The sequence below is a fragment of the Schistocerca piceifrons genome, chromosome 4 (assembly GCF_021461385.2).
Source record: "Schistocerca piceifrons isolate TAMUIC-IGC-003096 chromosome 4, iqSchPice1.1, whole genome shotgun sequence".
Taxonomy (NCBI): domain Eukaryota; kingdom Metazoa; phylum Arthropoda; class Insecta; order Orthoptera; family Acrididae; genus Schistocerca; species Schistocerca piceifrons.
The window spans coordinates 511,766,163-511,910,341 of record NC_060141.1 but is presented as its reverse complement, the minus strand read 5'-3'; the positions used below and the strand labels follow the sequence as shown (position 1 = coordinate 511,910,341).

Genomic DNA, 144,179 nt, shown 5'->3' with positions numbered 1-144,179 from the left:
CGTTCATAAAGATGTTTACATAATAAATAATGTAAAATTGACAGTCCACTTAACTGAGGCAGCAGCATCCACGCCGGATTTAAATCTCGCCACCGCGAGGGAGTCTACTATTAACAGATAAAGCGAATTTAGATATGATTCCTTAATAAAGTCTCCGCCTGTTTTTCTTCCAAGTGCTGAACGAATCAGATTTAACGCTGGTACCTGTAGCTAACCTAGCAGTGCTTAGAGGCGATTCACTTGTCTAATGCTGAGTTAAAGAGCACAAACTTGGAATGATTAAATACGTGGAAGAAAATCAGATAAACACTTTTAGGAACAATCTCTGCATTCGCCTTAGTAGCTGCCATTGATTACAGCAGTGCTTTGCGGTGGCGGATAAGGTCTCTGTTATAGATTGTTGCGTATCATCTATTCATTAGCTAAACAAACTTTTCAAAGTGCGACTAACCAGCATCAACTCAAAGCTGTCGCTTCGGGACGAACTCACTGAGCAGACCTGGACTGCGATGTGCTGGCGGTTCGTAACCCGAACAGTTATACAACTACGGACTGGAGGATCTAAGACGACAGTGAAGTCCCGTCGGCAGTTTCCTAGAGATAATGAAGTGCACCTTGTAGTGAGACAGCGGAATCTCCCGGAATGGCCTCTCTAACCGCCGGCCGGGTGTCTGGGGCTCCACGGTTGACCGTTACCCAGAACAGAAGAGAGCGGTCGGCGGAGGCGGCGAGGAAGAGATGGGAGCAGGGAGCCGGGAACCGGCAGTTCCCGGAAACTGTCGCCTGCGTCTGCGGCGGCGCCGGCTTTCCCCCCCACAGCGCGCGTCACGGGCTGCCGATGACCGCTCCACCCAGCCTGCCCAGACCTGACCGCGGCACACAAGAGGAAGCGGGGAAACGACTGCCAGAGGGCCGCACTTCCTGCTGGACTTTACCAACAAATAATTTTCCACAGCTCTTGCTTCAGACCTCTCTGCACCACAGGCCACTTTCATCAGTAGCTCCACATGGCTAGACATTTTTCACGAGGAAATCTGAACAGTTAGTGGTTTAGCTGTCTATCTCTACAGACCTTGTAGAATTTCCCACTTTTTATGCTTTTGCCAAAACTCATTCCATCTATTTTCAATATTAGCTTTAGAGACTTCTAAGAAATATTTTGCGCACTGTAAAAGTCCTCGAATCATTTTAACAAATTTCTCACTGTTAATTACAGTACTGTAACCAATGTTGTTTTTCTTGTTGTCATTGCAAGACTGGTTTAATGCAGCTCTCCACTAGATTCAATCCTGTGAAGTCTCTTCAGCTCCGCATAAATACTGTGACTAGCATCTGTTCGAAACTGCTTACTGCTTTCGAGACTTGGTACCCCTCTATAATTTTTACCCCCCCCCCCCCCACCTCATCCCCCCACATACATATAAGTGCGTATGCACGCGCACACGCTCTTCTTAACAAACTGACTATTGTATGAGGACGTTTCCTGTCATCTCCCGTTTTATAATCTGGAGATGGCATATATCTTCCCCAGTTAGATTCAGTAGCGTCTCAGTTATTTCATATACTTACACAATCTTCAATATCCATCTGTAGCATCAGATTTCAGAGACTGTTATTCCCTTCTTGTCTATCAACCACCTAAAAGACTGAACTAGACAAATACCTTTAGAAAGACTAAAACTTAAAATACTGTTCCTTTTTCTCACAAATGTCTTCTGTGTTACATCCAGCCAACATTTTCTATCAGGTATTTTGCGGTTCGTCTACTTTGTCTCTCATATCCTGATCTGCACCAGCATCACTTGATTTCCATTACACTACATCCTATTAGCCTTGTTTCACTTTCGTAGCTTCTCCTAACAAATTTTCAAGGCACTGTCCCTGCCGTTCAACTTCACTTCAAAGTCCTTTACCGTCCGACAGAATTCCAGTATTAGCAAATCACAAAGTTTATATTTCTTCCTCATTAATTTTAATTCCCTTTCGAAAAACCTATTTGTTTATCCACTGACTGGTCAGTATACAGACTCAGCCACATAGGTTAGACTACAACCCTGTCCTACTCGTTTCTCAAGTCTTCGACAAGTGCAACTGCAGTCTTTCTGTACGGTTTCTTAATCTTCCGCTCCCTGCCTTTTACCCCTATCACCTTGAAAATTTGAAAGTGTAGTTCAGTTAACAGGAATTTCTCTACATTTACAGATGCAGTAAATGCAGTTTAGTCTTTCTTCACCAATCCTCTGAGATAGTATTGCGTTTCCTACTCCTTTATTTCTCCTGATAGTAGAGATCGATCTCTATCAATTTTTCCTTTAGTCACTAAATAGACCGCGTCAGTATTTTGCAACCATGACTTATTAAACTGATAGATCAGCAGTATTCATACCTGTCAGCATCTACTTTCTTTGAAATTGCTACATTCTTCTTGAACTATGAGCGTGTTTCCTCTAATGTATCTTGCACACCTGTTGAAAAAGTTCTGTCATAGCTTGCTTTCCCAAGGATCTCAATCCATGAAAGAATGTCGTTTACTCCAGGGGCCATCTTCCACCTTAGGTCTCCCACCGCCATGTGGAATCCTTCTCGCAGTATCTTCTTTTATCTCTCAGCAATTACGTCCTCGTCCTTTTCCTTTTGTATAATATTTCCCAAAAGTTTACCTTACACAGCCCTTCCATATTTTTTCATATTTTAGCTTTCCCTTCATTTAGTACTGTCTTACCAACTGAACTCTTGATAGTCATACAGCTTCTGTATTTGCGCTTTTAGACCTGACAAGACATTTCATACTTTGTCACTAATTTTTACACAATTTTCTATTGCCTACTTCATTTACTGCTTTCTTTTCCACGTCTTGTCGGATGTGGGAAACCGCTTAATAACCATATTCAGGCTGGTCGCCATACCGGCCCCGTCGTTAATCGCCCGGAGTCGGCAAGACTCCCCGAACCCCAGAAGCGGCGTGGCGACCTCCTGGTTAGTCCAGAATGGACTGTTTTATCGCCGGATGATTTTACCCAAGATGCTATCATAATTAATCTATACAGTGGTGATGCATGACCTCGTGACAAATAACGGCTACGTTCTCCCCTTGCTTTCAGCCTTTCTGAATATTTGTCCAGCAGGGCCCTTTCGGCTAATTTTACAAGGCTAGTTCAGTCAATCGTCCAGACTGATGCTCCCGCAACTACTGAAAAGGCTGCACCCTTCTCGGGGAATGACAGTCTGACCTCTCAATACGTACCACTCTATTGTAGTTGCATCTGCGGTACGGCTATCAGCATCGTTGAGGTATGCCAGCCACTTCATTTGGGCAAGCTCTACGGTTCGTGAAGGAGAGAGGGGAGGAGAGACGGGATGTTCACCGGGTGTTTTCACTATTGTTGCAATTTGCTGTCTACAGAACACGTCTGTTATGCATTCAATACAAGAAAGGCCAGGGTTCTGTCGTCTGATCGCGTTCTCGTTGTCAGTTCACACAGCCTTTGGGAGACAAATATGATTTTTACAAGTTTGTTGATGTATCCATGTTTCCCAGAAACATGTTTTTTATAAATTCAAGCGTTTTTTTCTTGTTGCAGTATGTTTACGTTCCACAAATATTACACTGTAGTAGAAAAAGATGTTTAAATATGCAATAGGAGTGTTCTGAACAGTTTCAATTAGGAATATTGTCACTTTCCTACAATATACTAGAAAATCTCACGTACTTTAAACCTACATTGTTGCATTTGTTTTTTGTCTGTTAGTATCTGAATTACCTTATGCCGTTCGCACACCTGCCCTTAACTATTTGCTCTCTTACTAAATTATCATCAAACATCGTGAACTTCGTGGTTCATTTTGTGATGTACCTGCCTATTTTCAAATAAATTCTCAGTCTAAAATTCTGGCGTCATGCCAGAAGAGCACGTATCTCATTTTCTATCTTTTTTCACACTCCATCTCACGAGGCAATGAATGGCAATTCGAAGCTAGATTACGACCGTTAAGTGCTAAAAATTTTTTGCTATCCAGTAAGATATTCAGTTTTTAGTTTCTTTTAATCCCTACGACGTCCATTTTCTATTTGCACTCACCTGGAAAATATATGAAAAACATTTTGTTGCCTTGCACCAATCAACGAATGATTTGCCATTTTCGACATAACAGAAATTTCCTATTGAAGGATCTTCCTTTACTACGCCATACTTTGCAGTGAAATCCTTATTTAACATCTTGTACTGGGTTTCGCTGTTCGTCATATTCTGTAATTCATCCAAATGTGGGAAGGTTGCTCGAATAATTTTTAAAGAATATAGGAGGAGGATATTAGTGTTTAACGTCCCGTCGACAACGAGGTCATTAGAGACGGAGCGCAAGCTCGGGTGAGGGAAGGATGGGGAAGGAAATCGGCCGTGCCCTTTCAAAGGAACCATCCCGGCATTTGCCTGAAGCGACTTAGGGAAATCACGGAAAACCTAAATCAGAATGGCCGGAGACGGGATTGAACCGTCGTCCTCCCGAATGCGAGTCAGTGTGCTAACCACTGCGCCACCTCGCTCGGTTTTTTAAAGAATATTTTTATTGGGTATTGCTAGTGTTAGATTCCGTCTACAACTGTAATATTGCTTTTAATTTTCTTGTTCACAAGAACGTCTAGATAACTTTCGTCGCTTTTTAGTTCTCATTAGATCCCTCATTTCAAATCTATTTAAGTACTATATTTCTCATGTCGTTTTTTATAATCTGCATAGTTTTTATGCCGGTCTTAAAAAAACTAGTCGTAAATCTTAAAAGAAATTGACTGATACGAGAAGCCTGAGAAGACATCACTGCTTTGTATTGTGAATGTCGTCTATTAAATTTCTTCCTCGATGGCATCATTAATATATGCTTTAAAAGCTAATAATAAACACCATTGTCTGTCACCAAATTTGATCAGTTTTGTTTGAACATTTTCTATATTTCTGGCTGCTGAAAGTGTTAATGCTTCTTTCATATCATGAACTTACTTGATTCGTACGTACTCTTTCTCGATCACAATTAAACCTAAAAAAATTTACCTTAGAATGCACGGAACATGATCATTGCGCGATGCAATTCATAGTTTCGTATTGATGCAGCTCACTTTCTCTCTCTCTATCGCTGTGTGCTGTAACGTTCTTTCGCGATTCTATAGTACTTCCATTTCCTTTTATCACACGCGCGCTTCAGTTCTTGACCACATTTACTCATTGCCTGTCCCATGTAGACACATTGTGAACTTTTACGTAAGCAACGGATAAGTTGTCTGCTGTGCTTGCTTCAAGGACGTGCCGGTAGTGCTCGTAACGAATCAAGAACAGCCAGTCTCTCAGTTCAGTGGCGAACGTGACTCAGCTGCTGCGAGCCGCCTACGCCGCTGCTCGTCCAGACGGTTGTCCTCTTGCTTTCATCTAGCGAAATTCAATAGACCGCACTCTACTTTGGAGAGAGCGAGCTTAAAAGGGTCTAAAATTCTATCCACAATCAGCGCGCAAATTGTAAGAGATGTTTAAAAGAACCTACACCTTGTTTCCGGACACTATCTTCCTCATTATGACAGATATATTGGGGTAGAGTTTCCCTGTCGTCGAAACTAAAAGTACGCGCTAATTCCAGCTGCTAGTTCATATGGTTGCCGGTAGAGAGCAGCTTGACAGCTTGATTGTTCGATCGTTCACGTATTACCCTACGGCCGTCCAGTGCAGATGACGGGAACACTAGCGTTCAGCATTATCTGTTTCAACAAGTGGATTTAAATTACAACGGTGCGGTAAGTTTCTAGTTCCTACAGCTCCAAGCATTATACAGCGGCACCATCAGTTAACAGAAGTCCAATGAGAAATACACAGGTTGTCCTCGTTTGCACGTTATGAGCGTAGAGCACATTCGACAGTTTTGCACGCCAGGCACACAGTCGGCTTAGGGTGCAAGCAAAGTCAGTCATTCCTCATGTATCTGGCGCGTTCTGCGGCGTCGTTTGAGTTTCAAACAATATAGGATTGTTGACAAAAGCCCTTCGTGATAAACAGCGTGTAAAGTTTTATGAATTCACTCTCGGTGTGGAGAGGTGCAAGATAATTTTTTTAACGTTTAGTGTTCAGTGATGAGGCTATGTTTAATTGAACTGGAAAGGTGAACTGCCACAACCTGTGGATATGAGGAGCACCGCAGCCACAATACATTTGTTGAGCACGCCAGATACTATCCACAGCCGCATGTTTTGTGCGTTTCCCAAGAAAAAATTTCGTTTATTTTCTGCAGAAAAAAATTACAGGCATCAATGGGATATGTTGGGCTGTCATTTTCCACAATACTGAGAAAGTGGTGAACTTTTCAGTTTTAAAGTAGACGAAGCACATGTGTGTCTGACCATTTTGGAGTTTTCAGTGATAGATCGGCCAAAACGGCCTTGCATCAAAGGACGTGTGTTGATGCCACTCTTTTTTCGTGACGGCGGTGGTTTTTAAAAGGCACTGTCCACATCTATTTCCGTCCATCAGCTTTGCGGAAACTGCGACGCCGCATAGGAGCAGCAGATACTAAAAGGTAACTTTCTAGCGTGTATATTACTTTGGTGCATAAGTCGGTAGCGTTCTTGTTTTACACATTATTCCCATTGCCCTGGGTTTATTTATAGATTTTCGTTTTTATTTGCAATTCACTGTTATTTTTCATACTGTCATCTGGAGATAGTCAGTGAAGCAGCGGACATTGGAAAACGGGGTGCCAAGTGAAGTCGGAACGTTTCCGGCAGATTATTCTGTACTGGACAGAGCACGGCAAGGAAAAGGTTTTCTCGTTTTAAGAAGAATCGTTTTAATATTATTGAACTGTGATTTAATCGCGCGACATTTGTATGCAATGGGGAAGGTTAAAATTCGTGTGTATGGGTACCGCATGCTCTAAGCCAAAATAAAAAGAATCGCAAGTGGCCACAAGTGTATCTGTGCTTGTTCGTAAACTGGCTCGTGAACGTCATTGACCGTTCCTATCCTTTATCGTTACTGGTGACGAGAAGTGATGTCTTTCTACTAATTTAAGTTAAATAAAGGAATAACTTAGTCCAAGGAAAGCAGCAACTCACCGTACAAGACCTGTGCGCATCTAAGAACGATAACGTTTGCGTCTGATGGAATAGCGACTGTGTGATGTATTACGAATTGCTTCCCCGTGGTGTAACCATCACTGATGACACCTGTTAACAACTGAGACATGTTGCAGACGCAGTCGGCGAACGACGACCAGCAAGACTGCGTGCAACGATGCTACTCCACGATAACGGCCGCCCACATTCTGCTAGAGTGACAGAAAACGCTACACATAAGTTGGATTGGGAAGTCATTCCGCACCCACCTTATTCACCTGTAATTGTGCCCTCAGATTTTCACCATTTCCGTTCTCTATTGAACAGCCTTAAAGGTACATGCTTTCCGAATGAAAATGAACTCCGAACAAGTTCTTCGCCTCAACGTGATTTCTACACTCACGCAATCGAAAAGTTACCCCAGCGTTGCAGACTTGTGAATTGTGAATATATTATGACTACAGCCTCTGTTATGTATATTGTTGCGTTTACTGAACTTAAGGGGAAAACTCTACAAACTTCTGCACCAACCAAAACACCTTCACGCGAATCTCGTGCACAAGCAGTGTTTTTTTTTCATGAAATGTAGTTATTCTTATAGCTCACAAATGGAATATAATTTAAAAGTACTCGTTGAAATAGGTTTCATTTCGTGTCTCATGCCACAAACGAGGGAGGTAGTGAGAGAGCCGAACTGGGACACACAGTAGTATTGCCATAATGTTAAGATGGACGATTACAGACACCTCTGAAAGTGGGAAAACTTAACCAGTATCAGAGTTTCTAAAGAGTGGCGTAGATGTAACGACAGAAATAATTACTCCTTGATATGGGGATGTATTAATTTCTTATTCTCAAGAATGAGCTCGTTTTCTTGGCTGGAGAAATGAAATGTTCTATGTCCTATGAGGCTGACACCAAAAATGATTGTTGTGAAGTTTGAAGAAAGAAAGAGCGTTGAACTTAAAAGGGATTGTAAAAACAAATGCATGCTGATTAACTATAATGATAAAATAGGATGCAAGTAAACTTTAATTTAATTAATCATATTGCAGATGTGATTCTTCAGTTTCTCCCGGCGTATTTGTTGCTCGAACAGTCCAGGGGTATACTGCCGGTTCATAGTGTCAAACAGGCACAATATTTCGGCATCGAACAATGAACTTCGTTTCACCTACACGTGTTATACGCGACCAGATAACTTCACTGTCATACTTAACTTCGACCTCAATAGAGACAATATTTTTGTCAACTGCAATGTACACTCCTCATCCTATGGCCTCTAATCTGTCTTTCCGATACACGTTCCACGACTCGCTAAATATCTGAGCTTCCCGCTTCAGGTTTCAGCCATTTCTCTGTCCCAAGAATAACTTGAGCGCGAGGACCTTCCTGGAGGGCAGTAAATTCGGAAACTTCATTACGAATACTTGGTTTACTGATAAACTTTTGACAGTCGAATTGTCATTACTTTGAAAGACGTCTGACTTAACCTGCTGCGTATCGGCTGATGAGTGTTCATCTGAGCATCTAAAACTACTGTCTCGCCTAGAAACACTCATATGTCCTCAACAAGTACTGTTATCTGAGTAGCTGCTTCCTTTATGTAGTGCACATCTGACCTATCGCGGGGAGTCCTACAAATCCGCAAACGATAACGCAGCCAAGTCTCACAATGGACGAAACATTTGGTTGAGACCCTCCACTCTTCTCCAAACCAAAGGACCCGTATCAATTCTGGGAACGATGCTGGAAATTGCGAACTCCCGCCTGTACTGACTGAGGAGCGCATCAGAACCCATGCGACAGGCGTCGTTGGTGCGGATGGGAGCCACAACATGCAGGCGACTGCACCCTGCCCGCTTGATAGCCAAAAGCAAGGCCGCCTCCATATCTCTGATCAGGATCCCCGGCAGACGTACGGAGTACAAATTGGCTTCCTTTCCAACCCTGAACGCTCTCTACCTAGGAGGCTCCATAACGCGCCTAACATTGGAGCTCCCGATAACTAGAACCCCCCACCCCCCCTCCCCACAAAGTTCCTGCTCGGACCCAGCTGAAGGACCGGCTACCTGTCCACTTGGAGGGTGAATGGGAGAGACCAGACGGTCAGTCTCCGTATTCGCCATCAGCCTCGAGCGATGCGAACGCGTTACCACACGCCACTCATCCTGCTGTGAAGGCGGATCCAACGCCCGTGGGCAAAAAGCGACACCTGAGGCAACTCAAGCAGCGCGCCAGATTCTCCGCCAGCACTACACCCGAGGCAGTAGCCTGAACGTGATTGATTGTAGCCAATGGCGCATTCAGCTGCTCGCGAGCTGCGGCCAACTCCTACTGCGCCCGCACCCAGCATTCACACATCCTAACGATCCTATAAGACTGACTAAAGAAGTAAACTATAAAAGCAGACAGAATCCTAGATGTGCAGCTTGCTACCCTCCTGATGCAGGAATGGACGCCGATGCCTTAATAAGCTATGGAGCTGGCTGTCCAATTATTGCGCTACAGACCGAATGAACTTATTTACAAAAACGTCTTAAACAGAAAAACACGCACGAAATTTATTAAATGTACAACGATGAAAACAAACATTTAACTTATCGCTCTGTAGATGTATATCAGCCGAAAGCTGATTACGCGTGAAGTGCAACGACTTTTTTTTCAAAGAAATGGGAAATATGTATTTATCTGCAACCTACGAATTGTAGTTTACCACACTACAAAGCCGCCATTGCAATTGTGAAAACGAAATACCATATACCCATCGAAATTAGTCTTCACTTCCTCTAATATTACGTTAGACCAACAAACCCTCTTTATTTATTAGATCTACAGCTTTGCTTCCGTCGTTTTGCAATAGACGGTAGTAACGGCAAGTGGGGTTCGGGTGGTTGACCATAGGTGTAATACAATAAGCTTAGGCATCTGTAAACATAATGCCATGAAAATATTAGTCGATTTCTGATTTCATCATAGGGTTATTCTCGATTAACTACGTCGACTTATGTACCTAATCCTCGCCATTTGCGGGAAGTTTTAATTTTCTGCTTTAACACGAAGAAAGCTGCGGTTGTGGCTCTTAAAATGCTGGGTAAAACCAATGGTGAGGGAACTATTAGTGGAAGGACGTGCACAGAAGGTTTTCAACGCGTTAAGAACTGTGATTTTGATGTCTAAGACCGGCATGGTGGAGGAAGACAGAACGTTTTCGTAGCTACTGAAACAGACGAGGACAGTCACAGGACATCATTATCGAAAGAAATTGATGCGTTCGATCCCAGCACTGAAACACAAATGGCCACAATACGGCGATGGACACGTGAAGGTAATTTTGCACCAGGTCAGTGCTCGACCCCATGTCGCAAAACCCGTCAAAATATACATGTAAATGTTGAAATGATAAGTCCTATCCCTCCCGCCATATTCTCCATACGTTGAGATATCTATGCTGACCAGCACTTTCGTTCATATGAACAAGTGGCAAAATTGAATCGATTCATGAATCCCCACAAAAGACGCCCAGTTCTTCCGCCACGGGATTCGTATGCCATCAAAAATATGGGAGAATGTAGTGGCCAGCGATTGTCACTACTATGAATTGTAATTTTTTGTAAGTTTTTCACAATAAAGCCTCGAACTTCGAGAAAAAATGGCGGAAGCAAAGTTATACATCTAGTACTTCAGATACAGATCTTGGCTCAATATCCTGGATATCGAATGTAAATACACAGCACACAAAGTACTTCCCGTTCTGTTCGTAATTGGCAGGGTAGAATGACTCGGTACTGATCGTACTCCGTCGCTAGCGATGTTTCTAAACTCCTCTTTTAAAAGGGTTCTTAGAATTCGTGTAGGGTTTAGCGATATTAAATTCTTTTCATGAAGTGCCTTGCATGTAGAAGAGTAACAGAAATGCAGCAGAATAGAAACTGGTTAAATAAACCAGTGTGCAGTGGTTTTCTCCTCCTTTGCACATAGTTATTTCCCATATTAGTCCAATTCAAACTGATCATACTTCCTTCTTTGGAAATTCAGTATAGAATTTAGATTTTTTGCAAATAATCTTCCGTAAACAAGCTACTGCAAAATATAAGATGCAAATAGTTGACATACGCTTATTTTCTTCCATCAATTGGATGGGGAACACAAGCCAAGCTGCCCAAAACAAGGGGAGGCGGGGATTGTTCTGACTACAAAGTCTTTTATATAATTCAGAGAGAAAATTTGGATTTCTAACAAAGGATGCAGACACGTATTTTGGTAAAAATGGGAGTATACTACTTTTTCATAGTTGTTACTAAAGTATTGGCCCTCTCATCAGTCTGCTCTTCTAATGGCGTTTGCTGTGTCTCAGCTGAAACATTTTAATTAAATGTTAATTTTTGTAGGTTATAGCCATGATATTTATACACAGTTATTCAAAAGAAAGCTGACGTTACGAAAAAGATCTTATTTAAGTCTTCCGTTCTTGCTCGGTAAAACTACATAGTTCTAAATGAAAAGCACACAGAGGTGAAATTAAATTTATAGAGAAATGTTATAACGTTGTTCAACTTGCAGGTTTTTGTTAGATTTATTAAGTTCTACCAAGAAGCGGAAGAACCAGTTGACATGATAAAATGTTCCACCAACGGACTATTGTCAGTCTTGCCGAACCAAAACGCAATATTGTGAAACTTCCACTTTCCGTGATTTTCATTTGTAAATGTTTCCTCGTCATAGCAGGAATAAATTGAGAACGGAAATGTCTCGTTTCATCATCTCAGTATGCCAGTCGCTTCACTCTAGATCCCGCATGTCATCTGTGTTAATTGCCACTGTTACCTCGAATCTGGCTTTGAGGGTACATATGATACCATGCCAATGAAGCGTTTCCTCACTGACAGGCAAACGAAAAGGAAATAATGCGTTTTACATCACATATTTGACCCCTTTGCGAAGTTGGCTGTTAAATGCCCATTGCTTTGCTTCTAAGGCCTTGCACCATTTCCGACCTGCACGGTAACACGTAAGGTCGTTAGCTCAGTAGCTTCGAAACTGCGACCTACCTTAGACTTGACTAGTTTCTAGCTTTTTGAAAATTGAAGTGTTTATTGAAGTCGTTCAGTGATGTTATTCCTTCTAGTAAAGTGGATTTGCAGCTGTACCACGTACATCCTGACACTTAAATCTATACTCGTTGTTAACAAATTTCTCTTCTTCAGAAACGCTTTCCTTGCCATTGCCAGTCTACATTTTATATCTTCTCTACTTAGACCATCATCAGTTATTTTGCTCCCCAAATAGCAAAACAGCTTTACTACTTTAAGTGTCTCATTTCCTAATCAAATTCCCTATATAAATTATATATAGGGAATATTCCCTATATATAGGGAATATTTATATATATTTATATATATATAATATAAATATTCCCTATATAAATTCCCTCAGCATCACCCAACTTAATTCGACTACATTCCATTATCCTCGTTTTGCTTTTGATCATCTTACATCCTCCTTTCAAGACACTGTCCATTCCGTTCAACTGCTCTTCCAAGTCCTTTGCTGTCTGACAGAATTACAATGTCATCGGCGAACCTCAAAGTTTTTATTTGTTCTCCATGGATTTGAATACCTACTCCGAATTTTTCTTTTGTTTCCTTTACTGCTTGCTCAATATACAGATTGAATAGCATCGGGGAGTGGCTACAACCCTGTCTCACTCCCTTCCCAACCACTGCTTCCCTTTCATGCCCCTCGGCTCTTATAACTGCCATCTGGTTTCTGTACAAATTGTAAATAGCCTTTCGTTCCCTGTATTTTACCCCTACAGCCTTCAGAATTTCAGAATTTTGACAGCTATATTCTATAAATATCTTGTCCTGAAAGGCAACTTAATATTGCCACTTGGTTGCACGGATGTTGTCAGCAACTCATTTAGTATCCCAAACCAGTAGGAACTTTGAATTCTGGTATACGTCTAAAATGTTACTCAAATTCATTGTTTAGATGCGGTAAGAGCTCATTATATAGATATTTAGAGCAAGAGTTTTCCAGAAACCCTGCCTCTGAGTCTAACTCCTTCATTACAGCTACATATATCATACTGCGATTCTTGCCGTACCACTTCTCAGGCTGGGCTTCAGTGTTAGTCTAATGCGCTTCTAGTGTGAATTCAAACCTTCTTGAGTAAAATATCTTCCGAAAAGAGGTAAGATCATATAACAGCAGTAAAGAGTAAATTTTTTTCCAATGTATTTTCGGTACACATACTTCAGTTACCATATCTTAACTGAGTTGGTCCATCTGAGGCTGTGTAAGCAACTTGGACCTAATCCATTTTTATGTCGCATCAAGTTCCCTTTTTTCTTCATGCATTTGATTTCGAGAACTGTAGCGTGAACTGCTAGAAGTCTGTTTTTTCACGATCGTCAAAACCACGTTTCTACCTCCGTGCCATAAAACAGAAAAATCTACTTCTGTTAGATGAAAAAGTAGTCCTCATTCACGATTCACTGGCGAAAGTTACTCATTTTACCCAATAATTTACCGATTGTGTTAATACAATGATTTAATATCAAATGTTGAACTATTGTCATTGTGTAACTTTAAGCTACAAAATACAGTTTTTGTTTTTGCCAAAATCTAACTTTAACTTTTCAGTGCCTCTTTATGGTAATGACGTAGGATCCACTTACGCTCCATTCGCCAACAATGTATCCATTTTTGCAGCATGTATAAATTGTAAATACTGTAGTTTTAAGCCTGCTAATTCCTGTGGTACTAATATTTGAGCAACTGTCGCAAAAGTGAATAGACATATAGATTTCATATCAATAAACTGTTTATACGAATGGATAGTTTCGTGGTGGTATGTACTGATAAAATTCTCTCGAGCTCGTGCACTTTAAACTACTTGATGCTGCTTAAAGCTCGCGAGAATTTTATCAATAAACTATTTCATAAATTGAGACGGAAATACTTAATAAATACACGTAACAACATTCAGCAATAAAAATGTGTCCTAAGGGTCTGAGAGCAGGGGAGACGAGATGAGAGAGGCACATAATGTCTCCCACAAGCTAGTGTCCTATTCCACCAGATGGATGCGACCATCACAGTGCAATGAAGACCTGACCGTATTACCCCATGCGCGTTAACTATTAAATTTATATAAAAACTGTAATTTGTTACTAATTTCAGGCGTACCAATAGTGTAACGAAAAAATTACTAAGACATTTCGTAGTCTCTGATCTCAGTACCAACAAATTAATTTTTCCAACTTTTATTTTCATAGCGTCTAGTGTTAACGACCACATTGAGAATAGCTGCAATAATAGTGTCCATAAAGAACAACACTTCAGTTAGTAACGAAGCACTGATTTTAATTACAGGTTTTAAATAACTCTAGAGTATCTTAATATTAAGTGAAAATACGGGAACACGAGAATACGTGGACATTAGCGTAATTATTCATGGACGGTTGTTAGCATTTGCGCCGTTCTAGAATTGCAAATTTCATCACGACTGGTGTCCATATCAGGAGAAAAGCGAGCGGGGATTCCCATGCTCGTCGTTTCTCTGAATCTGCACTTTTATGTTCAGCATGTTCGCCATTGACCATAGGGAAGGATGTAGCTCTGTGACTTAATGACTAATCTCGCTTTCCGCCATTACGTTATGTAAGACCTATTATTATATAAGAAAAGCATTTTGTCGAAATACTGTCCATATCTGCGATCTCGAATTTCGTCGTTAAGTACAAAAGACATAACGCTTATAGTGAATTTGTGGCATCTTACGAAAACTGCGGTCACCATCCCCAGACCGCACTTCCTTTCGTCAATCCCAACGAGTGAAAAGTCAGAATAATTTGACATGAAAATTTTTTAATTATCCCTTATATTGTGCATGATTAAGTACAGAACCACTCATTGTGTATTGGAAAGGGTCTAACAAACCGTCGTCGATGCTAATCAAAAGCCACGTGCAGTAATACACACGTCTGTCAGTCATACTTCCGTGATTGCTGCACGCCCGTCACGCGATACGGCTTCAAATTAAGACTTGTCAATATTTGCTGACAGATCCTACTTACATGCGCCTGTTGGCCCAATTTATATGTAGATTGCTCTGAATAATTCTTCGGCGAATGTCTGCAATAAGTACTGGTGTGCGAACTGAGACTTCTTTTTCGTCTTAAATTTTTCACAGATCCATAGGCGCGCCAATTTTATACCGACTCTTATTGTTCTCTTTGCTGGTAGTCCTCTGTCCGGATACGTAACCCTGAAAAATTCACTAGTTTCCTTGATGTTTCCACATAAGATTCCACAATTTCAATTGTTTCTTCTGTCGAAATTGTCATTTTGCAGACCGCAGAGAGAAACGTCTAACTTCACTGATGAAATAAACTGGAATTCTGACAGTGCTAACAATCGATAATTGCTTAAAACTGTTCATTATAGTTGTTCACTCTTTTTCAGAAGCCTAAATTTTGCATGCATTCAAAGGGAAGGCGGGCTACTTTTAACTGCGGCACCTTGTACTTCTGGGCCTCAACGCATTTCTGGTACTCATATCTGCGAAACTTAGATAGCAAAGAAACCCCTTCATGCTAGTCCTGACAACTGTGCCCTGCGTGTGCCGTGTTGAACTATTTGTATTTTGTGTTTCAAATGCGTAAATAATGAGCTAGACCAACATTTCCTTCCTAGGCTGTAGCTACAAGTTAAGAAAACAGCGATAGACTATCCCACGTACTTGCCCACGGGACGCTGCTATGGGGTGGGTGGGGATTATATCAGATTCTGACTACCGTCATCCACATGTCTGCTAAAGTATACAACCACGTTTCGTTATGGGCATTTATTCGTTAATATGATGCAAATATTAACGGGGTATTTTCATTGTGTATTGATCGTTCCAGTCATGTGAATTCACAGAAAACGAGGTACAGCGCAACAGTGTCACCAAACACTCAGTGATGGAAAAACTCTGTGTTTGGCATGGTGTAACTACCCTTATAACGGTTGTATACAAGGAAATTTTTGATACAGTTCGTGCTCAACTCACAGAATATGAAAGACAATACTGCTTCTTGCACTAAGATTTAGCAAGAAGCCACACGTGTAAGGTAACCCTGATGTTTTCACTACGGAACGAACTGTCAACAAACATTTATGGCCACCACGTTCGCCGGTTCTAACATGTGATTTTTTTCGCTGTGAGGGCACTTGAAGAGCAAGATCTATGAAACAAATTCACACACAATACAGGAACCGAAAGACATCAGCCGTGGAGTTGCCGCCATCAATGCCGAACTTTACGCTGGGTAAGTCTGAATATGCTTAGACATGCACAGCTGTGTATTGAGGTAACATGAGGGGTCACTTTAAACATCTTCTACAAATGGATTTTTCATTCTATTTTTCCTTGTAAATAAACGGCAAGTCAATTTCAGCTCTTAGTGTATGTAGTTTCACTGGATTTTCTTTACACTGCGCTACACTGTATAACAGTGTAAACTTTTGATTTGGAAAATTCACATCACATGTAAATTTTAAAAAAAATTAGAGTAATTCGAAAGGTAAAGGGGAATGTCTGTAATAACAGCAATCGCTTCTGTGTTTCTACCCTGATTTCGAAAGTAGGAAACGTTAAATTGCCCACAATAGATGTTTCTTCAAATATCTCACTAGTGTACTGTACATCTACCGTGGCTTATAAATGGCTTGTTTCGTTTACCACTAAAACTTATTCCACGATATGACTATTACTAATGATAAAGAGCAGCCTGAAGAGCACTACACACATACCATGGTGTTTAATCTAGACCGTATTTGGTAGGAGTGGATTGAATTCCCCCTCGTAGTATCGAAACATAGTCCTAAGGGGAGTTGGAATGCCGGAAAATGGAAAAAATTCACATTTTCAGTTTTTAACCTTATAACTTAATTTGAAATTTTCTGCTTAAAATGGTGCAAAATTTGTTAAGAAATTCCAATTGGAAGTATTTTTATTTAATTTTTCAAAATTACATGTGCGCCCAGCAAAGTTACCCATCTTGTGATTTGTACACATTTAAATCTTCGCATTTCCGAAAACATTACATATAGAAGGCTGTGGATTTCACTCTTCAGTTGTAGAATCTTTGATCCTTCCATAGGTACCATTGTTTTTACGACTAGCTGTGTTTATTGTTCAGTTTTTGATCTGTGAGTGTTTGTTTTGAGCCTCGAGTTTAGTTTGTCGCTCATTTGGAGTTTGTTATCTGTCTTGTTTTGACTTTCAGTGGTGAGTGCGTAGTTTCTACGATGCCTAGGAGTGCATCATTATTTAAAAAGCGAAAGTTTCGCGGTAATAGATTTACAAATAACGTTTGTTCAAGTGATTCTGCTTCAGCACCTGTTGATGCTGGTGAAAGTTCTGACGTTTGTACAGCTGAGATGTGTGAAGGAGACACGCCCACCAGTGCATCAAAAAAGAAGTTATCAAACTGTGCAAGTGAAATTACAGATGAAGCTTCTAATGAACAATATGTTTTAGTCGACTTTCCTGTTTTTACTGAGTTTATGAAGAAATGTTTGTGTTGTAATCTTTGTGGAGGTTCTTTTGATATGAACATAACAAAATCTATAGGACTTTCCTGCAAAATTGCTATAGTTTGTGCCAGTTGTGAAAATGAGACCTGTTTTTGGAGCTCTAAAACATGCAGTAGCAATTTGTTTGAGAGTAATATCAGGCTAATGTATGCAATGAGAGCAATTGGTAAAGGACATACTGCTGCTCAAACATTTTGTGCCATAATGAATCTTCCACCTCCACCTGCTAAAATTGACAATTACACTGAAGTGATAGGAGATGCTGTTCAGTCTGTAGCAGATTTATCAATGAAAGCTGCTGCCAGTGAAGCAAAATATATAAATGAAGGAAACCCAGATATCCCTGTTGCTTTTGATGGAACCTGGCAGAAAAGGGGTCACACATCCAAAAATGCTGTTGCTACTGTTACTAGTGTGGACAGCGGTAAAGTTTTGGACTATGAAGTGCTCACTAAACATTGTTACCATTGTGCATCTGGTAAGATAGAAGCAGCTCACATATGTAGCAAGAATTATGAAGGTACGAGTGGAGGCATGGAGGCTGCCGCTGCTGTGAAAATGTTTAGCAGATCAGAAAAAGAACGGGGAGTATTTTACACAAAATTCCTTGGAGATGGGGACTCCAAGGCATACAAAAGTGTTACAGAATCCATGCCATATGTCAATAAGACAATAACTAAACTAGAATGTGTCGGTCATGTTCAGAAACGAATGGGCACTCGTCTAAGGAAACTGAAACAGAATCTGAAGGACAAAATTTTGTCAGATGGTAAAACCATTAGAGGTCGCCTGTCAGATAAAATTATAAATGAATTACAACAATACTATGGTATGGCAATAAGAAATAATGCAAATAATTTGCAGGAAATGAGACAAGCTGTATGGGCCACATATTTACATCGATCATCAACTGATGATAATCCTCAACATTTTGCTTGTCCAGATGGTCCTCAGTCATGGTGCAATTATAGAAAATCTCAAGCTACTGGGGATCCTTATCACCATAAAAATTATATTCCATTGGCTGTTATGGAAGTAATTAAACCAATATATAGAGACTTGGGGCATCCTGATCTTCTGCGAAAATGTCTTCATGGTTGTACCCAGAATCAAAACGAGTCGTTCAACAACCTCATTTGGACTCGTGTACCTAAGAATGTATTTGTTGGGATAAAAACATTGAAATGGGGAGTCAGTGATGCTGTTATTTCATTCAATGATGGTCATATGGGTAGGCTAAAGGTCATGGCAAGGCTCGGCATTGCTCCTGGTATCAACACCATCAGAGGTCTTCAGCTTCTGGACAGCGTGCGAGTAAGGAAGGCTCAGTATGCAGCTGAATTTAATACAAAAAAAGCAAGGGCAGCAAGGAGAAGAAAGCTTCTAGGTGAAGAAGAAGAACTAGAAGATGACCCTGATTACTCTGCTGGACACTTTTGATAATAGAATAAAAGGTATTTGTGAATTTTCATAATAAATTACTTTAATCGCATTTTCTGGCATTTGACATTTTTAGTGTTACATGTACCTTTATCTCATAAACCACTCAACCAACAACATTCAAATTTTCAGAAATGCTGCAAAACAGTTCAAAGAGGCCACTGAACTAGAATCATGACAAGAACTGGCTTATTCTCTGAACTAGGGAAGTTTATGTTATACTTTTTCCAATAAAAAATGGCTTAATGGTAAAAAATTCATAAATACTATACCAACAAAAAGAAAACATTGGTTCTAGTTCAGTGGGCTCACAATATATGCTGAAAACCTCTGCCAGAATTTCAAAGTTCTGAAGATAATAGTTCCAAAGAAAAAGGTACACAAAGTTAGCAAATTTAACATTGGCGAGATAGGGCATTCCAACTCCCCTTAATCTAGACCGTATTTGGTAGGAGTGGATTGAATTCCCCCTCGTAGTATCGAAACATAGTCCTGTATTCCCACAAGTCACCGTACTGAGCTGATAAGTCTTCTTTCCCATGCGAGCCACTACTTTATTTCCAGTGACCTCAAAGTCGAAGGGACGTTAAGCTCCCGAGGATAAAACTGACATTAATTAGCAACAAATATTCACACCTCACAACTCAGCTATTACGATCAGGTATGTTAGTTTGTTATATTTTTGGCGCAATGTTCTCCTTTCTGCAACATATTACGAAACCTGAAAGCTAAAGGCTGCATAACAGTTGACCTCGCACCTTCGCTACTCCTCTCCCCAGCTGAGTTAGATAACGTTAGGGATTCTGCCCTATAATGCTTTCTACTGGTATTTAGGAGCAATGAAAATGTCCTGGTACAGGAAACGACAGGTTCTCACATTAGTCATGCAGGGACAACTCATCGTCCTAAAATTGCACAGTCCTCTCTAAATTTCTCTCTAACATGTTGAAAGGATTATCATTTCGGTCACAATCGTTTCTTCTCATCCCAGCTCCACTTAAGAGAAGGCATTGTGCAAGGTAATTGTCGGCCTTTTTCATCTCATGTTAGTTTAGCTTTCTTTCGACGGTTCTCTCCTAACTTCAGAGTGGAGATTGGAATAAAATACTGTATAAGAATACCAAAGTCAGTCTTTGGTTATTACAGAGTAGGTAATACTGCGATGTGAAGGGTCTTAGTGTGTGCCATTTGAGGATTTCAGCATTTTTGCAACACTCCTTGGAGGCAAAGCAACCTGTAGGCATCTGGCTGCTCTTCTTAGGTCTTACGCAGCCTCCCCAATTGATAGTCATAAATACAGATTCCGCACACCAAAATATTCATCCAGAACAAGCCGCGCTGATGGATAGGAAATCTTTAGACTAACCAGTTCATCACAATCGTGCTAGTGAATAAACACAGGCCATTTCGTTTGTAATGAATTACACCATACGAACGTTTTGCTTTCCGCTTCACATCCCACGCATTACGTACTAGTGACTTTTACCAAACGTTTTCTTCCAGTTGTTAAACAATAGCGGTTAAATACACTAGCTTTTTATCACAACTCTATTCTTCTAGAGCTAGTACTCAGCTGTTCCATTTTTAGTTTGTAGTGCTGCATAATCTTGCTGCTGCTGCTGCTGCTGCTGAGTTTCCATAAATATCACTTTCTCAGATACTACCTTCATCCCTTAAGGCATTAAAGTAAAACGCAAACTGTACAATTAAGATTTGCTAGAGTTGGCTCTGTTAACATCGTAGACGACATTCCGTATACAATAACTTCCTGTTTTCTTCCTTTCATGAAGATCCGCCGTTCATATGGCTACAAATTCAATCTTATGTACCGCATGTCGGCGTGAATATGAATGTGAGGCCATTAGGAGCCAACAAAAACGAAATCCATTCCAGGTTCATGGCACAGGATAATACGTGAGCAAGCGTGAATTAAGTTTCCCATAGTGCATATTTTGAAATGCATTACTGTTGCATGAAATGTAGTTTCCATTGTAGATTACCTCTAGCTGAAAACATGGTGCTCTTACGGTTGGAACTGATTGCCTTAAATTGCTGCAGACAAGTATCTCCAAGGAAACGGTTGTGCAACGGTGAAAAAGAATGCCCTAATTCTATCTCAGCTTTAGTGTAGAAGAAAGAGGTTGCGTAGACCTGCGTAACCTTCTAGATTACGTGACTCCAGTTGTTTTTGAACAGTAGTAGCAATAACGTCTACGTGTATCACTTACTTCTCTACTGGAACGGGAAGTTGATCGGTGTAACACGCTAGGTACAATAAGCTGCAAACGGACTGTCAAAGGTTGTTGCCGGTGGTGTGTGACTAGTGAGAAGTGCGAAAGTGGGTAAACAGGAGAAGGCGGTTTCAGAGTTTTACGAGCCGGTCGCCGGCGACTGTCGGTGTCGTTACGTAAACGCCAGTCGCACCAGGGTCCCACCGCTTCGACCTCCTAGTTCTTGACGGTTCACTTCTCTCACGGCTGCCGTGCCAGTCTGTCGCAGCACAGACCGTAGTCTTCGCAAACCTGACTGCTAGCACCAGCTCCGAGGATTATTAGATGTTGTTTTATCACCATACAGACCTGTCTTCCCCTCCAAATCACTACGGAAGTCCCGTGCCGTGGGTAGGCTGTCTTGCGTTTGAATGGAGCCGTCCACAGGAAGCATGGACTGCTGATGAATAGCGTCGCAGTGTGCTCAATGATGAGGGTGTTCTGCAGTACCCCAGAAGTCCATATTTGACGGGTATGGCGGAGACTTAGGGACGGGTCCTACTCTTCCAATGTTTAGGAGACACAATGGTGTTACTAATGGCATCGTAGTTCAGGGAGCCATCGGGTTTGACTTGGTTTTGGCCGGTAGCGACTGAGGAACTCTGACTGCAGAACAGTACATCAAGGTCAGGGTGCCTCCTTATGTTGCCTCATGCAGCAGAATCATGGCGCCACTTTTCAACAGGGCAATGCTCGTCCACATGCGGCACGTCTCTAGGAACCGTCTGTGTAATCTTGTTGTTTTCCGGTGGCCAGTTCGATTCCCAGATCTGTCTCAAATTGAACGTGAGCAGCATTAGTCCAAATTTCGACTCAGTGCCAGCGTCCTTCATATCAGGGACTAGTTAAAATAGTTACGGGTCAGATTGGCTCAGGAGCGAAAACGTTTTTGACAACCTTTCCGATCGAATTAGTGCATGTATCTAGGCCAAATCATACTGCTACGTGAGCTCATATTACCAGGTTCTTTGTAACTTTGACTCACTCTATAATCTCAGAAATAATATCGCATACTCTCTCAACCCATGAAGTTCAGAAGTTGTTTCCTCCTCCTCCTCCTCTGGGTGCTCTGCTTTTTGTCAGGCAGTGCAGTTATGTGAAGGATCACTTATGTGGAGGAGGAGAGTGTGAGGGTGTACCGAGTTGCTGACTATGGAGTGAAAGGTAAATGCTGAAATCCTACTGGTGGGACATAGCTCAGTAGTAGAATCAAAGGTGGCTACCAAGCTTAACTTCCCTATACGCTGTCACTCTGTGGGGAAATTGAATAAAGATCTGTAATTAATTTCAGGATTTTGCACCAACGCCTGGTGACAAGTAACTTAATATTACGTTCCTTATTCATGCAGAAACAGTTTGGTGACCAGAATGAACCCCACCGCCAGGAATCGGGCGGGCTACCTTAGCATGTTTTAGGGACATAATCGACGGAGAGCCTACATCTGTTCTGTCATGACCGATCTTGTGGGTAGAACACTTTTCCTCAATATACCAGTAATCGAGGGTCTGTTCCCGTTGTCAGAATTTTATAACAACCACCTTACGAACGAGATCATAAACCGGATGTTAATGACATTCTAGAATTTCTAATTTATGTACTTAAATTTCTTTGGTGGCTATCATCATTTGGTAAACTGCAACTTCAGAATAGGTTTGACGCTGCACCAAACCCAGGTTTTCCTTTAATCTGATTATGCTAGAGTGTTATATGGGATTAACATTGAATAAAACAAACGAGAGAACTGAATAGGTTGTTGCTGAAAGAATAGGCTAGCTAGACCGGGGGGGGGGGGATGTCGGCCAGAGAGAGAGAGAGAGAGAGAGAGAGAGAGAGAGAGAGAGAGAGAGAGAGAGAGAGAGAGAGAGAGATACAAGGTCATAATTTTTTTTTCTACAGCATACATTAAGTTAAATCTATCGCAGCTTTTCAGATGTATCCTGCTTAGTTTCGAATAGAAAAATGCATTTAGACTGTCTAAAGTAAATTAAGCTTCCCCGTAAACATAGGAATTCCTGTGAAATCTGCTTCGGTGTTGACAGCAGCAGTAAAATAAATTTTACGATTTCTTACCAGTATCATGGATGGTGATACCTGCTCCCCCTTAACATTAGATTCAAAAGCCAACTACAGAGGCCTAACAGATTCCCTGCTACCTGCATTGCATCGATTCTGAAACTCGAAGGAAGATCGCTACTGGATTTATTTGTGCTCATCAATCAGGAAATTTGAACAGCACGGCAGGCTGTTTTGGGTTAAATCATAATCTCTCTATAATTCAAATATTCCTTCGCTTTCCCGTGTTATAAAACTGCTTAAAACATGAACGATTATAGTTTTTGAAACATTGTTCCGGATAAGGTGAAAGTGGCTTTTCAACGCAACAGTGATAAAGTGGTAGGAAGGACTGATTTTGATTGCTTAAGTTATTGCTGTTATAAATGGAGTTTCATACCTGGTAAAGATTAGTAATAGTGAAATTATTGTGGTGTTCTAGAAAACAAAGATTGCAATACCTATTGTCCAAAATCTCTGCAACCAATAAGTTAGTAAACTGGGGTTCTTCAGGGATCGGTTCTGATTGTAGCCGTCTTCGTCTGCGCAATCAGTGGTACCGTGACTGCAGTGGCACACAGTCATCGTCGGTGAACTTGGATGACCTTCGACTGCTTTACATGTCGACGCCATTGGACACAGCAGAGTGCAAACTTTAGGGAGTCCACAAAGAAAATAACTTGGTCCTGAATCATGCATGTGTTTTCTAATACGAAAAACCACGTGAAGCACCTTCGTCGACGAACTATTGTCTACACCTAGATTTTATCTCAGTAGCTTTCAAAGTTTTAGACCTTTTATTTGATAGTACGTTGATATTTGGACTTCATGGAAGCCAGCTCAAAGCAAATTTCACGACGGAAATTTCACGCTCTGATTTCTCAGCAGCACCACCTGGTGGCACACTGTCCAATTCTTCTGCTTTTTAAAAAATAAAACTTTGAATTTTTACCCCTACTGGATGAGTTGCCTAGATGTTTGCAGCACCGAAAGTAGATCGTGACCACCACAGTGGTGTGCAGTTGGCAACTGGAGCCTTACGTACCATGACCGTAAATGGTTTCTTGGTGGAAGCTGCTAACCCACCAATGGCGGTCAATCACTAGAGCTCCTGGTCAACCATGAGGTCACAATCTGTCAAGAACCTATCCATCAGTGTTGCTAGACTCTGTTCCACAACCAGCTATTCAGACTGTGTAACTAAAATGGGTAGACCAGGTGGGATACAACTGCTCTAGGCAAGGACCTCCAAATTACCTCTTATCGGTGTACTTAGTTCCCTCTCTGCATTCCCTGTGCTGTGTACCCTGTTCTGCGATTCGGATAGATACCTTTGGTGGTCCTAAGAAAAATGCTGGACCCATCTTTCTCAGACGCGTGTTTCGTTCAGTTCTGTAACTACCTAGCTGACATGCATCTACAAAGATGTATCGAAAGCAAACGTCGGAGTTGAATATGCTTTTGCGTATACAAGGGGTACGAGAAGTATTCTACATAACGTGTGTACGAAGCATAGTTGGTCGCCATATCACGGGCTGTGCAATGCATTAAAGTTCTCGTAATTAGGACTTCGCCGTTTGCAGTGGCTCCATGAGCTGCTCACAAGGCATATCGTAGTGGTGTCACCAGAAACTTGCAGATCACTTAAATGAAAGACTTATTAGGTGACCTGCACCGTTCCAGAATCCATGCAACATTCATCTGAACACTGAGCCACGTAGGTGTACCGGAAAATGAACTCGCTGACCAATTAGCTAAAGCAACTACAGGTTACGTAAATGAAAAGAAGCGAAGGTATTACAGAGCCAGCACTCCACTTTCTCTAACGTCATCAATAGACGCCGAGCTGCGTCTCAATCATTTAACGCGTCGCAACAGTGGTGATAGGTGGTTCACATATTTTACTGCTTTTAGAAGTGCGATTAAAAGGCCGTCTGGCCACCCAGATTATGGTTATGTTCATAAATAACTTCAGGCGATTCATAGCATGATCTCGTTTCTGAACGTTGTTCAGCCGTTTCGTGTTTTGACATTGACGACTACTGAGGCGATTTTTCCCTTATAGGAGTATGTGTCAATACAATTAACCCTATCAATCCATTAGACATAACGAACTACTTTTCTATTTAGGCAATGACTTAAGCTTGCAATGTTCTGTTGATCAGGAACTTCATCCCCCTCCTCCCTTACACTTAAAACGCCTTTTTCTACCATTAGAGTACGTACCAGCTACCCTCTGGCAAAGCTTCGACTCTATAAAATACACTAATGAACACTACACGATATTCTCTCGCATTAACATAGACCGGTAGACTGTCATTTCGTAGATCATGTACTGATTCACTTCGTCCGTCTGCGACAGATATTAGTCAACCGATTCCTTATAAAATGTGGTCACTCAGTACTTGAGAACTTCTTAACGGTATGAAGAATAAGATTCTGATGGCAGAGGTATGGAATACAATGTTCTCAGAACATATGTAACTGATCGGAATCGACTCCACCTGCAATTCAAGGTGCTTTCAAACATATTGGTTTGAACTGGTTTAACTGAAGTTAATGTTCATCGGTCAAATGAACCACCGATTAACGCTTTTAAGATTTGTTCATTGTGAACCATTTAGTCTTTTATTCAGTACATGCCTCACAGTCTACTAACTCAGAGATCATTTCCCGAGGAGAAATGAACGCCACGTGTGTTGTTCCAGCGTGACACAAGAGACGCGTGAGTTCTGTGGGCCTAGGTAACCGCTGTGGCGATAACAGGCGGACGGCTGCCTCCGAGGAAGCAGCTCTGCCGTTTGCTTCCGGCTACGCATTGCTTGGGATTTGCCTTATCAGAAGAATACCGCGCTGAGGCAGGTCGGTGGTGGGTGATGCGCGGCTGTTGGCGGCGGCGGCGGAACAAACAGTCGGCGCGTGTCTGTGGTTCGTCAGCTTCCGCAGTAGACCGGAACCTCGCGACTGCTGCTCTCCCTTTCGCCACGCGCGTAGTCTTTCTACTTCAGGACTCTCACTCTGGTCTTGAAGGCAGATTTCCTTAGATCTGCGGCGCTATTTCTCCTCTAGGAGGTCTTAGGAATTACTTCCTTGTGTCTTGCAACCAATGTATACGGTACCATCCTCAGAAGCAGAGGTTGCTGACCCATGGCAGTTAGTCAGTTCTATTTTCTTGTGTTTGGCCATCTAGGGAGTGTCCAGTAGTGTCCAGTTCGTGATGAAAAGTCTGTGCGTCTACGTCCAGCGTTGAAAACCCAACCGCCTCGCTGTGGCTCGTAAACAGACATGGCACACTGTTGACAGTGGCTTAACGCTTTGACTGAACTAATGATCAAAATTTGACTATCAAATATCTCCACTCGATTTTACATGGCAAAAAATCGATGTTTTCTGACATGGTTATACACTCTGACAAAATACTGACGACGCCCTGTCTAGTCATACAGACTATGAATCACTCTATTATGGCATTCCAGATAGTTTCTTTCGGCCATTTGAGACGGGATGTATATCGGTGTTGGCCGGGCACGAAGAGCTTAGTGATCGGCGAAATCTCAGAAGTGATTGTGATACCACCATTGGCGGGATGGAAGTAATGCCTTGTCAAAGATCATAAAATAGTTTCAAAAAACTAATAGAAACAAGACTGATTTATGTTACAGCTTGGACACAAAAGTGTAGAAAATGTGCCCTTTCTGTACTAGTAAAAACAAAATTTTGATGCGGAAGTTACTGACAGGGCTATATTTTGTCATTACAGGAAAATAAAAAATCCAAAAATCTTTAGTTGTTATTGACGCGTCATTTCTTCATGCGGATCGCACTTGGGAAAGAGAGGGCATCAACACTGCTGAAGATTCCACGCGTTGGCGATAATTTCGCGGGAAAACACGCATAACGGATCACTTTTCCGAGAACTGATGCTTGCGTTGGTTCGTGAATCAAGACGCACCACAGGGGCTACACCGAAAACAGTTCTAAATAATCTTATGTATTGTTTTTATAGTCGTACAGGAGACATACAATTAGAAGCATAAGGACAACGTTATTTAAGTCTACAGTGGAAAAAAATTGCTGTAGTAATCTTCTACAGACATGGCTAGATTAACGGAAAACAAAAATGAAAGGAACAATCGGGTTTCGAACCCGGGACACGAAAGTTTGAAGCCCCAATGCTAACCATCGTCGCCGATTCGGTTGAAATACTTCTTCGTTAAAAGGCACATACAGTACCCTTAAAACTGTCTTTTTCCGAAACGGTCGAGTATCTATGTATAAACACTCACGTGTTCGCTTGTTTTGACCCCTCTTCTCCCGAGCGAAGTTTTTGGGAAATCAGGTTATAGCAATGGCAGTGTTCTGCTCCTGAGAGGGGCCGAGCTTGTCCGGAGCCCAGTGCGACTCGTTCAGGCGTTATTCTGATTCTAGAAATTGATCTCGATGTCCAGCGTCCGACGCGTATTCGACAGTTGGATCGGCATACAACACAAAGAACTTGCTAGGTGATCAGTTTTGTCTCCTCCAAGAAGAAGAAAAACAAAAGCAGCCATTAAACTTGGTTATTGTTTTAGCTCTTATCTACATACCCACCCTTCAATTCAACACATTTTCCCCAACGATGGAACACCTGACTGAGACATTCGAGGTAAGTGACTGCATTTTGGTTGTTCACTAATGGTTCAACTTCGAAAATTCTGTCATCACCATTCTCGAAATGCATACCTGACACTAGAGAAAGAAGTCACTGTGTTCCATGTTGGAGAATGCGAGGGCAAAGCGAAATTTGAAAGGAGGAAGAAGAAGAAGAAGAAGAAGCAGATTTCATGTGCAGAAAGAGCTGGAACGTTGTCGTGGAGCAAACTCTAACCTCTGGGGCAGCTTTCTGATCTGCGACGTTTTGTGTTGACAGTGTCACACCATCGATTCAGGAAATTTCGGTAATACGCTTTTGTGACGGTTTACCCCTTATGGGCAGTGTGTTGGCATATCGTGCCAGGCCTAGAGAACAGTTCTGAACTCGTTCGATAATGATAGTCGTTGCCTTTCTCTGCAGTGACGAACGTTTCCACTGTTCGCTTTGCTCCTTTGTCTTGGCGTCACAGTGACACATTCGGCTATAGTCCACGCTGATTAAGCTCCTAAGAAGTCGTCTGGATTGGTTAAAATGGATGCATCATTTCCGTTGCTTCCTCTGTAGGCGTTCTGAATGGGTGCGAAACAATGGAGAGCGGCCTTTCTCGTATTCATAATGTCCTGCAAGGTGTTGAAAATTGATACCTAATAGATTTTCACGTTTTTCGTAACCGCCTCCATTCTGATACGCTGGTCTTCGAGCACCAGGACCTCAACTTCTTGAGATTCCGCGGTCCTTCACACTTTCAACCATCTCTGAGTGGATTGCTGCTGCGTTGTTCATCTTCAGATGCAAAAATAGCCAACTTTACATATGGGCTGCGTTATTTTGTTTCCCCTAGCAGCTCGCTACCATACTGTGACACGGGGACTTCAGTGTGTTTGAGGACTGTAGACGTCTACCTGCAAACGAACAGAAATTAATTAGGTAGTTTTACATTTTCGGGGCGATGATTAAAACGTCAGGATCATCATTCGTATTAGTTGCAGTTCTGTCGAGACTGTTGTAGCGCGTGTTGCCTTTAAACTCAGCGTCAAGGGCGTGTATTGCGAGGTTTAATCTGGACGCAGTTCAGAAGCAGCCAGAACGCAGTGTTTCAACTCACTCCCAGCATGCCATCTGAAACTTCACAACTCGTAATCTTCAGGCGAATAGGGTGACTGTCACCCCACTCTTGACGCTGACGTCAGATTTTTACTGCCAGGTTTACGACTCACGTCTTACACGTAAGAGTGAACCGTACTGCCGTTCACCCAGCTGAGTTATAATGACAGTTCCACAAAACATTCATACATATTATGAAGTGTCGGACCACATACACATCAGTTTAGTGTGAAAATTATGCGGATACTAGTAATTGTCTTTGGAGATGCATCATCATACTAACATGCTTGGAATATTTGGTAGGCCCTGCTTGAAACACACAAAATGTAAGTTGTTTCTCATACTTTAAATGCATTTGGCAGTTTCCTTTCAGTGTTAGGGTTTGTCAAGGTGAAGATCATTCGACCACTGTGAAGAAAGCTATTAACGTGCACATAAAGTATTGGCTCATGTATCCTATGGAGTTTTAGAGACGTGATATTCTATTAAGAGTATAAAGAAATTAGATGTCACCACACTGAGGGGGCTACATAAGGGAAACGAAATTAGGCAATATTACAGAAAAGGAAGAAATAGCTGAACTTGAGAAGACAAGCAACACCGCAAGAACAATATGCGAGAGCACTGAAACGCAAGTGTATACTAGGTCCGTGGAATATACGGTATTCCCACAGAATTGATATCCTTGGGAGAACCAAGCATGACAATTATTCCACCTTGTGTGCAAGATGAAATAGTCAAAATATCATCAGATTTCAGGAGTGTATAGGCATTACTACTTTCTGGCTGTTGGAAGATAATCGAATGATACAAGAAATGGCGTGATATTCATTGGATTGTCTGCTCCTGATTCCTATAAGCTGGAACATACCTCATTTGCTAATGCACTGTATTTCGACCGTGATGGCACCGGACTCAACATTTTGTAGCGGGGATTTCATATAGCTAAGTTGAACCTTATATGAGGCAACGGGATGCTACAGACAAGGAGTCTCACAGATCTGGTAAAAACTCGAATATATTGTTCCATAAACATTTACACCACGCATAGAATTAACACAAACCTGGTGCAGGAAATGTTTTGCTACAAATCAAGGCAAATTGCTGGAAATAGGATTATTGGCAAGAGGGAAATAACTCCTCTAGGTCCTTTGAGTGAATGCAAAAGGAGAGTTACGATGGAGATAATAGCCAAGATATTTACGTTCAGTGGAGTCCACAGAGGACGGCACAAGCTTATCTCGGACACATGGAAATATCAATTACGCTTAACGATCGAGATGGTAGAGGAAACATCACTAAGGAATCACGACAGGAAATATGAATCATATTACTAAATAAATGGTTCTGAGCACTATGGGACTCTGTGGTCATCAGTCCCCTAGAACTTAGAACTACTTAAACCTAACTAACCTAAGGACATCACACACATCCATTCCCGAGGCAGGATTCGAACCTGCGACCGTAGCAGTCGCGCTGTTCCGGACTGAGCGCCTGAACCGAATCATATTACTGTTTAGTGTCAGAACTAACGTGAGCTGCACGGTTCATGGTGACTGCCAAGTACCGGAAGCTTGTACTAAACATCGAAAATGGCGGCAGCCCTGCGCTATTTGTGATCACTTAGTGCTCCGTCTAAGACCTGCGACCGGCTGGGCTGGTTATCGCGTCTTCCGTCACTTTTGTTAATTCGGACGCCGAACCACAGTACACTTCCGCCAGTAGAAGAAAGACCCCGTAGCCATCCTAACTTGGCTGGCAGTGAAAATTTCTTGCACTTAGTGAAACCAGGCCACATAGTTCAGAGGCTGAGGGCACTGGAGTGGCGGCAGTTCAAAGGACCTTCGACAATTCGTCCCGCGAGCCGTTTGTAGAAATTCTCAATCATGCCAATTATCTGCAGTAATTAAATCGAGGTCCGGAGGTTCTGAGAGTTTAATGTTCTATGTCGGACACTCTTCACTGCGCACCTCCTCAAACACCTTCCTCATGTCTTATCGTTTTGAATGTGATTTCATGCAGTATTCCTTAATATTTCAATAACGATAAATGGATTTAAATCAACAGATCCTGAAAGTCTTTCGTAGCTTTGTGTGAAGGCTAAATCGGAGTTTCCAGGTATGTACATCGTGCATCATACATCTGTTACAGAACAGGTAGAGGGATACTTCCTAATCTAGTTTACCAAAATGTCTGTTAATGCTGAGGTCCTGTGATGTTTCTACGGTGGAAACAGAGCAGCTGAACAAATCTGCGGTCTGCTCTTGCAGTTGAATGTTGCGACTTGCAGGTCTTCTCCCGCTTTACGAAACTTAGCAACGGCGATGACATTGTTCATCCACATCAGAATCCTCACTTTCTTTCCAGCTCCATATTCTCAATCCTTCTGTTGTAAACATACTCCTTTCGGAATCTGCATTACACAGTGATTGTTCTTTTCTCAATAGGTCGGTAGTCCGGAGCATTAATTTTCTTACCTGATGAGCTTCTCAGTATAACGTTTAATATTTCGAATGGTGGTCCCCTTTTTGGGTTTCTCTGCGAATCCTGTTTGTTCAGTTACCACACATGTTACTCAACAATATTTTTGACAATCTCAGGATTCGTTCTCTCAAATGCTTTTATTACGAGAATCAAACAACGCTTATTCCTTTTCGTCCATTGCAACGATCAGAGCAATGACGTATATCTGCTCTTTAAACTGCAACAAAAGCTCGCTCAGGTACAATATAGAAATGATTTGCAAATTCGCTAGACGTTCAGCATTAAAATGTGTTAATAGTTTGCTTCTGGTATACTGCCGAGTTGTATCCCATTTTATGCACAATATTGTGCTTGAAGATAATTTTTCCACAGTGATCTATAGTCTTCTGCTGGACGTACGAAAGGGAGTGAGGTGAGGGCTATAATTGACATCTTTACTTTTGAGTGATAGCCTTCAAATCGAATTACGAGCGTGCCTTGCTCATTGAGTTAGTGCTTTCCTCTATAAGCAGAGCATCTAGTCGATCGACTGCGTTCGTATGCACAGATATTGCTCACGGAATGAAAAATGTGTGTATCTTTGATTTCTAGTATCAGCACTTAAGAACGATAATAAAACTAAAGACTCCTGTAAAAAGAAATACTTCGTTTTACATTTAATATGCAATCTCACCTGAAGATACAACTACCATAACATTGTTCTATCGCCACAAACAAGTAGCGGCTGCTGCTGAAAAAGCACTCCTAGAGATTGGTAGGTACCGCTTATAGCTAACTAGCACCAGACACCAAAGAAAACCTCCAAAAATTTATCATTTGATATGCTTTAGAATATACAGGATACACAGAACTACAAGATACTCACTTGCAACTGTTGCAGATACTGGAGCATTATCTAACGTTGCTGGAGTGCTAGAGGTTTCTCTCAAAGAATTAGCACGTAGTTAGAAACAATTACGCGTTTGAAAAAGGCTCTCCTTCCTCACACACTGTCTTACCAGTGAATAGATAGATTCAGTCTCCCTAAGACTCTGAAGGAGTTAGAAAATGTATCACATTGCCGGCTAATATAGGGTGGCTCAGGAAAAGAACTAAGATTGATGAAAGCAGAAAAGTGGCAGTGAAGGGTAACTGGAATTAATAAAGAATAGATGAGTGTGTAAAAATTTCGAAAGTGGATAAAACAAAGAAGAAAATAAAATCATGCGAAACATACAAAAGCTAAAAAGTTAGGTGGAGGAAATGGCACAGCAAATTCAGATCTGAAACATGTTGACGCACATGCGTGTCAGTTGGCGCTCAGCTGTTATATACTGAAGCGCCAAAGAAACTGGTATAGGCATCCATATTCAAACACAGATACGCAAACAGGCAGAATATGGCGCCGTGATCGGCAACGTCTATATAAGGCAACATTCGTGTGGCGCAGTTCTTAGATCGATTACTATTATAATGGCAGGTTATCAAGGTTTAAATGAACTTGAACGTGGTGTTATAGTAGGCGCACGAGTGATGACACAGAATGTACCGTGAATATCAGGAATCCGGTAAAACATCAAATCTGATATCACTGCGGCCGGAAAAAGATACTGCAAACGTTGACTGAAGAGAATCGTTCAACGTGACGGAAATGCAACCCTTCCGTAAATTGCTGCAGATTTCAAAGCAGGGCCATCACCATACCAGCGTGCGAACCATTTAACGAGACATCGTCGATACGGGCTTTCAGAGCCGAAGACCCACTCGTGTACCCTTGATGACGGCATGACACAAAGCTTCCCGCCTCGCCTGGGCCCGTCAACACCAACCTTGGACTGTTGATGACTGGAAACATATTGCCTGGCCGGATGAGCTTCGTTTCAAATTGTATGGAGTGGATGGAAGTGTACGGGTATGGAGACATAATCACGAATCCATGGACCCTGCATGTCAATAGGGGGCTGTTAAGACAGTGGAGATTTTAATAGTGTGGGGCGTGTGCAGCTGGAGGGATATGGGACCCCTGACACGTTTAGATACAACTCTGACAAGTGACACATACGTGAGCATCCCGTCTGATCACCTGCGTCCATTTATGGCCATTGTGCATTCCGACGGACTCGGGCAATTCCAGCAGGGAAATGCGACACCCCACACGTCCATAATTACTACCGAGTGACTCCAGGAAAACTCTTAAGAGTTTAAACACTTCCGCCGGCCACCAAACGCCCCAGACATGAAAACTGAGTATATCTGGGATACCTTGCAACGTCCTGTTCAGAAGAGATCTCCACCCCGTCGTACTCGTATGAACTGACAGCCCTAGAGGATTCATGCTGACACTTCCCTCCAGCACTACTTCAAACATTAGTAGAGTCCATGCCACGTCGTGTTGCGGCACTTATGCGTCCTCGCGGGCGCCCTATTCGATGTTATGCAGGTGTAAAAGTTTCTTTAGCTCTTCTGTGTACCAGTATTCTATAACGCAGAGCATAAAAACGGGATTCTTCCGGGGCTCATATCGGGTTCTATTGGTGACAGTGTTTTGGATGGCTCTTGAGCTACGGACCATTTGTGTATCCAACAGAAGGATCGCCTTAGTCACTTTCATACATTACAATGTCGAAATATTGTTAGGTACTCCGTCCTGCTTAGCCAAATGGAGCAAATGTGTTGTTTCCGTATTAGACGTGGTCTACAGTGGGCGTTAAGGGTCTTGTGGAGGCACCTTTTAGTTAATGGGCCAAAAAGCTTTACTTCCATTTCTTTGTAACAAACCTAGCCGCGGAATAAAAGCCCGCTATGCACAGTAAATAGCGCAATATCGAACAACCTTCGAAAATTTTCTCGATATCTTTATCTGTTTCCGAAATAGGTTCAAAGTTACCCTACTTGCACATGTACAACTCAAAATCCGGTGTGAGGCGGAAACATAGTTCATAAAGTGATATAGCACAGAGAAATATTCTGAAAAGCGTCTCCGTTAAGTGTTCTGGGAACGCGAAGTCGTAGTAATGAAGCACATACAAAATATGTGCAGATGAAATCCGGTCTGAGATGGAAAATTAGTTTTACTTCATTTAAATTTTACTGACTCATAAAGTTGTTGTTACATGAGTAACGTGCCCTGTTGCAGCAGAGAAAAGGGATCCGGCAGAAAAATCCCATCGGAGGATAGAAAAGGCGATTATACTGAGTGAAAAGTGAGGTAGCAGTTCTCATTCTACCGTCAACACATGTAAAAAAAAAATCTGCATCATACTAAGTGACTCAGGAAGTTCTATACAGAAAATTAACTCTGTTCTCCATGAGCTTATTCCGTAGCGCATAAAATTCTGTCTCAAACTATTTGCTTAAAAGCATGTTTGGGATGATGGAGGCTATTGTATCCACAGTTCTTCTCAAGACATAAGAAAGATCACGTGCAAGCGAGGCATACAAACGTCTTTCACATAATCATACATGAAGATATTCAAAGGGGGTTACGTCCTGAGATTGCGGTGGCACTTAGTTGGTCCATCGTGGCCTCCCCATCGCTGTGAAAATTTTCGATGCAGGAAGTCATGAACCTTCAAATATCAGTGCAGTGGTGCAGCATCTTGCTGGAAGATCACATGTGGCTGCAGGTGAATATGATGGACAGCAAATTGCTCAAGAATGTCTAGATAAACGGTTCATCTGTCTGTTCGATGAATAAAAATGGTCAAACTATGCTCTCTTTCAGTAGCGCGCACCACATATTCCGTTTCGCTGTCTGCCGTAGTACCGAAAACTACGGTTTTTTTTGCGAACCCCATATATGAATGTTGTGCCAATTAACCTTCCGACGTGTGTGGCAGATTACTTCGTCAGCGAATACATTTTCTAGATAGTTGAGGTCTTGCCCGATACAGTCCAACATTTGAGTAGCAAATTCGTGGCGACGCTGCAAGTCGTTCAGATTCAATCCTTTCACAATTTGAATTACGTAAGAGTGCAAGAGAAGTCGTTCAGCAGCACCCCGTGAACTGTTGAGCGACGAATGTTTAGCTCTCGTGACGCTCGGCGAAATGACTTTGACAGGCTTTTTTGGAAGGTCTGATTCCGTCTACCATTTCATCAGAAGTGAGTTCTGTGCAGAACCTGTCTGTCCCCACCGGGCAGCGACTTCTCCTATCAAGCATTAATCTCCTCCAGGCTGTCCAATACATCCGTCGCCATCAGCGGATACAGTATGTTATCCGCTCAGATTCGCTCAGCTCTCTCCTCAGTCTCCAAGCTCTCTACCCTGTCCACCCTCTGGTCCACCGGATTCAGGACTGCCTCCACTTGGTCCACTTGGGGGGCGTCTCTGTGGCGTTCCTCTGGATCCCAGGACATGTTGGCATCTGTGGAAATGAGGCGGCCGATATAGCGGCCAAGGCTGCAGTCTCTCTTCTTCAGCCTGCTCTTCCCATGATTCCCTTCGCCGATCTACGGAGTGTTTTATGTCGTCGTGTTGCTCTTCTATGGCACGTACACTGGTCGACACTTCCCAATAATAAATTGCGGGACGTTAAAAGCTCTTCCCTGTGCTTGGACATCTTCCTCTCGAACTCGTCGTAGGGAGGAGGTAATTTTAACTAAACTCCGGATAAGGCACTCTTTTTTTAGCCATCGACATCTTGTAAGGGGCGATCCTCCCCCACTCTGTCCCCACTGCTCTCAACTGTGGACGGTGAGACACCTTTTACTCGAGTGCCTCTATTTTACTCCGTTACGCGCCCGTCTACAGCTGTCGCCTGATATATCTTCCATTTTAGCAGATGACACGCGCTCAACCGATCGCGTTCTCGAGTTTATTAGTGCCAGTGAGATGACGGTCAGTCATTTGAAGCTCTTTTTGGAGACAAACAGCCCCCCTTCCATAGTGGTTTTTTAAGCATTCCTCCTGTTTTTAGTTTCCGCACTTTTTTGAGTTTCGCTCCCATTGCTGCTGGTTTCCAGTTTCATTTTTTTACCTTTTCCTAAGTCATAGACCGGGCGCTAATGACCGTAGCAGTTTCGCGCCCTAAAACCACAACAAAAAAATGCATTAATCGTCTTAAGGTCTGGTAGCTCCCTTTGAAGTTCCTGCCGGAAATTTCTTTTGGATAGAAGTGGTTTGTTTCGTTCCTGGATACCGCAACAGCTCTGGAAGTGGTGATTTCTGGTAATTATTTCGCACCTTCAACAGAACAAACCATTAGAAGAAAAGCCACACAGAAATGACGCCTCAAATGGGAAGTATGTCTGTTATTTTAAATTACATTTGAAAATCGGGGAGGTTTCATGTCTCAAGTTCTCACTCTGTTCGTGGAGCATAAGGTTTTGAAATTTCATCGGTAAACAATTCTGTGGGACACAACGTTTCTTGTAGCTTCTGCTATTGCACGCTTTTGAGCATCTCCGTTGTTCCAGCGCCGAATATTTGATCCGGCGATGGTATGTGGTGCTCAGTTGAATATCTCTATATCTCTGTATCTCTATCTCTGTATCTATATATATAATCTCTGTATCTATATATATAATCTCTGTATCTATATATATAATCTCTGTATCTATATATATAATCTCTGTATCTATCTATATATATATATATAATCTCTGTATCTATATATATATAATCTCTGTATATATATATATATATATATATCTCCCCCCCTCTCTCTCATATACATACACTTCATAATGGTCCGAGACTGATGAACAATATCCAAGGGCCAGTCGAGCTAGCATTTTGTAAGGATATTGGAGTTACACTGCGTGGCACTTTATTGGAGAGTCAATCCGCGTTACGGAAGTGACAAATGTCGAGCTAGCATTTTGTAAGGATATTGGAGTTACACTGCGTGGCACTTTATTGGAGAGTCAATCCGCGTTACGGAAGTGACAAATTTCGCCACGTGCTGTAGGTAAAATACCGCGCCGCGCCCACTGTAGGACGAAAAGGAGTAGTCGCTAACCCGCGATGGTGCACTCGTTACCCACAGCGGACAGTGCTCTGGGGAGAACGGAATCTGAGGTGCGTGGTGCTCACCTGCACCTGCGATGAATGGCGTGGCCCGCCATTGGGCCGGCGCGGAGCGGCGCGGCGCGGGCGGCACGTATCGATTGCGTCAGCTGCGACGTCACTGGCAGGCTTTATAAGCGCGCCGCCGCGGACGCGGCGAGCCCAGTGTATGACCGGCGAGCAGACACAATGGCGAGCACGGCAGCAGCCCCGGCAGTGGACGCGCAGGCGATGAACGGCGCCGCGACGCCGGCGGAGGCGTCCGCCGTGGCCGGCAAGCGCGGCGCGCCGCCGCCCCACCTGCGCTCCGTGTCCTGGTCGGAGCCCGGCGAGGGCGACGACGACCTCGAGGTGCCGGGCACCCCGCGCACGCCGCGCACCTCCACCACGCCAGGTACCGTCCGTGCACCAGCAGCCGCTGCACAGTGGAATGTGTGCTTTGCAATTCACCGAGTCGAATACGTATCTTTGTCTCCAATTAGAGGTGCTCCACCATCTCAGTCTGCAGAGTATGTCTCGGGGCTAGATGTGGCTGGCTGTGATTTTCACTCAGTGCGCCAGGCTTTCTGGGTATCGGCCAATAGGATGGAGCAGGAGGGGGAGGAGGGATAAAGAATCACAGTTGTGTTTTGTTTGCAACATTGTTTTGTATTGTTAGACGCTTTAGTCTAATAGCATCTCTCGAAAAATGTGGTTCCCAAACTTCCCTCATATTGAATCGAACAGATCACAAACGAGTGGATTTCTTAATTACGGTGTTTAAAGTGCCTCACGGAACCTTAAAACTGTGCTGCTCCGTTTACAGTTACTGCTCAGTATTGTTTTTGTATCATTTTTCTCTGACTGGATGTTTATCCAAGCAGACAAAGATATTCACAGCGTACTAAACGCAAATTGTATCTTGCAGTTCCTCGGATTCCTCTTCCACAGTAAATATGGCTCGGTAGACAACACGACAGAAACAGCTTGTCTTTTTCACTTAAGCGAAATACTAATTCTACGGAATTAGTAATTTAGAAATCGATAACAGCGGTCTCCATCTGAAATTATTCTACACTGTAAAACAGTGAATTTCAAAATTGCAACAGAGAATGAAAAGATCATTGTCCTGGCCACATTCTATTTTCTACGTAACTAGGGGTAGCAGAATAACTAAATATTTCCTAAGAGTTTTTTTAAAGATGAATGCGTCTCCTGGCGCTTTACAGCTCAAGTATGTGTCGAGATTTTGAGGTCTAACACTACTTAAGGCATCTCTGCACTGTACTGTTGACGGGTGTTCAGAATACTTCGTAAACAGACGAGTGAAGATTCCCCTCCTCTATATAGCCATGCTACTACAAATTAACAAAACTTTGTCCCAAACTACCATAATACAGAATTAATCGCGCTGAAAACTCTTAGTGGATAACTTGTACTGCGAAATTTAAAATACGTAGGTAGACGCTAGAGAAAAAACCCTGTGACACTTAACTATTTTCTTCTCTTCTTTGCAAATTTATTTCTTAGCTGGTAAAATTAGTGTCCATAAGACTTGTCATGGCAACCTGTTGAAGGCTTGTTGCATAACAAAAGTGTCGCTCTTGGCAACCTACCCAGAAAGCAGAAGTTTCGTTTAATCTATTATCTGACAGTTTTCATCAGCCGTAAAAGCTAGAACTGATATTTCGAAACTAAGTTTGTTTTTTCTCCGCGTCATTCATCGTCTTCGATACGTACGTAAACATAAATTCAAAATGTGTCTAGAATTCATGCGGTGACAAGCTGTCAGTCTTTTTGCGACCTAACGGTAATTTTATAATAGTAATGTAAAAGTACCGTAATGTGGAGTAAAAATCTTCTGGGTACATCGTGTCTCGTTGCAAAATGCACCAGCGTTACAGAAATGATAGGGGGACATGCTTACAAAGCCGGTTCCAAAATGGGTGAGTAACTGATTTACACTTGCCTTCTGCTTTGGCAAACAACTAAAATTTCGAAGATATGAAACATGTTGTACTTAGAAGTAACATCTAAAGGAAAATTAAAACTTCATTCTCCGTTGTATGGGTTTGTCCACCACAGGAATCATTAGAGAAGACACAAGCGAAGACTCACGACGACATGAACCTCGTATAGATGCTGGAAATCGCGCTGTTAGGCTCTGCCGCGTACTTGGAGTGTCAGCTTACTGACCCTGAGGGCGTTGGCCCGTTGCGTCGCGTGAAGATGCTTCCGAAGTTTAATATCCAGACATGACAACGTCTGGTTTAGCTGGGTGCGTATTGTTTCCTCGTCCGTTAATAAATAATTCCGACGCTCAGAGCGTCGAGAAAGTTGTGAAATGTCTGAAGGACCTGTAATTACAGTATACAAACATTAAACGGGTAGATTTAGATTTTACTAATAATGTAAGAATGGTTGGCACATTGATGCGAGTAGCTCACAAGTCTTACCCGGGACAGACTTACCGAAAGAGGTAGATGGGTGATTAAGACATCGGATTCGTATTCGGTAGATACGGAGTTACTACCGATACGAACACACATTTCAGGTTCGCTAATTCACTGCTGGAGAATGTTGGGATGGTTCTTACACTGTCATGTCATTGTCTCCACCTTTATCGAGCATAACTAGTGCTCCATCTCTAATGACCTTGTCGTAGAGGTGGTGTTTGTTTTCTATATTTTTATCGCAGCTGTTCCTGTAGTAAATCTCTGCAGATGCAAATGATTATAATGACCTAACCTTCGTATAGATACCAGATTTCCTTGTTAATTATTATACACACATCAAAAAAACTTTTCCATCACCTCGGTTCCGAGAGTTCAGGAACCTGTACAGAAAATTGGAATATAGATCAACATAACATTTCCGCCCTTTTTATTGTTCATGAAAACCACACATTGCATGTTGTATCACCATACAGCGAGACCTTCAGTGGTGGTGGTGGTCCAGACTGCTGTAAACACCGGTACCTCTACTATCCAGTAGCACGTCCTCTTGCATTGATACGTGCCTGTATTCGTATACTGTATACTATCCACAAGTTCATCAAGGCAATATTGGTCCAGATTGTCCCACTCATCAATAGCGATTCGACGTAGATCCCTCAGAGGTTGGTGGGTCATGTCGTCCACAAACAGCCCTTTTCAATATATCCCAGGTATGTTCGATAGGGTTCATATCTGGAGAATATGCTGGCTACTCTAGTCGAGCGATATCGTTATCCGGAAGGAAGTCATTCACAAGATGTGCACGATGGCGGGGCGCGAAATGTTGTCCGTGAAGACAAATGCTCCGCCAATATGCTGCCGATATGGTTGCACTATCTGTCGGAGGATGGTATTCACGTATCGTACAGCCGGTACGGCGCCTTCGATGAACGCCAACGGCGTACGTCGGCCCCACAAAATTCCACCCCAAACCAGTAGGGAATCTCCACCTTGCTGCACTCGCTGAACAGTGTGTCTAAGGCGTCCAGCCTCACCCGGTTGCCTCCAAGCACGTCTCCGATGATTGGTTGGTTGAACGCATGTGCGACACTCATCGGTGAAGAGAACGTGATGCCAAACCTAAGCGGTCCATTCGGCATGTTGTTGGGCGCGTCTCTAGCGCGCTGCATGGTGCCGTGGTTGCAGAAATGGACCTCGCCATGGACGTCGGAAGGGAAGTTGCGCATCATGCAGCCTATTGCACACAGTTTGCGTCGTAACACGACGTTCTGTGGTTGCCCGAAAAGCATTATTCAACAAAGTGGCGTTGCTGTCAGGTTTCCTCCGAGCCATAATCCGTAGGTGATGGTCATCTACTGCAATAGTAGCCCTTGGGTGGCCTGAGCGAGTAATGTCAATCGACAGTTCCTGTCTCTCTGTATCTCCTCCATGTCCGAACAACATCGCTTTGAATCGTTCAGAGACGCCTGGACACTTCCCTTCTTGAGGGTGCTTCCTTGCACAAAATAACAATGCGGACGCGATCGAACCGCGTTATTGACCGTCTAGGCATGGTTGAACCAGACAACACGAGCCGTGTACCTCCTTCCTTGTGGAATGACTGGAATTGATCGGCTGTCGGACCCCCTCTAATAGGCGCTGCTCATGCATTGTTGTTTGCATCTTTCGGCGGGTTTAGTGACATCTCTGAACAGTCAAAGGGACTGTCTGTAATACAATATCCAGAGTCAACGTCTACCTTCAGTAGTTCTGGCAACGGGGGTGATGCAAAACTTTTTTGATGTGTGTATCATTTGAATGCGGAGAGACGGTTAGAAACCGCAGTTAAGAATGTCAGCTTGCGCTGTTCTGTTACAGTGTTTAATTTCCGTTATTCGAAACGATCATTGTACTGCTGACACAAATAGGTAAATTAGAGATAAAAACCGGTATGCCTAGTGGTTTACATAAATGAATTAAAATACGATATTGCAGTGCCTGTGTTCTGATTACGATGCAAAGTTCCTTTGTACATGCATGCACGCATGTCCAAAGGAACTTTGCATCGTAATCAGAATCTGCAATATTGTATTTATCTGCCGATACCGGGAAAACAACTTTAAAGTAAAACGTCTGACCTGCACGGAAATAAACATACTGGGTTAAGAGTATAGGTCGTAGACGGATGGTTGACGTCATGGAAGTTTGGGTCTGGCCGTGAGTCGTGCACGGATAACCAAATGGTAAGGCGATAGCTCGCTACAATGACATCCGCGTTCGTGTCCCGGCCCAGCATAAATTTTCATTGTCATTCCATTCTACTGCTGATGGTGCTTATTCGCTATTTCGAATACAATGAATGAACTAAAATTTAAATAGATATTTGTAGTTTGAGTATTGCTTCATAGCACAAATGAATACTGCATTAAAACTACGCCTCAATTTACTTGCCGGCCCCTATGTATGAAGAGTCCTACTGTCCTTCTAAATGCAGACCAATTTTACCGAAAAGCTTTCATTATGTAGCGGGTGTTCTCTACTTGACAGGTTGAGTGCAAATTATGCATTCAATTTGTGGAGGGCTCAAAAGCAACGAGTGAGGTTGAGATTTCGAGCTTTTGATCTTTCGATGTAAGGAAGTGCCAAGTAGATCTTGCTACCACCAGACTCCAGTACCTGAATCCAGCGAGTTGATTTCAGTATGGTGTCGCTACTGCCAAAGCAATAACCGGAAGCACCCAATAATTTAACTCCACAGTAAGCATTATATGCTGGCTTCTGCTTGTAGCTCTCCAGATCAAAGGACCGCACGGCTGTTACGTGTGCTGTCATATCATCGGAAAATGAGTCGCAGATACAAAAAATTTACTACATTTGCATGTTCGACTAATACCCGGTCCCCTAATGACTCTTGCTTTCCCTCGAAACTAAACGACGCCTTTCTGTTGTGCGCCCTGCCGAACAAGCATTCGTTACTACTTGCAGTACAACGTGTCGTGCACCCCGTCACTTATTTGATCTGATAAGGTAACAGGATATGCACTAGGAACGCTACCTATCTCCTAAGCTTATGAAACGTTAATGTAGATGCTTTCAACTACATGTTTACTTGGCAGCTGAGTACAACCTGTGTGACACAGTATACTTCTTTCCTGTGCATGATATTGACCTTATATTTCTAGACTCCAGCAAAGTTTGTGACTGCAGTTGGTACCCATTCGAGATTCCCGCCAGTCTGTTATCAGTATAGGGTGTAAAACGGGACATTTTGTACCTACTTTGTGACGTACCATGGGAGACGTAACGGTAATTAACTAGTGCATAATCTGTAAATTATGACTTTCTTTTTAGTAAAATGTTCCCCTTAGTGTTAGAGGGTTAAGATTAAATTCCACTACTTAGCATCAGAACGCAATAAGAATAACGCATGTATCTGAGATGTTACTGCTGACACTCACAGCGGCGGTAAAGATAATTTTAAAAGAAATTTTTTATTTTGATTCTTGTCTAGAAACAGTTTTATTTTAGAGACGTAAGTTTTTAAACGTAATTTTCTGTGGCATATAATTAGTAAAATGTTTCTCATTTTCATTCTCTGTACTTGTGTATGTTGGAGGGTCCATTAATTCACCCAAATATGGATACCACGAACTCAGTATTCCATTACAATTTTAGATAGTTCAAGCGATATTCGTTCCGTAGAAATTTGCGTTATCCACAGCTGAATGTCTGCAAATATTGCGTTACGTAACCGCGCACTTCGTTCTTGCATGAAAACCTTTCGCATGAGCATGATAAAGATGAAATAGTACTTTCAACATAGAGTATCGTGATAAGTCATTCTCATCAGTAGTCTCGAAACGTCTTAAAATGTGGCATTGGAAGTTGCTCTAGGGTGTTTCGGTGTTTTACGTCCAATAAACTAATCATGTTGCATTAAAAGTGAAGTAGTGCGTGTGCAGGCTTAGTGGCAAAAAAGGTACAGTGCATGCACTACCTTTAGCACCTATATCGGCTCGTAGATAAAATGCAACAACGCAAAGCGTAGGCGGACCTCTAAAAGTACCGCGAAAATGAGATTACGCTTTGTGACTGCGGCGCTATTTATCATCCTCTATCTAGTGTAAAGAGGGAAGGAGAAGCTTTTAGTCCTTCCAACGGAATTCGTGTGATACGGACGTGGCACTATGAAGCGGAGAAAATGATTGTAGAGATAATCGAAAAAATAATCTGCGCGCACTATATTATAACAAAATGTGCCAAGCACGTAAAACGATCGAAAATACTGCTACAGAATATTTGAAACTGTACGCGTGAATCGAAATAAAATCGGCAATGTAGTACGTCGCACGACAATAGTTCCGTGGTTCTTACGTATATTTGAGAGAATGATGCTTATAGTGCTGCGCTTTCGCACGAGGCACAGATAAGGAGTTGGCACACGATAGACGGTAGAGCCGTTAAGTTGGACTAGAGGGCAGCAGACTGTCCAGTAGCTTCAGCGGAATAAACCTGCGCCAGACGCGAGGGCCCTTCCGCCACGGACGCCAAGCTCTGCCCAAATGACCGACCTTGGCTGGCTGACCAGTTGCTCCAGAGCGCTTATGCAACTGTCTCCCTCTCTTCAGCCTCAGCCGTTACAAACTTCATCGTACAGCACAGACTACGGAAGCTCAATTATTTCTATACGAAGTTTGATTTCTGCAGAGAACTCTGTATTACAGAGACTAGACTATGGTCTATACTTCACAAGCAGGAATAAAGTACAACAGGAAAACTAATTATCCTCTAGCAAAAATAATCTCCATAATGGATGCATATACTCATATTTTGCTTCATGGACTCATATTACTAACTCCTCTTCGGAGATTTTACTTTTATCACGGAAGGACGTCCGCAGCTAGTGGTGTACCGGCTAGCGTTGCCTTAGATTCCCGGCCGGGTTCGGATTTTCTGTGCCCAGGGACTGGGTGTTTGTGTTGTCTTTATCATTCGTGATCGGATTATCTAAAAATTGGCCTGTGTAAAAATTGGACCTTTTCACGGGCGCTGATGACCGCGCACTTGAGCGTCCCACAAAACAATCATCGCGAAAGGACAGGTTTTAAAATCTTGTCAACGTCAAGACTTGAAGCCTTAATCCTTCTTTTATATGCTTTCCCAAGTTACAGGTGGTGCCCTACATCTTGTAATTATTTGAAGATCACCATTATTACCGCCAAGAGCAGATGATAAAATTTATGTATTTAACAACCACTTCAGGTCCACAGCCCACCATCAAGTGCATAAGTTTTATGCAGCTGATACTCATCTCTAGACCGGAACTGAATGTTGCTCAAATTTTCTCAGCATCTCTTGGCGGTAATCATGACATTCTTTCCCCCATTTTTCTTTCATTTAAACGATAAAATAACGCCCTGTGTGGTCCATGGAATCAATTGGAAAACTTCTTCGTTCAGTGAAACAGATACGGGGGATGAAGAGGAGGAGGCTAGTTTCTGAGGGGAGGGGAAGGGGGAGGAGGCAGGTAGAGAAGACGAGATAATACCTCCTGATACGAAGTCCTCTCAAAGGCGGAGCCAACGCGGTATATAAGCAGGTTCATACTTCTACAACACAGCTTGCACACATCTTGGTCCGAGAGAATTTTAGAACGGCCGGAATGGTGGACTCATATGTACACTACTGGACATTAAAATTGCTACACCAAGAAGAAATGCAGATGATAAACGGGTATTCATTGGACATATATGTTATACCTAGAACTGACATGTGATTACATTTTCACGCAATTTGGGTGCATAGATTCTGAGAAATCAGTACCCAGAACAACCACCTCTGGCCGTAATAACGGCCTTCATACGCCTAGGCATTGAGTCAGAGCTTCGATGACGTCTACAGGTACAGTTGCCCATGCAGCTTCAACACGATACCACAGTTCATCAAGAGTAGTGATTGGCGTATTGTGACGAGCCAGTTGTTCGGCCACCATTGACCAGACCTTTTGAATTGGTGAAAGATCTGGAGAATGTGCTGGCCAGGGCAGCAGTCGAACATTTTCTGTATCCAGAAAGGCCCGTACAGGACCTGCAAAATGCGGTCGTGCATTATCCTGCTGAAATGTAGGGTATTGCAGAGATCGAATGAAGGGTAGAGCCACGGGTCGTAACACATCTTAAATGTAAAGTCCACTGTTCAAAGTGCCGTCAATGCGAACAAGAGGTGACAGACGTGTAACCAGTGGCACCCCATACCATCACGTCGGGTGATACGCCAGTATGGCGATGACTAATACACGCTTCTAATGTGAGTTAACCGCGATGTCACCAAACACAGATGCGACCATCATGATGCTGTAAACATAACCTGGATTCATCCGAAAAAATGACGTTTTGCCATTTGTGCACCCAGGTTCGTCGTAGAGTACACCATCGCAGGCGCTCCTGTCTGTGATGCAGCGTCAAGAGTAACCGCAGCCATGGTCCCAGAGCTGGTAGTCCATGCTGCTGCAAACATCGTCGAACCGTTCGTGCAGATGGTTGTTGTTTTGCAAACGTCCCCATCTGTTGACTCAGGGATCGAGACCTGGCAGCACGATCCGTTACAGCCATGCGGATAAGATGCCTGTCGTCTCGACTGCTAGTGATACGAGGCTGTTAGGATCCAGCACGGCGTTCCGTATTAGCTTCCTGAACCCACCGATTCCATATTCTACAAACAGTCATTGGATCTCGACCAACGCGAGCAGCAATGTCGCGATACGATAAATCGCAATCGCGACAGGTGACAATCCGACCTTTATCAAAGTCGGAAACGTGGTGGTACGCATTTCTCCTCCTCATACGAGGCATCACAATGTATCGCCAGGCAACGCCGGTCAACTGCTGTTTGTGTATGAGAAATCGGTTGCAAACTTTCCTCATGTCAGCACGTTGTAGGTGTCGCCACCGGCACCAACCTTGTGTGAATGCTTTGAAAAGCTAATCATCTGCATATCACAGCATCTTCTTCCTGTCGGTTAAATTTCGCGTCTGTAGCACGTTATCTTCGTGGTGTAGCAATTTTAATGGCCAGTAGTGTATAATTATTCATCTCCGTAATTTAGGACATTCTGCTAAAGAAGCAAACTCAGTAGATGTACATTATAATAATAGTTCAATTTCAGATCACACATTCATCTGAGCGGTATCATGGTATTTTCGCAAACACTAGCCGCTTTGTTGTGGTCCCCGTAATGACCACCTGTTAACAAGTGCCAATGAAGGTAAGATGTACTTCCAGTTACTTAGTTGTACGCCGTGCGGCCTTGAAGGACCAGCCTGGATACACAGCGTCGCCGGCACGTTGACGTGCATAGGCAATGTGGGCGTGCAGCGCCGCAACTCTGTGTGTCCGGGGAGTCCCGCTGCCATCACAGTGGATAGGGATGTGCATATGGAAATGTATCGATAATTGTTTGAATAATTGGAAGAACTGATTGGAAAATATTTGAGAAAATTGTGAAGGTAATTTATGAATCTGTGCACAATCTTCGGTGAACTTTAATTGGTACCAATATCAACAGACCTTGAATATCACTACATTCGTGCTCAGGAAACATAATTTCTATTAGGTACTGCTGCTTCGAGTAGTGTACGGTACCAAATAATCACCGCAACGATTGAAATGGTCGATCTAAGTTCTTAAGCATACGAAGCACAATATTTTTGGTATAATAAAGTTCAATAGGTGCCTATCAAGTCTAAGTAATTACCTTCCCATTAATTCCATTGCGTTTAGTCTTGTGACAATGTCAATGCAGGAATGCTCCTCCAGATATGGCGTTAATTATTCTTGTCTGCACCGAACCTCTTGATGCAGGATCTCGGCGGCGAGTGAAGTGATGAGCAGTTAAGAGTTGAACTTAAAACAGTGCGAATAAGTATTCCTTTTCTAATAACTTATTATAATACTGCACATGAACTGTTAAAATAAACATTTTTAACAGTGCTAGTACGACGGACCCAAGCATACGTCCGTACGTTAAGACTTCCAGAAACAAAAGGACTAAGACTCATGAATTAATAAATTGAACATATTTCTTTGTTTCAAACAGATTAGCCTTGCCACGAAACAACTCTTTAATTATTTTTGGCAGCGTCTTTTCGTTGCTCTTTCAGTTTATGTATAAGCTTATATATAAGATCACATATAAGAAAAGAAAGAAAAATGATTCATTACAACAGGACGCATCGGGTTTTCTCCGCGTTTTCCTCCCTTGCTGTATCCCATCTCTACGTCTAGTAGTTATTCTCAAAGGCACTGTTAACCGCCGCTTGCAGACGATGCACCCATGTTTAGCAACACGGCCAACTATCTGGCAATGTATCAAAGCCACGGACGTCCAACTACTTACATGTCAACAAAGAGATCCAACCTTACCAGTTAGCTCCCGCTACTGAACAACAGCATTTTCAATCCGTTTGATAACTTCAGACAGAGGCTCATTAGTTTCGTAATCGTTCAATGTGAGGCACCGAAAAACCCTCGTCTCATTCCCTAACTCTGTACACACTGGTACAGAAAAAAAGTTGCATCATTACAGTTCAGTCACGAAGACGTGAACAGCTCCAGACGACAAAATTATTAGCTATGAAGCACTATGAAAGTATAATGGTAAGGAAGAAATCAGACATTCACTAAATAACGCGCGAGGAGAAACTCCCTGAAGTCTGAATTGTTATACATGCAAGATGGTCGTACCTCCCCCTCCAAAAATTCGTTTCTAGACGAATACAGGATCTGAACACACAAACAGCTTCCCAGACAATAGATATATGTTAAGACAGAACGCAGTTTGTCTTCCTCTTTCCTCGTAAGACGTGTGCATTGTACACTTTGTACAGTGAGGTGAAGAGTCGTGGGATACCTCCTCTTATCGCATCGGACCTCCTTTTGCTCGGCATAGTGCAGCAACTCCACTTGGTCTGGACTCAACTAGTCATTGCAAGTCCACTGCACAAATATTGACTCATGCTGTCTCTTTAGCCGTACAAAAGTGCAAAAATATTGCAGGTGCATGATTTTGTGCACGAACTGACTTTTCGATTATGTCCCACAAATTTCCTATGGAATTCATGGCGGATGATCTTGCTCCCCATCTCAATGGTTCTTCAAAGCAATCGCGAACAATTGTGACCCAGTGACATGGCTCATTGTCATCCGTAATTGAAGTCCGTGACTGGTTTAACATGGTCTCCAAGCAACCAATATCACCATTTCTAGTCAGTGATCGGTTGAGATGAACAAGACCCAGTCAATTCTGTGTAAACTCAGCCCACACCGTTACGGATCCGCCATTAGCTTCCACAGTGCCTCGTTGACAACTTCGATTCATGGGTTAGTGGGGTCTGAGCAACACCCGCTCTACCATCAGCTCTTACTTAATAAAATCGGGGTTTACCTCACCACACCACGCCTTTCCAGTCGTGTAGGACCCAACCGATACTGTCAAGAGCCCATGATGGGCGCTGCAGGCGATGTCTTGTTGTTAGCAGTGGTACTCTCGTCGGTAGTCTGCTGGTTGGTTGAGTAGGGGGAGGGGAACAAACAGCGAGGTTATCGGTCCCATTGGATTGGGCAACGGTGAGGAAGGAAGTCGCCCGTACTCTCTCAAATCAACCACCCCGGCATTTGTCGGAAGTGATTTAGGGAACTCACTGAAAACATAAATCAGGATGGCTGGACGCGCGTTTGAACAGTCGTCCTCCAGAATGAGAGTCCAGTGTGCTAACCACTGCGTCACCTCGCTCGGTAGTCTGCTGCCATAGTCAATTAATACCAGACTTCGCCGCACGGATACGTCTGTCGTACGTCCCCCATTGATTTCTACAGTTATTTTCGCACTGACAACTCTTGGCAAACGACGCCGCTCTCGGCCACTGCGTTGAGAGGTGAGAGGTAATCCCTGAAATTTAATATTCTCGCACTCTCTTGACACTTCGTATATCAGATTATTTAATTCAGTACAGATTTCTGGAACGGAAAGTCTTATGCTTCTAGCTCAAACTATCATTCCGCGTTCAGTCTGTTAATCCCCGTTGTGCGGTCATGACGTCAAAAAGCTTTCCACATGAATCATAATTAAAAATGACGGCTGCCCTTGCACCACCATCTGCCTTGGTGCATGGTGCTAACCCATCACTTTCTTCAGCTCAGTGTAAAGCGGCCCAGCTTGTTCCCAGGATAAGAATACGTCCGGAATTCACTGTGTAAGCAATCAAGACTCCCCGTAGGAGCAAACGGCACAATTGATTCATAGTCTTTTGAGATGTGACTCCTCTTCAAGCAGTTTCGGTATAAGTAGTATGCACTGCGGCTTAACACTGATGTTAGCTGCATGTAGTCACCGACGGACAGTTCAATTTGTTGGAAGTATATGGTTGTAACGCTGCTGCGAGCCGTGCTGGCACCTGGTTTTATACCCGCCTCTTACGTCTTATTTAGTGGCGAAAATGCTAGAGTTGAAAGCTGTAATTTGACCGATATTTTATGGTTTTTGTTGGCATTTATGGTAAACTGAAGACTGTCCTCGTCTGGAGGTAATAGTTGGCGGGTGAAAGGCTCAGTCTTCCTCTGTGGCGTCAGGTGCAACAGTTGTCAAACTTCCTACCTAATTAAGAGCTCTGAACGCGGAGAAAGACACACACTTCAATCATATTATAGGCTATGGCTAGCTATTCTCCTCAATATTGTTTCTCCGGGACTAAATAGCTCATTAGGCAAGAAAATTACTGCCGAAAGAGAAGGGTTCTGTTTGGCACTCTAATCAATGAGGAAAAGTCACTTTAAACCATACAGAACACCTGACCGGTCAGTAATAATCAGAATTTTCTGTTGTCTGTATAACCTACTCTCTAATACACGCAAAAAATGCGTTCTTGTGGCAGGCTACAGAAATAGCTGAGATAAACGAAAACAGTAAGTTAAAAAATCACAAATTTTACTAGTATCTTCTCGTCAAAACACAGCTGATAAACTCTGTAGGCTATACTGGCTAGCAGTCTTGACAGTTCAGATTTTTTCCTCAGTGCACTGCTATTAGTTTTCTCAACATATACTGCTTTAAATGCAGTTCTATCATCCGACCTGGTCTGAAAATCTGAGTAATAGATTGATAAGGAAGCAATTGGTATTACTATCGACTGTATCACTGTTCACGGTTGTAAAAATTAGATAGCCACGTCTCACCCTTCTGTTTCGCCCTGTTCAGTTCAAGACCAAATCTCTCTGTAGCTTAGTTTTTGACTGTTGCTTCTAAAAACGCAGTAGGCACTACGCCTATGGTACCACCCAGATACATACTTAAGGATCGAGAGTTGGTTGCACTATTATTCAGACGTATGTCCATTACCGTAATCTGTTTCTTAGCTCACTCTCTTAAAGTAACGATTTTGAATACTACGTATGTTCATACGCCCTCCCTAAAATACTCTGACCAGAATGTATGAAAGGTTTAAGGTCGTCGTCGTCGTCTTCAGTCCAGAGACTGGTTTGGTGCAGCTCTCCATGCTACTCTATTCTGTGCAACCCTTTTCATCTCAGAGTAACTACTGAAACCTGCGTACCCTCTAAGATTTTTATGCTCTACACTTCCGTCCAGTACTATATTGATGATCCCTTGATGCCTCAATATGTTGTACCAACCGACTCCTCCTACTAGTCAGGTTGTGCCACAAATTCCTCCTCTCCCCAGTTCCATTCAGTACGACCTCATTAGTTACGTGACCTACTCATCTATTATTAAACATTGTTCTGTAGCACCACATTTCAGAAGCTTCTATTCTCTTGTCTAAACTATTTATCGTCCATATTTCACTTCCATACATGGCTACACTCCATACAAATACTTTCAGAAATGACTGACACTTAAATCTATACTTGATGTTAACAAACGCATCCTTGCCATAGCCAGTCAATATTTTATATCCACTCTACTTCGACCATCATCAGTTATTTTTCTGCCCAAGTAGCAAAACTCTTCCACTTTTTTGTCTCGTTTCCTAATCCAATGTCCCTAGCATCACCTGATTTAATTCTAATAAATTCTATTATTCTTGTTTTACTTTTGATAGTCGCCTTATATCCTCCTTTTAAGACAGTGTCCATTCTGTCAAACCGCTCTTAAAAGTCCATTTCTGTCTGACAGAATTACGTCATCGGAAAACCTCAATGTTTATATTTCTTTTCCTGGGACTTTAATCCCTTACTCAAAATTTTTCTTTAGTTTCCTGTACAGCTTGCTTGAGATACCCATTGAATAACATCGGGAATGGACTACAACCCTGTCTCACTCCCTTCCCAACCACTGCTGCCCTTGACTCTTATAACCGCCATCTGGTTTCTGTACAAATTGTAAATAGCCTTTCGCTCCCTGTATTTGACCCCTGGCACCTTCAGAATTTGAGAGAGTATTACAGTCAACATTGTCAAAAGCTTTCTCTGTCTACAAACGCTAGAAACATAAGTTTGTCTTTTCTTAATCTATGTTCTATGATAAGTCGTAGGTTCAGTATTGCCTCACGTTTTACCTAATTTCTACAGAATACAAACTGATATTTACTGAAGTCGGCATCTATAGAATTCGTGTCCATATTTTGTTTCGACTTAGGTCGTCAGGTGTTCTGTCATATTCTTCACGCAATATCATATCTCTCATATCATCTTCATATTCGTCCTATGCAGTTTTCATAATATTGCCCTCAAGTAGGTCTGTCTTGTGTAGACCCGACTTTTTGCTTTCCCTTCTTTGCCTAGGACTAGATTTCCATCTGAGCTCTTGATTTTCATACAGGTGGTTCTCTTTCCTCCGATCTCTTTAATTTACCTATAACTGGCATCTGTCTTAGACCTAGTGGTATGTTTCTACGTCCTTAAATTTGTCCTCTTGCCGTCCTGCTTAACCATTTTGCTCTTCCTATCGATCTCATTCTTTATACGTTTGTATTACCTTTCTTCTTGTTCATTTACTGCTTTTCATTAATTAAATTCATTATCTGTTGTGTTACCCAAGGATTTGTGTTAGCCCTCGTCTTTTTACGCACTTGATCCTCTGCTGCCTTCACTATTTGATCTCTCAAATGTACCCAGTCTTCTACTGCATTCCTTTCCCCTATATCTGTCAATCGTTCCATAATGATACCTCTTAAACTTTGCACAACCTCCGGTTATTTCAGTTTATCCAGGTCCCATCTGCTTAAATTTCTGCATTCTTGCAGTTTCTTCAGTTTTAATCTACAGGTCTACAGTTTTAATCTACAGTTGTGGGCAGCGTCCACATCTGCCCCTAGACATTTCTTACAGTTTAAAACCTGGTTCCGAAATAAGGCTTAACATTATATAATCAGAAAACTCTGGGTGTTTCCAGGTCTCTTGCAAGTATACAGCCTTCTTTCATGATTCTTTAAGTGTTAGCTTTGATTAAATTATGCTCCGTGCAAAATTCTACAAGGTGGCTTCATTTTTTCCCCCAATCCATATTCACCTATTTTTCCTTCTCTTTCTACTACCGAATTCCGGTGTCGCATGCCTATTAAATTTGTCTCCCTTAACTAATTTCTTTTATTCTACCATATCTTTCCGCAGCCTCTCCATCTGCGGAGCTAGTTGGCATATGTATTTCTACTACTGTGGTGAGTGTGGGCTTCGTTTCTATCTTGGCTACATTGTTCATAGTAACTTATCTGCGTTCCTATTTTTGTTCATTATTAAACCTACTCCTGCGTTGCCCCTGTTTCATTTTGTATTTATAACCCTGTATTCACATGACCAGAAGTATTGTTCCTCCTGCCACCGAACTTCACTAATTTCCACTATATCTAACTTTAACCTATCTATTTCCCTTGTTAAATTTTCTAACCCACCTCCCAGATTAAGGGGTCTGATATTCCACGCTCCGATCTGTAGAATGTCAGTTTTATTACTCCTGAGTAGTCCCCGCCTGGAGAGCGGAATGGGCGACTATTTTACATCTGGAATACTTTACCCTAGAGGAAGCCATCATTTAACCATACAGTAGGGCTGCAAGCCCTCGGAAAAAATTACGGCTGTAGTTTCCCCCCTTGCTTTCTGTCGTTCGCAGTACCAGCACAAAGTACAATTCGGTTGATGTTACAAGGCCAGATCAATATCCAGACTATTGCCCATGCAACTTGAGGAATCGCCCGTTTGTCCTGCCTCTCAACACATACCCCTCCGTTGTGGTTGCGCCTGCGTTACGGCTATCTGTATCGCTGTGGCACGAGAGCCTCCCACCAACGGCAAGGTCCAGGGTTCATGAGGAGTAGGTATGAAAGCAGTGAGGTGTAAAACTATAAATCGACTGAGTGCGCGCGTAGTACAGGCTGGTACAGCACGTTGCCCCCTTCTGGAAGAGCTGCCGGTAATGACAGAAATGCGTACGCGCACTTGCTCCCCTGATTGATTTTGCTCTTTCTCAGACTTCGAAATTTCTGTTAATGTGATACGTTGTTTGCATCGTAGCAGTCGTAACCTGCTTCACATTTTATCCCCGCCATTAGGTTATGGATATCACACGAGGCAAGCGTTGCGTGTTTCGAATAGCGGATCATCCAAAAGGACCTGATGTACCAAATAAGAAAAGCGTCCGACAGACACGAGGTGTACAGCGCACGCAATATGTCTTCCATAGAAATGTTTTGTAGTCAACGGAATTTTTGAAATACCTGAACTGAAATTGAGATTTCAGCCCTTACAAGTTTCCCTCCTTCGCAACGTACACCTTACAAAGAATATCTAGTACTAAAACCCTTGATTCTACCTTCCACGAATAACAACTTTCCAGTAACTGTAAGAGAAGACCGAAAGCTTTGCTTCATATCTTATTGGTAAATAGTTTTGCGTGCTTATACAGTAAAATTTTAGTGTGTACTCAGAAGTATTTCAAAATTTGCACTTTCTATTACTTGGTAAAAGAGCTCTAACTAGTAACAGTGACAAGTGCGACTGTTGTAAGTAAGACAGCACATTGTGAAACTATCAGCATCTTGGACTCAATCTTGGACAGACATTGGCAACGCAGCGTAGAAGTGCTTTTCAGTCCGGTTTGCCTTCAGGGAAGGAAGATAATACATAAATTCTCATAGATGTATAGGTCATAAGAGGAGGAGAAACATCTTACGTGGTCAGAACTTGGGTTATTTCATGACCTTGAGATGGAAAGAAAATCCAGCATGTTAAGTTTACGTAATCTTAGCATTGAAATAGTGCTCACTTTGGCAGACACGACAGGTGTTTATAGTACATCGTTATCATTTCCTATGTAATTCTCCCATAGTGCCACGCTGCCAACGGTGATACTGCATGTATGAGGTAGCCACCTGGAACGGAAACTAAGATTTGGTCTGGAATTCTTCCTCTTATAGGTGCTTCCTGGAACCCAAAGAAAAATTAGCTGGTTAATGTGGGATCAACATCTGTTATAGCTGTTGGATGGATATACAGCAGCTAAATTCAGAAATAAGGAACAGATAAAGTGGAACAATTATTTTCGTTTACTCAAATGTAAAGTTGCTTGGCGCTTATGTCCTCGAGGGTTTATAATGCGGAACACAATCTTATCCCAATATTAGAAAAGATGTCAATAAGAAACTATTTTATAGTCACTAAGATTAGTGGACATTGGGAACCAGAATATTTAATACAACGCACAAAATATTGGAGCAAAAGAGAAATATTGTCACTGTGACGACACTATGACGTCGCGATATAATCTGCAGAAAGATGACTATTTGTTTTTCTGTTGTCTAAATGTTGCGTTTGTTTCAGAACTAATTCACTTACCTGAATGATCGCATTTCTCGAGCGGCTGTCAGGTTCCACATAGTATTAGCCCTACAACCTTTCTAAATAAAAATTACTTACGAAGAGTCCTCTTTGTAAAAAAGGTTGTCTGAATATGGCTTGATTTTTTTTTTGAGGTATTACCGCACTTGACATCAACGGATAAAACTTTCGTAAAAACACATGCTTATGTTATTGAAATTATTATTCTGTGCTCGAAGACAGTTGAAGCTCGAGGACTTACAAAAATGAGTTTGTGAATCAAAATATTGGTTTGTGGGTTTACAGCGCGACGACACACTTTTTGTGTCCTCATGTGCTTAACCACCCGTTTACGTTGAATGTGTAAGGTACATTTTTACTAAAAAAATAATTAATAATTACTGCAAAATTTACAACGTAGTACGCATTATTTTTCTCGTCCCTTTTTTTATGATGCGGTCATTACTTTTAGCACGTTTCTAATGCTGTCAGTATATTTGGCATATTTCGTGCTTTCCAGTGTTTATTTTCAAATACGTGGTAATCACATGTTTCTACTCCATGATTTATTTTCCGGTATGTGAAAGCACCCAGCACGCAGGATTATTCTTTGTCCTCAGGTACCTTAGTCATTCGTATCAATTAAGCTGTACCTACATTTGCAGGGCGTGTCGTGTCGGTCACTGCCAATTTCTGGTGGAGGTAGATTAAACTATAGGGCGGCCCAAAATACTTTTAATGTGTTTGTCTACTGTTGTTTAATCTCATGCCGCAATTCTGCCTTTGATATTGTTACATTCTAGCTCTGAAAATTTTATAACTCTCTCACTGATGCCTCAATTCAAATTTCAAAATGTTAGCGCTAACATTTGAACAGCAGTACTGTGAACCCCCAAGCTCAAGCTGCTGCACAACTTCGACAAAGTGTCCCTGTTCGGTGAACAATGAGTTCACAATGCATTATTGTGCCCCTTTTTATTGAGGGACGTGTCATAAAAAGCAAACAGAAGTCTTGAAACACACTTTCGTACCGGCTGGACGACGGCACGGAATACTCTGAGACTACTGGTTCATGCAGGATGAAGCACGCCCACACTGGAATACAGGCGCATTTTATTTTCTCGAGGCGACATTGATACAGGATCTTTGTGCTGGACACCTTAGCATTTATTGGACATGGTGTGGAATGGCGCCCTTACTGCCACAATCTCAACCGTTTCGAATGTTGCTTACTGGATTATCTAAAGGACAGTCTCTTAAAAGATGTCTGCAATACTTTCGAAACTTCGTACTACATATTCCAATAAGATTCATACAGCTAAAAATGTTTTTCAGCAAGTCATCAGTTACGGCTCTAAACACTCAATGCTGCGGAAGAAAACAGATTGGAATACATTCCTCATTAAGTTTCAGGTTGTCTGCTACGGCAGAAATATGGTAACGAGAGTATATCACCATTTATCATGTCTTAGACAAAACTAACACCTATTTTGCACCAGCATGTTTCAGTAATGAGGTGGCCGTAAACGCTTCATGACGCGATCGTGGAGGCAGTGCTACTGGCAAATAAAACTAGATCCGTTTGGATGAAGAGCCAAAGCAGTGCTTGAACGAGTGAGACCTCTCCTAATAACCATCTAACTGCATATCGGTTGCCTTAAACGATAGCGCTCCCTCATTATCGACCCAAAAAATCTAAACGCCTATTTAGATGGTAAAGGTTTATATCCATATTGCTCCAAAAGAACTCGCTCCCGTTTACGCATACTTACAACATAGCTACTGAAACACGCGTAGAACTGTGTTCTTAGAAATTTGTCCGAAACGTTGGCAAATTAAATCTGTAACTTTGATGTTTGATCTTTGGGTTTTGCAGACAACTTATCTATGACAACATAGATCACTTTTGAGCCTTAGTGCAACTTATTCGAATAGTGGTAAGAGGATGTCAAAGGAAGTCAAAGGTATGGCTTAAAATACCAATCTGGTGCTCTGTATTTTAATGTTGCACGGTGTTTCATGAAGGTGATTATTCCACTCAAGAAATTTTTCATTTTAGTTTCGAAAAACTGAGACAAGAAAAATCTTATTTACAGCCGGAGGGTCTCAAAGGTAGCAGGCGTAAACAAGTTACTGAACTACGTGTAATGAAGTGAAATGTAGCACTGACAAACTCGTCATGGGGTCGTAAATCCAACATAGATGACTCAGTTGGTAAGAGTAGGCCTATTCACCGCAGGAGGCAAGGGTCGGAATGTTGCGTTCCAGCACAAAGCGTTAACATGTCGGGAAGTTTTACTCTGTGGCTGAGTTCGCTGTAGCGAGTTTAATCGTGTGTGTGTGTGTGTGTGTGTGTGTGTGTGTGTGTGTGTGTGTGTGTGTGTGTGTGTGTAACTATTCTGGGACTCCGAAACTATCATATCTAACTGTGTACCAAGGAATCCTATACTTAGGAGGAGATACAGTAGGAAGCAACTGGGTCATCATCAGAGCGCGTGAGGCTCAGAATAATGTTCAAATAAGATTAACGTACGAAGCATCACCATCAGTGTCTAAACTGATTGCTTCTCTCGGTAGGATGTCATAAGGATCTCATAAAGAATTGTAATATTTGATTTGTTATGTAAGAATTCCATTCTTAAAACTCTCCATAGAGACACAACTGAAACATCGTAGTATCAAAGTCAAAACGAGGAAAAAGATTTCGAAAGAAAAGATTCCCGTGACTGGAAAAACGAAAACACAGAGTAGGAAATACGCATTAGTTTCTTTCCCGAGTAAATCACACATGAAACAGTCACCAAGAAACAAATTTTCAGTAAGTGTCTTTTTAAGCTAAAATCTATTAGAGCGTCACGGCTCGGAAGTGAAATTAACTGAAAAGAAACACGAAATTGATAAATGAAGCAGATTGGACACACTATCAACGAAGATACAGTGGTATGTGTTACTATGTTTACTATGAACTCATTCTTGTTGGGTTTTGGACATTTTAGTGTTGGATATCTCTGGTACAAGAGGCTGTATGTTGTGAGGAAATCGATGGAAAGACAAATCGTAAAGATATCAAGATAGCAGCGCAGATCGATGATGGAGATATTGGAAATGTAAGGAATTCGTGCGAACAAGTATACACACTCTCAATACTTACTCTTTTGTAGTTTCTAAGACCAAATGCCAATATATGGCTTAGTGCTTAAGCTGATTTTTCCTTTTTTTTATATTTACTTGGGTTCTCGATCAGTCACTGGGCCTCGATTGCCTTTTCGCTATGGTAATGAATAAACTTTGAACTCTGAGAAGGTTGGAGCAGCAGGTGCCCCAGGAGCGCATCTCGCACGCTGAAGGGCGGCGAACCGCACAGATAGCGGCCGGTGTCCGGACACGGCGAAGATGGAGGCGACGGCATCTTTAATTCAGCAGCCATTGTTTTTCAAACGGCCCGTCCTCCCCCGCATTCTCGCCCGCAGCTCCGTCACTGGTTTAATGGCGGAGGGCCGCGCCGAAGTGGCTGCGTCGCTCCCGCGAGGAATTTAAATAAGCAGCACTCTCACCCGGCCACTTAGCGAATTATTCACTGACGTTCTGCTGCACTGCTTTAGAAAATAAAATGTGGCGTATCACATGACTTCATCGAAGAACATGGAAAGCTAGCTCGGATTGGACAGAAATGGGGGTAGTAATTTGACGCGAACGTGTTGTGGGAACCATCTTGGCGTAATTTCGGGTCACTGCGGGGAACGTGATACACGGTACAGGGGCAAAGCTTTCGCTACGGTATTACCACAGTGTGTTCTCGGTGAACTTCGTGCATTAATTCTGTATAAAATTCTGAACTCTAATATTCACCACTACCTCGGTCAGCAAAGCAACTGTCAGATGTGATATCTCTTACGTAAATTACATTGGCTCCGTTGTCGTTGATTTCGGTATAGGGTGCAGACAGTTCGACTGCCTCAAGTAGCTTACACCACATTCAGAGTATTATGATACCTGGGACCCTGAAGCCATATTGCCCTTCTAAGGGCCGCAGTATTCCTTGGATGACAAATTTTCATTCCCCGCTTTTTTTGAGGTTCAAGCAAAGTTAATCTAGGATCCACAGAACGAAACAGTGGGCTGTTTGTTGATTGGCCTGATGGGCTTCTGCGTTTTGCAGAGATCCTTATCTAATATTCCCCTTCGCGTTCCTACTTTGCATAAACATAGTTCAGACGTTCATTCCATTTCTATGTGTAAGACTACCATCCTACATCTGGACTCTGCAAAACACGATAGTAAATGGCAGAATGTCTTTGTGTATGGTACCACATGTTAGCGTTTGTTCAGTTCTGTCTACTTACTTAGAGCGGAGAAAGAATGAATGCTTAAATTCCTCCGTTCACGCCGTAATTAATTGATATCCTTCCATAGATTTTCACGACGTTCGTCGGTATACCATTTCTACCAGGGCGCTGATGACATGGCTGTTTAGCGCCCTCAGCCATAAATCATCACCGCAACCGCCCCTTGTTGAACTTAGTCCCACCTGTGTACGTCTCCGTTCTTTAACAAGGTCGGTAAGTTGGTGATACCCCTATCCTCGATTTGGTAAACAAAGTAATAAGTAGAATAAGCAAATCTTCAATGTCATGCCTTTTTGCTTTTCGTAGGATGAGATAATATACAGTATCGTTTATACAGTAGCGTCTGCAGAAAGAAGATATGGTCGCAAAGCTATTTTTCTGTTCCCCAATTTTACCATACTGGTATCTCTGCAGACTAAATTGTCTGGTATTATGTTAAGTTCGTCATATCTTGTTCGTATATTGCATGAAACCTTGAAATTCTGTTCGTGTCACCTTGTGCTCTCAAGATAAATTTGATTTATCGTATTTTTTCAGGTTTTCGTCAGAGTAGCTAATAGAATGACCCTCCTTGAATACTCGAAGGCACATCATAAATCAGTCGCGTCTAGAAGCCCTGAGAAATCATATTTCCAAGCTACTTGCGAGCCTAAAAAGCGTTAAAGCTGTTTCCCCGCACTTACATAATCAGTCGTAAACTTTCATGATTTCAATACACTTCCTACGTACGTGCTGACGAACATCTGCCTCTGTAGCCGAATATCGTAACACACACCAAAACGATGGCGTGTTTTGATGGTATCTGTTCAGAACTTGTTGGTATAAGAAACTATCACGACACATTTAAATTCAAAATTTCGGAGCAGGGTGTTTTATTATTGAAGACAGTAAATAAAGAAGTGATTAGGTAGGATACACGAAGTCTATAGAATCGAAGATTGTATTTTCTGACATGAACATTTTGTATTACGCAGCGTAATGTATAGACCTTCATAAATTCGTACTGTACGAAGCTGGAACTCAAAACTATGTAGACTTAGGTGAGCACAGTCTGCTGAGAGTATGTATGAAACGCAGCAGGAGTGGGCCCGTCCTGCGGCCACCATAGGCAGATAAGGCGACCCTGAACCCCGCGGGCAGCTGACGTCTGTTCCGACCCCGGCGGTCGCGCCGCTGCCGCTCACTGTGCAACTTCACTGCACGGTGTCTCCGGAACAAGGGAGATTTGCTGGAGCCTTCATACCCCAAGTGCAATACGATAATCTCTGTAACGGAAACGTAGTTGTGATTATCTTCAATGTTTTCCTACTTGTCGCCTGTTGACGAAAAAGGAGAAAGAAAATGTTTCAAAGATCTGCACACAAGTGTAGTGTCATGTGCAGATTAATATTAAATCCACAGAAGGCGCAGAAACGAGTTAGTCTTTCGATTTAGTGACCGAGCGTGGTGACACATTGAGAAGACTCTGGGCTCCCATTCGGAAGAGCAGGTAAAGGGATACTCGTGATCCACTGAAACATGTCGACACTGTACAGTGTACATTTTAACACTTGCCGCACGTGCTATACTAGCAGCTTTCGTACAATGTGCCTGCATTGAGATACTTTCTAAGATGACAAAATACGCTCTGAAATCAATGTGTTATTCAGAGGCTGCCGCGGGGTTTGAAGTAAGTGCAGGACTGGATTCATGTAGCCTTCACAAACAGGGGAAGAGAGAGAGCCCATGGCTCTGAGTTATAGCGAGGGCTCGATTTTTTTTTTCCATACCTTTGTCGAATTTCCATGAAATTATTGAAGCCAACATGCAGTCAGAACCACTACACCCAAGATGTGTCGACACAGACGGTAGTAGGCGCATTGTACGAAAGCTGCTAGTATAGCACGTGCGGCAATTGTTAAAATGTACACTGTACAGTGTCGACATGTTTCAGTGGATCACGAGTATCCCTTTACCTACGGACATTGCATACAGCACTGTTTCGGCACTTTTCTATTCGCTTCGGATAAATGCGACAGTTCTGCGTAACACGAATGAAATACACCGTCAGGACAGCAAAGAATATACCTTAAGGTAGTTTTTTGCCTCTGAAATATTAATCTTCTAGCGCTCATCTTACCTTAGTTGTAAACCACTGTGGAGGTCAGAAAAAAATCTTGCTCTTGTAGTCAAAGTGTAAGTAATATAACAAAATGTACACTTTATACAGATGGCGCTTAAATTTATGATCAGTTGCGGCACAACATGAAGAGAGCAGTTCAGTAATATGAATACTCTGCAGAAGAATGTGATAGTTAACACTGCTTGACGGCCAGGAAAATATCAAATCTGGAAAGTATCGGAAATGACTTACCTGGATTTACATATTAATTTGCGAAGCCTTATTTGACACTCATTTCTGGACAATGTTCAAACGAATGGGATATCGCAACCCACTGGAAACGGGATAGGGGCGAAAGTAATGCCCACAATCGGCAAATAAAATACAGCCTCACTTCGCCGGCTCCTAAACACGACGTGACACGGTCCGGGTGAATGAGACGCTGCTTAGAGTGGAGAGGGGCATTTACAGCAGCACACGCTCAGTGGGCGCGAGCAATAAACGGCGGATCCCAGCTGCAACCTCGGCCCCATACCTGCCGCCGGTCGATAGCAATCCCGTCGGCTCCTCGCTCCAATCCCTGCGCCGCTTCCGCACGTCGCTCCTGTCACAACCTCAGCTTCTCTTCCTCGAATACGAAGCCATGTCGAAGCTATGTGCCCTGTGACCCGGTAAGGAAACAGAAGAAACCAGTGTAGATTTCTGGCATTGGCTTTATAAATACCAAATAATCCGTTGGAAAAAGTACTGTTTACTTGTGTGTGTGTGTGTGTGTGTGTGTGTGTGTGTGTGTGTGTGTGTGTGTGTGTCCTGTTCGAAAGGAAATTATGCCTGCTCCAGTCACAGAGACAGCCAAACGTGAAATTACGGTAAGAGTTTAACAAAAGCTTACCTCGACATTGTGGACTATAATTATCCCTAAAAGTACTAGTCTTCCTGTGCCAAATTATGCAAAAGAGACGATTGTCTGGAAATTAATCTAGAATTTATCGACTATGAAAAAGCATTTAACCGCAACCACAGGAAAAAGCTGTGCTCAGTAATCTAGGAAAGTGATACACTGCACTTCCATCGGGTGCATTGAGAAACAATGTTTATATAAACACCAAAAAAAGAACAGATACTGGCAAAGACAGCGTAAATGAAGTAGGAAGTAATAAAAGATCACCAACGATGTTAACATCTACATCGACGATCTGCCGGGGAATGGATGAAACGCACATACCTGAGCCTTTAAGACTGAAGACAAATTTCTAAATACGATGCCTTTTACCAACGACCAGGTAAGAATACAAGACAACGAAGGCAAATTTCAAATAGTGAAACGTAGATTAAACAATACAAGCCTAAATTTTAAATTGAAGATATCGAAAACTAAAAAGGGTCTTTCCGGAAAGTACCCCCATAAGAACCAAGACAATCATCAGTAATACAATAATGGGACAGGTGTCTCACTTCCAGTATCTATGATGTAAAAACTTTTGGAGAAGGAGGGGGAGGAGGAGGAGGAAATTAATACTTAACAACATATGTGGCACGGTAAGAACGAGAATAGAAACAGAAGAGAAATTTATATAAATCGTTGTACTATCCACAGCAGCAGAAAGTTGGATCTTAAGATGAAAAAACCTAAAAAACTTGAAAAGTCAAAACTGAAGTTTCTGCACAAAAGTTAAAATAAGAAATAAGGATGGGACTAAAAAGTAATTCAGCGAAATTAGGATTGGAAAGAGCACGTATTGTGTGTTTACTCCGAGAATCCCTGGACAAGCGATGGAATGCAATCCCGGTGGTGGTGGTGGTGTGCTAAGTTCTTTCCCATGTAACTTACATTTTACAGTAAATAAAACCATGTCATTGAGGATAGCACCTGACCAAAGGGAAAAGGTTACAAGAAATCAGTTTTTTCTTTAAGTGGCATCCCGAAATTGCTTAACTCTCAAATGCAAACGTAGGCAGAATTGTTTCGTGTGGAGCTGCCTTTGCTCTTCCTGGGCGAGAACGGCGTTTATCTTTACCGCACCATCTGTCTTGCCCTGGATGTAAGAGACCATTTCATAGACAGGCAGACATACTATCACAGGACTCTGGACCGCATGTGATACGACACGGCCCACAAATGAGATTGGCCGGAGCCAGAGACAGCAGTATCTCATCGTAGGGTCAATGTCTGTCAGATTTCGTTATTCATAGATAGTTACATTCTATGTTCAACGAATTTGTCTATTGGAACGTTGATCTTTTCCTGTTCTGTCGTCTTTAGCTTAAAGTAAGTGTGTACTTTCGATGCAGAGCGTTATTTCGTGGACCCAAGTTCACTATACGTTCATAAATTTCTTCAGAACAGTTGTTTTACTAGGCAGACAGCAGTGCCGCGACTAATGGGTGTAAGGAGATAGCCAGCCCAGTTGGTAAGACAGGAGTTTGTATCCCCGTCTGCTGTTCAGATCTATATTTGCCGTGGTGTTTTTGAAATGCTCAAGGCAAATGAGTCCTTCCAAATGGACCCAGTCGTTTCCCTACACTTAATCATTCTGAGCTTGTGCTCCGTCTCTAATCAACTCGTCGTCGGTGGACGTTCAATCCCCAGCCTTCTTTCCCACAAGGAAAGCTACATTCCGGCTGTACTATGTGTATAATCCCCGTCCCAGTGTGGTCAGTTTGCCTAATACTGTATTGGAAATAAAAATTATTTTTGGGTTTTTTGCGGTTACTATAGAAATAGGAGAAGCAGATGGAAAATACCTCTTACATGGAAAGTCTTCGGCATCTCGTCTAGAAATTAAAGGTCCTGCTCCGAACGTCTACGAGCAGCTAAGTAGTTTTGAACCACCTAGATAATCTAGTATCTGCGTATCTTGTCTGGAAGTTTGGGAGTAGATAGTACACTTAGCACCATTCGTATCCTGTGGGATATCTCCTCAAATAAAACGTATGCAACGTGGACAATGTTTCACACAAATTGCCAAAATTGTTTTTAGTCAGTCTCATAGCTAATAAATGCCTTTGAAAAATTATGTGGACCGCATGTAAGTGATGCTAGCGAGTGTGGGAGCTTAATTTCCAGTTTAAAAGTACTTAGGGACCATTTGGTTTTGCAGTGGAGTCACTCGTGGGGCTTGCACTTTCTTCTCGACATTAACAGATACTCTCACGGAAAACAATTAGATCTGTCCTACAGGAAAAAACAGCAGCTAAAATTCATAAGTAACTAAATGCAGCTGAAACACAGAGCTGGAAGAATGTTACACACTTCGTCAGCCTAAAAGTACAGTATAGTATGAATTGACAGAAATAAGAAATGCGAATCAAAACGTTGGGGGCACTTAATAGGAAACCTGATGCAATACGACGGGATATTCTTCCCCAGCGCCAGTACTGAACGTGCTGCTCCGACGTCTATTTCTTTTCTGGTACTTTCAAGATTATCTGACTCGATAAAATTTCAGGTGCAAAGACTGTACCAGACTAAAATTATGTAGCATTTAACTAGGGACACCTCTGCAAGGGTAGAGATGAATGCACTTTAAATAATCAAATATGACAAAAGTTACCAACGCACATTAAGTTTTAATCTATTTTTCCGGCTATTAAGTAACTCTGCTATAAATAATACTAAATTCAGAATGAGCACGGCTGCAGTCTTTCCCTACAAATTAGTCTATCGTGAGCAGAAGAAATTTTTAAAGTTGTGCTTGCCTGAAATTGTCAAGAGTCGTAAATAAGTGTAATCGATTTACTTACGAGAAAATATCTGCATACTATCTTTCGTGGAGATTCAAAGGATCATATGGTTAAGCATACTAATAACAGTTCTAGAACAAGTTTTAAGTTCATTGATGTAAGCTCCAAATACGAGCACCCAGTTAATGTATCTAGATGAAAAGTGAAAGTGTCAGACACCGTATGAGCTATATCATCAACCGTCAATTGCTCGCATGTTAGAGTATCGTAAATCTCCATTGAATTCTGTTAGCGTTACAGCAACTGCTAAAAAGTGAGACATTTACGGTTAATAGGGAATAATATTTGATGTCAATGGCTGCCAGGTAATAGTCAACATTACTGAAATTATTAACTTCAGCGCAATTACTGTCAGATGATACGAGACAGGTTAAGAGAGAAGTTGATTGAAATAGGGCCTGGGGGTGGTAGTGCGACTAAATGCCGTTCATGGCTGAGGCAAACTCGGCAATCGGTATGTGTGGCTGTGGGTATGAGGGGGAAGCGGGGCCGCCGCGCCGTGTCGATAATCGATTGTGACAGCCGAGACGGCGCGCCTCCAGAGGATGGCACAAGAGTTATCGCGGGAAGGGGGAGGGGGTGGCGTTTGTGGTGCAGATGCGCTGCTCCATGTTTTGCCGCGCCTTGCTCGTGCTCGGCATTGACGCTGCCAATTGACCCCGGCCACGGCTGCACGTCAAGACCTGTTGCGTGGCGCAGGCACGAGGGAACCACGTGTACTGCGCTACACCAGCTTTGTTTAGTCACATACTTTGAAACACGCTTGCCGCTCTGATACAGATGCAACCGCAGATGGATATTCAGCTTGGCAATAAGATGGATCGTGCGCATGTTAATATAACAGTTTTTCAATAAATTACGTATTTTCATAACTACCTACTCTAATTTTTCTTTATCCTGCAAACCCCTTGCTGCCAGAGATGTAAAGCAAAATACTGGATTCAGGTGCCTCACTTGCTCAGCTACATCCGAGAAGAATGTTCGCCTCATGCATTTCTCCAGCTCTTACAAGCAGAACAAAATAGATCATTTAACAGCAGTTCTAAAATTCTTACGCATGTACTACACATTCAGAAATACCCAGGAAACAAAAATCTCAACGCCAAGGAGTTGTGCGATAAAAACAAAAGTTGGTAGGCGTATTTCTAGATCCAAATGCTATCTATGAAGATTTCGCATCAGTTTCATAAGAATGATACTAGCAGTACAAATTAGATTTGCTTTAAATACACGCTGTAACGGTGAGCGTTAGCTAGCTTCGAGATTGGCCATGGTGAGTCGACGTTAGTCAAAATTGCTTTTAAGGTGACAAAGAGGCCACTATCAGCACTTCGCTGATTTTGGACGAGGTCGTGTAATATGGCTACGAGAAGCTGTATGTTCCTTCTGCGATATTTCAGAGAGACTTGACAGGACTGTAGCCACTGTACATGGCAGGTGTCAGCCGTCGTCGTGACGATGTTACGGTCGCATGAAGACCGGGCTCGGGATGGCCACGTGGCAATACAGGGAGGGAAGACCATCGTCTTCGGCGTATGTCTCTGGCGCTTCATACAGCATCTGCAGGAGCAGTTTGACCAGCAGAGTGCGCAACAGTGACTCAACGAACTGTTACAAATCGCTTACTTCAAGGACAGTTCTGAGCCAGACGCTCCGTACCGTGCATTCCACAGACGCCAAACCACCACCATCTGAGACTTCGGTAGCGTCAAACGAGAGCTCGTTGGAGGGCAGGATGCAGCTATCTTGCGTTTCCTGATTAAAGCTGGTTCTGCCTCGAGGCCAATGATGGGCGAGTGTTGGTTAGGATGAGGCCAGTTTGAGGACCTGGAAACGACCTGTCTGTATGCTTGACTCATTGGACCTATACCTGGAGTTAGGTCTGGAGCGCTATTTAGTATCACGGCAGGAGCATTCCCGCGGTTATTCCACGCACGCTGACAGCAAATTTGCACGTCAGTCCGATGATTCGAACTGTTGTCCTCCCATTCATGAACATGGTTCCAGGGGTTTTTTCAAACAGAATAACGCTCGCCCACCCACCACTATTGTAACCCTACATACTCTGCAGTATCTCGACATGTTGCCTCGGCCCGCTAGATCACCAGATCTGTCTTCACTCGAGCACATACTTAAGACCATCGGACAACTCCAGCGTCATCCACAAGCAGCAGTAATCGTCCCTATATTGACCGAGCAAGCGAATGATAATCTATCCCACAAGCTGACATGCGGTACCTGTACGAAGCATGTACGTTTCCATGTTTGCATTCAACATTCTCGCTGTTACACTAGTTCTTAATGCATCAGCATTTCACATTTGCTATGGCTTATTTCACGATTACATCAACCTGTGATCTTGCAGTATTAATCACTTAACTATGTTATTTAGACAAACGTATTCCCAAAATTTCATTGCTCTATTTTTTAATATTACGATTCTTTTTCTCTCGGTGTATTTACAAAATAAACATGAAAGACAAGCACAGTGTAGATCACCATTTATTGCCACTGTTAATACTAGGTCATCTTCCTACGAACAAATAAAAATGTTACCCTATAGCAGGAGAAATAGTTGAACAAAACCATGTTGGACTTAATTTTCTAATTACTGCTTCAAACGTTTCTACAATCGGGGCAAAGCTTTTTGTGCTTTATTTGGGCCGAATATTGAACTAATTTTCCTTTGGCATCTTCTTCAGTTAATTTTCTGGAAATGGTTTTCTACTGCCGGCTCTGAGTATCTTGGCACCATAGGCGAGGAATCTACCTTTGTCGGCCTCACTAAAGAATGATAATCTGATTATTGCTTCCTATAGTTTGTAGCCGCAAACACAATTTCATACTATATGTTGCGCATTCCTTATTTCGTCTTTGTTTTCAAATCTTGATAACCAACAAAATATTTCTTATGCCATTGTATGTAATTCTTTGACAGTAGCGGACATATTTTCACTCTGTAAGATAGTTTTGTTGGCATCCAATTTCTGCATTTTGTTAAAATGCCTCAATATCCATAGGTAAGAGATGTAGGTAAGTTTGTCACCTAGGAAAAATATACATACATTCTAGGTTCTAATGTCTACAGCATGAAGAGGTAAAATTGCTTCTATTCAAAGAGGAACTACGCTGTGCGTAAACAATACTCTCTCTTTCTCTTACAACGAATATGTCCAAACACTTCCAGTGCATTATTTACGTATATGCACTTACATACGCTTAGAAGAAACAAAAGCTAACTGCGTTTACCTTGTTACCTTTGCCTCACGAGTAATATTTGATTAAAGTTTTTGCAATGTTGTGAAGGTACCTGTGAAAGCTTATGAAAACACTGTAATCTTCTCTGTATCATTTGGAATAGTCCACTGATAGAAACATTCTAACAAATGGTCTTCCTGTGTTTGTGGTTTAACACGTTTCCAGTTTAAGTACTCGACACCATTAATAAAAATCTTACTGTCATACTGATGTTTCTGTAAAACTGCTATCCCAGTACCGTTTTCGTCTCTTTATCATTGCTGACATCCTGAGGACACAGCTTACTCATTGCGTTATTTAAATTGCTGTTCGATTCAGTACAATGATTTTTCGTGTACTATGCTTGTTCTGAAATTATCGCAGCGTTTACACTGCCAGTTTCAAAAGAGACGGGTGTCAAGCTACATTAACAAATCATTTCAGTTGTAAATGACGTTTACTCGTCAGCTTTTATCAGGCGCTGAATGCAATTGACACAAACCGGACTTTCGGCTATAAGAACGTCGTTTTGTTTTCTTCACATGTTTGAGACAGCGAACACGTAACTCAGCCGGAATGCTTCCTGTAGCTGCTGAGTGTACGACTGTGTGTCTGTGCGCCCGCGTGCCTGATTGGTCAGACGGATCGGGCTCTCTTCACAACATAGGGAGACTCGCGTCTCGCGTTAATGACATCACGTCTATCACGGAATGCTGCTCCAATGGCCCTGTCGTCAAAAGGCCATTCAGTGTTCCTACACGCCTAGGCAGTGTAGGAGCAGCTACCAAAGATGATCACCGTTTCGAAGCCGTGTAGGGGCTACACATAGCGACGAATACGAACGAACATCTGCATTTATTCACTGATATTCGCACGTAACTGTCAGAATAATTGTTACGGGGTTGTCAACAAAACTGCGGAGCACAGCAAAGGTTCATTGAAATAGAAGCAAACGCTCGTGTGGAACTTTCACCGCTTTGGAACCGATGCAGTATTTACCGCAAATATTTAAGTGCCAGTAAAATTTCTTCTCGGTGCTTAGGTATTACGCGAATTTAAGCCAAAATTTAAATAATTTGACACTGGTAGGTAAAAAACAAAAGTTGAGCCACACGTTAATGTTGCCTCGAGGCATCGTCGCACCCTAAATAGCAGCATCTGTCGCTTCTGAAGAGTAGAATACTTTGTTTCATCAGTTGAAGTGGTCAGCCAGAACCGCAAAATTCATTCGCCTGAAACATCGATAGCACCTCTAGAGAAAACAAAGAACGACTGATTGTACAGTTCACAAACAGCAAAAGCAGTCTGCAAGAATTCCTGTCTCGTTACTGTCGCAAAACAGAAAAGTCATGACGCGTTAAACTTCCACCTCCAAGGGACGGCTTGTTTCCTGGAAGTAGGACTTGCACTGTTTCAGACGTTTATCCGGTGCGTCACTGAAGAACTGAGACATCTACCGTAATTAAGTCTTCAATGAAACTTCACACCAACGGTTATGACCACAAAGTATCTAAAATTCACTTTCTTGACTAACTGCTTCTCAGACTAGATTCCTTTTTTATACATATTAAGATACTTCCGGTACAAAAAAAATTTGCATGTTGTCGCCATCCATTACAAAAATATTGAAATACCTAATCACTGGAGTACACAGATCTGGCAAGCCCAAGAAATGGTGCAATGGTTAAGACACTGAATTAAATTGTTTGCTTTTGCAGGAATTCGCAACGCGCACTCCGAATAGAAATCTATTTTTAGTTTTCATTTTAGTCGAATGAAGAGATGCTTTCTTAAATGGGTGCGTGCCGCTTCCAGCCCATTCTTCTACAACCGAGCTAATAAGTTTCCTGCGTCATACGCCAAAGAGACGTTAAATGAAAACCCTACTTGCTTCTTTTCTGTTGGCAGTTATCTCAGATTCGTAGAACTGAGTAACAAAATGGTCTAATTCAACGAACCACTTAAATGCCTCTAACGACTAGTAACGTGAAATAAATTCCAGACAGCATAAACATGTTCTCCAGCATTTTCGACGTTTCCTGCTTGACAGCTCTTGGTTTGGACCCATACAGTTGTAACATGTATTCATACATAGGCTCTAATCAAATTGAAGTATTACCGTATAAATAGAACGTTCTGTAGTATGATACTGACAGTGAGAGATCTGTCAAAAAAGAAACTAGGCCATCATGGCGAGGTTTCGTCATGTTCGGCGTTAAGTGAAACAGATAAGACCTTTTAACCCAGAATAAGCGTATGTTCTGAATATCAGCAGCTGATGGCATCTGGTTCGTAAACTACTTTCGCTAGTTATCCCTACCTTCGTTTCCCTTTCTCTCCTATCTTCTTCCTCTGTAATCTCTCAGTAATTCCATTAGTCTTCTTCCAAGGCCTGGCGTCCCTCTTTAATTTACTTCATCTGCATCTGCATCTACATACATACTCCGCAAGTTACTGTACGATGCGTAGTAGTAGTAGTAGTAGTAGTAGTAGTAGTAGTAGTAGTAGTACTAATTTCCTTTTCTGTTCCACTCGCAGCAAATAGGACAAGGGAGAGACGACTGGCTATATGCCTCCATATGAGTGTTAATTATTCAAATCGTATCTTTGTGGTCCTTATGCGAAATACATGGTGGTGGCAGTAGAATCGTTCCGCAGTCAGCTTCAAATCCCTGTTCCCCAAATTTTGTTGATAGTGTTCCTCTGAAAGTTCGTCGCCTTCGTTCCAAGGATTCTCATTTTATTTCCAGAAGCATCTCCGTTATACGTGCATTTTATTCAAACCTACAACAACAAATCTAGCAGTCCAGTAAAGTGTTCAGCAGGAAGTACCTTTTCATGATGCTGAATCTAGCTAATTTTCTTCAGAATTCCTTTTTAGATATGCTGTAGAATTTACTTTTCCATTTTCCCCTATGACCACAGGTCAATATATTTATAATGTACTTGAAAGGATCAAAATTTGAATATATTTAGCATTTTACAAGTGTTTACAACAGTAACACTAATTTCTTTGGTGCTAAGAGTGCGTTTTGCATCGAGTGGACCAGTGAGTCATAATTACCATTTTTTTTAATATTTGAAGACCATGTTTTCAATTCGTTGGTGAACGTCTTATTGTTTGCCACGAAGCACTGCACGAGCTACATAAATGTGTTGGCCCGACAGGTCACGAGCACTGCACATTCCACCACGACCTGGAGCTGGACCACCGGCCGCCGACGCGCGAGGCGCTGCTGCCCGAGATGACGCGGGCCTACCGCTTGCTGCTGTCGTCCCTGGGCGAGAACCCGGACCGCCAGGGCCTGCTCAAGACGCCCGAGCGCGCCGCCAAGGCCATGCTCTTCTTCACCAAGGGCTACGACCAGTCGCTGGAAGGTACCGCCCCCGTCCGCTTTTACTCATTGTCACACTACATGTTCTAGCAGGTACTCTAAGAGGTCTGGCTACAGTTAAACTGGAGGAGCAACAGTTTCCATTATGACAGTGCTGTGCGTAACGTGCACGCAGATTCTGCCCTGTGAAATCTAACAAGGGGACCCTCCATACTGTAAATCACGGATTTTGATGCGCTTCAAATATGTTGTAGAGGCACTTACCCTGAGTACCAGGCTATCCGGTTTTTTAGCGACGGGCCTTGGTTTTTAAGAAAATTGATTTTGAATTTCCTTGCGCGCCTTCTACACCCGTAACATTACATGCAACCCGAGCTAGTCAGCGTAGCGCAGTGGTTAAGATGCACGGCTACCGCGCTGGAGGTACCGTGTTCGAATCCTGCTCCCATGTGTTTTTTATGTATTCAAGGCCGTCAGGAAATTTTGATCCTAACGTTGAAAAACGAGTAGACGAATTAACTGGGAAATACAGAAATGTAGTCGTGTCCTGCACGAAATGCGGGAAGTTCACGAAACTGGTGTACGAAGAATTTTAGCGTTCCGTAATTCTTCCGCACGTGGGTCAGAAATTTTTTTTGTAAATTATCGATTCGTGGGGAGGGCAAACTGATTAAACTTTATACTATATTCACTGATGAAAGGAAGGCGCACACCTGCACCCTAAAAGTGGTCCCACCAAAGTGCACTCTTTGCCAGCCCTCCGATTTTTGTTTTTACCGACGGGCGAAAATTTTCACGAAAATTGTTCAGAATGGTCCCGACTTGATGGAAGACAATAGGGAGATCGCTTCTAGGGAAGATTAGTTAAAATTACATTCACTAATCCTGCATCAATTCAGGGCACCTAATTTTGAAAGCATGATTACATACGTATTGTTCGCATCGAAATTAGCGGTTGAAAGAGAAATCTTTCCGAATGCTAAAGAATTGTTTCCCGGTATCGCTCATGATGAAACCGTACACCTGAAAGACTGTTTATTTCACAAAATGCGCGTGGTGCTGCGAAAATTTGTGCTTCGGTTGTTTCTATGATAAGTATCACCCACAATATTGTTCTGGGACATTAAGCAATGTGGACTATGAAAAATAAGATTTTGTAATATTGTATGACAGAAAAAATTTATTACTGAATATATCATTATAATTTCGCACACCTTACACTGTTTGTTGATATTCTTTGAAATAAAATTGAAAACTGCGGTCGATTTTGAAAAAAAAAGAAAAATACACGAGCAGGATTTGAACACGGTACCTCCAGCGCGGTAGCCGTGAACCTTTACGACTGACTTCCTCCGAATTCGCCTTATGTTACAGGTACACAAAACACTCAATGAAATTAAAAATCGATTTTCTCAAAAACCTAGGCCCGTCGCTAAAATCCAGATAGTCAGATACTCAGGGTAAGTGCCTCTACAGCATATTTGAAGCGCATCAAAATCCGTGATTTACAGTATGGAGAGTCCCCTTGTAAGACAAATTGCCATACAACCAAGTGATTGTAATTACTGCTTCTACTCACGGACGCCCAGTCTGGATGGTCGTTATCGTATGGCAGCGAAACTTGGCAGATACTCAAATGCGTGAACGTGGATCCGATTTAAGCTGCAAAAAAATGAGTTCCAGTTTTGGCCACCAGTTGCAAATCTGGTGCTGAGAATAACAGACGTACAGAATCCATATGTAATAGATTAGGGACAAGACGTGAGCAGAAAAGATCAAACAAGTGAGAAAGGCATAATGTTTTTTTATTACTAGCCGCTGCTTACACGATTTGTTTAGTTTGAGCACCGGAGACGTCGACGAGATGCTGCATGACGTGATCACCAGTTGCTCCCAGCAATTCCGGTCGAATCTGAGACCTGTTCCTGTATACTGACCTTAAGATCAGGTAAAGACGTGACGTGTCCCTAGTAAGCGCGTTCTCTTAGATATCTTCAGAGTCAAAACAGACATGGATTCAGACAAGGTGATCTTACAGCTATGCGTTTGGGAAAACTCCGGCGATAACACGTTCGTGTATGGTTGCATTGAGCTTCAATCGGCGAGCGATATGAGGTGTTGCCCCATCTTGCATGAAAAGTGATTTCCACAAGTTTGACTAACATGCTAAAAAAGGTCGTCTAGATAACTTACAGACGTCACGGTACATCTGACAGGCCCTCTGGATGTATTCTGTTCAAAGAAGAAAGGACCGAGTGTAAAGATGGTTGTAAATCCACACACACATACGGCGAGTGCAGTGGCTGTTAGTGGACAACACGCGGTTTAGCAAGACCCCTAATTCGGCAGTTACGTGTATTCACGTAACCCTGCAGTGTAAAATGTGCCTCCACTCCATAGAATATTGCCCGGCTATATGTCATAAACGTCGATCCGTGCCAGAAACCGAAGAGCAAATTCAGAACGTTTGTTGAGGACCGTGAGCTTTCAGTTGCTGCACCGTCTGCATGTTGCACGGGTGCCAGTGTTATTCAAACCGCAAAACTTTCCGTACAGTTGACGATGGTATGAATTATTGTCGTGACATTGCACGAGCACTAGCACCACACAGGGCACGTGCTGCGAGGTCAGTCGCAGAAACATCGGGACTGCACGTGTTCCTCTTCCACGTATCACACAATCATTTAACGACATCGGGCCCCTCTTCCGATCTGTCAGTCGACGATCCTCTCTGTATAGCACTGTAATCGTTGCAATTCACCTAAGTTGCACAAGCAATCATACTGTCTGTTTACATTATGGCTTGTCAAATTACAAGGCGGGTGCAATACAGTCAACGTAAATCCCCTGATATGCACCTAGCACCTGAAACTAGAATTTTTTTTACGGCGTAAATCGGTTTCGCGTTAACGCATTACCATACCTATATGTCGATGCCATAAGACAATTACAGCCCACTGGACCTTCGTGAGTAGCGCTCTTCAATTATCACGCGGTACGTTCCGCGGTAAACTGTTCAGTGTTACAACCCCATCAAGTTGTGCTGTGGTGAATGCACGCCACTTAAGTCTTTGACACATTAAACAAAAACACAGTTCCATCTAAGGTTACTGGTTTGGTTTTCTTTCTCGTCAGTTACTTTATTTACTGCAGTCACAACGTCCTTAAAATATGAATTTCATCCACAATGAATTTATACTGTAATTGAGCTTTCGTTTCCAAAGTTTTGGCAGCATGTGATAGCTTACGACTACAGGCGGTGCCCAAGTTTCACGTGTTTATTCTGGAACCTTCTGTGTGTGCTGGAGAAATGTTTGGTTCAGACTATAGCGCAGGGCTCTGTGGTCCCATAGGTGCTTTACGACAGGTGCAGGCTATGCTGCCACTGGGTTTCAACGTCTTTCTCACGAATAAAGCAAGGGCTCATCACAGGCACCGTCACAGTACAGTTACTGGTCTGACACATCTGCAGTCCAAATGAAGCTTGTTAAAACATGTCAACTAGAACTGTGCCAAAATAAAACATTCAGTATTCCAGTCATGCTCCATAATGATTAAGTCTAACATTGTCACTAAAACATCCATTTGTACACAGAAAAACCGCAGTGACCAGGTAGCGGTACACATTTCTGAAATCATACTCTTCGTTGATTGTATGTTAAGTCTGTAGACGTTGGGAAGCATGTAACTTAAAGGATCTACCTGTCACCGTTTTCCATACCAGTAGATGAAAACGATCTCTCCTGCTAATCTTCTGTTGCCTGGCCCATGGACACACGAGACTGACTACCTACAGCAGGGAATTATTTGGCTGAGATAAATGACTTGGTTAATAATGGAAACGGGGAGAAGACTACGGGTTAGCAACATACAGGACTGTAATTAAATTTTCATAAAAATCCTTAAATGCGAGGCAGTCTTGATACAAAGGGATTTAGCCAGACCGCAATTCTGGACTATGTGAGCCGCCAGCTTGCTTTAGGTCAAGCCGAAGGCACATGAAACAGATACAGAATCAAACGAGAAACAATAACTCCTCCACTCCTAGAGAAACTGATATCCAGAAAAACAGGCGAATCTTGGGAATGCGCATAATGGCAACTACCGGTAACGCACTAAAATCAGTCATTAAGTGAAGCCAACTAAGAACTGCAACGAAATAGCGCTGAGAGCGCATCTCTCGGTAGTTTTGTAATGTCAGACGCAGAATACCAGAGTGCCTGTAGGCAACTCGACTGGAGATGGCAATGCGAACAGTTACCACAGCTTTCTGCCTAAGGGCAGCTCGTTCTTCCGGTGCCGAGGTTGGTGACCTTGTGTTGGCACCTATCCTCAGAGTGTGGGCAGGATCAGTGTTGCTACGCGCCGACGTTGCTATGTCTTGAAGCTGAAAGTAACGGCCGATTTTCGCCATCTTGTGTATTTCCCGAATTAAATGATAGCGAATCATGGAAGTGGCTCTGCTTCACTATTCGAGGGTCCTCTACTCAGGAAAGTTATCAGTTCCACCTGGCTCGGGAAAATTGATTTTTCATTCATTGATAATTTGACTTGAATGAAACTGAATCATAGGACCGTGCCAACTCGTCATTATTTAAGCAATACAAATCTGTGACTGGAAACGAGATTCTAATTTCATTCGATTCTATTTCTTTATAAGGAAACTGGACTTAAGGAGCTGCTGAGACTTCTCCACGTGCTCTAGACGCCTCCCAAAAGTCTCCCGGTTACCTTACGTTACAAAGTTGTGTAGTACCCTATCTCTATATCCAATAGTTTACCGGTGAAAGTTGTAAAGCTGTTAGGAAAACCTACACACTAACAACATTCGGGCCGAATATAGCCACAGATCACGGAGAGTAATTGACACGTGCAGAGAGCCATTTTACCTGGTAAAAATATATTGAAAGTGAACATCAAAAATTATAAACTGAGTAGCTGAACGACTCGAAGTGAAGGTTCGAGAGTTACTAATACACTGTCCACCTAGCAGCAGACCCGTATTGCTGTGTTCTCATCTTAAAATTGGCAAAAACGGCTCACGGTCAGATGCAATGTTTAACTTCCCTATTTTGAAAATCGATTCGAAAGAGTTAACAACGTATGTGCTTCTGTCCCTCAGCTGATACGGATGGAGCTACTTTTAGCCACTTCCCACTTCAACTTCGCTGGGGCTGCGGAGGGATACCTAGGGAGTGAGACGTGTTCATCACAGCCAGGGAAAACCTTTGGGACGCGACCTACATCACAGATAAAACACCTCGGAGCTTTAGCAGTGTCGGCAACGGAATGAGATGTTTCTAGCAAGTTAGTGACACGGTGTTTGGGATAACGTACTTCCCCTAAACCTACACCAGAACTGGTTTTCTTCCTTGAATCGCGTCTTACAAAAGGGCCTCTGGTGGAACAACGCTGATCTACGGGAGAGCACAGAAGATTCTGCGTACTAATGACAATGATACTATTAGATAGAAAATCGCTATACACTAACGTAACATAATTCCTGAGCCAACCTCGTGAAGTTTCAAAAACAAAGAATTAAATGAATAATGGACAGACAGGATGTGGTACCTCCTCCTTAGTGTTAACATTAAATAAAAGGTTGAGAGAAGATTGCATTAAGACAATTTTTCGGTAGCAAAGTTAATATGTGCAAGAAACTAAGAACACGGCAAAATTGCCTCGTTTTTAATACTTGAAACAAGAATGCTTTGCGTTGCGGGTTATATATAGCCATTTGACCTCTGATTAATTCACATGTTCTGACAGTAAATATCCGTTCTCTAGAGTAATACCGGATTATTCACCTGGCCAAACAGTTTCAAACAAGTTCCATCGAAACCTCGTAACTAGGTCATAAAATTTATTTCGTGAATTTTTTACGGGTAGCTTTATCAAAAATAGATCTAGAGGTCTTGGGATCTCAGCTGGCTGTCCTAGAAATAACGTGTTAGTAATGGGTTAGACTTACCGGCCTTAAGTTACTTCGCTCTTCTCCATAATGGTGTCATAATGACACCAGTAATTAGCGTTCATCCAAAATGTGAAGTCAATCACAGTTTGCGATCGGTGTTACTTAACATCTTGTAAATATCCAAGTTGGTTCGTACATAGGATGTAATAAATAAAAATTCTGAGGCTCCTCGCCTATTGAGACCCTTTTGATTTGACGACTCTTCCGCAATTAGCGAGCTAATTTCAGTACTTACACTGATGTTCCGAAAGTCATGGGATAGCAATTTGCACATAAACAAATGCAAGTAGTATCGCGTACAGAAGGTATAAAACGGCTGTGCATTGGCGGAGCTGTTGTTTGTACACGGATGAGTCACGTGGAAAGGTTTCAGACGTGCGTATAGCCGCACTATGGGGATTAAGACTTCGAACGCGGAATGGTGGTAGGAGCTAGACGCACAGAACATTCCATTTGGGAAATCGTTACGGAATTAAATATTCAGATATCCACAGTGTCGAAAATGCCGAAAATACCAAATTTCAGGCATTAGTTGTCCTAAAGGACAACGCAGTGGACGACAGTCTTCACTTAACGACAGAGATCAGCAGCGTTTGCGTAGAGTTGCCAGTGCTGACAGGCAAGAAACACCGCTTGAAATACCCGCAGAAATCAGTCTGGGGTGTGCGACGAACGTATCCGTTAGGACAGTGCGGCGCAATTTGGTGTTAATGGGCTGTGGCAGCAGACCATCGAGCGAGTGCCTTTGCTAACAGCTCGGCATCACCTGTAGCGCCTCTCATTGGCTCGTGACCGTATCTGTTTGACTCCAGACTACTGGAAAACATTAGCGTGGTCAGATAAGTCAGATTTCAGCTGGTAAGAGCTGATAGTAGCTTTAGAGTGTGACGCAGACCCCAGGAAGCCATGGATCCAAGTTGTCAAAAACATTACCCCACACACCGTGTCTCTAACTTGCTAGAAACATTCCGTTGCAGACATTGCGAAAGCTCCGAGATGATTTATTTGTGATGTAGGTCGCCTCCCAAATGTTTTCTCTGGCTGTCATGTCTCACTGCCTAGGTATCCCTCCGAAACCCCAGCGAAGCTAAAGTGGGAAGTAGTTAAAAGTAGCTCCATCCGTATAAGCTTAGGGACAGAAGCACATACGTTGTTAACTCTTTCGAACCGATTTTCAAAATAGAGAAGTTAAACACTGCATCTGACCGTGAGCTGTTTTTGGCAATCTTAAGAGCAGAACACAGCAATACGGGTCTTCAGCTAGGTGGGCAGTGTAGTAGTAACTCTCAAGACTTCACTTAGAGAGTCGTTTACCTACTGACTGTTTAATTTTTGATGTTCACTTTCAACGTATTTTTACCGCGTAAAATGGCTGGGCCCGAATGTTATTAGTGTCTAGGTTTTCCTAACAGCTTTAAAACTTTCCCCAATAAACCATTCGATATAGAGATGGGGTACTACACAACTTTGTAACATATGGTAGCCAAGAGACTTTTCGAAGGCGTCTAGAGCACGTGGAGAAGTCTCAGCAGCTCCCTAAGTCCAGTTTCCTTATAAAGAAATAGAATCGAATGAAAATAGAATCTCGTTTCCAGTCACAGATTTGTATTGCTTTAATAATGACGAGTTGGCACGGCCCTATGATTAGTTTCATTCAAGTCAAATTATCAATTAATACTCTATCCAGCTGGTGGTGGCTCCATAATGGTGTGGGCTGTATTTACTTGGAATGGACTGGGTCCTCTAGTCCAACTGAACCGTTCACTGACTGAAAATGGTTGTTCAGCTACCTAGAGACGCGCGTCCGGCCATCCTGATTTAGGTTTTCCGTGATTTCCCTAAATCGCTTCAGGCAAATGCCGGGATCGTTCCTTTGAAAGGGCACGGCCGACTTCCTTCCCCATCCTTCCCTAATCGTATGAGATCGATAACCTCACTGTTTGGTCTCTTCCCCCAACCAACCAACCAACCTACCTAGAGACGATTTGGAGCCGTTCAAGGACTTCGTTTCCAAACGACGATAGAATTTTTATGAATGGCAATGCGCCATGTCACCGGGTCACAATTGTTTGTTGTTAATAGATCTTTCTGAACAATTTGAGCGAATGATTTGGCCATCTAGGTGGCCCAACATGAATCCCATCGAACATTTATGGGACATAGTGGTCCGTTAGAGCACAAAATCCTGCACCGGCTATGTTTTTGCAATTATGGATAGCTGCAGAGGCAGCATGGCTCGAATTCCTGCAGAGGACTTCGAACGACTTCTTGTGTCCTTGCCACGTAGAGTTGCTGCACTAAGCATGGCAAGTGGTCAGATATGATATTGAGTGGTATCCCACGACTTTTGTCATCTTAGTATACTTTACCTAGCAGCTTCCCTTTGCCTCAAGTGACAGAGGATCTTTCCACCATAAAAAGGTCCTGTGGTTCCGGGTTCGATTCTCATGGATTAGTAGGTACCAACGTTAACCACTAGATAACGGAAGTAACAGTAACTTCTCAAGACATAAAATTTTAAATAGAGCCGTGGTTTGGTTTGATTCATAACTTAGCGTCTACAGTACAGACCGACAACGGGATGAATGAATGTCTACGAACTGTAACTAGCGCTGCGGTGGCGGACGTGTGGCGGGCAAGAGGCAGGAGACAGGCTGGAGGCTGAGAGGTGAGCGGCGAGCGGCGAGGCCTTGGCGTTCCTGTGTCCGGCCGCGGACAGCCACCGAGCGGTCCCAGTCCCACCTTATCTCGCACTCGACGGCGAATCTTGGCCAAGGCGACGCTGCCGCGGTTTGCACGTCCCTGCCGACGGGCGTTTCGTAAAACAGCGGGCCGCACTTCTCATTCCACTCTCGGCTATTCAGGCTACCTTATAGGAGTTTCAGGATGCTGTTGTTTTTTACACTGATGGCTCTAAATCTGCCGATCATGTGGGGTATGCCTTCACGTCCTTACCTTTATTAAACAGTTCCATCACAACCGCGTTTTGTTATGTACGGACTCAATGAGTGGCCTTCTGGCTATTGACCGGTGTTTTTCGCGCCATCTCTTGGTCTCTGCCATCCATGACCATCTCGCTGGTGTTCACCATGCTGCTTGGGTCCCTGGCCATGTGGCTATCCCGGGTAATGAGCTCGCTGATCGTTTGGCTGGGGGAGCAGTCACTTACCCCCCGTTTTCGGTAGCCCCTCCTGCAGCGGATCGGTTTCACATCAAATCCCACTTCGCACAGTCATGGGCCAATTCTTGGGAGGCTACTCCCCTGTCTAATAAACTTCGTGCAATTAAGGTGACACCAGGCCTGTGGCGTTCTTCCTTTCGCCTCTCCCGAAAGGATTCGACCACACTGTGTCGTCTCCGCATTGGCCATTCCAGGCTGACCCATAGTTTTCTTTTGCGTGATGAGCCACCCCCACTTTGTGGTTGTGGAGCCTTCCAGTCAGTAGCCCACATTTTGGTTGAATGCCCCCTTCTTTTGGCTCTGCGTGCTAAGTACAGACTCCCTCACACTTTACCTTTGATGTTGGCTGACGATTCCCGGATGGTCTCTCTGGTTCTCGGTTTCCTCCGGGAAAGTGGTTTTTATTCTCAGTTTTAAGGTTTTTAATCTCTCTCGGGTGTTGGGGCAGGGCGGTGAGTGTTGCTGTCTCCCACTGTAAGCCGTGTTTGGAGATTCTCGACTCACCTCCCTGACCGAGATCCTCTTTTCTTCCCCTTTTACTCTGTTTTTACCCTTTTTTAAGGATTGGTAAGTCTCCTTTTCCCATACGTACTTCTACATTGTAGCGGTTGCACCTTTTAAGTTGCAGGCGGTCTTGCCCCTGCTGCTTCAGCATAGCGTTGGGTTCGTTCTCTTGCTGACTTCCTTCATTTGGTTTTTACCATTGACAATATGACTGCCCTTTTACGTTTTTAGCCTTTTCCCTTTTATTGTTCTGACTTTCCTGAGACGTTACACTAGCGGAATGGACCACATTTGAAACAAGGGACTTAGGACCTTGCTGTTTGGTCCCTTAAACCCCAAACCACCAACCAACCAATTTAGGCTACCCTCTAGTTTCCTCATAAAGCTTACGTAGTCCTCCTTACTTCTGAAAATCTAACCAAATACCTTAGACTGACGCTGTGAGAAATTCTGAGATTTTTACACTGAATCGCTGCTTCTCTATCTTTGAGTCTACCCGAGAGGCGTGGTCCAACAATAAAGCCTCCGCCTGCAACGGCCTCGACATTCTTTTCCACTCTGAGAACTGCCTGTGGAAAAACCCTAGCTTCCGGGTGAGAATAGAATAGCGCTCCAGTTCATGTTAAGAGGTAGGAAATATTCATAGCAGCTGTCACTCCGCGTTACAAATTAGATCCGGAATGAAGTATTGTTGGGACCTAGCTACGGTCTTAATGCACTGCGAGGGGATTCCCCTTCCTCCAAAACTATCTGCCTTCACGAATAAGTTTCTAAAGCCACAGTCTCCGCAGACAAACGAAAGTACGTTTACAGAGTTGAACTCACATGCTTATTCCGATAAATACGATGTATAACTGCCTGCTGAAACGTTTGTACCGTAAATTGCGTATTTTGAAGTGGAGTTTCGTTTCATTTTAACCTCTGCAGTTGTCAAAAGTTTCCCTGTTTCCCTGTTAGTCAGCAGAAAACTTCAGTAGCATGTAAGGTGGTATCAGGGATGTCAGGTATCCAAATTTACGTAGGAATGTCCAGATAAAAAGTGAAAAGGACAAGCACATTTCATTATGGTTCAAAGCTTACTCATGGATAAACAAAAGCAAAAATGATTATAATCGCGTAGTGTATTTTGCGCTCGGTCATGTTTGTCTGACGAAGTTGGAATTGATCATAAAACGTTAAAAATCCTAGATTTCTATAAAAAGCTCGGCAATCCTGGCAGGTGTACTGCAAGAGGTCTTATCGGGCAAAAACATGCCATATATTAGCGTATTCGCAGTTGAGTAACTGTCTTGGGAGCGTGTCTGTTGCCTAAACTGGAACGTATTTCAGTTTGACCGCAGTGAGTTTGAATTGAAAGTAAGTTTGATTGCGGGTTTACTAAGAACCGTAGGGAGTCGACGCACGGTCAATACTGTGGATCCATATTGCGGTATGTTGTAGGCAAAGTGATACTTAACTTGCACTGAAAAATACAATTTTTAAAGAAAAATGGCTCACTAATTTAGACAAGCAACGTAAGCCTGACGTTGTTTGAAAGCACTAAGTGGCTTTTAACCACATGAACGATTGGACTCGATCCCCAATATCTTGGATTACTTGTTGGGAAGGTCGTTTCGTAGTAAAATTGTTCTGTTGAGGCTAAACGGCACTTTCTCCATGTTACAGATGATACGTTGCTGCAGAGATCTGCACAGCATTTGAAATACTGAGTTTTTGTTTCCAATTTTCTTTAATGGAAATGAGTGTGGTTTCTAGGGCATTACTCGCGTCTATGAACATACCAAGGCTCTAGTAACAAAATTGAAGGTAGCACTCTGCATATTACTATACAAAACTTGTAGCTATACAGATGATTTTTGATACTTTGCAGGTCTGCTCTTACGAATAGATAATTTGAAGTCGTAAAATTTCTGTTCCATCTCGAATGTCATTTCCTGCGCATCACCGAATTTAACGTTGAGGTGATGCACTCGCTATTGATACGGCGAGCTAGGTTAAAATGCATCCCCCAAGTACTCGGTGCCTTCGCACAGCCGCGTCCGCCTGTGTGATTGAAAGTGTCGGTGTGAGCCGGCGGCTGTGTGCAGTAACCGCGGCTGTTGCAGCTGGCTCGCTGCAAAGGTCGGCCCGCGGCAGCAGTAAAAGTCCCCAGGCGGGCCTTGGTGGCCGCCAGCGCACGGCGTGTAGGCAACCCACGGAACACCACCTGCCGACTAAGGTACGCCAAGCAGCGCCAACGAATTAACTCGGACGGGCTACTGCACTGCTCGTCTCAGGGTTTAGTAACTCCTAAGTCAATGTAGCAGAACACAGTAACTTTTCTTCCTATTGAAGTGGAACTGTCAGAGCCACATGTTCACCGGGGAGTTTTAATCAACCACTCAGTACCGAATAACTCCCAAATTAGCAGCATTCTGGAAATGGAGTACGCACTTCCGGAAGCGGAAACAAATACAGGGTGTAACAGAAATGTATGGCCAAACTTCCAGGAAATACCCCTTATGCACTGAGGGGTAAAACGTCTATGGACATCAGCCCAATAACGCTTTATTTTCGTTGGAGATCATTTTCTACTTCCGCTCATAACCCCCACAAGCAGAACTTACCAGTATTACATGAAACACTTTCTTATATGAAATGTTCAAAATACCATGTGTTAAGATTTGTTAGACTCTGTAGTAAGTTGTACTTCTTAGATTTACCGCCAGTGAATATTGTTCCAGTCGAATGAAGATAATGTTGATATGTGACCCCCACTGATAGTGTTATACGCGACTAACTTCAGTGCTCTAATAGCATTAATGGCGTAGCATCAACTCTGTAGTGTCTATCACGGACTTGGTTTCAGCACAGTGCAGTGGAGGTGAACTCAAATGTGGAATTGGAAGATGCCAATTTTCTGTACGGATTTTCAGGAGGGTAATGGCTATGAAGCTCAAAGTTTGTATCGGGAGAAAGATACAGAACGACATTGCCCCAACAGGAGGACTTTTGAAGCAACTGATCGTCATCTTAGGAAGCACAGGACTTTTGAGCATACTACTCGTGACGGGGGCAGGGGAGGTGGGGGGAGGGGGGAGAGCTGGGGGAGGGTAGGGAGAGCAGGGCTAAAAGGATAAAGATACCCCTTGGAGGAGCAACATCTTCGCGCAGTTAAGTGTCAGCGTAAGTAAGCATGTGCAGGCTTTATCAGCATCAGTCAGACGGCGATACATCAGCGCATCAGGGATTCAACACGACGGCGAGTTGATGCATGTATCTTTTTTAACTGAGGGCATTTTGCATATTTAATTTAGGAAAGTTTCTTATTGTGCTGATAGTAATTTCCCTGTTTTTCCCATGATTGTATTGAAGAGTATACGGACTGAGCTCTAACATGAAAATAAAGCGTTTCCGGAGCCATGTACATAAAACACATTGCCTTCCTCTGTATGTACAAAAATGTTTGAAATGGTTATACATTTCTGTTGAAACCTGTAAGACACTGGCTACAACGCTTGAGTACAGTGTTCTGACAGATCTTTATGCTTCAAGAAATTCTTTAAAATTCATATCCATAAAGATCGACGCAGGGCGCAGAAAAACTGATGTCAGAGCAGGATATGGGACGTAGAATCGAGAAAAATCTTCAAGGAATACGCCATAAACTCAAGATTATGGAGCTCTAGTCACAAAACGACATCCAATACGCTACGAGAGCGCGAAAGATTATCTAGTAAGCGAACGTTTTTAGTGTTTGTAGCAATGCGGTTTTCTCAGACCATTACCGTAACAAAGTAATGGTATTACGGTACTTTCAGTGTAGTTGCTTTATTAGTGAAGCTCTGCCCAGTAAACATCACAAATTCGTGTCTGTCCTAATCGGCTGTGGACAGGAATTTATAGCTGCCTAGCTTCGATTAGACGTCTGAAACAAGTATCTTCACTTAGTGACTTAGCTCTTGAGCGTATAGTGCGCGCAAAATGCCGTGCCCGCTAGACGCTGTCTGTTTGGGAAGTGAGGAGAGAGTCACTGGTAGGGAGGGTATCACTCAGTGCTGGAGGGGAAGCGCCATTCTCAACTGAAGCCGACGTCCACATTTTTTTGGTAAGTGTTAAGGAAGGCCACTTGCATGGTGACCATTCAGAAATATGCTGTTACCTCTGCTTTCGTTAGTACCTAAAAAAGAATTCCGCTGAAAATGCGATTTATTTTTGCCTGGCTTGTTAACCATTTGTAACTTCCAGAGAAGCGTCATGAGTGGCGAATTTTGATTAAACCTACACATTTCTCTGGTTGCCATGTCAAAATTTCTTTTGCCAAAACACGAAAGAGTTGACACTGCCACACCTAACTAACATGTGCAGATACAACTGAGAGAGAATTCTGAAACAGTGTTTAATCACGTTTATTAACTGAGGAACTGAGGAAAAGTAGTCGGTAGCTTATGAAAAAGCGCATCCTCGGTACAAAAAAGTCATATATTCATATATGTTGTTTCAGAACCAATAGCATTTTTCGTTTCACCAGCTATCGATGATCCTTAAAAGCTACATTCTTTCACCGAAAAAGTCTGCAGTTATTGGACTAACACGGTAGATAATGTTCTACATATTAACGATATGTTAAAATACTCTCCTCTTTGCGTGCTATCATTTGCTAAAATCTCATTTCGATATCTGAAACCCTTTATTAAATATAAGAAATCTTGTGGATATTTACCGCTGGCTTTATCGCTGGCGGGGCGCGATCGCAAATTATTGTTCTACATCAGATCAACTTTCTCGAGACTAGTGACAGATACCTCTACTCAAGTCTAAAAAAAAAAAAGAAAAAAGTAAATTTCATAGGCAACAAAATATAATGCAATACGCACCGAACGCAAAAGCATAGCGACCTCTATTTTTTACCGAAAACTCTCTAAAATCGTTTGAGAAAAATTGCAAGGTGCGCGCCTCGTTTCTAACATCGCTGACCGGCCGAAAGGTGGAAGACACTTATCGGCCTCCCCTTCCGAACAAACTAATGAACTCGCCCAGCGCTTTGGACGAAAACTGGTCGCTGTATATCTGTCACCGTATCCTGAGTCAGCTATAACAGGTAATGCGTGGGACAAGTTTAAATCAACGCACTTCATCACTGGCTGTAGTTTTATACCCGTAGCTCCACAACGTTGCTTTTCCAGTCCATGGTTAATTGGAATATTTTGCGTGCTTCGGCAACCCTTACTCTGCTCTGATCTTATTACCAGCTTGTTTTCCGCTACACTCCATAAAAGATATAAAATAACTTCGCAGCTGTTCATGGATGGAATAGTTACGTACAGGGACATCACGTCATTAGAAAATTTGTACGAAATGTAAAACACGAAAATCAGTGTTTGATGCAAGTACTGGTACCTGGCCTCTCGACATCAACTAACTTAAGGAGAGTAAATATGAAGTAGTCATAAAATTTGACGCCATGGTTGGCAGTCCGTCACTGTAACTTGGCACAATCGTCACGTACGCAGGATTAACTGTCTGATATGATGTAAGATTAACTGACCACGTAAATCTAACTCACTGATGCAGATATGACAGTGAGCTTCGTCTATGAACGTAATAAAAATTGAATTCAGCCGTGGAACAGATGGATTTCAAGGCTCCCGCCTGGTCAAATCACCAATATGAAGGGCATATTAAAGAAAAAAGTGGAGTTCAAATAGAAGCTGCGCGTATCTTCGCTGTTTTGCTTAGTCTGCGGCACTGTTGCTTCTCGGAGAACTACGGCTTCTCATGTTCCAACAAGATGCAAAAGAGACAATTTTTTCTTCCAGTGATAGCGGTAAAATTGACGTTTGGATCAAGAGAGACGACATAGATAAGACGATAGATTCACATTTGAGGTGACCAGAATTCGATTCCCCGTTCAGACATTCATAATTTTCCCGTAGTTTTCTTGAAACGCTTCTCGCACAAGACGTGGTGGTTCTCCTTAAAAGTACGTAGTCTATTTAATTCGCCGCCATTGCCTTAATGGAACTAGAGACATGTCTCTAAAGAGATCGTCGAAGGAATGTAAAAGCCTAATCTTTCTTCCTTAGAAATTGGGTCTTAGGCAAATTGGAAGAGACGAATCGCCTTCCTATGCTCCGTCCGGAAATGACATTTCTGTCAGAAATTGATTTAGTACATTATGTATGCTGACATACACACCACTGGACTTCTGAATAAAGGGTGATATGAAATTCGGGGTAATTGGCGGCAGCAACAAGCTTGAAGTAACAGCAGCAACGAGGATGAAAATGGGAACGGCTCCCTCTACGACGGTATTAAAGCAAATATTATTAGATTTTCTGTGTTATTGCGTATTCAAAGGCGAGCTGCATCTGGCTGGGTGCTTCAGTTTACTCTCACTGGTAGGGATGACGCAGTGATTTCAATATTAGGCTTGTATCTTCTAAAAGCAAAGCTTAGATTTACTTGCAGCTATTAAGATTCTTGAAACGTCCTGGCGGATTAAAACTTGCCCGCGAAAGCCAAAGGTCCCGAGTTCGAGTCGCGGTCCAGCACACACTTTGGATCTGCCACGAAGCTTCATATCAGCGCTAACTCCGCTGTAGAGTGAAAATTTCATTCTGGGTTCAGATTGTTTTCCGTAAAGAAAATACCACTTCAGGTGAACATTTCCTCTCCTGTCCGCGTCTCGTGAACGAGTGTCTAGTTTCTAACCATCTAGATGATCGCGGCGTCACATTCTTCAATCCTTTTCTACGCCATCAATGTTGGTACCTGCTTCACCGCTTCCAGCTTTCAGTATGGTGCTTCTGGGTAGATCTTAGGTCTTGGCATAGTTACAAAACCTCACTCTACCAGAACTGCGTCACCCAGTGGATACCTCCAGGAAGTGTGATTACGCCTTTAGCCCAGGACTCTTAAATCTAATTTCTTACCCCTCAACGTCGTCGTACCGCTGTATGGAGGAAGAAGCATAGTGTTAAAGTATGAGGCGTCCGTACCCCTTGTCTCACTAACGAACGGCGAATTACTCCTATCCACTAGCACAGCGTGAGATGTCTCGACTGATTTATCAAATATGATAGTAAAAATTTCTTAAAACAGCTCTAGCTTAAAAGTGTAAACAAGCTACTCCATATTTACCCCGTATAGGTTCTAGACAGGAGTCGTACCAATCGTATTTAATCGCTAGATTGTACGTACATTGTTTTGAACTTATTCAGACTTCAACGTAGGTAAGATCTGAAGCCTAAACAATTGTTTTACTGTTGAATATCAGAGCACCGTTATCAATACTGTCACATGCTTCTAGGTTACTTTTTTTGTAAGGAAGTACTAGCGCAAGGAATTAATAGCAATGCTGTCACAAGGTAACGATGAACTCTGAAAGTGAAGTTGCTGTTCCGTATCTAAAAGTTCTGTAGTCTTTGTTTGCCTGAGTTATCCTGTAGCAACATGTTAACACGTATTTTTGTGTGTGGACGACATAGGAGTGAATAGACGTAGCGAGCCAGCTCTGATGTTTGTTCTGGTACGGGGATATGGTAGCTGTAACAATGAAGAACAATATCTAGACAAATTTTCGTTCTACAGAGAAGTGTGCGCTGATACGAAACTTCTTCATGAAGTACTGGCATAATTAAAGCTGTGACGACGGATCGTGAGCCGTGCTTGGGTAGTGCACTTACGCGTGAAAGATGTAGGTGGCAGGTTCGAGTCCCGGTTAGGTACACAGTTTTGTCAGGATATTTCAAGTAACAAGATGATTTCAAATGACGTCGACAGCGAAAAATGAGGCGGACAGAAAGACTGCCGACGTGTTCTCAAGACGAAAGAGCCTGGTAGCCTTCTAAATTTCAAATGACCAGTCGCTGCCCTTGAAATGCGTCTGTTTTACCCGTAGCTTATCCTTTGTTAAATATGGCCTGTCTTGCAATGTGGGCGGCACTGCAGTTTGTCATTATAATTGGTCATTATATGAAGGCACGTTAAAATTTCAGTTGCAGTCGTTAATTTTCTGGCATGTTTATTAAGTACAGCAATCCTTCTTTTCAGAAACTTGGATTAAAAATGATATAAACAGCGCTTTATCTACTAAAGCCAACGTCAAGGAGGACGTAAGGAACAGTGCTGTGAATGGTAAATGTTCATAATTAGTTATGATGCCTATTAATGTTTAAACATTCTTTCCAGGAAAAATTGTTAATCAGCTAAAGGCTACGTACTGTAGAGGACGGTTCTTCAGCGTACCTACCAAAGCCGAGTCGACAGAATGAGCTGCGTCTATGCTCACAAAATACTGTTCCATAGGCGTCAGTCGGATTACAGTGTGTGTCTTCTGGTATTCCCGCTGCAATAAATACATCTCGCGATCTAAAAATTGCAATCGCGAAGGTTGTACGCAACAAACGTGAAACTGGCACAGTGTACTACATGCTTGGATATGAAAAAGGATCAGCACTTCTGCACAACTGAACAAATGAGTGACACCATCGACATTCTGTATATAAAGAAAGATTCCTCAGCGAAATGACGATTGTTTCTTGGTAAGGAGGTCGCGTTACGCTTCGTGTAAGGAGAAACTTCTACCAGCATGTCTGAATCGGACAGCGGAATAACAGAGGCCTCTCAAGACAGCTGTTCGTAGTTCCGCGGTATTGCAGCTGTCTGGGATATCAGACTGTCATGCGAATATGGAATCTTTGTGTCGAGAGGGCCACACTCAACGACATGCAGTTTATTAATGGCCTCCACACGACTAGTGCGCGACAGCACATACATGGTTCGCTCTGCAGCATATGGTCGTACAGGCACGGCACGCACCATGAGTCAGGAAATCAGCGTATTCCCCGTTAGACAAGCGTCTACACTGACAGTGCTAAGATTTCCGGAACACCGTTTATATATAAATCATTACAATGGTCGTACCAGTGTGTGATGGTTTCGAGGAGAACGAGTGTTGTCAGTTTGCAGTCGTCTTTGTCATATGGTTCCAGCAACTGACATGGTGGTCTGCCGTGCCACATTAGCGGTGGACAAAAACATGGGAACACCAAAAACCCAACACATCATGCCTACTAGCATGTAGGAACATGATTGACATTCAAAACAGCTTCACGTCGTCTCGAAGGATGAATAACAGGACCCGTAAGATTTCCAAAGGAATCTTGTACCACCGTTCCTGCAAAATAGTGGCGGTTTCAGGTAACAATGATGGTGGCGGATAGCTATCGCTCACCCCTCTCTCCAAGGTAGGCCACAAAGGCTCAACAGTATTGACATCTGGTGACCGGTAGCCAGGAGAGATGACACTACGTTCTTGTGTTCACAAAACCAGCTCTGAATTATATGAACTGTGTGAACAGGGGCTGTGTTGTTTTCGAACACAGCATCATCATTGGGAAACAAACATTGTACCATGGGATGTAGCTCCAGAGGTAATGTTCACATAACCTCTGGCAGTAAAGCGACCTTGAAGAGTAACCATGGGGTTCATGGAATATGTTAACTCGAGCAGAAGATGAAAACAAAGTGAAACAACAATCGTCTGACCAAATGACAGTGTGCCATTGCCTCCATAGAACATATTCTATGGCTTCAGCACCACGTTTCCTGGTTAAGACATTTGCATCACTGATTAGTCTCTTTGGAATTCCACCTCGCCCTGCAGTTCACTGCTTATGGAGCTCCCGTCGAGTTTAGGTGCTGATAGGTTACGCGAGTGCTTCATTCAGTTCTACAATGACTTTTGTTGCTGTCGTTCTCCTAATTTTCATCTTAGTCCTCTTCAATGAGTCTGTCATGTTCATTCAACACAAGCTTCCTTCTGCATTGTGACTTGGCGGATGATCATTTTTCGTTCTCCCTATTTGCGGTATAAATCTTCCATGCGGTCTCTCTTGAAAAACTAAACACTTCGGCTACCTTGGCTGCAGGAGCACCCACCGTAAGAGTACGAATCTGAACAGTAGGTGTGCCCTACCTTCCATGTATGTGTGACGTCTTTCAACAAGATAACGCAAGACCGAATGGTGACTGTGCTGCCGTGGCTACCTCCATCCGATGATTGTCTACTGTTACCATACACGCACGCTTCCTAACATCTTTTCCACTGAGAAAATCCTGAGCTGCCGAGAGACTTCGTCACACTTAGCCAGTCACTGAATCTGATAGACTATGGAATCGTTGAAGAAACATCGAATTACTTATCCGTATGTCATCAAAGTTCCGTTTGACTTTGTCCACCTGGGTTGGAAAAGCTTATGCATGCTGCAGCACACCAAATCACCTACAAATTGAACCACGAATTGTTACTGTTCTCCATACGAACGAAACGTAAAATTTCGTTATTTGTTATTGTTCCTTCTGTTGCAAAAGTAATGACCAGCCCAGTACTTCGGTTGCCTATTATCCCTCTAGAACGGTTTGGTAAGTGTGTGTATTTTATGCCAAGAACATTCTGCCATAGCAACATTGGCGTCATTTGGTGCTGATTTTTTTCCATATTCACACAGCCCCACCAATTACGTACTGTCGTTGTCATGTTGCTAAACTACAGTTAGTAGCTATTGGTTCTACATTAGTTGTAGTTACCTTGTTGAACATTCGACAGCAGCATGCACTGTCCACACTGGCACTAATGAGATCGTGCCGGGCGTCAGTGACCTATATCTGCTGTTAACAACCGCTCTGGACATATCATAACACAAAAATTGGAGAAATCCCCCCCAAAACATGGTGAACTGATACGAAAGAAGGCGAAATGGAGTCTTAGTTCCATTAACAATAAGTATATCCCAGGGGAAACCTTATGGAACCTACTGGCCATTAGCAGTCCGGAGTAGTTGTTTCCTCTCTGAACTACGCCACTGCTTTGTTCATCAAGAAAATAGATTATGCTACACAGTACCATAATTCGCGAACAGCAGTCTGTGTTTAGAAAGTCCATTAGGCAAATCCTCTTAATATGTGGGTTGACACACACTGTGCTCAATTTCTACTACTAGAAACGCGAACGCTTTACATTTTTTGGAAACAGAAATTTAAGTCTCTTAAAAACAGTTCAGTGAAATATGATGGCCACTTTCATTTAGCTTTCTATATCTTTCGTCAATTTCAAAGACTACCCAGAGGAGCTCAGGATTGATTTCTTTTCCGTCTAAGACTACTGCTACATTTTCCTCCACTGAAAAGTACTGTCAGAAGTCCTGTATACTGAACAAAATCCTCAGTTACTAGTGAATCGGCGCAAGAACAATTAGCTTTGCATCTGCTGTCACCACGTACATACCATTCGATAAAGAGTATTATCTGAATTTTTTAATTTATCCCTAATTCATTTAGTTCTCGTTTCACTGGACATAATTAAATTCTCATTGCTACACTGTTAGTACTGTCGATGTTTTCTTCTCATTTCGTGATACTTCGCAGTCGATGAATCATTTTCTTTAGTCGTCCTGAGGCACTCTTCCTTTTTGACCAACTCGGATACCCACTTTCCTTATATGTCCATCATACCTAAATAAGATGATTTTACGGAAATAGCAATTTGAAATCTTCACACTATAAGGAGTCCACTGAACGGCATGCGCTCTTTTTCTTTCCTTTTTTTTTATTTGCGACACTGAATTCCATTTATGTATGTCCTCTGAAGCACTACGGAAAACGGAGTAATCATTGCACTTCTTAATGTGACAACGTATAAACCTCGTGAACGACAGTGACTACAGATAAGGGTTTCTTAGGGCTGATTTACGCGAATTTTTATAATTGTTGACTCGTACCCGCCCACCTGCCTGCTATGACATTGACGGAACCTGTACGAGGAAAAGTGAACTGCGGAAGAACTGGTTCCCCAGCTGATGGCTTGGCGACGAGCTTTCCTCTCTCTCCTATTGGTAGCGCAGGCAGAGCCTCTCGGTTACTAAGTCAGACTTTCCCTGTAGTCGCGACCATTCCACGCTGCCACGAGTAACGAGCATCCTGATAAATTATGAAACAATAACACAACCTGAGTGAAACTGAAACACACACACACACACACACACACACACACACACACACACACACACACACACACACACACACACACACATTAAGGTATTTCCTCTGTAGCAAGTACGTACTCATGCTGCTGCTATACAGGCTTTTTTTGATACAGTCGCTTCAGTTTCCCATGTAATTACAAAGCATGTTACTTTTGGTTAGGTAAAATAAATTACATAACACTAGAGAGCTTTGACTGTGAAACCTAATTAATACAGAGAACCGTTTACCCCGTTGACCCCAAGTAGCTATCTATGCACGCAAAAAGTCTGTCCTGACAATGCCATCATAATTCTGTGCAGGTAGACTTAGCCTCTGGCTGACAAGGCAGAATGAAAGAACTTCCCTCGCTCAAGGCGCTTCTGTTCGGCTTTGATCTCCTCTCTTTGCTCCTGACGCTACTAGAAGATTCTTTCGGACAGAGGATTCTACTAACCAGTAATTAATCGAAAATTGAGTCAAGAGTAATATACCATACTTGAGCAGAAAGGTCAATATCTCTCTCTCTCTCTCTCTCTCTCTCTCTCTCTCTCTCTCTCTCTCTCCCGATCTCTCCAACGCACGCACGAAACTAGTGGAACGAAATGTAGCTCGCATTCGCGATATTAGCAAAAGCCGTCTCTGCACGAGGTTCCGCTCTCTTCATAATGTATACTTGACGCCGAGTACACATTAACAGAAATGAGTTAATAATCAGACAAAGCGCGCTAATTAAAGCGCTTGGGTCTATGCTGAACCAAGTCTTGATAAAACGTCACTCAATTTCGAAATATTAGCGGATACCATGGAGATTCTCCTTAAGCAAAAAGATCACACGATTTTTCCAGTCAAGACGATACAAAGAAACTGGTTTCACATTCAAAGCAAGATGGATCAATCAGAGATGTCAACATAACCGTCGCAAGTATGTGATAACGAAAGCGGACAGTATCTTCAGTTGTCTGTCTGTAGCATATAATGGTCTTCAGTCTAGCGAAACATACAGAGGGACAGGGCTGGCTAAATAATTTATTTCCAACGTATTCATTCACATCTTACTGTCTCAGTCAACGCAGTTTAGTTCCAAAGCATTGCAAATGCACTTGATCACGCTCATAGCCGCGAGCAAGCAGTAGCGGCGTGGCTGGTAGTCAGGGAAACGAGCTCACACCACCTGGAGAAGGGAAATCATGAAATAGGGGAGGTTTATTTTTGACAGCAGTGCCATCTAATAAGCAATGACACATCGGCACTGTGTGACACTGACAGTCTCCGCGCTTCATTCCGAAGTGCGATAACTCTTACAGTTTAACACAAAAAATGAGCACGCGAAATGTTTAATGTATGGTAATATACGTTCAGGAACTTCAATTTACAAAGGCACCACATCTGTTACCGCGTCAAAGAAAACGGATACGGAGAATGTGAAGGACCTGAACTTCCAGGGAGATTTAAAAGCGTACAAGGAATTTCTCTGAAGATGGAGAGAAAACGGTGTGCCGTTTGAGTGAGCTACAAATTGCACCACTTTTACCAAAGTTCTTGCTCTCTTTAACGGATGGTGATTTAATACAACAATAATTGGTTGTTTCAACTTAACATTTATGTCTACTTCAGGGAGAAGAATTTGCGTTATGGTCTTACCAAGTGTGACGATCATACATCCTACACAGATTATTGCAGACGACTTTGACACAGCTTGCAAACCCTTGTAAAGAGTTTGTTGCATATTGTTTAGCGCTTTATGAAAGTGTAAAGTTCGCAGCTACTAAGCTGGATTCGAAGTGATTAGCAGCGTTGAAGCAAATGTAGGAAATATAGGTTTGTATTGGACTTCATTAGTTTTCGTCGATATACGGAGCGCCAGTCATATTGGGAAAAAAATTAAAATTCGTAGCGCAGCTGAATTGGGAAAATAAAAAAGCTTCCTGTACTCATTTCGCGCTGATCTGCAGCGCGAGAGGGAATATAGACATTCTGTATTCCCCATTCATTTCCCTTACGATCGATTTCCTCGTTCACAGGCGGTTTTCCATGCTGTTACCCGTGACGATGGAGGGGGTACTGTACTCGCTGTTCATAGGCCTGCGCACATCATTTGCGCGAGGAGCACTTCGGCTGTGAAGCCTTGCTCTGCATTAACCTGCGTTTCAACTGCACTATCCTGTTGTGTATTAATCGCTTCTTTCGGCTGTCATTCGTCTAATAAGGAAGAACTATAAGAAATTGAGTACGAAGGAACAATTTAAACCGTACACTTTGGTCTAGCAAACTTAAGAGGTAAATAATTTCTAAATTATAAATATTATAAAGTAGAAATGGAGTACAGGCACCTAAGTGAGATATATATGGAAATAAATCATGGAAAGATTAAGAGGACAGAAGTTTAAATACCTGGGGAATGGATCCAACCAGCGTGTTGGATAAGGGGGCAAACAAAGGAAGAGCTAGAAAACTAGACCTGACCTGTAAGATAACAAAAAGTACAATAAACGGACCTTATCCTACAAGGCCAAAATCAGGTACTATAAACCGGTAGTATAACCTGAAGAATTGTACGTTTCTGTCTCTTAAATTAAAAAAGGGAGCATCATGAACTCGAAAGGCAGATTCTGGAGAAAATACGTGGACCACAGAAGATTGCTGATGGGGTTTGGAAGAAGAGAGAGAACGATGAAATTTAAAAGTACAATGAAAAGATCACGGGCAAAATGAGGAAGAGGAGGTTGAAGTCCTACTGACACCTATTAAGGATGGATTAATGCAGACTGACCAAAAATATCTTGAACTATACCTCGGGGTGAAACGCCATCTTTAAATGAGTAGATGAGGTGAAGTGAGATGCAGCGGAAGTTGGAATTACGTCACAGATGGTCCACAATAGAAGAGAGTACAGAAGCAGTTAACAGTATGAAATAATTTAAAGAGAAACCACCAAACAGGAGACCCAAACGGATCATTACCTAAGAGGAGAGAAAAGAGCGAAAGAATGAAGAGGTTCTGGGAGTAGATGGGAAAGAAAGCCAAGAAGTATAAAGTTTTTGCAGTCCATAGTTGACCAAATTTAGAAATTGAAAAGAAACTAAGAGTCACTCTTATGGGAAAGAAGCTTTGCCTAACGCTACTGTTTCGTCATTATCCATTTCGAGGCCTCCGGCATCATCGTCACATGTGTCTTTTCTATATAAATGACGTGTGGTAGGACCATGTCGTGTCGATGTAGACGGTCGCACGAAAGCGTGCTCTGTCAAAGCAGGGGCCTCTAGCGCCACTACCATCAAATTGCTGGAAATGGTTCCCCTGCTGGCATCTCAGCCGTCTCGCCACCGCCCTGATTCTTGCTGACAGCTCACGCAATCGATAGCGCCAGCTGGAAATTTGTTGCCATGGCTACCTTCTGCAACAGGTTGGTCGTGTCTGAGTGAGGGAACTGAGCGACGCCCGCCGACGACTCTCGATGCTGCCTTCACGTGGGCGGGGTGTGAGCTGCTGCGGCAGTTTCCCCTCTAGTGGGAAAACATTCATCCACATTATGTAACTGTAACGGCTGTTCCGTGCAATAAGGTCTGCGTGCAGTCTCCGTCGCCTAGTTAGTTGTAGAATGGGCTAGTCAGCGAGCGATACTAGTCTGTAGCATTACTACAGTTTCGATTAAAATTTCCAGTCAATGCTTATGACGTCGTTCATTGCCCCCATTTCATGGTCATATCCAGACTGTACACAGTCAATAAACTTAGGTCTTACATCATTGGAGTCCATTAAAAGCAGTACTAAACACAAGTAAATTATTGCGGTTACTAATTATTACAGAATTTAAAATGCACAAACATTTTAAGACAATTTGAAAAGTTTTTGTGCAACTTCATGTTATTTTTTAACGCAGATTGTTCTAAAACATTAGTTAAGCAGCTTCGTGTAATCAGCTGCGTACAGGTGTAGGCCTCTTCTTCAGACCAGGAGAGATTTTACTTTGTGACTTCCATAGAAAAGATCGGATTTGCTTCTACAGATGTAGAACAAGAGTGCGCGCTCTAAAGACTTCCAAAAGACTGATATGCATCCCTGATCTTCAAAGCTACAACAAACAATTTTTGAAATTCTGTAAAACCTGCGATACGGAATGATTGTCAAGAGTACGATGTGACAAAAGTACCTAAATTCGTTCACTCCGTAATCTTTCGTGACAAAAGTTGAGGCTAACGTCACGTAACATCAAAACTAGCACTCTTCTCAGTGTATATTGAGGTTTGTCAATTAGAAACATTGCGTTAAAAAAGTACTTAAACGTTTACCCACAGTGACAGTAGAAAGCTGTTGCAAATAAAACATTTATGATTTTCACTGTGGTTTCAATTTCGCGACCGATCGGACATTGCTTTCCGAATAGCCCTCGTACCTTCATTCGCGTGGAAGATATTTCTTCGAAATCAGATTGTTTTGAAATATCCCTTAAACTGGCTTATTTTACAAAAATCCACAAAATTTGATTCAGAGAATCGTAAAGTCTTGACCGGCCGGGGTGGCCGAGCGCTTCTAGGCGCTAGTCTGGAACCGCGCGACCGCTACGGTCGCAGGTTCGAATCCTGCCTCGCGCATGGATGTGTGTGAGTCCTTAAGTTAGTTAGGTTTAAGTAGTTCTAAGTTCCAGGTGACTGCTGACCGTAGAAGTTAAGTCCCATAGCGCTCAGACCCATTTTTGGATCGTAAAGTGAACATATTGTGATGATGACTGCAGCACCGAAGGAGTACGAAATATTTCTTCGGTCTGATGTTTACGTCGGATGGACTCGTCCTTCGTATTATCTCCTCAGACATTACCTCTCTAATGCTGTCTTCGTGTCTTGCCAAATGAAGGCGTTCCTTTCCTTTCCTAAAGACCTGCTATTTCCACGCGTTGCTACAGCGACGCTGCATAGGAAGAAAATTGTGGGATGTGCTATTTGAGAGACTGTTGAAGAGAATCTAAGTTAAGACTCTAGCAAATGAACGAGTCCCATTTTGAGAGTGTGATACTTGGGGCTGTGAGTGCAGACGAGGGTAGGTACTCAGTGTGAGGACAAGCGGGCCCTCTTTGTGGCTCGGAGCGGACTCCCGGCTGTCAGGCGGAGCTGCCAGATCGATGGTGGACCCTTTTGGGGGGCGGGGGGAAAGAGGAAGGACGGTAAGGCCCTCGCCACAGACTTCGGAGCGACTCTTAACAAAATTGCCGCTTCTCGGAGAGGTCCAGGCCGGCTAATGGTGGAGTAATTTCCCGCGCCACCTCGCAACCTGCTGCTGTCGCACAAAAGCTGGCAGCAGCTAGCGCCGGGCGTTAACTGTGTGAAGTCGGCCTGAGCTACGCCTCGCTTCGTACTGGCGGCAGCCGCCTGTTTAAATCTGGGGGGGGCAGACCCGTCTGATTTCAGGCACAGTTGCGTTGTAGACTGGTTTCCTACGTTGCAAAAATAAAGGGACTGAAAAGTCATGTCAAGCTGTGCGGCAGAGCACACGAAAATTCTCAAATTCCTATTCCGTTCGCCGATGGTGTAAGATGAAGCACAAGGATTTCGGTTTAATAACATCTCAGAAAGTTGAGTTCCTACATTATCTAATCAAAAGTATCAGGACGTCTATTAGTGGACCCTAATATTGGGTGTGTCCATCCTTCGCCTTTGACGGGCTGAACTCTGCCAGAGATACTTTCAACGAGGTGTCTTAATCTCTATAGTGGAATGACAGTCCGTTCTTCCTGAAGAGCCGAAACCAGGAAAAGTCGTTACTTTCGGCACTGGGGTCTGAAGAGCAGTCGACGTTCTAACTTATCCTACAGGTGTTCCATTGGGTTCAGTTTGGGACTCTTCACAGGCCATTCCGTTTCAGGTATGTTGCCATCCACTGCCTCACAGATGACACTTAAGTCTGGACGCAATGGTATACTGACACAATCAGTCGTCTCGTAACTGTTCCTCTATTGTACGCAGTACACAGTTATAAAATGTGTTCATACAGTTCCGCATTTAGCGTTTTCTGAAGTGCGATATCGGGAGCACATACTAGTCACAAGAATCACACCCAGACATCACCGCCAACTTCTCTCTGCTTCACTCTCGGTACTACACGTGAGGGCAGGTAACGATTTCTAGGCATTCACCGGACGCACTCTTCCATCGCATTGCCATAGGGTATAGTGTGACTCATCACTCCAAATCACTGTTACTCACTGTCCAGTGATGTAGCTGCTGACACCACTTCAAGCGTCACGTAGCATTAACTACAGAGATGGGTGGCTTATGAGATAATGCTCGACCATTGGAACCCCTCCCTTCTCATTGTGCAAACTGGACAGCTCGTAGCACTTTATAACTCACAAGTTCATGAGATTTTTACAACTCTCTACAATGTCACTGTCCCTGTTCTCAATTCATGAGGTCTGTTTACTCTTGGTTTAGCTGTGGATATTTCTTCTCGTTGCCACGTCTGTCGCATCGCCAACAGGTGACTAGGACAGCTTTAAGAGGGTTGAAATATCACTGATAGAACTCAGGTGACATCCAATGACTAGGCCACGTTCGAAGTCCACGGACCCTGCTGATGGACCCATTCTGCTGTTATTACTTCTCTACTGAGAACACATGGTTCGCAGTCTCTCTTTATACTGGCGGATCCATCTCTCGTGACGTCTAGTGATATATTCCCCATTACATGGGGATGTCGGGATACTTATGATGAGATAGTGCGTGATCATTAAGCTAGGTGTATGTAGAGTATTTCTTCGTCTGTTCTTTTACCGTGATGTCGAGCGCCCCACTCAACCCAACTTATCACTGTTCTTTTACCTTAACCTTCCTCTCCTCTCCTTTCTCGATTCCATTGTCAGCGACCCACTGGATCAGTAGTTCGTAACTTTTTCGAAGCTCAAATAGAGTTTCTTAGTTCACAAGAAATATTTTATACTAAAACAGTGTGTGACTTGACAAAGCGAACAGTAGACACGGCCACTGCTATAGCTAAACGTTGGTCACGTGCCTAGATACAACCACACCCCAGTTCAATGTAGTGCTCTCCAGTGTCTCGCAGTCCAACCACGGGAAATTCCATTATGGGCAACTCCGACGGATTGTTGTTAAGGTCTTTCAAATTTATTGGCGATGAGGAGAGGGGGGGGGGGGGGGGGAGGAGAGAGACGTGACACTTTCTACGGAAAATGTGGTGAAAGACAGATCGTGTGGGCAGATTACGACAGGAGTGACAGGATGCTGAACAGTGGGGGTTAAAGTATCTGGCCCAACGTAGGCGGGGCGACCTCGTCGCATGTTGATCTGGGGGATCTTGCCCAGTCTCACTCACCTGCTGACTGATAACTGCTTTGACCTTCTTTTATTATTGTTAGTCCAACTAACATCTATTACGTTTTTAGCTTGCCAGTTTTATCCATCTCCCAGCTATAGGATCTTCTTTACTCTATCATCTTCGCCCTCAATCTGGTCTGTGGGTTGGGGGGATGGGGGAGGGGTGTTTGGATGCGGGTGTTGTTTCTCTCGCAAAAAATAAGCCCTAGGAGAAACCCCTCGTTCCCCCCCCCCCCCTCCCCCCCTTCCCCGCCACCGGTCTGCTCTGACCTACGTATTGGCCCGATCCATTTTCTTTCACTTCCCATTAAATTACTTCTGAGCTTTGAGCTTTGGCATCAGTATTGTCTTCATTGCCTCGATTTTGCTACTTGTACATAATTTCAGAATTAGATCAAAATTCTGGCTGAAGTCAATACTCTAAATGAAATCTTTAAAATGATGGCTTTGTTTTAAAAGTAAACAGTTGGCTTGTAGATATTTGAGTGACAGGTCATTAAATAAAATATAAAAGAGTGGACAGTAGATAAGGTATAGAGGGTAAATGACTCTGCCTAGTTGTCACATTGTCCGTTAAAGCTAGTCTATTGGCTCTTCTTAATTCAAAACTGAGGCACGGGTTTTCAAATACTGGGATTTGTAAAGGAAGAAATTTCCTGGTTGAAATTTGTCGAAACCAGTGCAGTGTTCAGATACGAGAGAATGTAGTCATGTAGATGTAAACAAACAACTCCAGTTATCAGAACGAAAATCTTTGGTTCATCTTGATATGCGAAAGCTACTTAAAGCAACGAGAACTGCCGGGATAACGGCATCCAGTCTTAACGGCATCCAGTCTAGAAATTTTCTCGAATTAAGTAAAGCCATACGATTAAAACAATGTAACTATAAGACCTTATTTACAGTAGTTGGGATGAAGGTACAGATATGAGTATAAACAAATTATTTGTTGGCATATGATACAAAACTTAAACCAGCATACTTCAGAATACTCATTTCTCCTTATTGGGGCGTTATTTGCAATGGCACATTATAGCTTCCGCATAGAATAAAAGCTCAATTGCTACGAATCTTATGATAAAAATTACATTTCCTAAAGCGTATTAATGATGAGAATTGTGTGTATACAAAAATAGTGCATAGTATCTGCCAGACATAAAGCCCTCTGACATTGAACTTCCAACGAATTCCTCCATTTTGCTTTGCTCAAGAGGTGACCATGACATCTAATTAATAAACTTACGTTACCGAGAAAATGTTTTATCTTGAAGGTGATTTCCAGTTTTCTATCCAGATTTATGGGACTGGTTTAAAAAATATTAAATGACGTCGGCCTTTGACGCGTTTCGTCATTACTACTGACTGTCACGTATGGTTACTTTGCTTCAGATACGCCGCTACTGTAGTGGAAAAACTATACGTTGCTTTTCTTTTTTTTTTTCGCAGCACCAGGCCAGGTGGCAAGGGATTGAGACTGACTTGTATTACCCAAACGGAGACTTGAAATTTCCATCTGATTTTCCCAGTTTTTTTTTCTAAATTATTTTGTAACATAAGATATCGGCTGCACCTGCATGCACGTCCTGTTCAGCAGGGCCAGTTGATACTCTCCCACAATGGTCTTCCTCACCTCTCGAGCCATGCAAAGCGGAAGAATTAGTTCGAACTTCATTCTCAGGAAGCTTGATGTCTGGCAGATGCGATGTAATATACACGTATACACACAATGCTCTTCATTCATAGGCTTTAGTAAATGTAACTTCTACCTTAAGAATCGTAGCCTGTCTTTTCTGCGGTAGTTATAACTTGCCATGACAAAATCACACCCCAAGAATGTCTCATGAGCATCCTCGCTACCTTTGGCTAGATTTTTATATCATATATCAACATATAATGAGATGAAAAGTAATGGCATACCTCCCAATATCGGGTCGGCCCTCCTTTTGCGCAGAGTAGTGCAGAATTTCGACGTGACATGGACTCCAGTCGTTGGAAGTCGGCTGCAGAAATATTGAGCCATGCTACCACCACAGCCGTCTGTAAACGCGAAAGTGTTGCTGGTGCAGAATTTTGAGCACGAGCTGACCACTCGAGTATGTCCCATAAATGTTCGATGGATTCACGTCGGGCGACCTTGGTGGCCAAATCATTCGCTCAAATTGTCCGTAATGATTTTCAGTTACTCGAGAACAATAGTGGCCCGGTGATATGGCTCATGGTCATGTATAAAAATTCCGTTGTTATCTGGGAACATGAGCCCATGAATAGCTCCAAATGGTCTCAAAGTATCGGAAAATAGTTTCCAATCAATGATCGTTTCTTTTGGACCAGAGGAAATAATCCATTCCATGTAAACACAGCCCACAGTACGAGGTGCATTCAAGTTCTAAGGCCTCCGATTTTTTTTCTCTGGACTGGAAAGAGATAGAAACATGCACATTGTTTTAAAATGAGGCCGCGTTCATTGTCAATACGTTCCAGAGATGGCAGCACCGTACGGCAGATGGAATTTTACCGCCAGTGGCGAGAATGAGAACTGTTTTAAATACTTAAAATGGCGACGTTTTCCTTACTTGGACAGCGTGCAATCATTCGTTTTCTGAATTTGCGTGGTGTGAAACCAATTGAAATTCGACAGTTGAAGGAGACATGTGCTGATGGAGTTATGGATGTGTCGAAAGTGCGTTCGTGGGTGCGACAGTTTAATGAAGGCAGAACATCATGTGACAACAAACCGAAACAACCTCTGGCTCGCACAAGCCGGTCTGACGACATGATCGAGAAAGTGGAGAGAACTGTTATGGGGGATCACCGAATGACTGTTGAACAGATCGCCTCCAGAGTTGGCATTTCTATGGGTTCTATGCACACAATCCTGCATGACGACCTGAAAATGAGAAAAGTGTCATCCAGGTGGGTGCCACGAATGCTGACAGACGACCACACAGCTGCCCATGTGGCATTTTGCCAAGCAATGTTGACGTGCAACGACAGCACAAATGGGACTTTCTTTTCGTCGGTTGTGACACTGGATGAGACGTGGATGCCATTTTTCAATCCAGAAACAAAGCGCCAGTCAGCTCAATGGAAGCACACAGATTCACCGCCACCAAAAAAATTTCGGGTAACCGACAGTGCTGAAAAAATGGTGTCCATGTTCTGGGACAGCGAGGGCACTACGGTAACAGGTGCATCCTACTAAAATGTTTTGAAGAACAAATTCCTTCCTGCACTGCAACAAAAACGTCCGGGAAGGGCTGCGCGTGTGCTGTTTCACCAAGACAACGCACCCGCACATCGAGGTAACGTTACGCAACAGTTTCTTCGTGATAACAACTTTGAAGTGATTTCTCATGCTCCCTACTCACCTGACCTGGCTTTTTCCAACAATGAAAGACACTCTCCGTGGCTGCACATTCACCAGCTGTGCTGCTATTACCTCAGCGATTTTCCAGTGGTCGAAACAAACTCCTAAAGAAGCCTTCGCCGCTGCCATGGAATCATGGCGTCAGCGTTGTGAAAAATGTGTACGTCTGCAGGGCGATTACGTCGAAAAGTAACGCCAGTTTCATCGATTTCGGGTGAGTAGTTAATTAGAAAAAAAATCGGAGGCCTTAGAACTTGAATGCACCTCGTATTATGGAGCCACGACCTACTCGCACAGTGCTTTGTTGACAACTTGAGTCCATGGTTTGGTGGAGTCTATACCACACTGGAGCCTTACAGGCAGCTCTCGCCAACTGAAACCGGACTCATCAGCCCACGGTTTCCCGGTCGTCTAGGGTCCAACCAATATGGTCAACGAACCAGGGGATGTGCTGCAGGCGATGTTGTGCTATTACCAAAGGCAGTCTCGTCGATCGTCTGCTGCCAGAACCCATTAACGCCAAATTTCGAGGCACTGTACTGACTGATACGTTCGTCGTGTGTCCCACACCGATTTTTGTGGTTATATGTTGTTGTGTTGCTTCTCTAGTAGCACTGACAAATACGCAAACGCCGCTGCTGTCGCTCATTAAGTGAAAGCCGTCGGCCACTGCGTTGTCCATGGTGCGAAGTAATGCCTGAAATCTGGTATTCTCGGCACACACTTGTCACAGTGGATCTCGAACTATAGAATTGCCTAACAGTTTCCGAAGGGAAATGCTCATGCGTCTAGTGCCAAATACCATTCCATGTTCGAAGTCTGTTAATTTCCGTCGTGCGGCCATACTCACGTCGGAAACCTCTTCACATGAATCACCTGAGTACAAATGATAGCTCCGCCAATGCCTTACCCTTTTGTACCTTGTGTACTAGATGCTACCGCCTCTGTACATGTGCACGTCACGATCTCATATTGTCTCCTCACTATATAATCTGCTTATACTGACTACATCTGTACCTTCATTCCACATTATGGGTATCTATTCTGGTATCTATTCTAATGGATAGAGGTGAGGGCTTAAGATGTTGAGCCAGGGCGAGTGATTTTCTCGGGGTCTTCCAGCATCTTTTGCAAATAACATTCTGAAAGTCTAGACAATAAGCAGCCGTTTGCTGAAGTGTGCGATTAGTGGGAGCAGGAAATGGAAAAAGAAAATGCCTGTAATTTGTTTCTGAAACAGATTCTTTGAAACGTCTAAACAACGAAAATAGTTCGTGGAACTGCGTACAGGCGGCGAAACTGAAAGGAGTCGATCGACAGCTCTTGAGGTGCGCGCGCACACTGTTTCGAAGTGTACGCTAGATTCTGTAGTCAGTGATACTTAGTGACAAACCAAATTATTTTTGAAATACGAGAAGTTTAAAAGAATTGATAAGTAAGTTTTCTGTGTGAAATTCTGGAGAAGAGTTTTTCGATTTAGTGAGCGTGGACGTAAGCATTGGTCTTATCAGATCGCGAAACTTGGAGGTGGTGGTCAGTGAACGAAGAGGAGTTGACGAGGTGTAATTGAAGTCAAATTATATTTGTTCCCGTGAACAATTGAAACATAAGGTTTGTGCCTTCTTGGGCTTATTGGCAGAATTTGGTGGAAGTTAGCTGGAGGCGGTGCATAAATTGTTCGCAGTTTACATTTTTTCAGTCCCTCGGATCTCGGAGTCTTTCTGAAAGTGGGGCTTCGATTTGGGGTGTAGGGGAAAGATCGGAAATAAGATGTTCATACTCGCTCTGCCCTCTCCAACGGGTCCTGTGACGTCATCTCCGGACTCGCCGTCTGTGTGCTCTAACAGATTCGCCAGTCTGCGCCGCTGGCATTTAACTGAAAGCTCGTCACTGGAGTCTTGTGTGGTACAAGTGGACTGAACGAGCGTAGAAAAGATAATGTGCACGAGATCGTAAGTACCGGGTGGTTATAATTAGAATGCAGCTACGCACGGAGGCTCAGTGTGTGTGCTGTTATTATCGTACGGCACCGACACTCTAGATATTGTAATGCGTTGTGAAACCGATGTAAACTGGAAAAACAATTGTTCCAATTTTGGCCACCACTTGCAAATCTAGAGTGGCGGAGAATCTCGTCGACGTCTCCAGTGCTCACATAAACTGTGTAAACGGCCGTTAAGGATAACATTACACCTCTCTCAAACCGTCGCAGCGCCATCGTCCTGACACAGTTAACTAGTGGAACTGCAGCGAGGCAGGAAGGAAGCCTGTACAACACTGACGTAACAGCTTCCCCTTAGTTTCTAACGCGTACGACACTCAAAATCGGACTCGTAGTAGCTCCATTTCTGATCTCTAGCGTAAGTGTGTTAATATTGTCTCTCGGTTCAAAGGAAGGCTGGATAACTTCATTCACACTGACGTAATAGCGTAACAGTGCAGAAGATCAATCGGGATTTATCATTAAACGTATCAGAGTAGATTTGTTGAGCCCAGCCTCGAGAAATAAGTATCGTCTGCCGCACATCGATAAGACTGCATCGATTACCGACACGGCCGCGTATGGGTCTCGCACGATGGGACGGAATATTAATGATGGATGAAGTTCGCTTGAGTATGGTGATCGATTTAGTGTGTTCCGATTCAGTTCCACTAATTATTTATTCGAACCACGATCGGTTTCGGGATTTTAAAATCCCATCTTCAGGTGTATGAAACTGTAACATACATGTCTGTAATAACCATAAGAGCAGACTTCAGACACAAGGCGGCTCCTTACTGTACCTGGTGACACATTACATGCGGTCAGGCCAATCAGTGCAAGCGTTCCAAATCACTACATCTTGGCGGAACTGTAAAAAGGAGAGGGCCTAATAAACTGACCTAAAAATGTAGTCTGGGCAGGTGGTAGAAAGGAAACAGAAACAGAGCAAACAGTATACTCACACTGTCAGCTACAGGGCAGCTGCAGAGTATGAACACCAGTCACCGCTGGGTGGAACGCAACGCGGGAGGTCTGGAGTTGTGGTGCTGCGCGTGCGGTATATAAGCAACTACACCGACGTTATCAGCGAAGATATCGAAAATATGGACTGATTAATACTTCATTTAAAAACATAATAGAGTAAGAACATGGTGTGGTATGCAATTAGGCTAAATAACTCTAAAACATGTAATAATATGCGATCTTTTTAGTCAACAAGACAATGGTACATAGGCAAAATGAATGAACAAGGAATAAAAGTAATGATAAAAATTCATGGTAACATACACCACTATAAGTCGTCACATGCAGGATACATTATGGGCTAGAGTGACATAAAATAAAATATAGAAAAATTACCAAAAATGCAAGATGTGAGTAGTAGCATGTGCAGCGAAATAAGAAACGAAAATGGTTAGACTGAGCGATCTACATTATAAAAAGCGATAATAATATGGGAAGATGGCTAAGAGGCAAACGACTGAACGAATGTGAGAAAAATAAGCCTGAACCTCGAAGTTGTAAAAATATGTGCCGTAATAGGCAACAAGGCGAAATGAGTGAACAGATTAGACAGTAAAAGCCTTGATAAAATGTCATTGTAAGATGTAATTATGAGCTCAAGTGATCTAAATTGAAGTATATAAAAATATATAAATAGACAAACCACCATAAAATTTAAGATGTTAGGATGGCGATGCTGGAAGCGAAATGGCAATGGCATGATCGGGCTTAGCGCATGATGATGATGATGATGATGATGATGAAGAAGAAGAAGAAGAAGAAGAAGAAGAAGAAGAAGAAGAAGAAGAAGAAGAAGCCCTTGAAAGAATTAGGCCTGAACCTGTGACACATGAAGAAACTTTTAGTTACTTAATAGAAGCGTAAGTTTCAACGTTGTTTGCAATTTGATACCACGAGTAGGATATTTCCGTAAGCGCGGGCACAACCTGTTTCCTTCTGCATCCTTGACCGACCGAATGTCTGGCGAGCTAGCCGTCGCCGGGGTGTTAAACTTGAGAAGCGCGACCCACAGTGCGGCAGATGACGTATGGAGCGCGCGTGCCCTCCGCCAGCCGGGGCGGCTCTGCCGGCCATCGCTCAGCTGAGTGGCGGCGCGTGTCGCCCCGATGGCTCTCCCCACTCCCCCGTCCACAACAGCCGCCCATTTCTCCTCAGGCTCACCAGCTCACGTCAAGGAATGGGGTCAAAGAACTCTGCCGCTAGATAAATGTTCTCGCGCTTCTTACTCAAGAGGAGAGTTGGTGACATGGGAATCACCGATTCTGATAAAAGTTTCGCAAGGACATTCTATAGACACGTGTTTCGATTTTTTGCTACACACTCCCAGGGTTTTGAGAAAATAGACGTCAAATCTGATGCCGGAAAATGTTTTCAGTGCTGTACATCGAAAGATAGTCTAAAAACAAATCTGTTTTGTTATACAATATGGGGTCCAAAGGTAATGTTGTTGGCTATTAACGTAACAGTTTTCAAGCAGGAGCTTGGGTAAATGTCATTTTAAGCGTGTAGCAGAAAAAGGCTGGCTATTGAGTGATAAAGGCTCTACACTGAGGAGACAAGCCATGGAATAGCGATATGCACATATACAGATGGCGGTAGTGTCGTGTACACAAGATATAAAAGGGGTGGGGAATCGCCGAAGCTGTCATTTGTATTCAGGTGATTCATATGATTCATATAAAAAGGCTTTCGACATGGTTATGGTCGCACGATGGAAATTGACAGACTTTGAACATGGAATGGTAGTTGGAGCTAGACGGAAGGGACATTACATCTCTGAATCTGTTAAGGAATTGAGAGATCCGCAGTGTCAATAGTGGACAGAGAATACCAAATTCCCTCTCACCGTAAGTAACTCAGTGATCGACGACCGTCACTTAACGACCGAGAGCAGCGGCGTTTGCATAGTGTTGTCAGTGCTAACAGACAAGCAGCACTGCTTGAAAAACCACAAAAATCCATGTGGGATGTACTGCCAACGTATCCTTTAGTACAATGCGGCGAAATTTGTCGGTAATAGGCTATGGCAGCAGACAACAGATGAGTGCCTTTGCTAACAGCGCGAGATCCCTGCAGCGCCTCTCCCGTAACCATATCCGGCGGACTCGAGACGACTGTAAAACCGTAGCGTGGTCCCGATTTCAGTTGGTAAGAGCTGATGGTAATTTTAGTGTGTTGCAGACCCCACGAAGCCGTGGACTCAAGTTGTCAACAAAGCACTGTGTGAGCAAGTGGTGGCTCAATAATGATGTGAGCCGTGTTTAAATAGAATAGGCTAGGTCCACTGGTCCAACCGAGCCGATCATTGATTGGAAATGGCCCCAAGTTGCCAAAAAGGCACGCTTCAATCTTTCGGTGGCTCCATAACGGTGTGGGCGCTCTACATAAAATGGACTAGGTCCTTGGTTATGTTCAGCTACCTTGAGATGATTTGCAACCTTTCGTGGACTTTACATTCCCAAATGATGGACATTTTTAGGCTGGCCATGCACCATTCACCAGGCCAAAATTGTTAGTGACTGGTTTGAAGAACATTCTGGACAATTAGATCGAATGGTTTGGTTACCTAGATCGCCCGACATAAATTCCATTGAAAATTAATCGGACATAATCGAGAGGTCATTTCGTGCACAAAATTCTGCACTAGTAACACACACTTAGCAGTTATGAAGGGCTGTAAAGCCAGCAGAGCTAAATATTTCCACAGGGGACTTCCAACGACTGGAGTCCATGCCACATCGAGTAGCTGCACTGCGCCGGCAAAAGGAGCTCCGACACGATATTGGGATGTATCCCACGACTTCATTGTAGATGACTAAACTGATGGTTCGTGTTCGAGTCTTGTTCATGCCTTTTTTCATTCGATAGTTCTTCGGTGTATTTGATTACATTCTGCAATGGGAATACATTTCTTTGCCTTTTTTGAAGAAACATTTGGAGGAGAGATTATTAATCAAACGAGTATATATAATTTCTGATACCCATTTTCATGGCGATAATGATTCTCAATCGACCTGTATCGCCAAATAGATACCACTGAAATGTACCTCTCTTCGTCAGCCGTGTGACATTTGCTTTTTCCTCAAGGTAAAGAATTTCGTCGCACGGCTTCAAAGTCATGCGATCCCACAGCAGAGCACAGAATTAAACGATGGGCGAATGCTATCAAAATTCGTGTATTGGTCCATAACCAGTTGTCCACGCCTGTCTTTAAAGATATGCTTATATACGTTTGGTATGTATCCAAGTTGGCATCTACTAACGTGAATCAGAAGGTGCACCAGGAAACATATCAATCCGACGAGACTGCGTTCGTGTATTGCGCATTGTGCGAGAAATATTTGCTTGCCCTGTTTCTACGATAAATTTCACACCACTGAGGGTGAGAACGCTCGCGAATAGACGATCAGTTAAGATTATGTAGTAATGTACTTCAGGTGTATTTTTGTACTATGTATCACGACGAAAATAAAGACGTTATACATACTTCAGCCTCCCGATGTTTTACTGCAAAAAAATGCAGATAAAAGTATTCCGGTTATCAAAATAATATCAAATACAGCGAAAAAATATGGAATGGAAAAACTCCATTATCAAGCCGGACCAGCAGTTTATCCATGCCAACCTCGCTCTTCTACACACACAGAATAAGTTCCCAAGCTACAGCAAGAAAACACAAAAACGTTAATAACTGCAATGTTATCGTTGGACCATAAGTTATAAGATAAAATACTTGTTTTAGACTATCTTTTGATTTATATCATCGAAAATACGGTTTTCCGTCATTAACTTTGACCTTGATTTTTTCAAAAACCATGGAGTGTCTAGCAAAAAGCCGAAACACGCATCTCTTTACTTTCAATATAGAACGTCCTTGCAAAACTTAATCAAAATTGGTGACCCACATGTCAGCTTCTCCCCCCCACCCCCTCTCCCCGACCACCCCTCCCTTATCAGAAATAGGGGGTCTACTGTAAACGGTGCTGTTCTGACATTTCTCAAGGACCACACAATAACTTGATACATTAAATTTTCTGTGCTGACGTTGGAAGCACAGTGTATGAAGCGTGCAGGCGCATAGACACAGTATTAGCGATTAATAGTCCAGCATCAGGAGAGATAACCAATAACGAAATTTTCACTTCTTGTGCATACGCATTATAGTAGATACAATAGAAAATTAAATTTATAGGTAATTTCGAGTGTAACAGATATTAGTGAGAACATATATTGTACACTCTTGTTTTTTCTTTTTTAATTCACTAATTTCTTCGATGGACACAACTTTTATTTCAGTGTGCTAACACCAGAATGCGTGAAGTGAATCTCTACAACAGGAACTCTGGCAAATAGCTAGCCCAAAATTAGGTCATCCAAAATGTATTTTTTTAACAGCAGCATGAAAGTGTTTTTCGTGCGATATTTGAAACCTCTCAAGTTTAGCTATGTGTGTGTGTGTATTTTTTTCCAGAGTAATTATCGTGTACTCTTTGCGAAATAGAAATTAGGGCTTACAATACTACTTTCATAGGCGCGGTCCAGAGCGGCTTTCACTATGATGACGAAAGCTTTGCAGCTTACCGTGTAGCAAGATCGGGAGGGATAACATTTTCCGCTATTGTAGTCGTACCGGCCGCGGCTAATGCAATCTCTAAAAGAAACTTGCAGGGATCCGGTTACAGTAACCCCGATAATGATGACGCACTTAAATGGTGCTCGTTCCGCGCATAGTGCGGACGTCGATATTCCTGCAATGCACCTGTGAGAAACTATCTACAGCTCCATTTGTATTCCACAAACCACTGTAAGGAGTAATATATGAAGGTATTACCTACCTGTACATGCGTTGTGCGCGTGAGGGGAAAATGCCTACACATTTTGGCATGTTACCGAAATTAAATTTACTGTGGGAACTTAATACCAGTCACTTTGGTAGGTAGGCCTACTCGTAAGTCTTTGACCATGGTGACTAGGAATTTGAGATACAGTGATAAAAAATTTAATTTTTCTCTTCTCCCTTGTTATGACATTAGATACAAATATACAGTGTTTCTCGTATACTGGCAATTTTTTATATTGCTTCCCAGCCTTTTCATGCTACGCCAGATATACTTACGCAAATATATGTGTATAGCTTGGGAGCTAACAATGTTATTTTCAATGCCGTCCAATTAATTTTGTCTGGTTTAAGTATAATAATTTCGAAAATTTTCACCAGAGTTTCGGAGAATAAAGTAGCATGCAACTGAAGGTTCTCGGAAATGTAACGAAATCTAGTTAGGGTCAGCCGCTTGCCAGATTTGGCTCTCATTCGGACCGGCAGCATAAAAAATTCCGACCAGGCAATGGTACCTTTCCCAGGCTGTGACCATACGGGTTGCCAACAACAAATTTGAGAGGTCTGATGAAAACCATACTGTCTTTCCTGAATTTAGGGTGGAAACGACTTTAAGAAAAAGCGTTTCCGTAGTTTATATACCCGTGTTCGATCTCGGTGAAATACGAGTAATAGTGAATACATACTCCAATTTATATCATGTAATTTGTGAAGGTGTTAGGAGATGAGAGCTTGTTGGTCCTATCAGTTTGATAGCCCATGCACTTTCCAAGTTTTCGGACGAATTCCTTTAAAACGTTTTTTCTCTGCACTTTACTTACTTTGAAGTTAGCCTACAGTCATGTAAAATTGTTACCGGTACTCATACGTATACCATTACAGAAAATTGCAAGTTTTAAGTTACTATAACTAAAATCCTAGGCGTGTGTAACCATTCAAAGTAAGAGTGAAGGAAAGGTTTTTGAAGTGGGAGGGGTGGGGAGGAGGAGAGGCAGTAACAGTGACTTCCTCTCCGACAATGGAAGTGCACCTGGTTGAGGGTCGCGCTTCCTGTAATTTCAGTATGTTGCGATCATGAATAATTATATGCGGAATATTTGCAAGTGAACCATTTGAACCGAATGGTGATGCATAATTAATATAAAATACGTTGCAAAAAAAGAATACCGGTACTTGACATTCTTGGTGTTTCTTCCCATTCTGTTTGCTCAAGAAGAAAAACTGCATGTGTGTGTCTGTGCGTACACTTAGGAGTCTAATTTTTTTCTCTGCAGTCGGTATGGAGGCGGTATGACAAAAAACCTCTTACACATACATTTTGCCCTAGTATCTGATTCGTGGGGCAGTAGGTTTTTGGGACATACGGTACTGTACATTCTTTGAAGCTTTGCTGTTAATTTTCCATAAAGCTAGCTACCATGTGCATGATCATTGCACTATCTCTCTGTACACTGAGTGTCTTCAGTTTTACCAGATTGGATTTTATGCAGTTGTGCAGTGTTCAGTCTCTCTCATAAACTGTAGTTACGCAGAATCCTTAGAAAACTTAGTGCCACCTTCTCAGTTTTCTGCACCACTTTCATAAGCAAGTCGACCTTCACTCATGGCCATCTGTAAAAAGACTTATTCTTGTGAAATGAAAAAATGTAAAACATTGCTGCCAGAAAGTGTCTTGGGAGACGTTTATTATTAAGCGGTGATGCAGTTAATCAGAATTTGACACAACTATAACATCGAATGTGCCACCTGTTCCCAGCAGACCCACGTGAATATCTTTGGCAGCATAGTACTGTCATTTCATTACTGCCTTGGTGTAATGTGTGATTTACCTGAAGGCAACTCTTCCACTTCCATGCCATTTATTGCACATAACCACAAACTCATAAGTGATAAAACCAATGAATTGACAACAGCACGTGCACCAGTCCTTTACTTTATAGAGTACAGTTAACAATGACAGTGTTCTGAAGAGCACTCCATGGTTCATTATTCCCCACAATAAGATGTACCACAGTATGTCATCTGTTTCAGTTTGCAGTGTTAACCACCGTGCAACTTCTGTATTCTCTGAATGGTCATAGACATTCACCACCATCTCATTTGACACTGATATCAATTACCCAGCCGTTTTCAATAGATGACTACAGCACTGCCTAGACATAAAGTATCCCTGTTTTAATGATAGTTTTTCCCAGTGCTTACAATATGCCCTTTGTCAAAACCACTTAAATTATCAACTTTCTCCATCTCTGCACTTGGAACAGAAAAAGTTTGTTCCTTTTATTCCACAGCATCAGATAGTTTTTTTAGGACAACTGTCCTTGCCATGTGCTTCAGCTTTCATCAGTTCCACAATAAGTATATGATCATAAAGTTAACTAAAAACTGTCTGATTTCTTGCTCCCTAAAACATCTGAAATCAAACCCTAAGTAGGATGTGATAGTGCTGCTCTAAATCCTGCCATGAGCTTGAAATGACGCTACCTCAAATCAATTAGCATGATAATATACATTACTCCTGACATATGCATGTGCACACAAAGGAATGTCTCAGCATGGGCTATTTATTTATTATTTTTTATTCCTTTGGACCAAAGTGAGGAGCAAAATTCCAAGATTGTGGAACACGTCAATACATGAAATTACAACATAGAAGTAATAACACAGAAAAATAAAATGTTCACTAACTTGAAACATGTCTATCTAAAAGTTTAAGCAAACACAATCAACAATACAAGGATCAGCTTAATTTTTCAAGGAACTCCTCAACAGAATAGGAGTGAGCCACTAAGAAACTATTCAGTTTAGATTTGAAAGCGCATGGATTACTGCTAAGATGTTTGAATTCGAGTGATAGCTTTTTGAAAATGGCTGCAGCAGTATACTGCACACCTTTCTGCAAATACATTCAAAACTCTAGCAAAAGAACCATTTATTGATTAATTCTCCTGTCACTACAAATGTCAAGATCTAGTTTCATAAACTACTTAACATACCAATAACCTCAAAGTAAAAGGCAAAGGGAACTGAACACAGCAAACAATGTGGACATGAAGCACAACCAGCTGTAACTGATTAATATTGTTTGATCATTTACTCATCTGAAAGTTCCACTAATCTTCTTAAGACTTGAGACACAATTCTCAGATCTACTGATATTTGACACATTACTTTCATTACGTAGGTAGCATAGAACAATGGTAACAAATACTGATGTTATTTTGCTATATTTATCAAACTCATGAACTGAGCTTTATTTACTGCAATCAAAAACCCTCTCCAATACTAGTACTTTTTTTGTTCCACAGAGGTCCTAAATAATGCAGTGTTTGATGAAGATCATGATGAAATGGTTGTAGTGAAGGATATAGAGATGTTCTCAATGTGTGAACATCATTTGGTGCCATTCTATGGCAAAGTGTCCATTGGTTATCTTCCCACAAAGAAAATTCTTGGACTTAGCAAACTTGCTAGGTAAGTACAGATAATATATTATTGAACAAAAGCTTGAGTTACTAGAAACATCACAGGAATATTCAGAATGATGCACTGTTCACTATTATTATTTATTTTGTTTCAGAATAGTAGAGATCTTCAGCCGTAGACTACAAGGTAAGCTTAATTTCTCATGTGAAATAAGTTAGTGTAAATCACACCTGTACAGTACAACAGTATCTCACTTGTATCAAAAGTAATTGGGGATCTTTACCATGAAAGTCGAGGAAGGAAGACAGAGTCTATTAAAATGTTATTATTTTGTCTGCAACATGTCACTGTAATTTCAGGAGTTAATTCAAAATTACCTTTAATGTAAGGGATATTTGCCAATGGGAATTTTCTTTTTATTTGAATCTAGGAAGTAACCTACAGGTACTAAAAGAATAAGCAGTGCACTTCACTGAACTTCAGCACTATCCTAAAAATATTATCTTAACCGAATAACCTTGCAATGAGTATTAGAATTGTAGACATAATTTAATGCCTGTAATTTATGAAGGTATGCTGGATAAAAAAGTGTCATTTTCACCTCTAATTTTTTCAGATACCATTTGAGTAAAGGCTGTGTATTACGAAACATTAAAAATCATATCATCCAACATCTTAAAGACTTCACCTTCTAATATTTCCTTCTGAATTGTATGAATTACCCCTGTTCAAATAGTCACCAGATTGTGCCTGCATTACAGTTGGCCTTCAGAGTGTAGTGTTACATTTTTAAATTGTAGTTCCAATCATCACATAGCCTCTTTAATTAAAAAGTCTGATATGACATGTGTAATAGTGAATGCCATGTAAAGGCTTTGTTTTCTAGCATTAAGAAAGAATTACTCCTCATGATGGCATCCAGTACTGGAGAAAAATTCTCAAAAACAGAGCAGTACAGTATCACTTGCAGCACTAAGAATTCAGTAACTTCACATTATAAATTCATTATATTTAAGCTATAGCTTTGCTAAGAATTAATTTCATCACACACAATTAAGTAGCATAGTCAATATGATGTACACAGAAAATTGATGTAAATACCATTGAAGGATTAGACCTTAGGCATCTTCTGACAGTATGAAGGCTGATTACAAGGAAATATGAGGTCCAATCTAGGAGTGTGGGATTTGTGATCAGCATGTTGCGAGTCCCTCTCACCATTGTTATCAGTAGGTGTGGTGGTCTGGTAAAATGTGGTCTGTCATTGTTGCAGTCTTCAGTCCAGAGGTTGGTGTGATGCAGCTCTCCATGCTACTCTATCCTGTGCAAGCTTTCTCATCTCCCAGTACCTACTGCAACCTACATCCTTCTGAATCAGCTTAATGTACTCATCTCTTGGTCTCCCTATGATTTTTACCCTCCACACTCCCCTCCAATACAAAGTTGGTGATCCCTTGATGCCACAGAACAAGTCCAACCAACTGATCCTTTCTTCTAGTCAGGTTGTGCCACAAATTTCTCTTCTCATTTGTGTTCAATACCTCCTCATTAGTTATGTGATCTACTCATCTAGTCTTCAGCATTCTTCTGTAGCATCATGTCTTCTCTTGTCTAAACTATTTATCATCCATGTTTCACTTCCATACTTTCAGAAATGACTTCCTCACACTTAAATCTATACTCGTTGTTAACAAATTTCTCTTCTTCAGAAACGCTTTCCTTGCCATTGCCAGTCTAAATTTTATATCCTCTCTACTTTGACCACCATCAGTTATTTTGCTTCCCAAATAACAGAACTCGTCTATTACTTCAAGTGTCTCATTTCCTAATCTAATTGCGTCAGCATCACCAGGTTTAATTTGATTACATTCCATTATCCTCATTTTGCTTGTGTTGTTCATTTTATATCCTCCTTTCAAGACACTGTCCATTCTGTTAAACTGCTCTTCCAGATCCTTTGCTGTGTCTGTCACAATTACAATGTCATCAGCAAACCTCAAAGTTTTTATTTCTTCTCCATGGGTTTTAATTCCTACTCCAAATTTTTCTTTTGTTTCCTTCACTGCTTGCCCAATATACAGATTGAATAACATCGCGGATAGGCTACAGCCCTATCTCACTCCATTCCCAACCACTGCTGCCCTTTCATGCCCCTCGACTCTTATGTCATCTGCTTTCTGTACAAATTGTAAATAGCCTTGCACTCCCTGTATTTGACCCCTGCCACCTTCAGAATTTGAAAGAGAGTATTTCAGTCAACATTGCAATAAGTTTTCTCTAAGTCTACAAATGCTAGGAATGTAGGTTGGCATTTCCTTGATCTATCTTCTAAGATAAGTTGTAGGGTCAGTATTGCCTCACTTGTTCCAACATCTCTACAGAGTCCAAACTGATCTTCCCTGAGGTTGGCTTCTACCAGCTTTTCCATTCATCTGTAAAGAACTCAGGTTTGTATTTTGCAGCTGTAACATGTGGTCTGTCATAACTGTTAAACAGCTCGCCTCTCTGTTCCAACAGTGGAACACTTAATATAGCCATCCACCATGCAATAAAATTGGCGACAATGAAGTAATGGATTATACTACATTAGCAGCCTATTGAATACTTTCTCATAAGGCATAACTTTCCTTTCTTCTTTTGCCAATACTCAAAATTACACATTCTGTGGAAATTATTTTTAGTCTTTACTTGAAGTTTTCTATCCCATTGTTCTTTCTTTTGTAAAATAAAATTTGTTAGTAGTGGAAAATATCACTGAGCTAATAGATATAGTGGCTAATAAATCTAATAATGCTAAGAAACTTTAAAAGACATCAGGATCAGTTAATATTGTGAAATATACACACTATTTATTATAGTTCATTTGATTTTAAAGGTATAGTTTCTTGTAATGTACTAAAGAGATTATGGCAAAAATTCACTGTGCTCCGAGTGATTTGTAATGTAATATTTTACTATAGACAGGGTCACTGCACCTGTTACAGGAGTTGATATCTATTGTGCCTCCAACTCACTTGATTTGTCTAGTATAAATATATAGTTACGTATTCACATGTGCTGAGAAAGAACGTTGCATCTCCATTTACGCACAAGCAGAAGGTAAATGGAGGTAAAACTTCTTTGTTGATGAGTTTAATTCATTGGTAAGAATGCTTCAGGCTACACACCACTCCTCCAGGGTGGTATGTAACACCACATTGTTTAATATCATTTATGTAATTCGCAGTTCCTGATATTGATTCGGAATCTATATACCAGAAAAGATACTGCACTAGCAACCCAGGAAAGTTGAGTAATCATCCTACTGCTTCATAATCGTGGTCCCTCAGCCAGTAATTGCTGGGCACAGACCAGTTGTTGTGGTTCCTAATGTGTGGGCTGTACAGCACAGCTGGTCCTCTGTTAGTATAAACTCTGGGTGTCTACTCTACATTCATACTCTACAAACCACTGTGAAGAGCATGACAGAAGGTACTTCTCATGGTACTAGTTAACACGGCTTCTTCCTGTTATATTTACATACGGATTGCAGGAAGAATCACAGGTTAAATGTGTTTGTGTGGGCTGTGATTAAACTAAACTTGGCTTCCTGATCTCCACAGGAGCGTAATGTGTAGGTATGCATAGGTATGGATTCATCACTTAAAGTTGGCTTTGAAATTTTGTAATTGGGCTTTCATGGGATAGTTTGTGTCTGTTAGTGTCTGCCAGTTCAGTATTTTCAGAATCTGTGGCGCTTTCTCATTCATCAAACAAACCTGTGACCATACATGCTGCTATTATTCATGTATGTTGAAGATTCACAATCAGTCCTATCTGGACTGTGCCCTAAACACTTCGGCAATATTCTAGGATGGATAACACAAGCATTTCATGAGCAATCTTTGTAGATTGATTTGCATTTTCCCCTAATATATGACCAGTGAACCTAAGTCTGCCACCTGCTCCACCTATGACTGAGCCCATGTTATTGTCTAATATCATATCCCTACTTTGTTATACTCAGGTGTTCATACGAGTTACTTGATTCCAAGTGGGACTCCTCGGTATTTTAATTGCAGGGTACTATGTTTTTTGTGTTGTGAAGTGCAGAATTTTACATTGATGAACATCTGAAGGAAATTGTCTGTATTTGCACCATTTCAAACTTTGATAAAGATCCAGCTGAAAATTTGTGCAGATTTTTTCAGACAGTACTTTATTGTAGATAACTATATCATCCGCAAAATATTTATTAATATTGTCTGTAATTTATTTAAGAGCCAAGAACAGAAAGATTTTTACACTTTGCTGGGGCTCATCCTAAGTTACCTCTACACCTGTTGATGACTCTACATCAAGGATAACATGCTGTATCCTCCCTACCAAGATATTTTCTATCCTGTCACAAATACAATATTTTCGATGCTAAGGATAGGTGTGATACTGGGTCAAATGTTTCTCAGAAAGCAAGAAATGCTCATTTACCTGACTGTCTTAATCAGTGGCTTTCTGGACATCATGTGAGAAATGTGCGATTTGGTTTCACATAATATCTTTCTGAAATCCATGATATTGCCTTGGAGAATATCATTATCAGTGACACCTCATCACATTTTAAATCAGAATGTGCTCCAAGATTATATAACAAACGAATGTCTAGGATGGTGGACAATAGTTTTGTGGAGCACTTCTGCTCCCATTCTTGTAGATGGATGTGATCTGTGCTTTCTTCCATCTACTGGGCATGATACTATAGGGAGATCCATGTTAGATTAGGGTTAAGAGGAGTTAACTTCACTGCAAATTCAGTACAGAATCTGGTAAGATTCAAACAGTCCCTGAAACTTTATTCAATTTTAGCAGTTTCTAATGTCCTCAAACTACTGACACTGATAGTTGCCATCTTTGCAGTAGCACAAGAATGAAACTGGGGTGACACCCTTGAATTTTTGTTCGTAAAGAAGAATTTCGAAGTATTTTGTCAGTCCTGATGCTGCTTTGCTACCCTCAATTTTGACTCCTGCCTCATCCATAAGTGTCTGGACACTAACTTCGGTGCCAATAACAGCCTTTACCTATAAACAGAATTTTTTTGAATTTTGAGACATCTTTTGATAATACTCAGATGCAGCAGTTAATTGCTATCTTTACAGTCGCATGCAACTCAGCCTCTCCCTGTATACAGGGTGATCCAGGAGCAATGTCCCATAACTTGTGAGATGCTTCTGCATGTGGAAATAAACTGAAGTAGTTCTATGAACATGTGTTCAGTTTGTGATCATTGATGGAACTGGAGTGGGTTGAAGGCTATACACCCATGAATGAATATTACTTACTGAAATGCTTTGTAGGCACTGTGGTGGACAGAATAAGGGTGGAATGGACTGATCCATCGTACAAGAAGTGCAAGGGTTCTCCAAAAGATGGCAGCACTGTGATCAGAGGCAACAGCTGCAAGCAAGCCCAGGGGACAACTGTAGATTGGATCAGTCACCAGTTGTGAGGCTGTGTGCACGTCATGCTTGAATGTTGTTTAATTAAGCGAGTCCATTGTTTCCACAAATACAGATATTCTGCTTACGTTCACCCAAGCAGAATATGCAGACATGTTCATGCACATGTGTTATAGTGGCAGTGCCCATGCAGCTTAGACAGAATAACACATTAATCAACCCTCTGTGCTAGGATATTTCCCAGGGTTTTAAACATTATGTTAATCTGGATCGCTGTCCAATATACACATAACATCAGAACATGAGGCTGTACAGTCAACTGAGGAAAGGGAAGATTACATTGCAGTGGTACAATAGAGACCCACCACCAGTGCATGGTGCATTAGCTGTCAGCTCAAGATTCCACAAATAAAAGTGTGGTATACATAACATTCTGAGGGCTTGTACTAATTCCATGTGCAGCCCAGGCAACATCTGCAACCAGGTGATTCAGTAAGCGGACAACAATTTCGTGAGTGGTTGGCTGTACAGTGATGTCGTACAATATGCTCTGTTTACGGATGAGGCATTTACATAAAATGGTATCATGAACACTTGCAATTATCATACATAGGTGATGGAGAGCCCACATGACACTAGAGAAACAAGATTACAAGTTCTGAATGAACATCTTACGTGGTATGGTGGATGATGTAGTGATAGGGCCTGTGTTCCTGTCAAATTGCATGAAAACTGCAGCATATGTACATTTCCTCATAGAACACCTACCTGCACTTTTAGAAGACACAACATTAGAGCAACAGTAGCAAATGTACCTGCAACATGATGGATTACCAATTTGCTTTACCAGACAAGCATCCCAGTATCTGAATAACACTTTTCCTCAATGGATTGGCAGGGTTGGACCCATTAATTGTCCTGCCAGATCACTGAACCAAACCCCATTAGACTTCTGTTTATGGGGCTGGTTAAAGGGAGATGTGTGTGCTACAAAGGTGGATTTACATGAAGAAATTGCCACTCACATCACTGACACTGTTGTCAACATTAAAACCCACCAAGATGATGGCCAATGTGCCCCAAAACGTACACCCTCAAACACGTTGATGAATGGACTGAGTAGTGTGGGGGAATTTTTGACCATATCTTTTAGTATCGACCAGTTATCTTTCCCATCATTATTCTGTTCACCGTAGTGACTACACAGCATTTATGTAAGTAATATTCACTCTTGTCTTCACATGGTTCATGGATGTGTGTGGTCACCAACATGCTCCAGTACTGTAACGATCGAAAATCTGAAACTGGTTCACAGAAATGTTTCATTTATTTTCACATTTAGAATTGGCTCAAAAATTGACATTCCTCATGAGTCACTCTGTATATCCATATGTTTTGTTTATATCTATTAAATAATAATTTGTTTCTTTAGAAGCTTTTTTATTGTGGACAATAGAGGGTCCCTCCCATTGTGAACTTTTCTTCTAGGTATGTATCTCACGTGTATTGTCTCTAAACTTGAGCCGCAGTTCTTGTACCTGCTGCCATAGATACGAATGTTTCAGTTCTTTATTGAGATATGACACTACTGCCTCTTTATCTAGTTTGCTGAATGTGTAAAACCTTGTTATTGTCTTAGTTGCACATTGTCTTTTCGTAATTGCTGTTGCTATGCTGTCGCATAGTCACTGATAGTTTATAAGTGGATATCCTCAAATAGTTCAAGTCTACTTGTTGCTATTAGGTCCAATATATGCAACATGAGAGGCATACCAAATGATCTGTTCTAGGTAGTTTTCTGCAGTAAGTAATTCTTGTCATGACCATCATTTACAAAACTGTAATTATCTCATTTAGCTGTTAGATGATTGAAGTCTCCTTTGATGATGACTGTATGATTGGAGAACTTGTGTACTGGTGATCTTAGGTTTCCTCTAAAGTTTTTGTTTGCATCTGGAGGTGAGTTTGATGATAGATAGCATCTGTTACAGATTTCTCAGTAAGTAAATCTTGATCAAATAATTTTGCTTACAATTTAAATTCCTACTTCAGTGAATTTGAGTTTTTTGCATATAGTGACAAATCACCTTCACTTACTATTAACCTATTTTCCCACAAAAATATCACTGCTGTTATTTTGGGTTTTAGCTAGTATTACGTGAACTCCACTGCTGTTTAGAAATGCTTCAAACCTGACATTTCTATTGTAAATGCTCCAGTGCAGTTAATCGTTAAGATTTTAATACTCTTGCCCTATAAGGGATCTTCTTTGGATATTACACTGACACTTGCTAATGCCTTTTCAGTTATGGTTATCTGGATTGGATGGAGAGTTGCCTAGTCTAAAAAAAATCCTTTTGTGAATCTCTCACACAGTCCACTACCGAAATAGCATCCTATGATGTATAATGCACAACTGAAATGTTCATGGGAACTGCACAGTTCCCAACCATGTGGTACAAATCTAGAAAATCAGAGCCTAGCTTATCACAGAATTTTCAAAGCCATTGATTAAACCCTTCCACTTTCCTCAGAACCAGAGGGCAACAATCAGTTCTTGGAATAATGATGCAAATTTTGAGCTTTGTTGAAACTTGGTGAGTAATGCTGCCTTCCTCTACCTTCTTTGCCAGGCAAGGGGATGGTTAAAGTATTAGTTCAGAGGAGAAATGACAGGCATTTGGCTCAACTGTTTGGATTGTGAGTATGGGAAAACATTTATGTAAATCCCTAAATCTCAATTAATGTCATTGGGATGGATGGTGGTTGAGGTAAACCAGTAACAAGTGGGCAACCTCTGGGGTACCTGCCATAGTGCAGTTGGCGGATGACTTTTGAGACAAGCAGATTTTGGCCTATGTGGTTGTTAATTACTCTAGCTCCCATTGGTAACAAATTGATTCTTACTGTTCATACTCACTCCTGATGGGAAAGGTCATCCATAAGGAACAACAATGTTCAGTCCTCTTGATGAAACAAATTGAAATAATTGCTGTAAAGACAGTGACAAGGTAGATATTCACAAAAATCATTTACAGTTTTTTTAATTTTTGCTCATTTGTCCATCCTGAAGGATTACAAAGGAAGAGATACCATCATCATATATACATAAGTGTATAAAGTATATCTGAAGAATATGCTATCTCTGTTAACACTTTAATATAAATGAACTATATGCAACCTATGTAATATCTACGAAATACGAATGAATGGTATAGTACAAACCAGAAAATCAACACACAGAATTAATGACTAGAGTTCCAGTATCTTTAATTCAGTCACACAGTATGATCCTGTATTAGTAGTGTGTTAAATAACTGTGTCAAGATGTACAAACGTACGTGTGTGTGTGTGTGTGTGTGTGTGTGTGTGTGTGTGTGTGTGTGTTTGTTTGACCAGGCAACATGTTTCCATTGATCAACAGTCCTATGGCAGTGTTAACATGCCCAGGCATGGTGTAAATCTTTGTGTCATGCACTCGAGAGTACATGAGTGGGCCTTCAGCTCCGAAAGCCCATATCGAATATGTTTCATTGAATGGTTTGGGTGTTGACACTTGTTGATAGTCCAGCATTGAAATCTGTTGCAATTTGCAGAAGGTTTGCACTTCAATCATGTTGAATGATCCTCTTCAGTTGTCATTGGTCCTGTTCTTGCAAGATCTTTTTCTGGCCACAGTGATGTCAGAGATTTGATGTTTTACCAGATTATTGATATTCACAGTACGCTGGTAAAATGGTTGTGCGGGAAAATCCCCACTTCATCCCTATCTTGGAGATGCTGTCCCATCACTCATATGCTGACTATAACATCTCATTCAAACTCATGTAAATCTTGATAACCTGCCATTGTAGCAGCAATAACCAATCTAACAACTGTGCCAGACACTTGTCTTATGTAGGTGTTGCTGCCCGCAGTGCCATATTCTGCCTCTGTTGCAAAGGAGGTGGCGTCACCTTTAATGCTTTCATAGCCTCAGCATATGAGATTGTTCCCCATCCCCTTTACTTCCTCAACTTTTCTTTCTTAGGCATAAACCTGGCTGTCCTTCTTCCACACAGGGTGGCCACTAGACCAGTTTAGTCGTTTTGGTGGATGCGTGCATGAATCATCTGATTCATGTGCACCTGTTCCACATTTAATACATGTTACCTCACCATTAAAACCAAGGATTTTATGTCCTAACAGGTGGAATTTAGCACATCTTGGAGGGTTCGGTATGCAGTGTAACTTTGTAGCAGGTAAAACCAACTGCTCTATATTTTTGTTGTATGGGGGGCTTTAAATTTTTGTCGTTGGAGTACCATTTCAGACATATTTGTTTTCTGTCAAAAAAAAACTAGCAAGTGACTCTAAAACTTTGTGAATATAGAAAGTTATTTTTGAACAGATTCCTCATCTTTCTTAATTATTAATTAAAATAACCATTATAAGAAAATTCTGTGGGAGCAAAAGAAAAAAAAAGGATTTTTATTTTCCAGAGGACTCAAATGCTGAAGAACTAACAAGTCTTAAACAAAATAATATTGTATGTCAAGAAGCTAAAATGTCAACATCCTCTCTCTTAAAAACATGACCACTCTCAAAGTAATCGATAAATAATGTGTGTTTTGTGTGTAAAGAAAACTGCTGTAGTAGCTGATGATTAACAAACCAGATAACATATGCAGTCCAAAATTAAAACAAAAAAATGTCTAGTTCCTGGCTTGGATTAAAGTATTCTTACACAACACTATATCCATCACATTAACTGGGCAATGCAGCTACATGGTACTGAATAGATACTTGTCTCACATGTGATGATGGTGTTGCCAAACTACAAGTGTTTGACATCAGTTTTCTACTGAAGACATGCATGGGACAAACTTTTGATGGAAATTTTTATCTTGTTAGAATGGAAGGATTTGCTCTGGTGTAAGTGTGTGCAAATTTTTGTCCACTCTGTATACACATCACTGAAAATCACCATATGTACAAAACACTTCCCAATGAAATGAAATGTCGTGTGACTAGGGCCTCCCATCGGGTAGACTGCTCGCCTGGTGCAAGTCTTTAGATTTGATGCCACTTTGGCGACTTGTGCATCGATGGGGATGAAATGATGATTGTTAGGACAACACAACACCCAGTCCCTGAGCAGAGAAAATCTCCAACCCAGCTGTGAATCGAACCTGGGCCCTGAGGATTAAGTCTGTTGCGCTGACCACTCAGCAACCGGGGACACACACTTCCCACTTTGTGCCCCACTTGATAAAGAGGCTCTCACAGACCTAATTAAGCAACACCTTCAACCATCATTTTTGTGTATTTTAGGCTCTTTATTTCATTTTGTTTGTAACTGACACAAAACTGTTGGGCAGTGTTCTCATTCAGAGGGGCTGTGCATTTTCCCTTCAGACCTGTGTCTGAGAAATGGCTCTTCACACATTGATACTATAACACAGTCAAAAAAAGTATTATTTTAGTTCCTTTTCCAACCTCCACAGTAATATTTCTATTGGAAGACTTCATTGCTTAATTCGCAAACTTTGTGCACTCATATTCACAAAGACCACTAATAATCTTCCCTTGAGTGTCCTAAAACCATCATAATGATGTCACACAAAATATAAAATTTTAAAATTTAAACATTGTGCTTTCTAACTTTGATACACACAAAAGAAGAAATCACACTAGAATTTTTGTTGCAGTTCAGGAGAGACTGACCAAACAGATTGCTGTTGCTGTGACAAAGGCTGTGCAGCCTGCAGGTGTGGCAGTAGTTGTTGAAGGAGTGTAAGTAAACTAATTCCTGATTTACAGCATTCATTGCTAAAATTACTGTTATTGCCTTGATTTTGAAGAGTTTGTACTAATATGGCAACTTCACAAGAAATATTGTGAAGAAGTATAATGAAAAGTGTGTGTGTGTGTGTGTGTGTGTGTGTGTGTGTGTGTGTGTGTGTGTTATTTCTTGGGCTAAGTTCATGATACACCAGTTTGTGTGTTCAGTGTGACTTGGTTTTTATTATTATTATTATTTGTTTGTATTGGTCACCTCAATTATGTCAGGTGCACTTTTCCTTGTGCTTGGCCCTAAACTTCATTTGCTGCTACTTCCTTCAGTCCACATTTTGCCAGGTTTTAGTTTTGGTGTTTCTCAAAAACAGTTACTTTTGGAGTTAATTCTTGAGCGGAAAGTGTTTGTGGCTACCTGAAGTCATACCTAATGGAAGTATTTTTCTGCCTCAGTGAATCATACTGTCTTGTTCTTTCTTGTTGAGAAAGATGTAAAAGATAAGTTTGAGTAAACTTGTAGGGCTCATAAAGCCAATGTGGCCATAGAAAAACAACCTTCCTTGTGTGAATTATTGGAATCTTTACTACATGTGTATAGTGTTTGAGATTTTCTCATTTCCTGAATTGTCTTTGATTATGCCTAATATTTTGCTCAAGAAGTGCTATTCTGTTACTTCTAACTGCCTGGTCAGATCTTTTCACTTAATAGCAAAACATTCTTTGTGTATCAGTCCACAAAAATATATTACTGTGAAGTAATGTAGCTTTATATTAACTGATATAGATTGCCTCTTGCAAACACACGCTTCAGGTTAGTTGATATGCTGTCTCCATTTTTCTGATCTGTGATGTAAAGGCTTCTTTCCAGAGGTGCCCTACTCTATTCATTCTCAAAGATTTTTTTAACACGTTTATTTTGATTTCTCTTGCTTCTACCTGTAGTAGTCTGGTGGTTGCTTTATGTCTGTAAACAATTCAGTTTTCTCAAAGGAAATCTGGAATCCTGCCATTGCTGCTGCTGCTGCTGCTGCTGCTGCTTATATTTATATGTACAGTTAATAAATGACTCATATATTTTTCTTTTCTTTTAGACACATGTGCATGGTGATGAGAGGGGTGCAAAAGATTAACAGTAAGACAGTTACTTCAACAATGCTTGGAGTCTTCAGAGATGATCCAAAAACCAGGGAAGAATTTCTCAACTTGGTGCATTCGAAGTAAAAAGAGACATCATGCCATTACAATGGTGAAAGATGACTGTCACAATGAATAAATGAGTTGGTTAAGTGATCAAACACAGCAGAACAAAAATTAAAGTATTTATTGCTTGAAATAGGAAAAATTCGCTATTTACCTGCAGAAACCGCAAAACTTCTATCATTTGTCTAAGGAAGATTGTTTCAAAGATTAGTACACACACTTTTGTGATAGTCACCTATTAAGCATTGTTCCTGTAAATGTTGATACTGTGTTTGTCCCATTGTTACAGTGTTTATAGAATATCAGTATTTTTTAGTATGAAACTTGATAAATTGTTGTGTGCATTGTTTGAAAGTAAATAGTTCTCATGTGGTTTTTAAAGGCTTCTTAGCCTATCAAAAGTATTAGCATGATGAAAGTATGAGAGGACCAATGGAACTACCTGGAAATGTACATGAATGTGGAGTATATTTTAAGAGACTATTTGTTAAATGAAAAATTATTTAAGACAATCCCAAGATTGTTTCATAATTTTTAAGAATCTTGCCAGGTATTTTAGTTAGTACTTCATGTTTTGTGCTTCATAGAAGGTAGCATGGGAAGGCTATGTGGTACTTGTGGAACCTTAATGTTTCTTAAAAATATTAATTTCACTAAGCAAAAACATCATATGAAACAGTTAAAAAAATTAAGTGATTAGGCATTGTACTTTAGTATCTACAGTTGCTTGTAATTGTCACAAAAGAGCAAAGAATTCACAAAAAATGAGTACTTAATTTCTTTTATTGCGAGCAATCTCGTGCTGCTTTTAAGAACAAAACTATGTAAAATTGCATGTGCTCTGAGGCAAGTGACTGACAAAATACAACAGTTCAAACAGTACACATCATAAAATGTACAAAGTGTTATCAGGAACTTGAAGTCTCTGTTTTCTCCTCACTACACAGTGGAGGACTCAAACCTAATCTAATAGTACAAACAAAATAATCCTTTCCATGTTTTTTTCATGAGAATTTCATTTATATGTAACCATGACCCATATCTATTACATGATTGAGAACAAATAAGTTTTAAATGCATAGAATGAGCTCCAAGAAACATGGGGAAGTACCAAGACTCTAAAGTATTGGTGGTGGAATATTTTTTTTGTAGTCTGGTTCTTTTCAGACATCTGAAACACATGCTGGATTGTGAGAAAGTTTATAGAAATTACAGAAACTTAAATAACATTTGGAATTTGTAGTGTTTGAATGTTTCATAAAAAAGGTTGCAGTCCAAATAGGAAGTCAAAATGACTATTTTGGCTTAAACCACAGTATCCAGACTTATAATGGATACTGATCACAGATGCCTACCTCCTAAAAAGTCTTGATTTCTATACAAAGTTAGTGATAAATTGTCTTTCCATGACATGTAAGTTTTTGCCTCAAATATATTTTACAATAAAATTTGAATTCTCATTGTATTTTACTCATATGGTGAGAGAATGATCCAGGGTATTATTACACTCCATCAAATTTCATACCCTTTCTGTAAATATTTGAGAGTAAAATAAAAATGTGTTTAATTTGTTTTAAGTATGGTACCACAAGTGTTGAGATTACATAAGTGGCATTATTTAGAATAATTGCAGTACCATTATTGAGATATCTAAAGTTTTTGTGGCTAATGTTACAGAAATGAGGCAGTTGGCCTAAGTTAATTGTTTTTACTTCTATTTTTGTATTTGAATTCCTTATTTTTATGATGATTAGAATAAATAACAAATGTATTTTAGTAATTTTTATTTGTATTTTGCCATACATTTGCAAGAGTTACACTGCAAACGCCAATGAACTGGACCAATATTGTCTTTAGACTTTTGTATTAATATTTATTGTCAAATAAAATTTTACAAATTTTCACAACTAAGTTACTGAATGTCAATCATTTTGCATTACAGAGGTAATTAAAACTGTAAAACCACCTCAAAAAATTTAAGGTTAAGCATTTATGTGATGACTCCCATCAGAGGAATATGAGAACCAGCCTAAAAGAAAATTCTTTAAATCTGCCTTAAACTCTGCGATTATCCAACAGAAATGTTTTAAATGTGAAAGCATGAAATAGAATGTGGTATATGATACATACATATAATTTTTTTCAGTACTCTAAGAAATCTTGAAAATTTAATTCACTTTTTCAGCAAATATTTTACACACCTTCTCCATAATATTGAATTTTGACAATTTTCACTCTGGTCTTTAGATTACTAGCTCAGTCCTTACACCTTTCTTCCACTGCACATTGATTATTTTCCATTACTCAGAACACTTTCCCGGCCTTCCCTCAAGAGTCTATTCCTTAGCTTTTACCCCTAGCATCTAATAGGCTTGGAAAGCCCCTTTGAATCGTTTTTTTTTTTTTTTTTTTTTTTTTTTTTTTTTTGGGCACTCCCATCACAACTGTGTATTTTAAATGATGTGAAAATAAACAAACAAGTCTTATGTTAGCAGTCAATTACCATAAATAAATTTACAAAAATGTTTGGGAGTTATATACTTATGACAGATAAAAAAATATCTACTACATTATTCACAAAGCAACTATGAAGCAGAATGGAGCTTGTAGTGTTCCTTTTAATTATCCTCAAAGTTCAGATTTGTCTTGCGTAGTGCCTACTAAAAGGTATTATTGTGATACTTGCATATTGGCTGGTAGAGCAGTCTTAGTTTTTGCTGTAGAACACTGACATTTGATCCCAAGTCAGTCAAATAATGTTGTGAAATATAGTCTTTGAGAATTGTGTTAAAAGCTGCTGTCCAGCTGCTCCAACCATGGTAACTGAGGATTGTCTTAAGAGGCACAAAATGTAGTTCAAAGCAAGCATTAAGCTCAGCTGTAGGTTATGTTATGAAAATATTGTGGGCATACAAAGAAGCACTACACTTAATGACAACTGAAACAATTACTTGTGTATGGTTATACTAAAATTAGCAACAGAGATGGGAAAGGAAAGCAAGAATGCAAGTACTACATTTTAAAAGGAAAATATTAACTTTCTAAGGTGGCAATAAATAGATTAATACATGACTGAAGTTATAGTATAGTAACTGAATTTGTCACAAGATTAGTCTTCGAAGTGACCAAATAAGTGGAATTACATATCACTCTAAAAGAGTGACGTGTGACTCTGTGTTTATCTTTTCAATAAATGGTACATGCAGACAGTAAAATGATATAAATTATTACACAGGAGAGTGTAATTATGCTGTGAATTCACTATTTACTTTAATTTCTTGAGCCACCTCTAGGCATGATGTGTCTCAAAGGGAGGGAGGGAGGGGGGGGGGGGGGGGGGGGGGGAAGAAGAAGACACTGTTTGTGGTAACTTTGCAAGATGAAGTATTTGCATGGGCACAACAGTGATGTCCCCCGTATTGTCGGTCTACATTGGAGAAGCAGGTAAACCTATAAACTGTCAAAGTATACTTAAAACCTTGCAATAGGGGTGAGAGGTGCAATCAGGTCGATGTGAATATGAGCAAAGTGTGGTGTAGGGCTCTTGGTTTGTAGACATAGCATACAACTGTAGCAGACTGGCAAACCAAAGAAGCCTTTGGTCACAATCTGCAGTCACACCTCACATACAGCCATGTAAATCTGTTCATCTGTGTAAAGCTGTTGGCTTTAGGATGAGTGAGTCTGTGAATGACACTAAAGACTAGTTTCCTAAAACATGAGAGGATGAAACTGTATGGACAGCTCTGAAAAAATAACATACCTTACAAAGAAATGGGCCATTCAAAGGCAATTTCAAATACAAGGTTGGTTTGTTAATAAATACCTGCAGCTCTGCATCTGTGTCTTGTCCTGTAGCCAATTGCTTGGAGTTAATCCACACAGAAACCACTTTTATTCTGGTGAAGTAATCAGTGACATCATCAGCTACACCTCAGAAGTAACAATATGAGTATTAACTGGCTGGTAAATTCCAGATGGTGGAATTGTCTTGGGGAGTATGGGTCAGAGAGGTGTTGAAAGCCAGTGAAACTGGTTTGTAATTGGTGAAAACTGTGAAGTAGCATGCTTCTATGTTCAGTCAACAATGCTTAATGGCTTTATAGACCACAAAGTGTTCCATCATAGGCAGTCCAATTTTGTTTGTGACTGACAACTCTCTGGAAACGCTATTTGCTCTTCAGAATGCAGCTCAAATGTGGAAGCATTTCATCAACAAACTGCTCATGGCCCAATCTCCTGTTTTGTGTATTTGGCCAATACATTGGTTTTCTCAAATTCTGCCATGGAACATGATAAACACCTACAGATCATTTTTGATAGACATTCACATTGTGGGTTCCAAATCAAGAAAGACCAATACATCTAGGCAGAAAGAGGTGAACTTTTTGGGATATTGGGTTACTTCCTCTGGCATTCAGACTTAATAAAATAAAGTTGGCTTTGTTCAGCCTGTGACTGTACTAGATAAATTCCAATAGTTATGCCTTATCTGCGTAAGGTGAAGTTCTACAGGCATCATTTCTCACACACCGTGACTGTACAAGCCCCCCTTGTCACTGCTGCATTGTCAAGCCCAGCTTCAACAGGACAACACATCATCAATTTGACCCCAAGAGATGTTATCAGCATTTGTCAAGGTCAAGCACAGCTTAAGGCACACAGTTGTTCTAGCATATCCTACTCCATTCATTTCTATAGCTATTCTAGTTGATGGTAGCCAGACAGCAATAGCAGTAGTTCTACTACAGCAAGTACATGATACGTGGCAGCCACTTGGCTTCATTTCCAGAAAGTTGTCAGTCACAAACAAAATGGAACTGCCTATGACAGAACATTTTGTGGTCTGTAAACCCATTAAGCATTGTTGACTGAACTTAGAAACATGACACTTCAGTTTTCACCAATTACAAATCAAACTCACTGGCTTTCAACACCCCTCATGACCCTTACTCATCGTGACAATTCCACCGTCTGGAATTTATCAGCCAGTTAGTACTCATATTTGTCATTTCTGAGATGTAGATGATGATGTTGCTGATTATTTCTCTAGAATAAAAGTGGTTTCTGTGTGGCTTAACTTCAAGCAAATGGCATCGGCATTGGCACAAGACACTGATGCAGAGCTGCAGGTGTTTATGAAGAAACATATCCTGGATTTGAAGTTGCCAATTGGCTATTTTCTTATATGACATGTAATTTTTCAGAGCTGCCCACATGATTTCATTCTGTCATGTTTTAGGAAACAAGTCTTTCATTCCATCTTCAGAGTTGCTCACCCTGGAGCCAACAGCACTATATGAATGATGATGAATGGATTTGTGGCATCAGGTGTGACTGTAGAGTGTGAGTGAAGTCTTCTTTGGCTTGTCAGTCAGCTAAGGTGGGATGCCAAGTCCACAAACCAACTGGTTGCTTCTATTATTACACAAAACATTTTTATCATATCCATATTGGCCTAGTTGAATCTCTCACCCATGTGCTAGGCTTTAATTTTTTTTTCCTCCGATGGATAGGTCTGCCTGCTGGGTGGAAACAGTGCCCATCATGGATGTTTAAGCTGAAACGGTCACACTGGCCCATTTCTCACTATGTGTATCTCAACAACAGACCAGAGACACCAATTCAAGTCCACCTCATTTGCTGAAGTGGCGTATTTATACAGTTTCATGCATCATTGTATTACCAGCTACCACCTGTCCAGTAATGTTGGAACATTTGCACTGAACTTTAAAGTTGTCCGTGATGTATCATGGGTCTTCCTGGTTGTCAACATTAACCCCCATATTGCTTGGTTTACATGCAGCATTCAGACATAATATTGGTATATTGGTGCAGAGTATGTGTATGGAAAGACCATTGGGCTTCCTTTGGAGATCTTCAGCCAACAATGCGGCTACCTGGCTTGAGAACCTCCCTTCTTAATACAGCAAATCAAGAACTGCATTTCCAGTTTGTGTCCAAACAGAACATACTGCCACGTGAAAAACCCCTCCCCCCCAATCTTCATTCACAAAGGGTTCATTATGTGCTCTCACATTGTGCTACATATGATCTCCACCAGCCCCTTTTGCAAACACCTTGTACAGGTCTGTATCCAGTACTGGAATGTGGTGCCCATACAATGGCAATACTGGTTAATGCAAAATCTGTCAAGATTTTCATCAAACACATCAAGTCAGGCAGACAACACTGTAGTTTTGTCCCAGTACTGTCACCCAAACACTGCATTGCATCATGCAGCAATGTACCTGCCTACACCATCACAGCCATACGAGCACCTTCAGCCACAACCTATGTCAACCGATGCAACTGCTACTGTTAGTGCACCATTGCTGGATTAGTTCTCATAGAACACTCATTCTGTTTCTTTGGTTTTACGTCCAGTCCAGACAAGGAATGGCAGAATCACAGCATTTATATCTGTTTATCCTGGGAGCTCTGTTCTATGGAGGATTGGAGGCTGTTTGATAGAACAATTGGTCTAACATTAAGACCAACCTGAAATTGTGGTGTGTCTTCATTTTTCTTACTGACATTTTTTTGGTGTGTTCTGTTCTTCCCAGCATTGTCTTCTTTCTTCTTTTCTGCAATGCATATCCTCCATCATGTGTTGCTTGTATTCTTTTGGTGATTAATACACTGTCAATAATGATGTTTGCATTTAATCATGGCTCATCACACCCATGAACATTGGCCTCAGCAAGAATCTTTAAATCAGTGTTGTTTTGACCAATCTTATTATTAGTTGTATCCATCCTGCTCTATTATTTAGCTCAGACATACCTTTGAGCATTGTCTCCAGATTTTGAGTTGTTGTTGGTATTCTGTTAAGTAATAATAAGTTATTGAGCTGATTTAATTAAATTTCCTGGAGATGTACTGAGTTTCAGATTCATCTTCAATGAGGATAGAAGCTGAAATAATGAATTCAGATATGTCCCAAGACGAGATTTGAACCCGGGTCTCCTGCTTACTAGGCAGATGTGTTGTCCACTACACCATCCTGGCACTGTGGCCAACATAGCTGCAAATACTGCCTTAGTCCTATGCTCTCTAACACAAAATACAGTAAAAACCTCAGCCCATCTTCGTTTTCCACTTCTTAAATCATCAGTATTGCCAAGACTCTCCAATATTGGAACAACACTCTAGCTTTTTTAAATAATGGAGAAATCCTGCCTGTACCTCAGGTGTAAGTGATCTATATATCTGATGTAATTACATTTTCCTAAAGACATACTGAGTCTTTGATAAGAATAGAAGATAGATTAATTCATTACTTCAGCTTTTATTCTTATCAAAGATAATGTTGAGACTCAATACATCTCCAGGAAAATGTAATTACACCTACATCTGAAGTACAGGCACAATTTTCCCATTATGTACAAAAGCTGGGGAGCTATTCCACTATCAGAGAACCTCAGCAATATTAATGATTTCAGAAGGGGAAAATCAGGATGGGCTGAGGTGAGGTGTGAATTGAAGGTTGTGTTAGGGAGGGCATTGGACTGGGTAGTCTGTGCAGCTGTATTAATCACAATGATAGGGTGTGTAATGTTGTGTGACCCTCACTGCCCTTTTTTTAACTAATTTGTGCCCGATTTTATTCTGAGAAGCTCAGTAATGTATGTAAATACCGTAAATGTGATTCGAAGAGAAGTGCAGCTGGACAGCAAGAAACTCTTTAGCGCGCAATCTAGAATTTTTGAGTATGGACTAAAAAAAAAAAAACCAACTGATTTATTTAAAAAAAGAGGACTGTTAATCTGCATCTTATGGGAAGAGGATGTGTTGCTAGGCCGTCACTCAGAATGTATTGTTACATTTTAGTGATAAAACTGAGTAAAGTATGTGTAAGAGTTGCCAAACATTTATGTATTCAAATTTTCAGGAAGTGAAGAATAGAAATAACTTGTTTTTGGAAAAGGAGGTAAACTTCTTTGTCTTTGCCATCTATAAATCAACAGAATTCTAAGTGTACAAAGTTCACTAAAATACAGGAAACGAAATGCATTCTCTATAGTTTTCATTCAATAAGTAACAACCTCTCACAATTTCTTAATTACAGTAATTGGATTATGTTATTGTACAATAGTATGGTGCTGAACTCCACAGACTAATTCTGATGTAGCAGGATGTTTAGTTTGAAGTAAGTTTGTGTGCTAAGCAATCTCCTTTTCTCACGAAAAGCAGATTGCTGTTTGATCTTATTTACTTAAAACAGTGGTCCCTTAGGTATGAAAAGCTACAAAAACTTGGGCTCAAAGCTATCTGCAATATAACCAAGTAACTAACGGAGTTGTATTTTAAACCTTGAAGAACAGCAACTTCCTCCAAATAGTCCCTCTCCCCCTCCCTCTCTCCCTCCAAACACACACACAAATATTCATATCATTATTATTAAAAGAAGTCATTTTATAGGTGGTGTAGTGGATAACACATCTGCCTATTAAGCAGGAGACCCGGGTTTCCCAGGTTTCTAGTCCCAGTCTTGGTACGTGTTTCAATTCATTATTTCACCTTCTATCCTTGTCAAAGAATAATAGTTAACAAGTCACCAGTGCTTCATTAGAAAATTTCTAAGAAAAAAGTTAATTTCATCTTCACTGAGCACACAATATCATCATATAAAAATTTAAGATAAATTATTTTGGTATAATCCAGAGCAAAAAAACTTCATTAAGCAATCACCACAACTTGGTGAGGACATGTGGTTGTAGACTGTCGAGCAACTGCAATTGATACAACTAGTTGCTGAACACTAGTTGAAAACAGTTGTCATCTGTAACTGTTATCAGCTGCCAATCTTCCAACTCACTGTCTCAATATTTATTTTTCTTTAGCCTCATTCGTGATTTATTGGCACTATATTACCATTTTTTAAAATTATTTACCTTCTGAAAAAGGAGTGCATGTACTTAGCTGCACACTTCTGCCCAGTGATCCTTTACTTACTTGGTTGTCAGTGACAACCACACTGTCATAAGTCTTTGCTCAAAATCCTTCTTAGATAATTTTGTTTCCTGATTGTGATCATCATTGTTTCAGTTTCTGATTCTCTTCCAATAATAGATCACTCTGAGACCTGATACTAGGGTGCCAGAAGGTATCTGACTCATTAGTTATCTTTGAAGGTCAGATTTGTCTTCAGCAGTGACTACTAAAAGTACCAGCAAAAAACTGATATGTTCAGAAGACAAACTGTAAAGTGGGTACCAGCTGCTTCATTCTACCTTCCTGAACACCATAAATTCTGGCATGCGAACGTATCTGCACTCTCTTTAACATGCAACTCACCTCTCACTCCCACAAATTCCCCTAACTGTTACTTGCTCAAACACAGTGACCCATTGCTGTAAGTTGCACTCCCACTTGACCATTCTCAGACACTTTTTCAGCTCAGCTCTTTGCCGTTTTCTCTCTGTCTCTCTCTGTCACTGTCTCCTGCCTCAGCCACAGTTTCCTTCATTCTGTTCTATTGCTGTCTCCACTCACTGTCAATGTCTCCATCTTGCTCTCTCTACAGCTACTGTCTCATTCATTCCTTCCCATTGCTGCTCTCTCTTCTCACTGTCACTATCTCTCTCTCTTCCTCTTTGTCATTATTGTAGACTCACTCTTATCATCACTGGCTCTCACCCGCTTTCACTTTCTCCTCTTTATTCCTCTCCCTCTGACACTGTCTCCTTCACTCTTTTGCTTGCACTTTGTCACTGTCAACTATGTTCCATTGCCACTGTGTCCTCCTCTTTCTCTCACATTGCCACTATCTCTTTCACTCTTTGTATACCACAACTACTCTCTACTATCTTCTGGTACTTATTACCAGTATTTATCACTTTTCTCTCTCTCTTGCATTGCCACTGTCTTCTTCAAATAAAAAAGCGTGAATATATTCACATGCCAAAATTTTTAGGGATATTTGGGTGCTGAGCAAGGTAGAATGAGGCAGCTGATACTTCACTTTTCAGTCAGTCTTTTAAACAGGAGTATATTCACCTTTTTTGTGCTCCAATAGGAGCATTTTTCTACTGGTTCCCTTCTTTTCCCTCCCACAGCACGGCATGCCACTCATATGAAAATAACTTCATGGATCAATATAATGTTGATAGTTTACTTATTGTTGTTGTTGTGGTCTTCAGTCCTGAGACTGGTTTGATGCAGCTCTCCATGCTACTCTATCCTGTGCAAGCTTTTTCATCTCCCAGTACCTACTGCAACCTACATCCTTCTGAATCTGCTTAGTGTATTCATCTCTTGGTCTCCCTCTACGATTTTTACCCTCCACGCTGCCCTCCAGTACTAAATTGGTGATCCCTTGATGCCTCAGAACATGTCCTACCAACCGATCCCTTCTTCTGGTCAAGTTGTGCCACAAACTTCTCTTCTCCCCAATCCTATTCAATACTTCCTCATTAGTTATGTGATCTACCCATCTAATCTTCAGCATTCTTCTGTAGCACCACATTTTGAAAGCTTCTATTCTCTTCTTGTCCAAACTATTTATCATCCATTTTTCACTTCCATACATGGCTACACTCCATACAAATACTTTCAGAAATGACTTCCTGACACTTAAATCTATACTCGATGTTAACAAATTTCTCTTCTTCAGAAACACTTTCCTTGCCATTGCCAGTCTACATTTTATATCCTCTCTACTTCGACCATCATCAGTTATTTTGCTCCCCAAATAGCAAAACTCCTTTACTACTTTAATTTCTCATTTCCTAGTCTAATTCCCTCAGCATCACCTGACTTAATTCGACTACATTCCATTATCCTCATTTTGCTTTTGTTGATGTTCATCTTATATCCTCCTTTCAAGACACTGTCCATTCCATTCAACTGCTCTTCCAAGTCCTTTGCTGTCTCTGACAGAATTACAATGTCATCGGTGAACCTCAAAGTTTTTATTTCTTCTCCATGAATTTTAATACCTAAGTTTACTTATGTGAAATTGAAATAAAACATAACTAATTTTACACTTTAGACCAAATTTTGCATCTGCTTCAGTACTAGAACATGAGGTTCTCAGAAAACTTCTGATGATAACTGACACTTTACAGGATGTTTCTCTGTGCTACTTCACTTTATAAACTATAACTTTATAAACCATGTTTTTGCCCCATTCAGGATTTTACATGTATATTTTGTGTGTACAAGTATGGTAACTTCAAACCTCTGTACCTTGAAAATGGATAAAGATCTCAAGAAAATTTCTGAGGCTGTTCAAAATCAGGATCTTAGGAATATATTGTAAAATATTTGCTATGCATAGCCATCTTGGAATCCATGGCTTGGTTTTGATACAAAAATGGTGAAAACAACCCTTTTTTGTGGTTTTCTAAGGAACAACACTTCAACTACTGGTGCCTCTATAACCCACCTACAGATCCACTGTAGACCAAATCAAATGCAAAAAGAATCAGTCAAATTGCTCCATTTGCCTAAGCAGAAGGAAGTGTGTGATATTCATACTTTGACCATATACTGTAAGACAGTGACATTAAGATGGTAAGTTCTTAGCCCAAGGGCTATCCAAACCACTTGACCCTACCTTTTTATCACTGATAGAACCTGAGGTATGAGCCATGAAAGAAACCTATTTTAATGTGTTCGCTTTCAGAACTTATTATTTAGTGCATGCTGTTGCATGTGTATCGATTATTCAGATATTTGTCAACTGGGTGATGTATCGTTGATACAGAAAGCTTCTCTTGATTATGCAGTATGTGCTGGAAGACAGTAATTGAACACAGTGCCTGTTTTTCTTGAAATAAATTTGACAGCACCTGTAAATGTAGCACATATTCTTAAGAATCAATACCACAGTCTTCTTATAACAAATGCTTACTTTTTTAAGAACAGCATAATTCAGTTCTAACTGACAGCTCAGAATAAAAATATGATACTATAAAAATGACTCCAAGTACGCGCGCTTACGTACTTGTGCCTGATTTCCTTATCCTGGAGTTTCTCCACTCTTACACACACACACACACACACACACACACACACACACACACACACACAGTCATTGTTCTATTTCAGCATTTACTCTTGGACTGACCCACTTCTCCAAACTAGCCTGGTGATACACAGCATTTGAATATAGCAACTGCACAGGTACAGTACTTCCTATTCTAATCATCAGTTTAGATGAATCATCCAATGATTAACTGGAAAATTACAGTTTTATTAGTGGTGGCCATAATGAGACATCCTGTGAAACTTTACTAAATGCTTTCTCTGAAAATTATCTAGAACACGTAGTTAGGAATCCCATTCAAGGTAGAAATATATTGGATCCGATGGAAAAAAAAAAAAAAAAAAAAAAAAAAAAAAAAAAAAAAAAAAAAAAAAAAAAAAAAAAACCCACCTGACAGCTTTGAGGATTACCACATCAAAACTGCTATCAGTGACCACGACACGGTTGCCACACTATTGATTACCAAAGTACAAAGAACAACTAAAAGAAGCAGAAAGATATATATATTCAGTAAACTAGATAAAAAAATCAAAATTGTCATGTCCCAATGAGGAACTTGGCACTTCCTGGGGTGGGTAGTAGTATACAGAAGAACTCTGACACAAATTCAAAAGAATAGTTGACCAAGCACTGGATGGATATGTACCCAGTAGAACATTTCATAATGGGAGGAAACCTCTGTGGTGTACAGTCACTGTAAAAGAAACTTCTAAAGAAACAGAGATTACAGCATAACAGGTTTAAAACAAAGAGTAGGGCTCTATATACAGAGAGAGAGAGAGAGAGAGAGAGAGAGAGAGAGAGAGAGAGAGAGAGAGAGAGAAAAGTGACTATTGTTGAACGATATTTCACAAAACCCAAAAAAATTCCGGTCATATGTAAAGGCTGGTGGTTCATGGTGTGGCTTCCTGTTGTCATGTCATAGTTCATGAACCATAGGCAACGTATGAGTGACCAAGTAAATGGTCCTAACAGTCGGGATGCCAGTTACTTTGGAATAAGGCTGGGCATCTTGGACATATTCTGAGTCGTGGTCACCTTTGTGCTCAGACAGCAAAGACTACCAAATCCACCGGTTAGTCCCTCAACCATTAGGGGTAAAACTCAATGGGACCTGAGGCAAGTAAGGCTAGCAACCTGCTTCCCCGGTACTTTAAATATGATGCTGGCAACAATCAGAGCAAAATGCCTTGGACCTTTGGAGGTGACGGAATCCCACCTCTACCGTATTTACTCGAATCCAAGCCGCACTCGAATCTAAGCTGCACCTGAAAAATGAGACACAAAATAAAGGAAAAAAAATTTCCTGAATCTAAGCCGCACCTGAAATCTGAGACTCGAAATTCAAGGGGAGAGAAAAGTTTTAGGCCGCACCTCCAAATCGAAACAAAGTTGGTCCGTTCTAATATGAGACACAATTTAGGTATAATGAATGACGATACAGCTACAGTAGTTTGGCTCAAGCCGTAAGCTTAGCAGTTAAGCTTTACCACGTAGCCATTGCTATGCGTCAGGTGCTCCGTCCGTATTTATACGGGTACCCTTCGTTTTTCATGTGCTTCGTCTGGTTTGGATCGATTGCTTATTTTGCTTTGATCTGATAAGTGCTGTTTTCTTTGTTATAGGTGTTTACGTCACTCTAAGCTGAAAATGCATTACTTTGCTGTGTCATACATTGTTTGTCATACATTGTTTGTCGCATTCTGATAGTGCGTGTTTACGGCCTGTCGCCGCTCGCGGCATGGCTTGCTTTTGTGCGCGCTACCGCCGCTTACAATTAAAAAACAAGAGAGAGGAATCGTCTCATTAGTGAAACAATGGCAAGAGACTGCTATTTGTTGTTACTTACACTGCTGCTTTCTTTGATAATGATCAACAAGAACCAAATAATAGACTGCGTATGATAGAACATGTTCTGAACGAGAGTTAGGCGAAAATTTTTCCCCGTTTGAAAATCTTTGCGACCGCTTCTTTAGTACGTCAAATTCTGCACAGAAATTAGAGTCATCTTAGATTTAAAAATCTAGTCAGTTGCCGTGCTTCATTTCTGACTGTATCACTATTAGGCATAAGAATAATATGTAAACATGACACGGTATGTATATTTTTCCGCGTTTGCTGTTGTCTCTAGTTTCGTAGTTTATTAGGCAGACAGGATTTAAATGAGATAGCAGGAAACACGAAAGAATACATGGTAAAATGTTTATATTCGTATTACTCTTATGGTGAAGAGAATACTGCATGTGATTCACATTTCATCAGGTTCCTATTAGCAACCATCTCTTCTCACAGGTAGGAAAAAATTCAGAACTTAGAGTTGGCCATATTGACAAACATCTCAAACAGTCTTGCCAGTAGGATTTTCGTAGTACATTGAAATTCGAAATTTGTATTATTTCGTTGGATAACGTATGAAAATGCAGTGGTCGAAACTCGGGGCGGAGAAAAAAAGCTCGTCTTCCATCTTTTTTTTTTTTTAATTTATTTACTGACGCATTGGTTTTGGCGCCAGTATTTATCTTAGCGCCTACAAAGCATGCCTGTGTAGCGCTACATATATTCGATGGCAGAAGTTAGGTGTGGTGGCACCTACCAACATTTTTCAGAACTTCCGCTTGCTTTTCACTCGATTCTAAGCCGCAGGCAGTTTTTTGGATTACAAAAACCGGAAAAAAAGTGCGGCTTAGATTCGAGTAAATACGGTAATTGACAAACCAGGGACACCTAAGATACGACTCGGGAAATGAATGGTAATGAGATCGGGAGCTATTAATATCAATGGGGGCTACTCTGGGAAGAAGGTAGAGCTGGCAGAGGCTGCAAGTAAGATGGGGTTGGATGTTTTAGCTGTTAGTGACATTCGGGTAAGGGGTGAGAAAGAAGAGGAAGTGGGAGAATACAAGGTCTACCTGTCAGGAGTCAAAGCAGGAATAGCACAATGCGGTGTAGGGCTTTACATCAGGAAAGAAATGGAACCCAGCGTAGTTTCAATAAGGTACGTAAACGAACAACTGATGTGGATAGATTTGACAGTGTCTAGCAAGAAAATTAGGATTGTGTCAGTATATTCACATTGTGAAGGGACAGATCAAGATAAGATGGACAGTTTTTGTGACACACTCAGTGATGTAGTTGTTAGAGTAAAGGACAAGGACAGTGTTCTGCTCATGGGTGATTTTAATGCCAAGATTGGAAATTGAACGAAAGGGTATGAAGAGGTTATGGGTAAATTTGGAGAGGATATGGAGGCCAACAGGAACGGGAAACAACTCTTGGATTTCTGTACCAGTATGGGCTTAGTAATCATGAACTCCTTTTTTTAAACATAAGAACATTCACCGGTATACTTGGGAAGGCAGGGAACCAGATCTGTCATTGACTATATAATAACAGATCAGGAATTCAGGAAGGCTGTGAGGGACATGTGTATTCAGGGGATTCTTTGATGACACTGATCACTATTTTATCTGCAGTGAAATTGGTATTGTGAGG

At 41.7% G+C, this 144,179-nt stretch overlaps 1 protein-coding gene across 1 annotated transcript; it reads left to right on the top strand.

Moving 5' to 3' along the window:
* Positions 1-37,884: 37,884 nt before the first annotated feature.
* LOC124794876 (GTP cyclohydrolase 1-like) lies at positions 37,885-130,603 on the top strand. Its single transcript, XM_047258558.1, has 6 exons — positions 37,885-38,047; positions 72,486-72,695; positions 116,162-116,327; positions 116,434-116,465; positions 127,405-127,489; positions 128,584-130,603. The coding sequence occupies exons 1-6, from the start codon at positions 37,885-37,887 to the stop codon at positions 128,711-128,713; spliced, it is 786 nt and encodes a 261-aa protein (XP_047114514.1). The 3' UTR covers positions 128,714-130,603.
* The last annotated feature ends 13,576 nt before the right edge of the window (positions 130,604-144,179 follow it).

Coding starts and splice junctions, on each gene's coding strand:
- LOC124794876 (XM_047258558.1), top strand. CDS start 37,885: ATGAACGGCGCCGCGACGCCGGCGGAGGCGTCCGCCGTGGCCGGCAAG. Junction 116,328..116,433: donor GGACTTAGCAAACTTGCTAG/GTAAGTACAGAT, acceptor ATTTTGTTTCAG/AATAGTAGAGATCTTCAGCC. Junction 127,490..128,583: donor GCAGTAGTTGTTGAAGGAGT/GTAAGTAAACTA, acceptor CTTTTCTTTTAG/ACACATGTGCATGGTGATGA.